This window comes from Petromyzon marinus, unplaced genomic scaffold (genome assembly GCF_048934315.1).
Source record: "Petromyzon marinus isolate PM22_M1 ecotype Great Lakes invasive population unplaced genomic scaffold, UKy_Petmar_22M1.pri1.0 PM_G_Scaffold_109, whole genome shotgun sequence".
NCBI classification, from domain to species: Eukaryota; Metazoa; Chordata; class Hyperoartia; order Petromyzontiformes; family Petromyzontidae; genus Petromyzon; species Petromyzon marinus.
The window spans coordinates 424,756-568,673 of NW_027422661.1; the positions used below are offsets into that span (position 1 = coordinate 424,756).

Consider the following 143,918-nt stretch of genomic DNA (forward strand, 5'->3'; position numbering starts at 1 on the left):
GATCCGTGTTTAAACAAATAAGAGACACTGACCTTCAAAATGTCACGGTTAGATTCGTGTTTAAACAAATAAGAGACACAGATCTTCAAAATGTCACGGTTAGATCCGTGTTTAAACAAATAAGAGACATTGACCTTCAAAATGTCACGGTTAGATCCGTGTTTAAACAAATAAGAGACACTGACCTTCAAAATGTCACGGTTAGATCCGTGTTTAAACAAATAAGAGACACTGACCTTCAAAATGTCACGGTTAGATCCGTGTTTAAACAAATAAGAGACACAGATCTTCAAAATGTCACGGTTAGATCCGTGTTTAAACAAATAAGAGACATTGACCTTCAAAATGTCACGGTTAGATCCGTGTTTAAACAAATAAGAGACACAGATCTTCAAAATGTCACGGTTAGATCCGTGTTTAAACAAATAAGAGACACTGACCTTCAAAATGTCACGGTTAGATCCGTGTTTAAACAAATAAGAGACACTGATCTTCAAAATGTTACGGCTCGATCCGTGTTCGCGACCTGAGCTCAAAACACAAAAGACACAAGGTGATGATGATGGTGGTGATGATGGTGGTGGTGATGATGGTGGTGGTGACGATGGTTGTGATGTTGACGACGGCGGTGTTGGCGCTGACGATAGCGATGGCGGCGGCGGCGGTGGCAAGGAGCCCGCTTGCAGGCCTGCCTCACGGCTCCGTGTGTCTTGGAGGCAGCGGCAGGCCGTCACCACCGCTGCTGCCTCGTCAGTGACGACCGCACATCTCGGCCAGCGACCTGCGGCCGTGCCTGGTGGCCGCGCCCGTGGCCCTGTGCAGCGCCAGCGTGTGGCCACCGCCCTCCTCCTCCTCGCTCACGACGAAGCCGACCGCGATCGCTGCCTCTCCTCCTCCCGATCCCTCCTCTTCCGACTCTCCCGAGCAAACGTGACGAAGGGCCAAAATGATGACGACGAGGAGGGGGACGATCATGAAGATGATGGTGAGGATGATGATGATCCACGGTAGACCACGTCCCGACTCCTCCGCTTCCTCCACTCCTCCTGCGAGTGGAGAGAGACGGCGTGGGCAGAGAGCGCGGAGAGAGAGCAGAGAGAGGGGAGAGAGTGGAGAGAGAGTGTGAGTGGAGAGAGATAGAGAGGAGAGAACGTGGAGAGTTGAGAGAGAGAGAGGACAGAGTGCAGACAGATAGAGAGGAGAGAGATAGAGAGGAGAAAGAGTGGAGAGAGGAGAGAGAGAGGAAAGAGTGGAGACAGATAGAGAGGAGAGCGAGTGGAGAGAGAGAGAGTGGTGAGTGGAGAGAGAGAGAGAGTGGTGAGTGGAGACAGATAGAGAGGAGAGAGAGTGGAGAGAGAGGTGAGTGGAGAGAGATAGGAGAGAGTGGAGAGAGAGTGGTGAGTGGAGAAAGAGTGGTGAGTGGAGAGAGAGTGGAGATAGAGTGGTGAGTGGAGAGAGATACAGAGGAGAGAGAGTGGAGAGAGTGGAGAGAGAGTGGTGAGTGGAGAGAGAGTAGAGAGAGAGTGGAGAGAGATTGGAGAGAGTGGTGAGTGGAGAGAGAGTGGAGAGAGTGGAGAGAGTGGAGAGTAGAGAGAGAGTGGAGAGAGTGGAGAGAGTAGAGAGAGTGGAGAGTGTGGAGAGAGTGGAGAGAGAGTGGAGAGAGAGTGGAGAGTGTGGAGAGAGAGTGGAGAGAGAGTGGAGAGAGAGTGGAGAGTGTGGAGAGAGTGGAGAGAGAGAGAGGCGTCTCTGCTAGTGGTATGTGAGAGAGAGAGACTCAGCGTCATCGCTGAGTCTCTCTCTCTCTCCTGCCACCCCGGTTACCTTCCACTGTGACCTTGACGGATCGCGACCTCACCAGGCCCGGCACGGAGTGCGGCGAGGTGACGCACCGGGAGCGGCCGTCGCCGCCGCTCCCCCCGGACGGCCTCGCGTGCCGCGGGGCCGGCGTGGCACCGCCGGACACCGCCTCCCCGGCCTGAGGCACGCAGAGCGCCGGGAAGGCGACGGCCGTGAGGCTCCACGGAGCGTCGAGCGCTCTCTCCGCTACACCACCCCCCCCCCCCCCCCGGAACGCTCACCGACACGCGAACGCTCACCGACACGCAACGACACGCCCACACGCGTCACCGCCAAGTGGCGGTGACGTCACCGCGGCGCTCGCGCCAGGCCGTGTGCACGTCGAGGCCACCACGTGGAGTGTCGAACGCCCGCGGGCAGGAGGTCACGAGGCAGACCCAGCAGGTGCCACGGTGCCATGGGTCGACTGAGATGCCTGGCACGGTGCACCACCTGTACCCCCTACTGTGCCACTCACCTCATTCTCATCTTCGTAAATGTCACCCACCACCATCACCACCGTCACCACCGTCACCACCACCGTCACCACCACCACCGTCACCACCACCACCGTCACCACCACCGTCACCACCACCGTCACCACCATCACCACCACCACCACCACCGTCACCAACGTCACCACCACCGTCACCACCGCCGTCTTTGTCTCCCCCGTGCTAGCGATGTTTACTACAAGTACTCATTAGAGGTTGAGTAGACCTAGGGGAGGCCCAGGACCGGTTCAGAAAATCGCTATCACTGCTGTTGGCTGTGAGCGGGAATCGAACTCAGGTGGTGGTGGTGGCACGGTGGTGGTGGCATGGTGGTGGTGGCACGGTGGTGGTGGTGGCACGCTGGTGGTGGTGGTGGTGGTGACGGTGGTGGTGGCACGCTGGTGGTGGTGGTGGCACGGTGGTGGTGGTGGTGGCACGGTGGTGGTGGCACGGTGGTGGTGGCGGTGGCACGGTGGTGGTGGCACGGTGGTGGCACGGTGGTTGTGGTGGTGGTGGCACGGTGGTGGTGGTGGTGGCACGGTGGTGGTGGCACGGTGGTGGTGGTGACGGTGGTGACGGTGGTGGTGGTGGCACGCTGGTGGTGGTGGCACGCTGGTGGTGGTGACGGTGGTGGTGGCACGCTGGTGGTGGTGGTGGCACGCTGGTGGTGGTGGTGGTGGCACGCTGGTGGTGGTGGTGGTGGTGGTTGTGGTGGTGGTGACACGGTGGTGGTGGCACGGTGGTGGTGGCATGGTGGTGGTGGTGGTGGCACGGTGATGGTGGCACGGTGGTGGTGGCATGGTGGTGGTGGTGGCACGGTGATGGTGGTGGTGGTGGTGGCACGGTGGTGGTGGTGGCACGGTGGTGGTGGTGGTGGCATGCTGGTGGTGGTGGTGACGGTGGTGACGGTGGTGGTGGTGGCACGCTGGTGGTGGCACGGTGGTGGTGGCACGGTGGTGGTGGTGGCACGCTGGTGGTGGCACGGTGGTGGCACGGTGGTGGCGGTGGCACGCTGGTGGTGGTGGTGGCACGGTGGTGGTGGTGGTGGTGCTGGCACGCTGGTGGTGGTGGCGGCACGGTGGTGGTGGCATGGTGGTGGTGGTGGTGGCACGGTGGTGGTGGTGGTGGCACGGTGGTGTTGGTGGCACGGTGGTGGTGGTGGTGTTGGTGGTGGTGGCACGGTGGTGGTGGTGGCACGGTGGTGGTGGTACGCTGGTGGTGGTGGTGGTGGTGATCGTGACACAGCGACTGGGTACCTCTGCGCACTTGTAGTCGGGTATCCCGGACGACGAGGGCGTGACCTGGGTCGCCCCGGCCGTGACCTGGGTCGCCCCGGCCGTGACCTGGGTCGCCCCGGCCGTGACCTGGGTCGCCCTGGCCGTGACCTGGGTCGCCCCGGCCGTGACCTGGGTCGCCCCGGCCGTGACCTGGGTCGCCTCGGCGGGGCCAAGCCTCACGTCTTCCGGGTCTGGCGAGAAGGACAGACGACAACCCCCCGCTGAAATCTCGATTTGAAGCTTTCGTGACTGCAAGGATTCATCTCCTTTGGTTCTTTCGGTAAAGTCACCACCACGTAGAATGAGAATAAAATAATAAATCGATAAAATAAAATAACGCGATAAAATTCTCACGACGTTTCGGGCACGACACAAGCGGCCTTCATCAGGTGAAGGGACGAGACTGTCTGGACTGATGCTCCTGTTGTTTGTGGAGTGACTCATGCAGCTGGAGCTCCAGCGCTGTCCTCCAGACAGTCTCGTCCCTTCACCTGACGAAGGCCGCTTGCGTCGTGGCCGAAACGTCGTGAGAATTTTCATCGCGTCATTTTATTTCATCGATTTATTATTTTCATTCTCATTCCACGCGGCGGCGGCGACTTTTACCGAAAGGACCGAAGAAGACGACCGCCCACTTACTCGCGGCCAAGCGGCGCCGTCCGCTCGCGACGTCCCCCCCGAGGAGCCGCCGGCGGAGGAATCCGCAGAGTCGCGGGGCTCTCGGCGTGTCCCAGACGTCCAAATCGGGGTCGCCTCCACCTCGTCTCGCGGTGACGACGACGACGACGACGATACAACGAGGTGGAACGGGTGGCACGAGGTGGGACGGGGTGGAACGACGATACAACGAGGTGGAACGAGGTGGAACGACGATACGAGGTGGAACGGGGTGGAACGGGGTGGAACGAGGTGGAACGAGCCGTCGCGCCCACCCCCACCGGGATTCCCCCAACGCGCGACGCGCGAGAGGCGACGGTTTAGCGCGAGGAAAGTCGTCCCCAGGCGACGTGGGTTCGACGCCTGGGCCAGGGCATCTCTCCTGCCTCGTAGCAGCAACAACAACAAAACAACAACAAAACAACAACAAAACAACAACAACAAAATAACAACAACACAACAACAAAACAACAACAACAAAACAATAACAACACAACAACAACAAAACAACAACAACTCAAATAGTACAACACACCATTCCGTCCCGGGATGCCACCTATTGTAGATGCCACTGGTTCTTCACGTTCTGCAGATGTAGAAGCCACTGGTTCTTCACGTTCTGCAGATGTAGAAGCCACTGGTTCTTCACGTTCTGTAGATGTAGAAGCCACTGGTTCTTCATGTTCTGTAGATGTAGATGCCACTGGTTCTTCACGTTCACTAGATGTAGATGCCACTGGTTCTTCACGTTCTACAGATGTAGATGCCACTGGTTCTTCATGTTCTACAGATGTAGATGCCACTGGTTCTTCACGTTCTACAGATGTAGATGCCACTAGTTCTTCGTGTTCTGCAGATGTAGATGCCACTAGTTCTTCGTGTTCTGCAGATGTAGATGCTACTGGTTTTTCATGTTCTACAGATGTAGATGCCACTAGTTCTTCGTGTTCTGCAGATGTAGATGCCACTGGTTCTTCACGTTCTCCAGATGTAGATGCCACTGGTTCTTCACGTTCTGTAGATGTAGAAACCACTGGTTCTGCACGTTCTGTAGATGTAGATGCCATTGGTTATTCATGTTCTGTAGATGTAGATGCCACTGGTTCTTCACGTTCTGTAGATGTAGATGCCACTGGTTCTTCACGTTCTGTAGATGTAGAAGCCACTGGTTCTACACGTTCTGTAGATGTAGAAGCCACTGGTTCTTCACGTTCTGCAGATGTAGATGCCACTGGTTCTTCACGTTCTGTAGATGCCACTGGTCTTCACGTTCTGTAGATGTAGATGCCACTGGTTCTTCACGTTCTGTAGATGTAGATGCCACTGGTTCTTCACGTTCTGTAGATGTAGATGCCACTGGTTCTTCACGTTCTGTAGATGTAGATGCCACTGGTTCTTCACGTTCTGCAGCTATAGATGCCACTGGTTCTTCACGTTCTGTAGATGTAGATGTCACTGGTTATTCACGTTCTGCAGATGTAGATGTCACTGGTTCTTAACGTTCAGTAGATGTAGATGTCACTGGTTCTTCACGTTCTGCAGATGTAGATGCCACTGGTTCTTCACGTTCTGTAGATGTAGATGTCACTGGTTCTTCACGTTCTGTAGATGTAGATGCCACTGGTTCTTCACGTTCTGCAGCTATAGATGCCACTGGTTCTTCACGTTCTGTAGATGTAGATGTCACTGGTTCTTCACGTTCTGCAGATGTAGATGCCACTGGTTCTTCACGTTCTGCAGATGTAGATGCCACTGGTTCTTCACGTTCTGTAGATGTAGATACCACTGGTTCTTCACGTTCTGTAGATGTAGATGCCACTGGTTCTTCACGTTCTACAGATGTAGATGCCACTGGTTCTTCACGTTCTGTAGATGTAGAAGCCACTGGTTCTTCACGTTCTGTAGATGTAGATGCCACTGGTTCTTCACGTTCTGTAGATGTAGATGTCACTGGTTCTTCACGTTCTGCAGATGTAGATGCCACTGGTTCTTCACGTTCAGTAGATGTAGATGACACTGGTTCTTCACGTTCTGCAGATGTAGATGCCACTGGTTCTTCACGTTCTGTAGATGTAGATGCCACTGGTTCTTCACGTTCTGCAGATGTAGATGCCACTGGTTCTTCACCTTCTTCAGATGTAGATGCCACTGGTTCTTCACGTTCTGCAGATGTAGATGCCACTGGTTCTTCGTGTTCTGCAGATGTAGATGCCACTGGTTCTTCACCTTCTGCAGATGTAGATGCCACTGGTTCTTCATGTTCTACAGGTGTAGATGCCACTGGTTCTTCACGTTCTACAGATGTAGATGCCACTGGTTCTTCACGTTCTCCAGATGTAGATGCAAGTGGTTCTTCATGTTCTGTAGATGCCACTGGATCTTCACTATCTATAGATGTAGAAGCCAGTGGTTCTTCACGTTCTGCAGATATAGATGTCACTGGTTTTTCACGTTCTGCATGTGTAGATGCCACTGGTTGTTCACGTTCTGCAGATGTAGATGCCACTGGTTCTTCACATTCTGTAGATGTAGATGCCACTGGTTCTTCACGTTCGGCAGATGTAGATGTCACTGGTTCTACACGTTCTGCAGATGTAGATGCCACTGGTTCTTCACGTTCTGCAAATGTAGATGCCACTGGTTCTTCACGTTCTTCAGATGTAGATGCCACTGGTTCTTCACGTTCTGCAGATGTAGATGCCACTGGTTCTTCGTGTTCTGCAGATGTAGATGCCACTGGTTCTTCACGTTCTGTAGATGTAGATGTCACTGGTTCTTCACGTTCTGTAGATGTAGATGCCACTGGTTCTTCACGTTCTGCAGCTATAGATGCCACTGGTTCTTCACGTTCTGTAGATGTAGATGTCACTGGTTCTTCACGTTCTGCAGATGTAGATGCCACTGGTTCTTCACGTTCTGTAGATGTAGATACCACTGGTTCTTCACGTTCTGTAGATGTAGATGCCACTGGTTCTTCACGTTCTACAGATGTAGATGCCACTGGTTCTTCACGTTCTGTAGATGTAGAAGCCACTGGTTCTTCACGTTCTGTAGATGTAGATGCCACTGGTTCTTCACGTTCTGTAGATGTAGATGTCACTGGTTCTTCACGTTCTGCAGATGTAGATGCCACTGGTTCTTCACGTTCAGTAGATGTAGATGACACTGGTTCTTCACGTTCTGCAGATGTAGATGCCACTGGTTCTTCACGTTCTGTAGATGTAGATGCCACTGGTTCTTCACGTTCTGCAGATGTAGATGCCACTGGTTCTTCACCTTCTTCAGATGTAGATGCCACTGGTTCTTCACGTTCTGCAGATGTAGATGCCACTGGTTCTTCGTGTTCTGCAGATGTAGATGCCACTGGTTCTTCACCTTCTGCAGATGTAGATGCCACTGGTTCTTCATGTTCTACAGGTGTAGATGCCACTGGTTCTTCACGTTCTACAGATGTAGATGCCACTGGTTCTTCACGTTCTCCAGATGTAGATGCAAGTGGTTCTTCATGTTCTGTAGATGCCACTGGATCTTCACTATCTATAGATGTAGAAGCCAGTGGTTCTTCACGTTCTGCAGATATAGATGTCACTGGTTTTTCACGTTCTGCATGTGTAGATGCCACTGGTTGTTCACGTTCTGCAGATGTAGATGCCACTGGTTCTTCACATTCTGTAGATGTAGATGCCACTGGTTCTTCACGTTCGGCAGATGTAGATGTCACTGGTTCTACACGTTCTGCAGATGTAGATGCCACTGGTTCTTCACGTTCTGCAAATGTAGATGCCACTGGTTCTTCACGTTCTTCAGATGTAGATGCCACTGGTTCTTCACGTTCTGCAGATGTAGATGCCACTGGTTCTTCGTGTTCTGCAGATGTAGATGCCACTGGTTCTTCGCGTTCTTCAGATGTAGATGCCTCTGGTTCTTCACGTTCTGTAGATTTAGATGCCACTGGTTCTTCACGTTCTGTAGATGTAGATGCCACTGGTTCTTCACGTTCTGCAGCTATAGATGCCACTGGTTCTTCACGTTCTGTAGATGTAGATGTCACTGGTTATTCACGTTCTGCAGATGTAGATGTCACTGGTTCTTCACGTTCAGTAGATGTAGATGTCACTGGTTCTTCACATTCTGCAGATGTAGATGCCACTGGTTCTTCACGTTCTGTAGATGTAGATGCCACTGGTTCTTCACGTTCTGTAGATGTAGATGCCACTGGTTCTTCACGTTCTGCAGCTACAGATGCCACTGGTTCTTCACGTTCTGTAGATGTAGATGTCACTGGTTCTTCACGTTCTGCAGATGTAGATGCCACTGGTTCTTCACGTTCAGTAGATGTAGATGTCACTGGTTCTTCACGTTCTGCAGATGTAGATGCCACTGGTTCTTCACGTTCTGTAGATGTAGATGCCACTGGTTCTTCACGTTCTGCAGATGTAGATGCCACTGGTTCTTCACCTTCTTCAGATGTAGATGCCACTGGTTCTTCACCTTCTGCAGATGTAGATGCCACTGGTTCTTCATGTTCTACAGGTGTAGATGCCACTGGTTCTTCACGTTCTACAGATGTAGATGCCACTGGTTCTTCACGTTCTGCAGATGTAGATGCCACTGGTTCTTCACGCTCTGCAGGTGTAGATGCCACTGGTTCTTCACGTTCTCCAGATGTAGATGCCAGTGGTTCTTCATGTTCTGTAGATGCCACTGGATCTTCACTATCTGTAGATGTAGATGTCACTGGTTCTTCACGTTCTGCAGATGTAGAAGCCAGTGGTTCTTCACGTTCTGCAGATGTAGAAGCCACTGGTTCTTCACGTTCTGTAGATGTAGAAGCCACTGGTTCTTCATGTTCTGTAGATGTAGATGCCACTGGTTCTTCACGTTCTACAGATGTAGATGCCACTGGTTCTTCATGTTCTACAGATGTAGATGCCACTGGTTCTTCACGTTCTACAGATGTAGATGCCACTAGTTCTTCGTGTTCTGCAGATGTAGAAGCCACTGGTTCTTCACGTTCTGTAGATGTAGAAGCCACTGGTTCTTCATGTTCTGTAGATGTAGATGCCACTGGTTCTTCACGTTCACTAGATGTAGATGCCACTGGTTCTTCACGTTCTACAGATGTAGATGCCACTGGTTCTTCATGTTCTACAGATGTAGATGCCACTGGTTCTTCACGTTCTACAGATGTAGATGCCACTAGTTCTTCGTGTTCTGCAGATGTAGATGCCACTAGTTCTTCGTGTTCTGCAGATGTAGATGCTACTGGTTTTTCATGTTCTACAGATGTAGATGCCACTAGTTCTTCGTGTTCTGCAGATGTAGATGCCACTGGTTCTTCACGTTCTCCAGATGTAGATGCCACTGGTTCTTCACGTTCTGTAGATGTAGAAACCACTGGTTCTGCACGTTCTGTAGATGTAGATGCCATTGGTTATTCATGTTCTGTAGATGTAGATGCCACTGGTTCTTCACGTTCTGTAGATGTAGATGCCACTGGTTCTTCACGTTCTGTAGATGTAGAAGCCACTGGTTCTACACGTTCTGTAGATGTAGAAGCCACTGGTTCTTCACGTTCTGCAGATGTAGATGCCACTGGTTCTTCACGTTCTGTAGATGCCACTGGTCTTCACGTTCTGTAGATGTAGATGCCACTGGTTCTTCACGTTCTGTAGATGTAGATGCCACTGGTTCTTCACGTTCTGTAGATGTAGATGCCACTGGTTCTTCACGTTCTGTAGATGTAGATGCCACTGGTTCTTCACGTTCTGCAGCTATAGATGCCACTGGTTCTTCACGTTCTGTAGATGTAGATGTCACTGGTTATTCACGTTCTGCAGATGTAGATGTCACTGGTTCTTAACGTTCAGTAGATGTAGATGTCACTGGTTCTTCACGTTCTGCAGATGTAGATGCCACTGGTTCTTCACGTTCTGTAGATGTAGATGTCACTGGTTCTTCACGTTCTGTAGATGTAGATGCCACTGGTTCTTCACGTTCTGCAGCTATAGATGCCACTGGTTCTTCACGTTCTGTAGATGTAGATGTCACTGGTTCTTCACGTTCTGCAGATGTAGATGCCACTGGTTCTTCACGTTCTGCAGATGTAGATGCCACTGGTTCTTCACGTTCTGTAGATGTAGATACCACTGGTTCTTCACGTTCTGTAGATGTAGATGCCACTGGTTCTTCACGTTCTACAGATGTAGATGCCACTGGTTCTTCACGTTCTGTAGATGTAGAAGCCACTGGTTCTTCACGTTCTGTAGATGTAGATGCCACTGGTTCTTCACGTTCTGTAGATGTAGATGTCACTGGTTCTTCACGTTCTGCAGATGTAGATGCCACTGGTTCTTCACGTTCAGTAGATGTAGATGACACTGGTTCTTCACGTTCTGCAGATGTAGATGCCACTGGTTCTTCACGTTCTGTAGATGTAGATGCCACTGGTTCTTCACGTTCTGCAGATGTAGATGCCACTGGTTCTTCACCTTCTTCAGATGTAGATGCCACTGGTTCTTCACGTTCTGCAGATGTAGATGCCACTGGTTCTTCGTGTTCTGCAGATGTAGATGCCACTGGTTCTTCACCTTCTGCAGATGTAGATGCCACTGGTTCTTCATGTTCTACAGGTGTAGATGCCACTGGTTCTTCACGTTCTACAGATGTAGATGCCACTGGTTCTTCACGTTCTCCAGATGTAGATGCAAGTGGTTCTTCATGTTCTGTAGATGCCACTGGATCTTCACTATCTATAGATGTAGAAGCCAGTGGTTCTTCACGTTCTGCAGATATAGATGTCACTGGTTTTTCACGTTCTGCATGTGTAGATGCCACTGGTTGTTCACGTTCTGCAGATGTAGATGCCACTGGTTCTTCACATTCTGTAGATGTAGATGCCACTGGTTCTTCACGTTCGGCAGATGTAGATGTCACTGGTTCTACACGTTCTGCAGATGTAGATGCCACTGGTTCTTCACGTTCTGCAAATGTAGATGCCACTGGTTCTTCACGTTCTTCAGATGTAGATGCCACTGGTTCTTCACGTTCTGCAGATGTAGATGCCACTGGTTCTTCGTGTTCTGCAGATGTAGATGCCACTGGTTCTTCACGTTCTGTAGATGTAGATGTCACTGGTTCTTCACGTTCTGTAGATGTAGATGCCACTGGTTCTTCACGTTCTGCAGCTATAGATGCCACTGGTTCTTCACGTTCTGTAGATGTAGATGTCACTGGTTCTTCACGTTCTGCAGATGTAGATGCCACTGGTTCTTCACGTTCTGCAGATGTAGATGCCACTGGTTCTTCACGTTCTGTAGATGTAGATACCACTGGTTCTTCACGTTCTGTAGATGTAGATGCCACTGGTTCTTCACGTTCTACAGATGTAGATGCCACTGGTTCTTCACGTTCTGTAGATGTAGAAGCCACTGGTTCTTCACGTTCTGTAGATGTAGATGCCACTGGTTCTTCACGTTCTGTAGATGTAGATGTCACTGGTTCTTCACGTTCTGCAGATGTAGATGCCATTGGTTCTTCACGTTCAGTAGATGTAGATGACACTGGTTCTTCACGTTCTGCAGATGTAGATGCCACTGGTTCTTCACGTTCTGTAGATGTAGATGCCACTGGTTCTTCACGTTCTGCAGATGTAGATGCCACTGGTTCTTCACCTTCTTCAGATGTAGATGCCACTGGTTCTTCACGTTCTGCAGATGTAGATGCCACTGGTTCTTCGTGTTCTGCAGATGTAGATGCCACTGGTTCTTCACCTTCTGCAGATGTAGATGCCACTGGTTCTTCATGTTCTACAGGTGTAGATGCCACTGGTTCTTCACGTTCTACAGATGTAGATGCCACTGGTTCTTCACGTTCTCCAGATGTAGATGCAAGTGGTTCTTCATGTTCTGTAGATGCCACTGGATCTTCACTATCTATAGATGTAGAAGCCAGTGGTTCTTCACGTTCTGCAGATATAGATGTCACTGGTTTTTCACGTTCTGCATGTGTAGATGCCACTGGTTGTTCACGTTCTGCAGATGTAGATGCCACTGGTTCTTCACATTCTGTAGATGTAGATGCCACTGGTTCTTCACGTTCGGCAGATGTAGATGTCACTGGTTCTACACGTTCTGCAGATGTAGATGCCACTGGTTCTTCACGTTCTGCAAATGTAGATGCCACTGGTTCTTCACGTTCTTCAGATGTAGATGCCACTGGTTCTTCACGTTCTGCAGATGTAGATGCCACTGGTTCTTCGTGTTCTGCAGATGTAGATGCCACTGGTTCTTCGCGTTCTTCAGATGTAGATGCCTCTGGTTCTTCACGTTCTGTAGATGTAGATGCCACTGGTTCTTCACGTTCTGTAGATGTAGATGCCACTGGTTCTTCACGTTCTGCAGCTATAGATGCCACTGGTTCTTCACGTTCTGTAGATGTAGATGTCACTGGTTATTCACGTTCTGCAGATGTAGATGTCACTGGTTCTTCACGTTCAGTAGATGTAGATGTCACTGGTTCTTCACATTCTGCAGATGTAGATGCCACTGGTTCTTCACGTTCTGTAGATGTAGATGCCACTGGTTCTTCACGTTCTGTAGATGTAGATGCCACTGGTTCTTCACGTTCTGCAGCTATAGATGCCACTGGTTCTTCACGTTCTGTAGATGTAGATGTCACTGGTTCTTCACGTTCTGCAGATGTAGATGCCACTGGTTCTTCACGTTCAGTAGATGTAGATGTCACTGGTTCTTCACGTTCTGCAGATGTAGATGCCACTGGTTCTTCACGTTCTGTAGATGTAGATGCCACTGGTTCTTCACGTTCTGCAGATGTAGATGCCACTGGTTCTTCACCTTCTTCAGATGTAGATGCCACTGGTTCTTCACCTTCTGCAGATGTAGATGCCACTGGTTCTTCATGTTCTACAGGTGTAGATGCCACTGGTTCTTCACGTTCTACAGATGTAGATGCCACTGGTTCTTCACGTTCTGCAGATGTAGATGCCACTGGTTCTTCACGCTCTGCAGGTGTAGATGCCACTGGTTCTTCACGTTCTCCAGATGTAGATGCCAGTGGTTCTTCATGTTCTGTAGATGCCACTGGATCTTCACTATCTGTAGATGTAGATGTCACTGGTTCTTCACGTTCTGCAGATGTAGAAGCCAGTGGTTCTTCACGTTCTGCAGATATAGATGTCACTGGTTTTTCACGTTCTGCAGGTGTAGATGCCACTGGTTGTTCACGTTCTGCAGATGTAGATGCCACTCGTTCTTCACATTCTGTAGATGTAGATGCCACTGGTTCTTCACGTTCGGCAGATGTAGATGTCACTGGTTCTACATGTTCTGCAGATGTAGAAGCCACTGGTTCTTCACGTTCTGCAAATGTAGATGCCACTGGTTCTTCACGTTCTTCAGATGTAGATGCCACTGGTTCTTCACGTTCTGCAGATGTAGATGCCACTGGTTCTTCGTGTTCTGCAGATGTAGATGCCACTGGTTCTTCGCGTTCTTCAGATGTAGATTCCTCTGGTTCTTCACGTTCTGTAGATGTAGATGCCACTGGTTCTTCACGTTCTGTAGATGTAGATGCCACTGGTCTTCACATTCTACAGATGTAGATGCCACTGATTCTTCACATTCTGCAGATGTAGATGCCTCTGGTTCTTCACGTTCTGTAGATGTAGATGCCACTGGTTGTTCATGTTCTACAGATGTAAAAGCCACCACCGCCATCTATTGCGTGGCGGTTGAACTTACAACTCTCGTTCCGAACAGGCAACTGGACTTACAAACAGGTTTGAGCGTCTCTCTGAACGTTCAAAAGTCAAATGTTCATAGGTAGTGGTAGTCTCTGTGTTTAATTTGACCTTAACCCAATAAGATGGTCCGTCAGGCATGTATTTTTTGTTGTGCACATCACACACATGTCTGTTGTGCACGTCACACTCATCCCTTGTGCACCGGCGTCTGCCTGGTGTCCCGTGTACTCACAATGCAGCCCCACGTGGATCGTCTCCGAGGCAAAGGCCTCGCTCCTGCCGCCCGGCATCGTGTAGTTCACCACGCAGCGGTACCCGGCTCCCACATCCTGCTCCTCCGGTTTGTAGCTCAGGACGGATGTCACGGCGAAGGTGCCGTTGGCCTCCGTCGCTACCGTCCGCGTCACTTTCACGTCTAGCCACGCGCACGCACGCAAAGACAAAGATCCCCCGTGTGGACTTCAACAGACCGTTGGGACAAGTGCTGTTAGCGAGTGGCAGCCCGGCACGACACGCGAGGGGGTGGGCGGCCAGCACCACGCCCTGCCAGCTTTGTCCCCGCGGCGCTAGCGATGTTTACTCACTGCACCACGTAATAGTATACACTACGCAATACACGGCACTATAGCAGACGTATTCACCAACAGATACATTAACCGACAGATACATTCACCAGCAGATATATTCACCAGCAGATACACTAACCAACAGATATATTCACCAACAGATACATTAACCAACAGATACATTCACCAGCAGATATATTCACCGGCAGACACATTAACCAACAGATATATTCACCAGCAGATATACTTACCAGGTGATGGCAACAGGGGCAGGGAAGCCTTGTACCAGGTGATGTGGGGCTCTGGGTAAGCGTTGTGCACGAAACATTTACCAATCTGCACGAGAGGGAAACAGACCAACACACACAACAAAGAACCCCTGTATAGCCTTAACAGACTGTAGGGGCAAGTGCTGTTAGCGAGCACCTATAAAGGCCGGAACGGTACACGAGGGGGTGGGTGGCCAGCACCACGCCCGACCGCCTTTGTCTCCCTAGTGGCAATGTTTACACACCGCACCAGGTACTCATTTGAGGCTGAGTCGACCTAGGGGAGGTCCGGGACCGGTTCAGATAATCGTCACTGGTGTTGGCCGTGAGCGGGAATCGAACCCGGATCGCCAGGTTCATAGCGCAGTGCGCTAACCGCTACACTACCGCTCCTCACTCACACAGAGACACTCACACAGAGACACTCACACAGAGAGACACACATAGAGACACACAGAGACACTCACACACAGAAACACACACAGACCAACACACACAACAAAGACAAAGAACCCATGTATAGCCTTAACAGACTGTAGGGGCAAGTGCTGTTAGCGAGCACCTATGAAGGCCAGAACGGCACACGAGGGGGTGGGTGGCCAGCACCACGCCCGGTCGCCTTTGTCTCCCCGGTGCTGGCGATGTTTTTACGCACCGCACCAGGTATTTGAGGCCGAGTCGACCTAGGGGAGGCACAGGAACCGGTTCAGATCATCGTCACCGGTATTGGCCGTGAGCGGGAATCGAACCCGGGTTGCCAGGGTAGTAGCGTTATCCACGTCGGGATCGAACCCACGACCTCCTGCGTACCAGGCGAGGTAGTCAACATCCCCCTAACCAAAACTAAACCACGTTTGAATCTACGCACGAATCGGTGGCGTCTACAGCACAGCCGTTGGCGTGCGGCCGTTTTCGCGAAGGGGACGCCGTGAAGGTTAAAAAAAAGAACAACCCTTAAATGACCGTCAGCAGACGGCGCAACAGGAATTTGAAATAAAAAAATGTCAACGTATTCTAGATTTAAAGCTTTCGTGACTGCAAGGATCTCCATACTCTTTGGTTCTATTCGGTAAAGTCACCACGTAGCGGCCGTCACCACGTAGCGGCCTCACGGAGATGGAGATCGCCGCATGGCCACCTGCCACGATCACCGCACGCAGACTCCTAGTGTAGTGTATAGTGTAGTGTATAGTAGTGTATAATGTAGTGTATAGTGTAGTGTATAGTGTAGTGTACAGTGTAGTGTACAGTGTAGTGTATAGTGTAGTGTATAGTGTAGTGTACAGTGTAGTGTATAGTGTAGTGTACAGTGTAGTGTATGGTGTAGTGTATAGTGTAGTGTATAGTGTAGTGTGTAGTAGTGTATAGTGTAGTGTATAGTAGTGTAGTGTATAGTGTAGTGTATAGTAGTGTAGTGTATAGTAGTGTAGTGTATAGTAGTGTAGTGTATAGTGTAGTATACAGTAGCGATGCCCCCCCTGTGTGCTGCGGTGTGACGACGTACACGATGGCGATTATCACCTTGCAAGGAGAAGGAGGCGAGGAGGAGGAGGAGCACCACCAGACACCATGGCAACATTTGGTCGGCACCGTCCTCGCCGCAGATTGTGGAGCCGTCAAACCACCGTGGCCTTCCCGTCGCTAGTCCTAGTGTAAGTATTAAACGCGACGCATTTCACGATACAGGTCGAGCGGTCCTCCACTCATGACGGAGATGCGTTACGACGACCCTCATCGCAGGTCTAAAATATCGTTAAGTCTAAGATGGCCCTAGCCTACCCGGGAGTCTTAAAGAATGGTGAAAATTTAGCAAGACAGAGTAATTTACAGTACCGTACTGTGTAAACTATATACTGTATTGCACAGTAAAATTTAAAGTAAAAAACAAGGTAAATTCTTAGCCTACCTATGTGAACTGCAATTTCATAGAAAGTGTTTTCAGGAAACAATCCTCTGCTATAAAAACTTTCAACATGCATTAAACGTATGTAACCCTAAAATGAAATCGCTAAAGCTATGTTATCATACACGCATTGAACGTATCGTAACGTATCATATTGTACTGGACTCACCAAGATTCTGTCCGTCGTCTGCACACTTGAATGATGTTAGGTTGTTGATGGCCACATTAACTTAGTTGTTGGAAGAGGAGGATGGCGATGATCAAGTTACAGTCTCATACCTCGTAGCACGCTGCTGCGTTTGCCTGCCGCGCAAAATTAAAAATATTTTGCTATTTTGTCATATTGCTATCGCCATCGTAACTGTGGTGCCACCACAGCGGAGCAACTCCGCCGGCTATACCCTCTCCTCGCACCCCCCTCCCCATCCCACGAACGCACGCACGCCCCACTAAACACCCGCATGTACCCCCGTAGGGTCGCGAGGAGGGATCACCTGGTGCGATGGGTTTTCACCCGAGGACCCCACTAGCAGGGACGTTCCACGGTTTCCCCGGACCAGGAAATTGGCCGAGCCCCCCAGACCGGATTACATGGCGCCCCCCCCCCCCCCAAGAAGGGGGCATAGAGCTTTACAGGCCGGCCGCGATGAAGCATACACAGCACGGGGGGGTGGGACCTTCAGCCAGTACCCAGCGGTAGGGTAAACAGTGGGGTGGGAGGGAAAAGCCCCTAGGCAGATAAGAAGTTGACTTAAGTTGGAGGGAACGAGGGGATTATCGATGAGTCAACGGCGAGGAACGCAGGTACAGAGACAATGGGAAGGGGGGGGATGACGCGACCCCCCCCCACCCAACGGCCAGAGCGCTCAAAACGTCCGTAAAGAGGATTCGATTGGATGCGCAGGATGACGTCATGTGACCCGGGGGTTAAGGGGCTTTGGAGACATAAGGGGGCCGGAGGGGCGGATTGAATCAGAGTTCTTCTGGAGCGGCGGGAGAGACCAGCCGTCCTCAGCGTCCGTTCGACGCCTGCAGGGTGGAGCTGGAAACGGTCGGCCAGAAAAAGTCCCCGAGGCGAGCATCTTCCCCAGCCCCCATCGGGCAGCTGAAGAGGTGAGTGGGTACGGGAAAGGGGGGCCTATTCAGTCAGCTCGAGCTTGGGGGATAGACGCACTCTGCGACGGGTAAGTGATAGGAGGAAGGGTGCTGGCTGGAGGGGGCCATAAACGGGGGTTCACTATTCGCTCCGGGAAATAAATCTTAGCACAGACTGACGCTGTGACGCGTGGTGCCATGTGTGCGTCTGTGAAGAGCGGTGGGAGAGCGGTCGGCGCAACGACGGTGTGTGGGTGACTTTAATCGGCATAGGCAAGACGCGCACGAACACAAATAAATAATTAATTAGAGGGACGCTTGAACGCGCCCGCGAGCGTAGCGTAGCGCGCAGAGAGTAATTAATTATTGATTCCGAGCGACGTTGGCTTGTTGACACAATGGCTTAGCAGAAGTAATTAATTAACTCTAAACAGCCGGCCAGTCAAACCATTACGTCATCCACGCGGTTAGGCCACACGGAGTGGGGGAATCACGCGGCGCCTAATCAACCCCTAGGCGGGCTGGGCCAGCCGCTAGCTATGTCGGTCCGAGAGACACAAACGCGGAGGGGACGGGGGTGGGGGAGGCAAACACCCCCCCCCCCCCGCGCGTGGAGGGGGAGGGGGGTACCAGCCCCCACCCATTAGACGTGGCGCCCCCCCCCGCTCGTGGTGAGTGAGATCAGCCCCCACGTAATGGGGAGTGGGGAGGGGGGCACTAGCCCCCACATAACATCTAAATATCGTAAGTCGGACCGTCGTAAGTCGGGGACCACCTGTATAGAGACCACACACACCACACATTATGATAGAGAACACATTATTATTTATATAGAGACCACACACACACACAACACATTATTATTATAGAGAGACCCCCCACACACACACATATTCTACAAACAAAATGAAGGTACCCCCATGGGTTCTCCCTTATCAGTGGTACCAAATGTTTTCAATGAGAAATTTGAAACAGATGCCATCCAGCCATCCACCCTACGTCCTTCCTTGTGGAAGAGATACGTAGATGACACTTTCGTCATTTGGCCGCATGGCCTGCCAGCACTGAACCATTTTTTCAACCACATAATTTCCATACACCCATCCATCAAATTCACCATGGAAGTGGAGAATGACGATAAGCTACCATTCCTGGATGTTTTGATCGAGGAGAGGCCTGATGGCTCATTGGGACATTGCATCTGCAGGAAAGCCATCCACACGGGTTCCTTTCTAAAGCCTGATTCCCAACACCATCCGGCCCAGAAGAATTCTCCCATTAAATCACTACACTATAGGGCAACACTGCATCTCCGACCAACATCACCGAGCCAGTGAACTGGAGCACGTACACAAGGCCCTCAAGGTGAATGGATACTCAGGCCGCACAATGAACGGGACGGATGAACGAGACGAACAGGAACAGGAACGAATGGGACTAATGAACGGGACGGATGAACGGGACGAACAGGAACAGGAACGAATGTGACTAATGAACGGGACGGATGAACGAGACGAACAAACAGGAACAGGAACGAATGGGACTAATGAACGAGACGGATGAACGAGACGAACAGGAACAGGAACGAATGGGACTAATGACCGGGACGGATGAACGAGACGAACAGTAACAGGAACGAATGGGACTAATGAATGGGAGGGATGAACAGGAACAGGAACGAATCAGACTAATGAATGAGACAGATGAACAAGGTGAACAGGAACAGGAACGAATGTGACTAATGAACGGGACGGATGAATGAGACGAACAGGAACAGGAATGAATGGGACTAATGACCGGGAGGGATGAACGAGACGAACAGGAACAGGAATGAATGGGACTAATGACCGGGAGGGATGAACAGGAACAGGAACGCAGCTTTGGCGACAGGCTCCGCGACATCGCGAACGCGGTGGAGGCCGCAAGCGGCGAGCGAGGACGCAGGAGGCGGAACGACGCCGCCATTGACACAAATAAACGCGCGGCGGTGGCGAGATTGGAGATTGTATCGCCGCGGTGAAAACACTACAACTACGACCGCAACAACATCGTCAACAACAACAACGTCGTCAACAACAACATCGTCAACAACATCGTAAACAACAACGTCGTCAACAACGTCAACAACAACGTCGTCAACAACATCGTCAACAACAACATCGTCAACAACATCAACATCGTCAACAACAACATCGTCAACAACGTCAACAACATCGTCGTCAACAACATCGTCAACAACAACATCAACAACATCGTCAACAACATCGTCAACAACGTCAACATCGTCGTCAACAACAACATCGTCGTCAACAACAACAACATCGTCAACAACAACCAACATCGTCAACAACAACATCGTCAACAACATCATCCTCAACAACAACATCATCGTCAACAACATCGTCAACAACATCGTCAACAACGCCAACAACATCGTCAACAACCTCGTCAACAACATCGTCAACAACATCGTCAACAACAACAACATTAACATCGTCAACAACAACATCGTCAACAACGTCAACAACATCGTTGTCAACAACATCGTCAACAACAACATCGTCAACATCAACAACATCGTCAACAACGTCAACAACATCGTCGTCAACAACATCATCGTCAACAACAACAACATCGTCAACAACAACCAACATCGTCAACAACAACATCGTCAACAACAACATCCTCAACAACAACATCAACAACATCGTCAACAACAAAAACGTCAACAACAACATCGTCAACGACAACATCGTCAACAACAACATCGTCAACAACATCAACAACAACATCAACAACATCAACAACATCGTCAACAACAACATCGTCAACAACATCGTCAACAACATCGTCAACAACATCAACAACAACATCGTCGTCAACAACATCGTCAACAACATCAACAACAACATCATCAACAACAACATCAACAACATCGTCAACAACATCAACAACAATGTCGTCAACAACATCGTCAACAACAACGTCGTCAACAACAACATTGTCAACAACAACAACATCGTCAACAACATCGTCAACAACATCGTCAACAACATCAACAACATCAACAACATCGTCAACAACATCGTCAACAACATCAACAACATCGTCAACAACATCAACAACAATGTCGTCAACAACAACATTGTCAACAACGTCAACAACAACATCGTCAACAACATCAACGACGTCGTGAGCGGCCACAGAGAGTGGCGGCGGGACGCTCGGAGCGAGCGGAATCCGAGCAGCGACAGCTGAAGGTGCCCCAAGTAGCTCAAGGAGTTGGGGGGTTGGGGGGGAGCCCGGATTGATGGCAAAGGTAGGAGCTGAATCAGACGTCAAAAATATACAGCAGCAGCAGGCATTGTCAGGGTCTCGATAGAACCCACAACCTCCTGTAGACCATGCGAGGTGGTCAACATCTCATAGCCACCGTGATAATGATGAGAGACAGACTACAAATATACAGCAGCAGTAGCAGGCATCGTCAGGGTCTGAATAGAACCCACGACCTCCTGCCTACCAGGCAAGGTAGTTAACATCTCATAGCCACCATGATGATGATGAGAGACACACAGACTATAAATATACAGCAGCAGCAGGCATCGTCAGGGTCTGGCTAAAACTCACGACCTCCTGTATACCATAGGAGGTAGTCAACATCTCATAGGCACCGTGATGCTGAGAGACACAGACTACAAATATACAGCAGCAGCAGGCATAGTCAGGGTCTGGATAGAACCCACGACTTCCTGTATACCAAGCGAGGTAGTTAACATCTCATAGCCACCGTGATGATGAGAGAGACACAGACTACAAATATACAGCAGCAGCAGGCATAGTCAGGGTCTGGATAGAACCCACGACTTCCTGTACACCAGGCGAGGTAGTTAACATCTCATAGGCACCGTGATGACAACAACAACCACAAGACAACTTTAGATTAAGGCCATCAGTCTAACTAACAACAAACAGTGACGAGGTGGTGGCAAAAAAATCGCAGACGTTAGCTGAATGTGTGTCGGGGGAGGGGGGTTGGGGAGAAAGTTAATGAGTTTATATTTAAACAAACTTTGTTATAACAACTCCGCCACCGCCGCCACCACCACCGCCGTGAACTTCACCGCAATGCTGAACTCCACGCGACCTAAGGGACCGCGGTGATTTGCGGCTCAATGTCAGTTTCTGAACTCCACGCGACCTAAGGGACCGCGGTGATTTGCGGCTCAACGTCAGTTGCTGAGCTCCACGCGACCCCAGGAAGTGCCCCCCCCCCCTCGAGGCTTGCCGCGACCTAAGTGACCGCGGTGATTTGCGGCTCAACGCGACTTGAGCGTGGACAATGAGAACCAAGCCAAAAAACGTAACTTGTATATAAATAAATATTGTTTACAAATATAAATATTTTTTTTATTGTCAACGATAGAATATAGTATTGTCACGAGTGTGACGTACGTATAGCAAGTTTTACAGTAGTCGATACGACATTGAGGAAGTGTGTTAAAATTTTAGTCCTTGCCGGTAGAGGTCAGAGGTCGCTCCGTCTCACGCTGAAGACGTCCTGCGGACGTTCACGATGGGCAGCTGGAGACTGCTTCAAGCCCAGCAGCAGCTGCTGCTGCAGCTGTTTCAAGCCCTGCTGCTTCTGCTTCAAGCCCAGCTGCTGCTGCTGCTGCAGCTGCCGGGCACGAGCGGTTGGCCTCCCGCAACCGGTAATGAGGCTATTCACTATTTTTAATTTATTTAAACCAGTTAAGGCGCAACACTGAGATGTTTTTTGTTTAATATATATTGTAGCTCTCTGTTTGCACCTGGCACGCCGCATCCACACGCGCACGCACGCACATGCACACACAAAGACAAAGATCCCCCGTGTAGCCTTTAACAGACTGTTGGGGCAAGTGCTGTTAGCGAGCAGCACCTATGAAGGCCGGTAACGGTACACGAAGGGGGTGGGTGGCCAGCACCACGCCCGACCGCCTTTGTCTCCCCAGTGCTGGCGATGTTTACACACCTCACCAGGGTACTCGTTTGAGGTTGAGTCGACCTAGGGGAGGCCCGGGACTGGTTCAGATAATCGTCACTGGTGTTGGCCGTGAGCGAGAATTGAACCCGGGTCGCCAGGTTCATAGCGCAGCGTAGCGCTAACTCGCTACACTACTGCTCCCCACTCATACACACGCACACGCGTGTGCACACACGCACGTACACACGCACGCACGTACACACACACACGTACACACACACGTACACACACACGCACGTACACAGACACACGTACACACACACGTACACACACACGCACACAAAGATCACCACCACCACGTGACGCCCTTTGACAGGCTGCCGTGGCGAGCGCCATCCACGAGCAGCAGCAGCACCATGTGACGGCCGCTACTGTGGTACACGTGGTGGGTGAGCGGCCAGCACCACGCCCGGCCGCCTTTGTCTCCCCCAGCGGCCGTGTTCGTACACTGCATCCAGCTACGCACTTAATGCCGAGTACAACCTAGGGGAAGGCACGGGTACCGGTCGAGGTTAATCGTCGCCGATTTTGGCCGCGAGCGAGAGCGATATTCGAGCTCGTCGTCACCGGGGGTTCACGGGGATACCTCGCGATGCCCCCCACAGCCTTCGACAGGCTGTGGGGGGCAAGTGCTCACAGGCTGTGGGGGGCAAGTGCTCGTAGCGAGCGGCACGACGTGAAGGCCGCTACGGCGTACACGAGGGGGCGTGGGTGGAGCGGGCGGGCGGCACCACCACGCCCGGCCGCCTTTATCTCCCCCAGTTGCCAGCGATGTTTTACTGCACACCGCACCGGTCAAACCAAAGGGTGGAGGCCCGTGACGGGTTTAAATAATAATCGCCACTGCTGTTGGGCTCACGTAAGCACGAATTTAGTTTGGGGTTACCGGGTTCAAAGGTCGGCGTGCTAATCGCTTGCAGTCCACCACTGACCCCGTACACTTTTTTATTGTGTGCACCTGGCACTCCGCATCCGTTATTCTATCACGCTGCGGCTATCGGCAACTTAATCCGGGTGCATTTTTTTTTTCTATTTAAAGCTTTCATGACTGCAAGGATTCATCATCTTATTTGGTTCTTTCGGTAAAAGTCACTACGTAGAATGAGAATAAAATATTAAAATAACACAATAAAATTCTCCACAACGCAAGCGGGCCGTCTTCAGGGTGAAAGGTACAGACCTGTCGGGACGACAGAGCTTCAATGAACGGTGTTAAGATTCGTAGCGACTTTTAAAGTGAGGCACCTTGACAAAGGGGTTTACATATCAAATAGCTGAGGGATTAGCTTGTGACTGGTCACAGGAATGGCAATGTTAAAGTCAAAACCTACACATCCACAGAGGCACCTAGTATAAATCAAACAGGAGAATTTAGCATTGAAATAGCTGAGTGATTAGCTTGTGACTGGTCACAGGAATGGCTATGTTAAAGTCAAAACCTACATATCCACAGAGGCAAACTAATCCGGGTGCCTTTTCCATTCCGCCTTGCGGACTGGAAGATGTTCGGCGTGATTACGAAACGCACAAGCGCACAAACGCACGCGCGTACCACGCCGAGCTTGAGGTAATGCTGTCAAAACCAAACAATTCAACTGTGCGTGCGCTCACCAAAAGTTATTATAAAATCGAACCGACGGGTTCCCAACAATTTTCCGGGGTTCATTGACGGCGTGGCGACTATGTGACATCATCGTTGCCACGGTTCGCGTAATTGCCGTCCGCGTTTCTGGCGTGGCCGTCTGCGCCGTGCGTTCATAAGCCTCGGAGACTGCATTGATTGCAACCGGAACTAACGCTGTGCTAAATACGAGCGCCTCAACGAATATTGGGAAATCGTCCCGTTGTGAAATTTGATGGCGTATCGCGAAAAAATGTTTTGCGGCAATCCCAGTAACAACACCTTCAGTCGAAATTCGTTTAGGCTAAGCCTTGGCGCGTCCTGGGAAACCCCACAATCCTCTGCATGCCAGCTGTTTCTGTTGCAACAGCTGAATTGCCTGTGTCCACGACGGGTTTTATTTCACCCGAGTATTTACAGTGAGGGAAAAAAAAGTATTTGATCCTCTGCAGATTTTGTACGTTTGCCCACTGACAAAGAAATGATCAGTCTATAATTTTAATGATAGGTTTATTTGAATAGTGAGAGACAGAATAACAACAATAAAATCCGGAAAAACGCATGTCAAAAATGTTATAAATTGATTTGCATTTTTACGAGGGAAATGAGTATTTGACCCCTCTGCAAAACATGACTTAGTACTTGGTGGCAAAACCCTTGTTGGCAATCACAAAGGTCAGACGTTTCTTGTAGTTGGCCACCAGGTTTGCACACATCTCAGGAGGGATTTTGTCCCACTCCTCTTTGCAGATCTTCTCCAAGTCATTAAGGTTTCGAGGCTGACGTTTGGCAACTCGAACCTTCAGCTCCCTCCACAGATTTTCTATGGAATTAAGGTCTGGAAACTTCTTGAGCCACTCCTTTGTTGCCTTGGCCGTGTGTTTTGGGTCATTGGCATGCTGGAATTCCCATCCACGACCCATTTTCAATGCCCTGGCTGAGGGAAGGAGGTTCTCACCCAAGATTTGACGGTACATGGCCCCGTCCATTGTCCCATTGATGCGGTGAAGTTGTCCTGTCCCCTTAGCAGAAAAACACCCCCAAAGCATAATGTTTCCACATCCATGTTTGACAGTGGGGATGGTGTTCTTGGGGTCATAGGCAGCATTCCTCCTCCTCCAAACACGGCGAGTTGAGTTTATTCCAAAGAGCTCCATTTTGGTCTCATCTGACCACAACACTTTCACACAGTTGTCCTCTGAATCATTCAGATGTTCATTGGCAAACTTCACACGGGCATGTATATCTGCTTTCTTGAGCAGGGGGACCTTGCGGGCGCTGCAAGATTTTAGTCCTTCACGGCATAGTGTGTTACCAATTGTTTTCTTGGTGACTATGGTCCCAGCTGCCTTGAGATCATTGATGCCAGTTAAAAAGGGTAAAACCTATTACTATATCCTCCCGTGTAGTTCTGGGCTGATTCCTCACCGTTCTCATGATCATTGCAACTCCACGAGGTGATATCTTGCACGGAGCCCCAGACCGAGGGAGATTGACAGTTCTTTTGTGTTTCTTCCATTTGCGAATAATCGCACCAACTTTTGTCACCTTCTCACCAAGTTGCTTGGCAATGGTCTTGTAGCCCATTCCAGCCTTGTGTAGGTCTACAATCTTGTCCCTGACATCCTTGGAGAGCTCTTTGGTCTTGGCCATGGTGGAGAGTTTGGAATCTGATTGATTGATTGCTTCTGAGGACAGGTGTCTTTTATACAGGTAACAAGCTGAGATTAGGAGCACTCCCTTTAAGAGTGTGCTCCTAATCTCTGCTCGTTACCTGTATAAAAGACACCTGGGAGCCAGAAATCTTTCTGATTGAGAGGGGGTCAAATACTTATTTCCCTCATTAAAATGCAAATCAATTTATAACATTTTTGACATGCGTTTTTTTCCGGATTTTGTTGTTATTCTGTCTCCCACTGTTCAAATAAACCTACCATTAAAATTATAGACTGATAATTTCTTTGTCAGTGGTCAAACATACAAAATCAACAGGGGATCAAATGCTTTTTTTTCCCTCACTGTAACCGACGTGCGACGATGAATCAGTCGATGTATGCCACACGCTAAGCTCCCGATGCACATGCCACATGTGCATGTTTAAGAAACGCGATCGTTCCCTGTGGACATTCAGCTTCATCAGGCTCTGCTGCGATGCAGACGGCACCCATGTTAACATACGCCCATCAGTACACGCATGCAAACGGTGGCGGGGTGTCAACTTCCTCGCCTGGTATACAGGAGGTCGTGGGTTCGATCCCAACCCTGAGGCTTGTATACTTGGAAGCTTGCACGTTAACCCTGTGGTCATGTGGAGTTCTAGAATCAACGTCACGTTCTAGAATCAACGTCACGCATTGCGAGTATTTGGACACTGCTGTGCATTTCCACATGATAAGAAACTTTCGTTGATCTGTCATTTGTGTGGCCAAGTTGCTTCGGCGAAAGAGTTTCGTGGCTCAGTGGGCCTTACCTGCTCAAATATTAAAAAAAAGTTTAAAAATTTTTATTTAAAGCTTTCGTGACTGCAGGGATTCATATTCTTGGTTCTTTCGGTAAAGTCACCACATAGAAGGGAAACAATAAAATAAAAAAAATATAAAACAATAAACTTCTCACGACGTTTCGACTGCAACACAAGAAGCAATCATCATCAGGTGTGAAAACCACAGCAAGAAAATTTGAAAAAAGTGGCGGTTATTTTTTTTCAAATTTTCTTGCTGTGGTTTTCACACCTGATGATGATTGCTTGTGTTGCAGTCGAAACGTCGTGAGAATTTAATTGTTTTATATTTTTATTATTTTATTGTTTCCTTTCTACGTGGTGGTGACTTTACCGAAAGAACCAAGAATAAAAAAAACGTTTTCAGTTGATAGAATATCAACTTAGGGAGCAGCCGCGAATCCCTGACCCGACCGTTCGTTCATTCGTCTGTCCCTCGTTTTCCCTGGGCAGTCTTCCCGTGCCCGGGCAGCGTCCTCATTGGCGAGGCCTCGCACCTCCTGGAGGCGAAGCAGCAGGCCGGCTCGTGGTGCCGCGACTCGCTGCAGGCCACCGACAAGGTGTACGTCATGCCGTGGACACCGTTCCGCACCGACAGACTCGTGGAGTACGCCTCCCTCCAGGACATCCTGGCCAGGCGACCGCTCACCAACTACAAGCTGTCGCATCGCGTCGACGGCACGGGCTTCGTGGTGTACGACGGAGCTGTGTTCTTCAACAGGGTCGGTGCCCGGCGCCGGGGGGGGGTTTCCGCGTGAGCACCAGTGGGATGATGGACGGCAGATGGCGGTAGGGGCGGTCGGGGCGCCCCGGTGGAGAGATGTTAACTACCTCGTTTAGAATCCACACGCTTTTAGAGTAATTGGCCGCTATTACTTTGCCACGTGAGAAGCCGCTTGGTTGAGCTGTCATTTTGTGTGGCCAGCTCGCTTCTGGAAAAGAGCTGTATGGCTTGGTGGACCTTGCCTGGTACGACAGAGCCGTGATGATGATGATGATGATAGGGGCCGTAGGGGCGGCGCGGTGGAGAGATGTTCACTACCTCGCCTGGTATACAAGAGGCCGTGGGTGAAACCACTTGGCAACGTCGCCCCTTCCCCCTACTGGCAGCGTATATACCCGTCTGTGAAATGGCGCCTTCATTCGTGATGGCCCCTGCGGTTCTCAGATTGGCGCGAATACCAAATGTGTTGAATTATTAATCGTGTTCATTACCCGAAGTATAGGACGGCGGTGGGGAGAGAGCTTTTGCCAGAGGGCCATCATTTAGTGCCCAGGTCGCTTCTGAAAAATAGCTATCCCGGCTCAGTGGTCCTGACCTGTAAAATACAAATAGTTAATAGTTTTATAGTTTATAGACTGAGCTCAGAACTCCAGTAAACATTGCAGTTGCTGAATGAATTAACTGGGGAGCGAGAGCCCTCCAGTTGTGAGCTGTATATACAACAACAACAACCGCCTTTCGCCACTAAGTGGCGGTGACGTCACCACGACGCTTGTGCCAGGCCATGTGCACCTTGAGGCCACGTGAAGTGTCGAATGCCCGCTGGCAGGAGGTCACGGGGGCAGACCCAGGTGCCATGGGTCGACTGACTGAGATGACCGAGATGACCGGCTGATGCACCACCTGTGCCCCCTACTGTGCCAACTTGCTGTGTTTTAGCCACCCGGCGCTCCGCTCGTTGTTGTGAGCGTCGCTCCTCAACCCTCTGCTGTTGTTGGAGGGCGACTGCCTACAACTGCCCAGTAGCGTCCTTCACGAGCCTCCTCCACAGAGGCCGATCTTGACACCGCTGGTACCAGTCATCGGCAAGTCCACCCAGCTCCACGTCCTCCTGTACCACGTCACTCCATCTCTTCTCTAGCCCGTGCCGCACCCGTTTAGCCACCTCGATCCGGCCGAACAAAAGCTATTTGGGCATGCGGTGATTGGGCATGCGGGCTATATGGCCCAGCCAACACAGCCTTGCCTGCCGGAGGAGCTCACCGATGGGACTTTGTCCAGATCTTTCGAGGATTTGTGAGCTCCTCACACAATCCAGCCTGGTTAAACCCAGGATGGATCGTAGGCAGGCTAGCCTAAATGTTTCTAACCGGCGAAGATGTTCCATTAGGGGGTTCCACGTTTCGCAAGCATAGAGAAGGAAGGGCATGACTGTGGCCGAGAAGACCCGAAGCTTCTTGCGGAGTGACAGACCAGGTAGCTTCCACACAGCTTTATGCAACGATGAAAAGATGATGCCGCTCGACTGATTCGGAGTGAGACCTCTGCTGTTAAACCGGAGCCGGTCATGAGCACACTGCCCAGGTATGGGAAACTCTCCACTCTCTCCACAACTGCCCCATCACCGATTGGGAGTTGTGGGGGTGGAGTGTCCGATGGTACAAAATACCCAGGCAGGTGCTTAGTTTTGGTGGGGCTGATGGTAAGGCCCCACCTCTTCGTGGCACACTCAAGTTTCAGCAGCAGCGCCTCCAATTTCTCCTCTGAGTGAGCTGCTATTACCAGGTCGTCGGCATACATAACGTGGTTGACCAATAGGGAGCCATCCCTTGACCGCACCCGGGCATCGATCAGCCTCCCATTCTACCTGTACCAGATGGAAATTCCTCGGGTACAGCTACTGAAGGTTTCACGAACTACGTGGTCGAAATAGATGTTAAATAATGTCGCACCTCAAGGTGTACAGGGAATGGCTCTGACTCCCGGCCACGTAGTTTTACCCGGGCCCGCTCACCATCATGATCATGAGCAGAGGCTCAGGGATTCCGAAAATACGAAGAACAACCCAGAGCCCAGGCCTACTGATGGTATCATAGGCCTTGACCAGGTCAATGGAGCAGAGATGTAGGTCTTGTTGGAATTCCCTACACTTCTGCTGTAGCACACGGGCAGAAAATATGGCATCTGTTCAGGACCGCCCTTTCCTGAAACCGCATTGGAGCTCCGCCACCCTCTCCTCAGTGTGCCTAGCAAGGCGATGTTGAATAATCCTTGAGATTCCCCTGTAGTTGTTACAGTCTGTGCGGTCCCCCTTCTTAAAGAGGGGGACCACCAGGGCATCCTTCCAATCCTGCAGAACCCATCCAGTGGTCCAGACTGTTGTTATGATGTCATGTAGGGCAGTCTGTGCACAAACGCCACCCTCCCTCAGCATTTCGTTTGGGAGATCATTTCTGCCCGGTGCCTTTCGTGGTCTCAGGCTCTGGATCGCCTTCAGTACTTCCTCAACAGATGGCACCTCAGCCAGCCACTCACAGGGGGTGACTTTTTCCTCCAATATTTGAGGCACCACAGCCTCAGCAGGGTCATCTCCACTTTGTCCCATGATGTTTTCCAGGCTGAGGGATTCCCCCTCCCCCAGGACCTCACAGAAATGCTAAGCAAATCTGCAAACCTGTTCCTGGGGGTTGGAGATCGGATCACCGTTTTTTCCCCTAATGATGGTAATAGGTGTGGCGCTGCAGGTTACTTTTTTGATGGAGTTAAATAGAGATTTGTGATCGCGGGCCATTGAGGCAGACTCCATCTCCTCAGCAACCCGCGACCACCACCCATCCTTGCAGCGCCTCACGGCTCTCCGAACCTCCGAGCGAAGGCTGCGGTAAGCCTCCTCATTCTCCGACGTGGGATGCTGTAGCCGATGAGCGTGGGCCTGTCGCTTTTTCTCAACCATCCTGAACACCTCCTCTGTCAGCCAGGGTCTCTGGGGAGGTCTGGACCGCGTACCCAAAGCAGCCATACACACACAAAGATAAAGATCCCCCATATAGCCTTAACAGACTGTAGGGGCAAGTGCTGTTAGCGAGCACCTATGAAGGTCTGAACGGTACACGAGGGGGTGGGTGGCCAGCACCACGCCCGACCGCCTTTGTGTCCCCAGTGGCAATGTTTTTATCCACCGCACCAGGTACTCATTTGAGGCTGAGTCGACCTAGGGGAGGCCCAGGACCGGTTCAGATAATCGTCACTGATGGTGTTGGCCGTGAGCGGGAATCGAACCCGGGTCACCGGGTTCGTAGCGCAGCGTAGCGCTAACCGCTACACTACCGCTCCCACACACACGCACACACATACATACACACACACACTCAGACACTCGCACTCAAACACCTTTGTACCTTCACCTCCGCTCTCCCTCACACACTGTGAGGAGCGCCCCCACGCACTTCACTTGTGCTCATCAAAGACCAAGATCCCCTGTAGAGCCTTCAACAGACTGTTGGGGCAAGCGCTGTTAGCGAGCAGCACCTATGATGGGCAGGCGCAGCGTACGAGGGGCTGGTGTGGCCCACACCACCACCACCACGCCCGGATCTTTCATGCTCACGCCTTCACCCACTCATACACGCACACACACTCACACTCTCCTCTCACGCTCACCTTTCCTCTCCCCACCCCCTCTCCCTCACACACTCACTCACCTCTCCCCACACACCCACCTCTCCCCACACACTCACTCACTCACCTGTCACACCCACACTCACCTCTCCACCACACACACACTCACTAACCCCCCCCCTCTCACTCTCACCTTCCCTCTCCCCACCCCCTCTCCCTCCCTCCCTCTCCCTCACGCACTCACTCACCTCTTCCCACACACTCACCCACCTCTCCCCACACACATCCACACTCACTCACCTCTCCCTACACACATACACGCACTCACTCACCTCTCACACCCACACTCACTCACCTCTCCACCACACACTCACTCACTCACCCCTCACACCCACACTCACCCACCTCTCCACCACACACACCCACACTCACCTCTCACACCCACACTCACTCACCTCTCCCCACACACGCTCACTCACCTCTCACACCCACACTCACTCACCTCTCCCCACACACTCACTCACTCACCTCTCACACCCACACTCACCCACCTCTCACACTCACACTCACCACACACACACACTCACCTCTCACACCAACACTCACCCACCTCTCCACCACACACACTCACTTCTCACACCCACACTCACTCACCTCTCCACCACACACACACACTCACCTCTCACACCCACACACACTCACCCTACTCTCCACCACACACACACTCACACTCACCCACCTCTCCACCACACACACACTCACTCACCTCTTACACTCACCTCACCACACACACACACTCACCTCTCACACCCACACTCACCCACCTCTCCACCACACACACACTCACCTCTCCCCACCCACACACACTCACCCACCTCTCCACCACACACACACTCACACTCACCCACCTCTCCACCACACACACACTCACTCACCCCTCACACCCACACTCACTCACCTCTCCACCACACACACACTCACTCACCTCTCCACCACACACACACTCACCTCTCACACCCACACTCACTCACCTCTCCACCACACACACACTCACCTCTCACACCCACACTCACTTACCTCTCCACCACACACTCACCCACCTCTCCACCACACACACACACTCACCTCTCCACCACCCTCACCCACCTCTCCACCACACACACACTCACTCACCTCTTACACTCACACTCACCTCACCACACACACACACTCACCTCTCACACCCACACTCACCCACCTCTCCACCACACACACACTCACCTCTCCCCACCCACACACACTCACCCACCTCTCCACCACACACACACTCACCCACCTCTCCACCACACACACACTCACTCACCTCTCACACCCACACTCACTCACCTCTCCACCACACACACACTCACTCACCTCTCCACCACACACACACTCACCTCTCACACCCACACTCACTCACCTCTCCACCACACACACACTCACTCACCTCTCACACTCACACTCACTTACCTCTCCACCACACACTCACCCACCTCTCCACCACACACACACACACTCACCTCTCACACCCACACTCACTTACCTCTCCACCACACACTCACCCACCTCTCCACCACACACACACACACTCACCTCTCACACCCACACTCACTTACCTCTCCACCACACACTCACCCACCTCTCCACCACACACACACACACTCACCTCTCCACCACACTCACCCACCTCTCCACCACACACACACTGACTCACCTCTCACACTCACACTCACCCACCTCACCACACACTCACTCACTCACCTCTCACACTCACACTCACTCACTCACCTCTCCACCACACACACACTCACTCACCTCTTACACCCACACTCACCTCTCCACCACACACACACCACACTCACTCACCTCACCACACACTCACTCACTCACTTAACCTCTCCCTGCCACCCACGCTGCGCACCGTCGCAGGAGCGAACGCGCAGCGTCGTCAAGTTCGACCTGCGCACGCGCGTCAAGGGCGGCGAGGCGTTCATCCCCAACGCCAACTACTACGACACTTCGCCCTACCGCTGGGGCGGCAAGTCCGACATCGACCTGGCGGCCGACGAGCGCGGCCTCTGGGTCATCTACGCCACGGAGCAGAACCACGGGCGCATGGTGGTGAGCCGCTTAAATCCGCGCGCGATGCGCGTCGAGGCCTCCTTCGAGACGGCCTACGTCAAGCGCTTGGCCTCCGACGCCTTCATGGCGTGCGGCGTCCTCCACGTCCTGCGCTCGACTTACGAGGACGACGGCGACGGAGGGGCGGACGCCGCTGGAGGAGGAGGAGGAGGAGAAGGAGGGGGGACGAGCGACCGCATCGACTATGTGTACGACACCGACTCGCGGCGGGACGCTCGCGTCTCCGTCCCGTTCCCCAACCCGTTCCGGTTCATCACGTCGGTGCAGTACAACGCGCGCGACCGCGCCCTCTACGTGTGGAACAACCACCACGCGCTGCGCTACGCGCTGCGCTTCGGCACGCGGGACCCCGCTGCGGGTGAGCGGGAGGGTGTCGGTGGGGTTGGTTGTGGGTTGGGGGGAGCGGGGGGGGGGGGGGTGTGGAAGAGTGGGGTGGTGGGGAGCGGTTGGATTGGAGTTTGAAAGTCCGCTTTGTCTTCTTTGGTTCTTTCGGTAAAGTCACGTAGAATGAGAATAAAATAATAAATTGATAAAATAAAATAACACAATAATATTCTCACGACGTTTCGGCCACAACACAAGCGGCCTTCATCAGGTGAAGGGACGAGACTGTCTGGTAGGACAGCGCTGGAGTGAAAAAAAGCCACGTTCAGATCACGACCTTTAAGCTGTGTCAGAAGAAACAAAGCGCCTTGACAAAGGAATTAGCATATAATTTAGCATTGAAATGGCCGAGTGATTAGCTTGTGACTGGTCACAGAAATGGCTATGTTAAAGTTAAAGCATACACATCCGCAGAGGCACCCCTTGACAAAGGATTTAGCATAGAATTTAGCATTGAAATAGCTAAGTTAAAGCATACACATCCGCAGAGGCACCCCTTGACAAAGGAATTAGCATAGAATTTAGCATTGGAATAGCTGAGTGATTAGCTTGTAACTGGTCACAGAAATAGCTATGTTTAAAGTCAGAGCATACACATTCACCGAGGCACCTAGTACAAATCAAACAGGAGAATTTAGCATTGAAATAACTAGGCGAATTTAGCATTGAAATAACTGAGTGATTAGCTAGTGACTGGTCACAGAAATGGCTATGTTGAAGTCAAGGTCTACACATCTGAGCTATTCACAGTAACTGGGTATACAATACAATGTATAATGAATACTACATAGTGAACCAATAAAAAACAAAAATATTAATTACCTTAATGTTATCAATAAACTCTATATTCTACAATCAGCTAAGCTACCAACAATAAGTCGTTATATATCACAATGCTATATGGCAAAAAAATGGGTGGATTCTTACCCTCAACTTTAGCAACACGGATAGCTACGGGCCCCGTTCAGACGGACGAGTTCATCCAAGGTCGGAACAGAGGAGGGGGAGAGAGGCAGCTGCAAGGCGCTATTATACTCCATGTTGTAAACCATACCATTAACCGTGGTGTGAGAGGTATTAAGAGTCAATGCTGGTGAAAGAGCTGCGGTCTGAAGGTCATTGTAAAATACAATTAATTAAGAACGGAAATGGTTTAAAACATCTTTCCAATGGTTACTAAGCCAGAATCCATCTTCTCGGTTGAAATTGTCTCTGTGCTTGTATATGTGAATGGCCTCATGAACGAATCTCTCATGGTAGCCGGTTGGTTTGCAAAGAACCTCCGTCTTGGAGAAGTCAATGTCATGTGAGCCCACTGAATTATAACAGTGATCTGCCACGGCAGGTCTGCTTTATGTTCACGGATGCCGTCCGAGATATGTCGTTTGGTTTCTCCAATGTAGCTACTACCACAGAGGCACTTTAGTTTGTAAACGCCCGGGTACTCTTATGTCTGGAACAGCATCTTTTACAGATGGAACTAGATCACGGATTTTATGTACTGTGTTGAATCGGACCTGGATCTTGTGTTTATTCAGGATTTTGGAGATCTTTTTAGTGACCCCTGCAATGTAGGGTAAGGTGATGGTTTTGAGTGGCTCCACAAGAGAATCCTTCTTCATGACTGGAGTGATGGCTTTGCGGATTGTGTAGTCGGAGTAACCATTAGCCCTGAGAGCCTGGTGTACGTGCTTGAGTTCACTGGTAATGTGTTCCTGGTCGGAAATGCATTGGGCTCTATGGTATAGAGTCTTGATGAGGGAGTTCTTCTGGGATGGATGGTGGTGGGAATCCAGTTTCAAGTGAGCATCTGTATGGGTGGCTTTCCTGTAGACAGAGTGGCTCATTGAACCATCATGTCTCCTTTTAATTACGACATCCAAAAAGGGTAGTTTGCCATCTTTTTCGACCTCCATGGTAAATCTGATGGCTGGGTGTATGGAATTGATGTGGTCGCGGAATTGGTCTAGAGCAGGCTGGCCATGTGGCCAGATGACAAAGGTGTCATCCACGTACCTCTTCCATAAGGTCGGGCGTAGAGTGGCAGTCTGGATGGCGTCAGTTTCAAAATTTTCCATGAATACGTTGGCTACAACTGGAGATAGGGGGGAGCCCATTGGGGTGCCCTCAGTTTGTTTGTAGAAAGTTCCATTCCAGGTGAAGTATGTGTTGGTTACTCAATGTCTCACCAGGGGGGGTACATCAGTGTGCAGTCCTTGATGAACCAGGTCTTCAATGATAGCGATGGTGTCAGGTACCGGGACTTTGGTGAACAAGGACACCACATCAAAACTGACAAGCAGGTCGTCTGGAGACAGGGAAATGCCTTTGATTGTCGATACCAGGTGAGTAGAATTTAGTACCACAGAGGTGTTTTTTTCCAGTGAAATGTCGCAGTATATCAGCAAGAAAACGTGCCAGTTTATAGGTGGGGGAGTTGATAGTAGAGACGATGGGACGAAGGGGTGTATCTTCTCTGTGTATCTTTGGAAGGCCACATAATCTTGGTGGTCTGGCAGCAGAGGGTTTCAACGAGAACTGTTTGGTCTCATCAATTAATGCTGTTGAATCAGAGATGATTTTGTTCGTTTTGGTAACCAGGCTGTTGGTGGGATCTCTTTTTATTTTTGTATAGCTGCCATCGTTGAGTAGTTCTTGAATTTTGTTGTTATATTCTGTTTTGTCCATGATGACAGTGACATTGCCCTTGTCGGCTGAGAGGACGACAATATCATCCCTCTTTTTTAATTGAGATAATTCAAAACGTTCGTCTTTGCTGATGTTGCTGGGTGGCAACTTAGCGCGTTTGAGGGTTGCAGCGATTTCAGATCTTGCTACGTCTGCAGCGATGGGACTCAAGCCCTTGATTGCAATGTCGACATGGGCAATGATATAATTAACCGGTAAGTGTCTCGGTGTGACAGCAAAGTTTAGACCTTTAGCTAAAACGGATTTCAGACCATCAGAAATGGAACTGTTACTGCGATTAATTACGACTTTGTTGACGTCTATCTTTTCGGTGTGTGGGTCCGATTTTTAGCTGGAGAGGTGATTGAATTTGGAAATCAAATTGTCCCTACATTTGGTCGACATAGTGGCAGCCGAAGAGGTAGTCATATTGTCTACATGTTTCCAATCCGATGTAGACATTGTTGCTGTCAATGTTAAGTGTGATTTGTAGAGTGTCTTGTCTAACTGATCGAGTTCGGTGCGTGTAAGTCTGATTTTTTCCGAGATAAGAGCGAAGCTAGTTCCAGCTAGAATTCGTTTTGCATTGAGAGAAGTTGCAACAGCAGAGGTTAGTGTAAATGCGGTTGGTATTACCTTAGAGTCGCGGCATCTCTTCAGAAAGGTGAGAGACTCGATTAGTTGAGCCTTCTTATCCCGGAGTCTGTTGAATGATCTTAAGGATGTGTGAAATCCCTCCCCGTAGAGGCGGTTAAATTTCGATTTAAAGCTTTCGTGACTGCAAGGATTCATCTTCTTTGGTTCTTTCGGTAAAGTCACGTAGAATGAGATCAAAATAATAAATTGATAAAATAAAATAACACAATAATATTCTCACGACGTTTCGGCCACAACACAAGCGGCCTTCATCAGGTGAAGGGACGAGACTGTCTGGTAGGACAGCGCTGGAGTGAAAAAAGCCACGTTCAGATCACGACCTTTAAGCTGTGTCAGAAGAAACAAAGCGCCTTGACAAAGGAATTAGCATATAATTTAGCATTGAAATGGCCGAGTGATTAGCGTGTGACTGGTCACAGAAATGGCTATGTTAAAGTTAAAGCATACACATCCGCAGAGGCACCCCTTGACAAAGGATTTAGCATAGAATTTAGCATTGAAATAGCTAAGTTAAAGCATACACATCCGCAGAGGCACCCCTTGACAAAGGAATTAGCATAGAATTTAGCATTGAAATAGCTGAGTGATTAGCTTGTAACTGGTCACAGAAATAGCTATGTTTAAAGTCAGAGCATACACATTCACCGAGGCACCTAGTACAAATCAAACAGGAGAATTTAGCATTGAAATAACTAGGCGAATTTAGCATTGAAATAACTGAGTGATTAGCTAGTGACTGGTCACAGAAATGGCTATGTTGAAGTCAAGGTCTACACATCTGAGCTATTCACAGTAACTGGGTATACAATACAATGTATAATGAATACTACACAGTGAACCAATAAAAAACTAAAATATAAATTACCTTAATGTTATCAATAAACTCTATATTCTCCAATCAGCTAAGCTACCAACAATAAGTCGTTATATATCACAATGCTATATGGCAAAAAAATGGGTGGATTCTTACCCTCAACTTTAGCAACACGGATAGCTACGGGCCCCGTTCAGACGGACGAGTTCATCCAAGGTCGGAACAGAGGAGGGGGAGAGAGGCAGCTGCAAGGCGCTATTATACTCCATGTTGTAAACCATACCATTAACCGTGGTGTGAGAGGTATTAAGAGTCAATGCTGGTGAAAGAGCTGCGGTCTGAAGGTCATCGTAAAATACAATTAATTTAGAACGGAAATGGTTTAAAACATCTTTCCAATGGTTACTAAGCCAGAATCCATCTTCTCGGTTGAAATTGTCTCTGTGCTTGTATATGTGAATGGCCTCATGAACGAATCTCTCATGGTAGCCGGTTGGTTTGCAAAGAACCTCCGTCTTGGAGAAGTCAATGTCATGTGAGCCCACTGAATTATAACAGTGATCTGCCACGGCAGGTCTGCTTTATGTTCACGGATGCCGTCCGAGATATGTCGTTTGGTTTCTCCAATGTAGCTACTACCACAGAGGCACTTTAGTTTGTAAACGCCCGGGTACTGTATGTCTGGAACAGCATCTTTTACAGATGGAACTAGATCACGGATTTTATGTACTGTGTTGAATCGGACCTGGATCTTGTGTTTATTCAGGATTTTGGAGATCTTTTTAGTGACCCCTGCAATGTAGGGTAAGGTGATGGTTTTGAGTGGCTCCACAAGAGAATCCTTCTTCATGACTGGAGTGATGGCTTTGCGGATTGTGTAGTCGGAGTAACCATTAGCCCTGAGAGCCTGGTGTACGTGCTTGAGTTCAATGGTAATGTGTTCCTGGTCGGAAATGCATTGGGCTCTATGGTATAGAGTCTTGATGAGGGAGTTCTTCTGGGATGGATGGTGGTGGGAATCCGATTTCAAGTGAGCATCTGTATGGGTGGCTTTCCTGTAGACAGAGTGGCTCATTGAACCATCATGTCTCCTTTTAATTACGACATCCAAAAAGGGTAGTTTGCCATCTTTTTCGACCTCCATGGTAAATCTGATGGCTGGGTGTATGGAATTGATGTGGTCGCGGAATTGGTCTAGAGCAGGCTGGCCATGTGGCCAGATGACAAAGGTGTCATCCACGTACCTCTTCCATAAGGTCGGGCGTAGAGTGGCAGTCTGGATGGCGTCAGTTTCAAAATTTTCCATAAATACGTTGGCTATAACTGGAGATAGGGGGGAGCCCATTGGGGTGCCCTCAGTTTGTTTGTAGAAAGTTCCATTCCAGGTGAAGTATGTGTTGGTTACGCAATGTCTCACCAGGGGGGGTACATCAGTGTGCAGTCCTTGATGAACCAGGTCTTCAATGATAGCGATGGTGTCAGGTACCGGGACTTTGGTGAACAAGGACACCACATCAAAACTGACAAGCAGGTCGTCTGGAGACAGGGAAATGCCTTTGATTGTCGATACCAGGTGAGTAGAATTTAGTACCACAGAGGTGTTTTTTCCAGTGAAATGTCACAGTATATCAGCAAGAAAACGTGCCAGTTTATAGGTGGGGGAGTTGATAGTAGAGATGATGGGACGAAGGGGTGTATCTTCTCTGTGTATCTTTGGAAGGCCATATAATCTTGGTGGTCTGGCAGCAGAGGGTTTCAACGAGAACTGTTTGGTCTCATCAATTAATGCTGTTGAATCAGAGATGATTTTGTTCGTTTTGGTAACCAGGCTGTTGGTGGGATCTCTTTTTATTTTTGTATAGCTGCCATCGTTGAGTAGTTCTTGAATTTTGTTGTTATATTCTGTTTTGTCCATGATGACAGTGGCATTGCCCTTGTCGGCTGAGAGGACGACAATATCATCCTTCTTTTTAATTGAGATAATTCAAAGCGTTCGTCTTTGCTGATGTTGCTGGGTGGCAACTTAGCGTTTTTGAGGGTTGCAGCGATTTCAGATCTTGCTACGTCTGCAGCGATGGGACTCAAGCCCTTGAGTGCAACGTCGACATGGGCAATGATATCATTAACCGGTAAGTGTCTCGGTGTGACAGCAAAGTTTAGACCTTTAGCTAAAACGGATATCAGACCATCAGAAATGGAACTGTTACTGCGATTAATTACGACTTTGTTGACGTCTATCTTTTCGTTGTGTGGGTCCGATTTTTAGCTGGAGAGGTGATTGAATTTGGAAATCAAATTGTCCCTACATTTGGTCGACATAGTGGCAGCCGAAGAGGTAGTCATATTGTCTACATGTTCCCAATCCGATGTAGACATTGTTGCTGTCAATGTTAAGTGTGATTTGTAGAGTGTCTTGTCTAACTGATCGAGTTCGGTGCGTGTTAGTCTGATTTTTTCCGAGATAAGAGTGAATATTGTTCTAGCTAGAATTCGTTTTGCATTGAGAGAAGTTGCAACAGCAGAGGTTAGTGTAAATGCGGTTGGTATTACCTTAGAGTCGCGGCATCTCTTCAGAAAGGTGAGAGACTCGATTAGTTGAGCCTTCTTATCCCGGAGTCTGTTGAATGATCTTAAGGATGTGTGAAATCCCTCCCCGTAGAGGCGGTTAAATTTCGATTTAAAGCTTTCGTGACTGCAAGGATTCATCTTCTTTGGTTCTTTCGGTAAAGTCACGTAGAATGAGATCAAAATAATAAATTGATAAAATAAAATAACACAATAATATTCTCACGACGTTTCGGCCACAACACAAGCGGCCTTCATCAGGTGAAGGGACGAGACTGTCTGGTAGGACAGCGCTGGAGTGAAAAAAAGCCACGTTCAGATCACGACCTTTAAGCTGTGTCAGAAGAAACAAAGCGCCTTGACAAAGGAATTAGCATATAATTTAGCATTGAAATGGCCGAGTGATTAGCTTGTGACTGGTCACAGAAATGGCTATGTTAAAGTTAAAGCATACACATCCGCAGAGGCACCCTTGGCAAAGGAATTAGCATAGAATTTAGCATTGAAATAGCTAAGTTAAAGCATACACATCTGCAGAGGCACCCCTTGACAAAGGAATTAGCATAGAATTTAGCATTGAAATAGCTGAGTGATTAGCTTGTAACTGGTCACAGAAATAGCTTTGTTTAAAGTCAGAGCATACACATTCACCGAGGCACCTTGTACAAATCAAACAGGAGAATTTAGCATTGAAATAACTAGGCGAATTTAGCATTGAAATAACTGAGTGATTAGCTAGTGACTGGTCACAGAAATGGCTATGTTGAAGTCAAGGTCTACACATCTGAGCTATTCACAGTAACTGGGTATACAATACAATGTATAATGAATACTATATAGTGAACCAATAAAAAACTAAAATATAAATTACCTTAATGTTATCAATAAACTCTATATTCTCCAATCAGCTAAGCTACCAACAATAAGTCGTTATATATCACAATGCTATATGGCGAAAAAATGGGTGGATTCTTACCCTCAACTTTAGCAACACGGATAGCTACGGGCCCCGTTCAGACGGACGAGTTCATCCAAGGTCGGAACAGAGGAGGGGGAGAGAGACAGCTGCGAGGCGCTATTATACTCCATGTTGTAAACCATACCATTAACCGTGGTGTGAGAGGTATTAAGAGTCAATGCTGGTGAAAGAGCTGCGGTCTGAAGGTCATCGTAAAATACAATTAATTAAGAACGGAAATGGTTTAAAACATCTTTCCAATGGTTACTAAGCCAGAATCCATCTTCTCGGTTGAAATTGTCTCTGTGCTTGTATATGTGAATGGCCTCATGAACGAATCTCTCATGGTAGCCGGTTGGTTTGCAAAGAACCTCCGTTTTGGAGAAGTCAATGTCATGTGAGCCCACTGAATTATAACAGTTATCTGTCACGGCAGAAGAGTTCGTCCTACCGTGTTTCAAGTCTGCTTTATGTTCACGGATGCGGTCCGAGATATGTCGTTTGGTTTCTCCAATGTAGCTACTACCACAGAGGCACTTTAGTTTGTAAACGCCCGGGTACTGTATGTCTGGACCAGCATCTTTTACAGATGGAACTAGATCAGGGATTTTATGTATTGTGTTGAATCGGACCTGGATCTTGTGTTTATTCAGGATTTTGGAGATCTTTTTAGTGACCCCTGCAATGTAGGGTAAGGTGATGGTTTTGAGTGGCTCCACAAGAGAATCCTTCTTCATGACTGGAGTGATGGCTTTGCAGATTGTGTAGTCCTAGTAACCATTAGCCCTGAGAGCCTGGTGTACGTGCTTGAGTTCACTGGTAATGTGTTCCTGGTCGGAAATGCATTGGGCTCTATGGTATAGAGTCTTGATGAGGGAGTTCTTCTGGGATGGATGGTGGTGGAATCCGGTTTCAAGTAAGCATCTGTATGGGTGGCTTTCCTGTAGACAAAGTGGCTCATTGAACCATCATGTCTCCTTTTAATTAAGACCTCCAAAAAGGGTATTTTGCCATCTTTTTCGACCTCCATGGTAAATCTGATGGCTGGGTGTATGGAATTGATGTGGTCCCGGAATTTGTCTAGAGCAGGCTGGCCATGTGGCCAGATGACAAAGGTGTCATCCACGTACCTCTTCCATAAGGTCGGGCGTAGAGTGGCAGTCTGGATGGCGTCAGTTTCAATTTTTTCCATGAATACGTTGGCTACAACCGGAGATAGGGGGGATCCCATTGGGGTGCCCTCAGTTTGTTTGTAGAAAGTTCCATTCCAGGTGAAGTATGTGTTGGTTAAGCAATGTCTCACCAGGGGGGGTACATCAGTGTGCAGTCCTTGATGAACCAGGTCTTCAATGATAGCGATGGTGTCAGGTACTGGGACTTTGGTGAACAAGGACACCACATCAAAACTGACAAGCAGGTCGTCTGGGGACAGGGAAATGCCTTTGATTGTCGATACCAGGTGAGTAGAATTTAGTACCGCAGAGGTGGTTTTTCCAGTGAAAGGTCGCAGTATATCAGCAAGAAAACGTGCCAGTTTATAGGTGGGGGAGTTGATAGTAGAGACGATGGGACGAAGGGGTGTATCTTCTTTGTGTATCTTTGGAAGGCCATATCATCTTGGTGGTCTGGCAGCAGAGGGTTTCAACGAGAACTGTTTGGTCTCATCAATTATTTCTGTTGAATCAGAGATGATTTTGTTCGTTTTGGTAACCAGGCTGTTGGTGGGATCTCTTTTTATTTTTGTATAGCTGCCATCGTTGAGTAGTTCTTGAATTTTGTTGTTATATTCTGTTTTGTCCATGATGACAGTGGCATTGCCCTTGTCGGCTGAGAGGACGACAATATCATCCTTCTTTTTAATTGAGATAATTCAAAACGTTCGTCTTTGCTGATGTTGCTGGGTGGCAACTTAGCGTTTTTGAGGGTTGCAGCGATTTCAGATCTTGCTACGGCTGCAGCGATGGGACTCAAGCCCTTGAGTGCAACGTCGACATGGGCAATGATATCATTAACCGGTAAGTGTCTCGGGGTGACAGCAAAGTTTAGACCTTTAGCTAAAACGGATTTCAGACCATCAGAAATGGAACTGTTACTGCGCTTAATTACGACTTTGTTGACGTCTATCTTTTCGGTGTGTGGGTGTACCCCCCCTTGTGAGACATTGCTTAACCAACACATACTTCACCTGGAATTGAACTTTCTACAAACAAACTGAGGGCACCCCAATGGTTTCCCCCCTATCTCCGGGTGTAGCCAACGTATTCATGGAAAATTTTGAAACTGATGGCATCCAGACTGCCACTCTACGCCCGACCTTATGGAAGAGGTACGTGGATGACACCTTTGTCATCTGGCCACATGGCCAGCCTGCTCTAGACCAATTCCGTGACCACATCAATTCCATACACCCAGCCATCAGATTTACCATGGAGGTCGAAAAAGATGGCAAACTACCCTTTTTGGATGTCTTAATTAAAAGGAGACATGATGGTTCAATGAGCCACTCTGTCTACAGGAAAGCCACCCATGCAGATGCTTACTTGATACCGGATTCCCACCACCATCCATTCCAGAAGAACTCCCTCACCAAGACTCTATACCATAGAGCCCAATGCATTTCCGACCAGGAACACATTACCAGTGAACTCAAGCACGTACACCAGGCTCTCAGGGCTAATGGTTACTCCGACTACACAATCCGCAAAGCCATCACTCCAGTCATGAAGAAGGATTCTCTTGTGGAGCCACTCAAAACCATCACCTTACCCTACATTGCAGGGGTCACTAAAAAGATCTCCAAAATCCTGAATAAACACAAGGTCCAGGTCCGATTCAACACAATACATAAAATCCGTGATCTAGTTCCATCTGTAAAAGATGCTGTTCCAGACATACAGTACCCGGGCGTTTACAAACTAAAGTGCCTCTGTGGTAGTAGCTACATTGGAGAAACCAAACGACATATCTCGGACCGCATCCGTGAACATAAAGCAGACTTGAAACACGGTTGGACGAACTCCTCTGCCGTGGCAGATCACTGTTATAATTCAGTGGGCTCACATGACATTGACTTCTCCAAGACGGAGGTTCTTTGCAAACCAACCGGCTACCATGAGAGATTCGTTCATGAGGCCATTCACATATACAAGCACAGAGACAATTTCAACCGAGAAGATGGATTCTGGCTTAGTAACCATTGGAAAGATGTTTGAAACCATTTCCGTTCTTAATTAATAGTATTTTACGATGACCTTCAGACCGCAGCTCTTTCACCAGCATTGACTCTTAATACCTCTCACACCACGGTTAATGGTATGGTTTACAACATGGAGTATAATAGCGCCTCGCAGCTGTCTCTCTCCCCCTCCTCTGTTCCGAGCTTGGATGAACTCGTCCATCTGAACGGGGCCCGTAGCTATCCGTGTTGCTAAAGTTGAGGGTAAGAATCCACCCATTTTTTCGCCATATAGCATTGTGATATATAACGACTTATTGTTGGTAGCTTAGCTGATTGGAGAATATAGAGTTTATTGATAACATTAAGGTAATTTATATTTTAGTTTTTTATTGGTTCACTATATAGTATTCATTATACATTGTATTGTATACCCAGTTACTGTGAATAGCTCAGATGTGTAGACCTTGACTTCAACATAGCCATTTCTGTGACCAGTCACTAGCTAATCACTCAGTTATTTCAATGCTAAATTCGCCTAGTTATTTCAATGCTAAATTTTCCTGTTTGATTTGTACTAGGTGCCTCGGTGAATGTGTATGCTCTGACTTTAAACATAGCTATTTCTGTGACCAGTTACAAGCTAATCACTCAGCTATTTCAATGCTAAATTCTATGCTAATTCCTTTGTCAAGGGGTGCCTCTGCAGATGTGTATGCTTTAACTTTAACATAGCCATTTCTGTGACCAGTCACAAGCTAATCACTCGGCCATTTCAATGCTAAATTATATGCTAATTCTTTTGTCAAGGCGCTTTGTTCCTTCTGACACAGCTTAAAGGTCGTGATCTGAACGTGGCTTTTTTTCACTCCAGCGCTGTCCTACCAGACAGTCTCGTCCCTTCACCTGATGAAGGCCGCTTGTGTTGTGGCCGAAACGTCGTGAGAATATTATATATATATGCTTTGGCCCACCATAGCGACCTACCCATCGAATACCAGGCGAGGCGGTTAACATCTCACCACTGAGAGAGAGAGAGACACGCAAACTCCAAATATACAGCAGCAGCAGGCGTCAGGGTCGGGATCGAACCCACGACATCCTGTATACCAGGCGAGGTAGTTAACATCTCAAAACGGAGAGAGACACGCAAACTCCAAATATACAGCAGCAGGCATCAGGGTCAGGATCGAACCCACGACTTCCTGTATACCAGGCGAGGTAGTCAACATCTATGCCACTGCGGTGCCCAAGTTGAGGAGTTGGTTGGCAACAGACACTCGCCGTCGCATTCGACGACGACTCAAAACTGATTTTCCTGCTCAAGAAGAGCGTCTCGACGCATTTGGCTCTCATCTCCCGCTTACAACCCTGAGCCAGTGGTGGGAATTCCACCTTCCTATGGCGGGGCCAAGTTTGCTTACAGGACAATGTCATTACATTCAGAGCGAGTGATTAAATCCAGCCGCTCGTACCAAACTTACCTTTTAAAACCAGAGGTAGGACCCCATCCATGGCCCTGCGGCTTTGCTTCACAGAGGCCCACAGCCGTATGAGGACTGCCACGGGTGATTGTTATCCATCGCCGGGAGGCACTCATCGGCTAAACGGTGCAGGGGTCTCAAGTCGCTCTCCCATCACCGCCTCGTCTGTTTGACATTTTTATTGAACTCGCTCTGTCTGTTGTTGACGTGTACTCAACAGACGTCTGCAATAACCGCGCACATACTCACGGTGAACTTGCAAACGGAAACATCACGCTCCGGTAGTATGTGATGCACTGTCTTTGAAACGTATTGGCCTACACCAGAGACAGCCGTCTTTATGGCCCAGTCCCATCAGTGTCTGGCCAGAGAATGCCGAAAGGTGACCAGGACAAGGACAGCGGCACTATCGGAGCGTTGATAGCTCGGAGGTGAACAGCAACACCATCGGGAAATATTGTTTTGCCAGTATCAAAAGTATTGAAAGATAAGAATAGGTTTTAGCCCTTTCTGCCAATAACACAGGAGGCTTTATTTAAAGCTTTCGTGACTGCAGGGATTCATATTCTTGGTTCTTTTGGTAAAGTCACCACGTAGAAGGGAAATAATAAAATTATAAAAATATAAAAAACACAATAAAATTATCACGACGTTTCGACTGCAACACCAAGTAATCGTCATCAGGTGTGAAAACCAGAGCAAGAAAATGTTCTTGCTGTGTTTTTTTCTTGCTGTGGTTTTAACACCTGATGATGATTGCTTGTGTTGCAGTCGAAACGTCGTGAGAATTTAATTGTTTTATATTTTTATTATTTTATTGTTTCCTTTCTACGTGGTGGTGACTTTACCGAAAGAACCAAGAATAAAAAAAACGTTTTCAGTTGATGGAATATCAACTTAGGGAGCAGCCGCGAATCCCTGACCCGACCGTTCGTTCATTCGTCTGTCCCTCGTTTTCCCTGGGCAGTCTTCCCGTGCCCGGGCAGCGTCCTCCTCGTTGGCGAGGCCTCGCACCTCCTGGAGGCGAAGCAGCAGGCCGGCTCGTGGTGCCGCGACCCGCTGCAGGCCACCGACAAGGTGTACGTCATGCCGTGGACGCCGTTCCGCACTGACAGACTGGTGGAGTACGCCTCCCTCCAGGACATCCTGGCCAGGCGACCGCTCACCAACTACAAGCTGCCGCACCGCGTCGACGGCACGGGCTTCGTGGTGTACGACGGAGCTGTGTTCTTCAACAGGGTCGGTGCCCGGCGCCGGGGGAGGGGGGGGGGGTTCCTCGTGAGCACCAGTGGGATGATGGACGGCAGATGGCGGTAGGGGCGGTAGGGGCGGTCGGGGCGCCGCGGTGGAGAGATGTTAACTACCTCGTTTAGAATCCACACGCGTTTAGAGTAATTGGGCGCTATTACTTTGCCATGTGAGAAGCCGCTTGGTTGAGCTGTCATTTTGTGTGGCCAGCTCGCTTCTGGAAAAGAGCTGTATGGCTTGGTGGACCTTGCCTGGTACGACAGAGCCGTGATGATGATGATGACGATAGGGGCCGTAGGGGCGGCGCGGTGGAGAGATGTTCACTACCTCGCCTGGTATGCAAGAGGCCGTGGGTGAAACCACTTGGCAACGTCACCCCTTCTCTCTACTGGCAGCGTATATACCCGTCTGTGAAATGGCCCCTTCATTCGTGATGGCCCCTGCGGTTCTCAGATTGGCGCGAATATCAAATGTGTTGAATTATTAATTGTGTTCATTAGCCGAAGTATGGGATGGTGGTGGGGAGAGAGCTTTTGCCAGAGGGCCGGATAGAACTTTGATTTCTCTTTCCAGGTGGGGGCACCAACACATAAGCTGACACTAAACTTTTATCAGGCTAGGGACTGTTGCAATGACTGGTGGAGAGATATTTTTATTATTTTATTGTTTCCCTTCTACGTGACTTTACCGAAAGAACCAAGAATATGGTGGAGAGATGTTTACGACCTCGCCTGGTATACATAAGCTCGTGGGTTCAATCCCGACCCTGACGCCTGCTGCTGTATATTTGGAGTTTGCGTGTTCTCCTCGTGGATTTTTCCTCTGGGTCTTCCGTTTTTTTCCCTCCACGTTGAGAATCGACGTCACGCGTTCAGAGTATTTGGCTGCTGTACATTTCCACTCCGTTGAGCCATCATTTAGTGGCCAGGTCGCTTCTGAAAAAGAGCTATCCCGGCTCAGTGGTCCTGACCTGTAAAATAAAAATAGTTAATAGTTTTATAGTTTGTAGACTGAGCTCAGAACTCCAGTAAACATTGCAGTTGCTGAATGAATTAACTGGGGAGCGAGAGCCCTCCAGTTGTGAGCTGTATATACAACAACAACAACCGCCTTTCGCCACTAAGTGGCGGTGACGTCACCACGACGCTTGTGCCAGGCCATGTGCACCTTGAGGCCACGTGAAGTGTCGAATGCCCGCTGGCAGGAGGTCACGGGGCAGACCCAGGTGCCATGGGTCGACTGACTGAGATGACCGAGATGACCGGCTGATGCACCACCTGTGCCCCCTACTGTGCCAACTTGCTGTGTTTTAGCCACCCGGCGCTCCGCTCGTTGTTGTGAGCGTCGCTCCTCAACCCTCTGTTGTTGTTGGAGGGCGACTGCCTACAACTGCCCAGTAGCGTCCTTCACAATCCTCCTCCACAGAGGCCGATCTTGACACCGCTGGTACCAGTCATTGGCAAGTCCACTCAGCTCCACATCCTCCTGTACCACGTCACTCCATCTCTTCTCTAGCCCGTGCCGCGCCCGTTTAGCCACCTCGATCCAGCCGAACAAAAGCGATTTGGGCATGCGGTGATTGGGCATGCGGGCTACATGGCCCAGCCAACGCAGCCTTGCCTGCCGGAGGAGCTCACCGATGGGACTTTGTCCAGATCTTTCGAGGAATTGTGAACTCCTCACACAATCCAGTCTGGTTAAACCCAGGATGGATTGTAGGCAGGCCAGCCTAAATGTTTCTAACTGGCGAAGGTGTTCCATTAGGGGTGTCCACGTTTCACAAGCATAGAGAAGAGAGGGAATGACTGTGGCTGAGAAGGCCTGAAGCTTCTTGCGGAGTGACAGACCAGGTAGCTTCCACACAGCTTTATGCAACGATGAAAAGATGATGCCGCTCGACTGATTCGGAGTGAGACCTCTGCTGTTAAACTGGAGCCAGTCATAAGCACACTGCCCAGGTATGGGAAACTCTCCACTCTCTCCACAACTGCCCCATCACCGATTGGGAGTTGTGGGGGTGGAGTGTCCGATGGTATAAAATACCCAGGCAGGTGCTTAGTTTTGGTGGGGCTGATGGTAAGGCCCCACCACTCCGTGGCACACTCAAGTTTCAGCAGCAGCGCCTCCAATTTCTCCTCTGAGTGAGCTGCTATTACCAGGTCGTCGGCATACATAACGTGGTTGACCAATAGGGAGCCATCCCTTGACCGCACCCGGGCATCGATCAGCCTCCCATTCTACCTGTACCAGATGGAAATTCCTCGGGTACAGCTACTGAAGGCTTCACGAACTACGTGGTCGAAATAGATGTTAAATAATGTTGGAGCCAGAGGACATCCCTGTTGCACCCCAAGGTGTACAGGGAATGGCTCTGACTCCCGGCCACGTAGTTTTACCCGGGCCCGCTCACTATCATGAAGGTCCTTAATGATCATGAGCAGAGGCTCAGGGATTCCGAAAATACGAAGAACAACCCAGAGCCCAGGCCTATTGATGGTATCATAGGCCTTGACCAGGTCAATGGAGCAGAGATGTAGGTCTTGTTGGAATTCCCTACACTTCTGCTGTAGCACACGGGCAGAATATATGGCATCTGTTCAGGACCGCCCTTTCCTGAAACCGTATTGGAGCTCCGCCAGCCTCTCCTCAGTGTGCCTAGCAAGGCAATGTTGAATAATCCTTGAGATTCCCCTGTAGTTGTTACAGTCTGTGCGGTCCCCCTTCTTCCAATCCTGCAGAACCCATCCAGTGGTCCAGACTGTTGTTATGATGTCATGTAGGGCAGTCTGTGCACAAACGCCACAATCCCTCAGCATTTCGCTTGAGAGATCATTTCTGCCCGGTGCCTTTCCTGGTTTCAGGCTCTGAATCGCCTTCAGTACTTCCTCAATGGATGGCACCTCAGCCAGCCACTCACAGGGAGTGACTTCTTCCTCCAATATTTGAGGCACTGCAGCCTCAGCAGGGTCATCCCCACTTTGTCCCATGATGTTTTCCAGGCTGAGGGATTCCCCCTCCCCCAGGACCTCACAGAAATGCTAAGCAAATCTGCAAACCTGTTCCTGGGGGTCGGAGATCGGATCACCGTTCTTTCCCCTAATGATGGTAATAGGTGTGGCGCTGCAGGTTACTTTCTTGATGGAGTTAAATAGAGATTTGTGATCGCGGGCCATTGAGGCAGACTCCATCTCCACAGCAACCCGCGACCACCACCCATCCTTGCAGCGCCTCACGGCTCTCCGAACCTCCGAGCGAAGGCTGCGGTAAGCCTCCTCATTCTCCGACGTGGGATGCTGTAGCCGATGAGCGTGGGCCTGTCGCTTTTTCTCAACCATCCTGAACACCTCCTCTGTCAGCCAGGGTCTCTGGGGAGGTCTGGACCGCGTACCCAAAGCAGCCATACACACACACAAAGATAAAGATCCCCCATATAGCCTTAACAGACTGTAGGGGCAAGTGCTGTTAGCGAGCACCTATGAAGGTCGGAACGGTACACGAGGGGGTGGGTGGCCAGCACCACGCCCGACCGCCTTTGTCTCCCCAGTGGCAATGTTTTTATCCACCGCACCAGGTACTCATTTGAGGCTGAGTCGACCTAGGGGAGGCCCAGGACCGGTTCAGATAATCGTTACTGACGGTGTTGGCCGTGAGCGGGAATCAAACCCGGGTCGCCGGGTTCGTAGCGCAGCGTAGCGCTAACCGCTACACTACCGCTCCCACACACACGCACACACACACATACACACACACACTCAGACACTCGCACTCAAACACCTTTGTACCTTCACCTCCACTCTCCCTCACACACTGTGAGGAGCGCCCCCACGCACTTCACTTGTGCTCATCAAAGACCAAGATCCCCTGTAGAGCCTTCAACAGACTGTTGGGGCAAGCGCTGTTAGCGAGCAGCACCTATGAAGGGCAGGCGCAGCGTACGAGGGGCTGGCGTGGCCAACACCACCACCACGCCCGGATCTTTCATGCTCACACCTTAACCCACTCATACACGCACACACACTCACACTCTCCTCTCACGCTCACCTTTCCTCTCCCCACCCCCTCTCCCTCCCTCCCTCTCCCTCATGCACTCACTCACCTCTTCCCACACACTCACCCACCTCTCCCCACACACATCCACACTCACTCACCTCTCCCCACACACGCACACGCACTCACTCACCTCTCACACCCACACTCACTCACCTCTCCACCACACACTCACTCACTCACTCCTCACACCCACACTCACCCACCTCTCCACCACACACACTCACCTCACCACACACACACACTCACCTCTCACACCCACACTCACTCACCTCTCCACCACACACACACCCTCACCTCTCACACCCACACACACTCACCCACCTCTCCACCACACACACACTCACCCACCTCTCCACCACACATACACTCACTCACCTCTCACACCCACACTCACTCACCTCTCCACCACACACTCACTCACTCACCTCTCACACCCACACTCACTCACCTCTCCACCACACACTCACCCACCTCTCCACCACACACTCACTCACCTCTTACACTCACACTCACCTCACCACACACACACACACTCACCTCTCACACCCACACTCACCCACCTCTCCACCACACACACACTCACCTCTCACACCCACACTCACTCACCTCTCCACCACACACACACCCACCTCTCGACCACACACACACTCACCTATCACACCCACACTCACCTCTCCACCACACACTCACCCACCTCTCCACCACACACACGCTCACTCACCTCTCACACTCACTCACCTCTCCCCACCCACACACACTCACCCACCTCTCCACCACACACACACTCACACTCACCCACCTCTCGACCACACACTCACTCACCTCTCACACCCACACTCACTCACCTCTCCACCACACACTCACCCACCTCTCCACCACACACACACTCACTCACCTCTCACACTCACACTCACTCACCTCTCCACCACACACACACACTCACTTAACCTCTCACACCCACACTCACCCACCTCTCCACCACACACACACTCACTCACCTCTCACACCCACACTCACCTCTCCACCACACCCACACTCACTCACCTCACCACACACTCACTCACTCACCACTCACACTCACTCACTCACCTCTCCACCACACACACATACTCACCTCTCACACTCACCCACCACTACACCACACACACTCACTCACCTCTCACACCCACACTCACCTCTCCACCATACACACACTCACCTCTCACACTCACCCACCTCACCACACACTCACTCACTCACCTCTCACACTCACTCACTCACCTCTCCACCACACACCACACTCACTCACTCACTCACCTCTTACACCCACACTCACCTCTCCACCACACACACGCCACACTCAGTCACCTCACCACACACTCACTCACCTCACCACACACTCACTCACTCACCTCTCCACCACACACACACCACACTCACTCACCTCTCCCCACACACTCACTCACTCACCTCTCACACCCACACTCAGCCACCTCTCACACTCACACTCACCTCACCACACACACACTCACCTCTCACACCCACACTCACCCACCTCTCCACCACACACACACACACCTCTCACACCCACACTCACTCACCTCTCCACCACACACACACACTCACCTCTCACACCCACACACACTCACCCACCTCTCCACCACACACACACTCACCCACCTCTCCACCACACACACACTCACTCACCTCTCACACTCACCTTACCACACACACACACTCACCTCTCACACCCACGCTCATCCACCTCTCCACCACACACACACACACTCACCTCTCCCCACCCACACACACTCACCCACCTCTCCACCACACACACACTCACACTCACCCACCTCTCCACCACACACACACACTCACTCACCTCTCACACCCACACTCACTCACCCCTCCACCACACACACACTCACTCACCTCTCCACCACACACACACTCACCTCTCACACCCACACTCACTCACCTCTCCACCACACACACACTCACCTCTCACACCCACACTCACTTACCTCTCCACCACACACTCACCCACCTCTCCACCACACACACACAATCACCTCTCCACCACACTCACCCACCTCTCCACCACACACACACTCACTCACCTCTCACACCCACACTCACCCACCTCTCCACCACACACACACTCACTCACCTCTTACACTCACACTCACCTCACCACATACACACACTCACCTCTCACACCCACACTCACCCACCTCTCCACCACACACACACTCACTAACCTCTCACACCCACACTCACCCACCTCTCCACCACACACACACTCACTCACCTCTCACACCCACACTCACCCACCTCTCCACCACACACACTCACCTCTCCCCACCCACACACACTCACCCACCTCTCCACCACACATACACTCACTCACCTCTCACACCCACACTCACTCACCTCTCCACCACACACACCCTCACTCACCTCTCACACCCACACTCACTTACCTCGCCACCACACACTCACCCACCTCTCCACCACACACACTCACCTCTCACACCCACACTCGCTTACCTCTCCACCACACACTCACCCACCTCTCCACCACACACACACACACTCACCTCTCCACCACACTCACCCACCTCTCCACCACACACACACTCACCTCTCACACCCACACTCGCTTACCTCTCCACCACACACTCACCCACCTCTCCACCACACACACACACACTCACCTCTCCACCACACTCACCCACCTCTCCACCACACACACACTCACTCACCTCTCACACTCACCTCTCCACCACACCCACACTCACTCACCTCACCACACACTCACTCACTCACCTCTCACACTCACACTCACTCACCTCTCCACCACACACACATACTCACCTCTCACACTCACCCACCACTACACCACACACACACACTCACTCACCTCTCACACCCACACTCACCTCTCCACCACACGCACACTCACCTCTCACACTCACACTCACCCACCTCACCACACACTCACTCACTCACCTCTCCACCACACACCACACTCACTCACTCACTCACCTCTTACACCCACACTCACCTCTCCACCACACACACACCACACTCACTCACCTCACCACACACTCACTCACCTCACCACACACTCACTCACTCACTTAACATCTCCCTGCCACCCACGCTGCGCACCGTCGCAGGAGCGAACGCGCAGCGTCGTCAAGTTCGACCTGCGCACGCGCGTCAAGGGCGGCGAGGCGTTCATCCCCAACGCCAACTACTACGACACTTCGCCCTACCGCTGGGGCGGCAAGTCCGACATCGACCTGGCGGCCGACGAGCGCGGCCTCTGGGTCATCTACGCCACGGAGCAGAACCACGGGCGCATGGTGGTGAGCCGCTTAAATCCGCGCGCGATGCGCGTCGAGGCCTCCTTCGAGACGGCCTACGTCAAGCGCTTGGCCTCCGACGCCTTCATGGCGTGCGGCGTCCTCCACGTCCTGCGCTCGACTTACGAGGACGACGGCGACGGAGGGGCGGATGCCGCAGGAGGAGGAGGAGGAGGAGAAGGAGGGGGGACGAGCGACCGCATCGACTACGTGTACGACACCGACTCGCGGCGGGACGCTCGCGTCTCCGTCCCGTTCCCCAACCCGTTCCGGTTCATCACGTCGGTGCAGTACAACGCGCGCGACCGCGCCCTCTACGTGTGGAACAACCACCACGCGCTGCGCTACGCGCTGCGCTTCGGCACGCGGGACCCCGCTGCGGGTGAGCGGGAGGGTGTCGGTGGGGTTGGTTGTGGGTTGGGGGGAGCGGGGGGGGGTGTGGAAGAGTGGGGTGGTGGGGAGCGGTTGGATTGGAGTTTGAAAGTCCGCTTTGTCTTCTTTGGTTCTTTCGGTAAAGTCATGTAGAATGAGAATAAAATAATAAATTGATAAAATAAAATAACACAATAATATTCTCACGACGTTTCGGCCACAACACAAGCGGCCTTCATCAGGTGAAGGGACGAGACTGTCTGGTAGGACAGCGCTGGAGTGAAAAAAAGCCACGTTCAGATCACGACCTTTAAGCTGTGTCAGAAGAAACAAAGCGCCTTGACTACGGAATTAGCATATAAATTAGCGTTGAAATAGCTGAGTGATTAGCTTGTAACTGGTCACAGAAATAGCTATGTTTAAAGTCAGAGCATACACATTCACCGAGGCACCTAGTACAAATCAAACAGGAGAATTTAGCATTGAAATAACTAGGCGAATTTAGCATTGAAATAACTGAGTGATTAGCTAGTGACTGGTCACAGAAATGGCTATGTTGAAGGCAAGGTCTACACATCTGAGCTATTCACAGTAACTGGGTATACAATACAATGTTTAATGAATACTATATAGTGAACCAATAAAAAACTAAAATATAAATTACCTTAATGTTATCAATAAACTCTATATTCTCCAATCAGCTAAGCTACCAACAATAAGTCGTTATATATCACAATGCTATATGGCGAAAAAATGGGTGGATTCTTACCCTCAACTTTAGCAACACGGATAGCTACGGGCCCCGTTCAGACGGACGAGTTCATCCAAGGTCGGAACAGAGGAGGGGGAGAGAGACAGCTGCGAGGCGCTATTATACTCCTTGTTGTAAACCATACCATTAACCGTGGTGTGAGAGGTATTAAGAGTCAATGCTGGTGAAAGAGCTGCGGTCTGAAGATCATCATAAAATACAATTAATTAAGAACGGAATTGGTTTAAAACATCTTTCAAATGGTTACTAAGCCAGAATCCATCTTCTCGGTTGAAATTGTCTCTGTGCTTGTATATGTGAATGGCCTCATGAACGAATCTCTCATGGTAGCCAGTTGGTTTGCAAAGAACCTCCGTCTTGGAGAAGTCAATGTCATGTGAGCCCACTGAATTATAACAGTGATCTGCCATGGCAGAGGAGTTCGTCCTACCGTGTTTCAAGTCTGCTTTATGTTCACGGATGCGGTCCGAGATATGTCGTTTGGTTTCTCCAATGTAGCTACTACCACAGAGGCACTTTAGTTTGTAAATGCCCGGGTACTGTATGTCTGGAACAGCATCTTTTACAGATGGAACTAGATCACGGATTTTATGTATTGTGTTGAATCGGACCTGGATCTTGTGTTTATTCAGGATTTTGGAGATCTTTTTAGTGACCCCTGCAATGTAGGGTAAGGTGAAGGTTTTGAGTGGCTCCACAAGAGGATCCTTCTTCATGACTGGAGTGATGGCTTTGCGGATTGTGTAGTCGGAGTAACCATTAGCCCTGAGAGCCTGGTGTACGTGCTTGAGTTCACTGGTAATGTGTTCCTGGTCGGAAATGCATTGGGCTCTATGGTATAGAGTCTTGATGAGGGAGTTCTTCTGGGATGGATGGTGGTGGGAATCCGATTTCAAGTGAGCATCTGTATGGGTGGCTTTCCTGTAGACAGAGTGGCTCATTGAACCATCATGTCTCCTTTTAATTAAGACATCCAAAAAGGGTAGTTTGCCATCTTTTTCGACCTCCATGGTAATTCTGATGGCTGGGTGTATGGAATTGATGTGGTCGCGGAATTGGTCTAGAGCAGGCTGGCCATGTGGCCAGATGACAAAGGTGTCATCCACGTACCTCTTCCATAAGGTCGGGCGTAGAGTGGCAGTCTGGATGGCGTCAGTTTCAAAATTTTCCATGAATACGTTGGCTACAACCGGAGATAGGGGGGGGGGCCCATTGGGGTGCCCTCAGTTTGTTTGTAGAAAGTTCCATTCCAGGTGAAGTATGTGTTGGTTAAGCAATGTCTCACCAGGGGGGGTACATCAGTGTGCAGTCCTTGATGAACCAGGTCTTCAATGATAGCGATGGTGTCAGGTACCGGGACTTTGGTGAACAAGGACACCACATCAAAACTGACAAGCAGGTCGTCTGGAGACAGGGAAATGCCTTTGATTGTCGATACCAGGTGAGTAGAATTTAGTACCGCAGAGGTGGTTTTTCCAGTGAAAGGTCGCAGCATATCAGCAAGAAAACGTGCCAGTTTATAGGTGGGGGAGTTGATAGTAGAGACGATGGGACGAAGGGATGTATCTTCTCTGTGTATCTTTGGAAGGCCATATAATCTTGGTGGTCTGGCAGCAGAGGGTTTCAACGAGAACTGTTTGGTCTCATCAATTAATGCTGTTGAATCAGAGATGATTTTGTTCGTTTTGGTAACCAGGCTGTTGGTGGGATCTCTTTTTATTTTTGTATAGCTGCCATCGTTGAGTAGTTCTTGAATTTTGTTGTTATATTCTGTTTTGTCCATGATGACAGTGGCATTGCCCTTGTCGGCTGAGAGGACGACAATATCATCCCTCTTTTTTAATTGAGATAATTCAAAACGTTTGTCTTTGCTGATGTTGCTGGGTGGCAACTTAGCGTTTTTGAGGGTTGCAGCAATTTCAGATCTTGCTATGTCTGCAGCGATGGGACTCAAGCCCTTGAGTGCAACGTCGACATGGGCAATATCATTTACCGGTAAGTGTCTCGGTGTGACAGCAAAGTTTAGACCTTTAGCTAAAACGGATTTCAGACCATCAGAAATGGAACTGTTACTGCGATTAATTACGACTTTAAATTTTGATTTAAAGCTTTCGTGACTGCAGTAATTCATATTCTTAGTTTTTTCGGTAAAGTCACGTTGAAGAGAAACAACAAAATAACAAAATATATATAAAACAATAAAAAATTCTCACGACGTTTCGACCATAACTCAAACGGTCATCATCAGGTGTGTCGGTTTGCATAAATTTATTTTGAAAACGGCATATTTATTTATTTATATATACAAAAATAACGTTTGCGTCACGCGCAACGATTGGCTGTTTGCCAGGACTAGTCCATCTATTTTTTGAAAAGAGGAGGGGGGAGACGAAATTTGTTTTTATGTATGCTGTCTGAAAGGCACTGTAAGCGTGAACAATCAATCAAGAACTGAAATGATTTATCAAATCTTTCCAATGATTGCTAAGATAGAATCCATCTTCTCGGTTGAAATTGTCTCTGTGTTTGTATATGTGGATAGCCTCATGAACGAATCTCTCATGGAAGCCAGATGGCTTACAAAGAACCTCCGTCTTGGAAAAGTCAATGGCATGTGAGCCTACTAAATTAGAACAATGATCTGCTACGGCCGAGGTGTTGGTCCTACCGTGTTTAAGGTCTGCTTTATGTTCACGAATGCAGTCCGAGATATGGCGTTTGGTTTCTCCAATGTAACTACTACCACAGAGGCAACTTAGTTTGTAGACACCAGGGTATTGTATGTCCGGAATCACATCTTTTACAGACGGAACCAGATCACGGATTTTATGTAATGTGTTGAAACGGACCTGGATCTTGTGTTTATTCAAGATTTTGGAGATCTTTTTTGTGATCCCAGCAATGTAGGGTAAAGTGATGGTTTTGAAAGGCTCCTCAAGAGGGTTCTTCTTCATGGTTTGAGTGATAGCTTTGCGGATTGTATAGTCGGAGTAACCATTAGCCCTAAGAGCTTGGTGTACGTGCTTGAGTTCACTGCTTATGTGTTCCTGGTCGGATATGCATTGGGCTCTATGATACAGAGTCTTGATGAGAGAATTCTTCTGTGATGGATGGTGGTGGGAATCCGGTTTCAGATAAGCATCCGTATGGGTAGCTTTCCTGTAGACAGAGTGGCTCATTGAACCATCAGGTCTCTTTTTAATTAGGACATCCAAAAAAGGTATCTTGCCATCTATTTCGACTTCCATGGTAAATCTGATGGCTGGGTGTATGGAATTGATGTGGTCGAAGAATTGGTCTAGAGCAGGCCGGCCATGTGGCCAGATGACAAAAGTGTCATCCACGTACCTCTTCCATAAGGTTGGGCGCAGAGTGGCAGTCTGGATGGCGTCAGTCTCAAATTTCTCCATGAAAATGTTAGCTATAACTGGAGAAAGGGGGGAGCCCATTGGGGTGCCCTCAGTTTGTTTGTAGAAAGTTCCATTCCAAGTGAAGTATGTATTGGTTAAACAGTGTCTCACCAGGGGGGGTACCTCAGTGTTTAGTCCTTGATGAACCAAGTCTTCAATGATTGCAATGGTGTCAGGTACAGGAACCTTGGTGAATAAGGAAACTACATCAAAACTGACAAGCAGGTCGTCTGGGGACAGGGAAATACCCTTGATTGTTGATACCAGGTGAGTAGAATTTTGTACCGCAGAGGTGGTCTTTCCAGTGAAAGGACGCAGGATTTCAGACAAAAAACGAGCTAGTTTGTAGGTGGGGGAGCTGATAGTAGAGACTATGGGACGAAGAGGTGTATCAACTTTATGTATTTTTGGTAAGCCGTATAATCTTGGTGGCCTGGCAGCAGAAGGTTTCAACGAAAACTGTTTAGATTGATCAATTAATGCGGTTGAATCAGAAATTATTTTGTTGGTTTGTGTGACGAGGCTGTTGGTGGGATCTCTTTTTATTTTTGTATAACTACCATCGTCGAGTAATTCTTTAATTTTGTTGTTGTATTCTATTTTATCCATGATAACAGTAGCATTGCCTTTGTCAGCTGAGAGAACTACAATATCATTCCTCTTTTTTAATTTATATAATTCAAAACGCTCATCTTTGCTGAGGTTGCTAGCTGGCATCTTAGCGTTTTTGAGGGTTGCAGCGATTTCAGATCTTGCTACGTCTGCAGCGATGTGACCCAGGCCCCTGAGAGCAACGTCTACTTGGGCAATTATATCATTAACTGGTATGTGTTTAGGTGTGACTGCAAAGTTTAGACCTGCAGTCACACCTAAACACATACCAGTTAATGATATAATTGCCCAAGTAGACGTTGCTCTCAGGGGCCTGGGTCACATCGCTGCAGACGTAGCAAGATCTGAAATCGCTGCAACCCTCAAAAACGCTAAGATGCCAGCTAGCAACCTCAGCAAAGATGAGCGTTTTGAATTATATAAATTAAAAAAGAGGAATGATATTGTAGTTCTCTCAGCTGACAAAGGCAATGCTACTGTTATCATGGATAAAATAGAATACAACAACAAAATTAAAGAATTACTCGACGATGGTAGTTATACAAAAATAAAAAGAGATCCCACCAACAGCCTCGTCACACAAACCAACAAAATAATTTCTGATTCAACCGCATTAATTGATCAATCTAAACAGTTTTCGTTGAAACCTTCTGCTGCCAGGCCACCAAGATTATACGGCTTACCAAAAATACATAAAGTTGATACACCTCTTCGTCCCATAGTCTCTACTATCAGCTCCCCCACCTACAAACTAGCTCGTTTTTTGTCTGAAATCCTGCGTCCTTTCACTGGAAAGACCACCTCTGCGGTACAAAATTCTACTCACCTGGTATCAACAATCAAGGGTATTTCCCTGTCCCCAGACGACCTGCTTGTCAGTTTTGATGTAGTTTCCTTATTCACCAAGGTTCCTGTACCTGACACCATTGCAATCATTGAAGACTTGGTTCATCAAGGACTAAACACTGAGGTACCCCCCCTGGTGAGACACTGTTTAACCAATACATACTTCACTTGGAATGGAACTTTCTACAAACAAACTGAGGGCACCCCAATGGGCTCCCCCCTTTCTCCAGTTATAGCTAACATTTTCATGGAGAAATTTGAGACTGACGCCATCCAGACTGCCACTCTGCGCCCAACCTTATGGAAGAGGTACGTGGATGACACTTTTGTCATCTGGCCACATGGCCGGCCTGCTCTAGACCAATTCTTCGACCACATCAATTCCATACACCCAGCCATCAGATTTACCATGGAAGTCGAAATAGATGGCAAGATACCTTTTTTGGATGTCCTAATTAAAAAGAGACCTGATGGTTCAATGAGCCACTCTGTCTACAGGAAAGCTACCCATACGGATGCTTATCTGAAACCGGATTCCCACCACCATCCATCACAGAAGAATTCTCTCATCAAGACTCTGTATCATAGAGCCCAATGCATATCCGACCAGGAACACATAAGCAGTGAACTCAAGCACGTACACCAAGCTCTTAGGGCTAATGGTTACTCCGACTATACAATCCGCAAAGCTATCACTCAAACCATGAAGAAGAACCCTCTTGAGGAGCCTTTCAAAACCATCACTTTACCCTACATTGCTGGGATCACAAAAAAGATCTCCAAAATCTTGAATAAACACAAGATCCAGGTCCGTTTCAACACATTACATAAAATCCGTGATCTGGTTCCGTCTGTAAAAGATGTGATTCCGGACATACAATACCCTGGTGTCTACAAACTAAGTTGCCTCTGTGGTAGTAGTTACATTGGAGAAACCAAACGCCATATCTCGGACCGCATTCGTGAACATAAAGCAGACCTTAAACACGGTAGGACCAACACCTCGGCCGTAGCAGATCATTGTTCTAATTCAGTAGGCTCACATGCCATTGACTTTTCCAAGACGGAGGTTCTTTGTAAGCCATCTGGCTTCCATGAGAGATTCGTTCATGAGGCTATCCACATATACAAACACAGAGACAATTTCAACCGAGAAGATGGATTCTATCTTAGCAATCATTGGAAAGATTTGATAAATCATTTCAGTTCTTGATTGATTGTTCACGCTTACAGTGCCTTTCAGACAGCATACATAAAAACAAATTTCGTCTCCCCCCTCCTCTTTTCAAAAAATAGATGGACTAGTCCTGGCAAACAGCCAATCGTTGCGCGTGACGCAAACGTTATTTTTATATATATAAATAAATAAATATGCCGTTTTCAAAATAAATTTATGCAAACCGACACACCTGATGATGACCGTTTGAGTTATGGTCGAAACGTCGTGAGAATTTTTTATTGTTTTATATATATTTTGTTATTTTGTTGTTTCTCTTCAACGTGACTTTACCGAAAAAACTAAGAATATAATTACGACTTTGTTGACGTCTATCTTTTCGGTGTGTGGGTCCGATTTTTAGCTGGAGAGGTGATTGAATTTGGAAATCAAATTGTCCCTACATTTGGTCGACATAGTGGCAGCCGAAGAGGTAGTCATATTGTCTACATGTTCCCAATCCGATGTAGAAGAACTCCCTCATCAAGACTCTATACCATAGAGCCCAATGAATTTCCGACCAGGAACACATTACCAGTGAACTCAAGCACGTACACCAGGCTCTCCGGGCTAATGGCTACTCCGACTACACAATCCGCAAAGCCATCACTCCAGTCATGAAGAAGGATCCTCTTGTGGAGCCACTCAAAACCATCACCTTACCCTACATTGAAGGGGTCACTAAAAAGATCTCCAAAATCCTGAATAAACACAAGATCCAGGTCCGATTCAACACAGTACATAAAATCCGTGATTTAGTTCCATCTGTAAAAGATGCTGTTCCAGACATACAGTACCCGGGCGTTTACAAACTAAAGTGCCTCTGTGGTAGTAGCTACTTTGAAGAAACCAAAAGACATATCTCGGACCGCATCCGCGAACATAAAGCAGACTTGAAACACGGTAGGACGAACTCCTCTGCCGTGGCAGATCACTGTTATAATTCAGTGGGCTCACATGACATTGACTTCTCCAAGATGGAAGTTCTTTGCAAACCAACCGGCTACCATGAGAGATTCGTTCATGAGGCCATTCACATATACAAGCACAGAGACAATTTCAACCGAGAAGATGGATTCTGGCTTAGTAACCACTGGAAAGATGTTTTAAATCATTTCTGTTCTTAATTAATTGTATTTTTACGATGACTTTCAGACCGCAGCTCTTTCGCCAGCATTGCCTCTTAATACCTCTCACACCACGGTTAATGGTATGGTTTTACAACATGGAGTATACTAGGGCCTCGCAGCTGTCTCTCTCCCCCTCCTCTGTTCCGACCATGGACGAACTCGTCCGTCTGAACGGGGCCCGTAGCTATCCGTGGTGCTGAAGTTGAGGGTAAGAATCCACCCATTTTTTCGCCATATAGCATTGTGATATATAACGACTTATTGTTGGTAGCTTAGCTGATTGGAGAATATAGAGTTTATTGATAATATGAAGGTAATTTATATTTTAGTTTTTATTGGTTCACTATATAGTACTGTGAATAGCTCAGCTGTGTAGGCCTTGACTTCAACATAGTCATTTCTGTGACCAGTCTCTAGCTAATCACTCAGTTATTTCAATGCTAAATTCGCCTAGTTATTTCAATGCTAAATTCTCCTGTTTGATTTGTACTAAGTGCCTCGGTGAATGTGTATGGTCTGACTTTAACGTAGCTATTTCTGTGAGCAGTTACAAGCTAATCACTCAGCTATTTCAATGCTAAATTCTATGCTAATTCCATTGTCAAGGGGTGCCTCTGCGGATGTGTATGATTTAACTTAGCTATTTCAATGCTAAATTCTATGCTAATTCCATTGTCAAGGGGTGCCTCTGCGGATGTGTATGCTTTAACTTTTAACATAACTATTTCTGTGACCAGTCACAAGCTAATCATTCAGCCATTTCAATGCTAAATTATATGCTAATTCCTTTGTCAAGGCGCTTTGTTCCTCTCACACAGCTTAAAGGCCGTGATCTGAACGTGGCTCTTTCACTCCAGCGCTGTCCTACCAGACAGTCTTGTCCCTTCACCTGATGAAGGCCGCTTGTGTTGTGGCCGAAACGTCGTGAGAATATTATTGTGTTATTTTATTTTATCAATTTATTATTTTATTCTCATTCTACGTGACTTTACCGAAAGAACCAAAGAAGATGAAACATTGGGGTAATTTATATTTTAGTTTTTTATTGGTTTACTATGTAGTATTCATTATATAGTGTAGTGTATACCCAGTTACTGTGAATTGCTCAGATGTGTAGGCTTTGACTTTAACATAGCCATTTCTGTGACCAGTCACAAGCTAATCACTCAGTTATTTCAATGCTAAATTCTCCTAGTTATTTCAATGCTAAATTCTCCTGTTTGATTTGTACTAGGTGCCTCTGTGAATGTGTATGCTTTGACTTTAACATTGCCTTTTCTGTGACCAGTCACAAGCGAATCACTCAGCTATTTCAATGCTAAATTCTATGCTAATTCCTTTGTCAATGGGTGCCTCTGTGGATGTGTATGCTTTGACTTTAACATAGCCATTTCTGTGACCAGTCACAAGCTAATCACTCAGCCATTTTAATGCTAAATTCTATGCTAATTCCTTTGTCAAGGCGCTTTGTTTCTTCTCACACAGCTTAAAGGTCGCGATCTCAGCGTGGCTTTGTTCGCTCCAGCGCTGTCCTCCAGACAGTCTCGTCCCTTCACCTGATGAAGACCGCTTTGTGTTGTGGCCGAAACGTCGTGAGAATTTTATTGCGTTATTTTATTTTATAAATGTATTATTTTATTCTCATTCTACGTGACTTTACCGAAAGAACCAAAGAAGACCCATAGACTACTCACACAGAGACCCATAGACTACTCACACAGAGACCCACAGACTCACACAGAGACCCATAGACTACTCACATAGAGACCCATAGACTACTCACACAGAGACCCACAGACTCACACAGAGACCAATAGACTACTCACACAGAGACCCATAGACTACTCACACAGAGACCCATAGACTCAGACAGAGACCCATAGACTCATCACACAGACACCCATAGACTACTCACAGAGAGACCCATCGACTCACACAGAGACCCATAGACTCATCACACAGACACCCATAGACTACTCACACAGAGACCCATAGACTCACACAGAGACCCATAGACTCATCACACCGAGACCCATAGACTACTCACATAGAGACCCATAGACTACTCACACAGAGACCCATAGACTCACCACACAGACACCCATAGACTACTCACACAGAGACCCATAGACTACTCGCACAGAGACCCATAGACTCATCACACAGACACCCATAGACTACTCACACAGAGACCCATAGACTACTCACACAGAGACCCATAGACTCACACAGACACCCATAGACTCACACAGAGACCCATAGACCACTCACACAGAGACCCATAGACTCACACAGACACCCATAGACTCACACAGAGACCCATAGACTACTCACACAGAGACCCATAGACTACTCACACAGAGACCCATAGACTCACACAGAGACCCATAGACTCATCATACAGACACCCATAACCTACTCACACAGACACCCATAGACTCACACAGAGACCCATAGACTACTCACACAGAGACCCATAGACTCATCACACAGACACCCATAGACTACTCACACAGACACCCATAGACTTCTCAGACAGAGACCCATAGACTCACACAGAGACCCAAAGCTGATGTAGATGCTACTGGTTCTTCACGTTCTGCAGATGTAGATGCCACTGGTTCTTCACGTTCTGCAGATATAGATGCCACTGGTTCTTCACGTTCTGCAGATGTAGATGCCACTTGTTCTTCACCTTTTACAGATGTAGATTACACTAATTCTTCACGCTCTGCAGATGTAGATGCCACTGGTTCTTCACGCTCTGCAGATGTAGATGCCACTAATTCTTCACGTTCTGCAGATGTAGATGCCACTGGTTCTTCACGTTCTGCAGATGTAGATGCCACTGGTTCTTCACGTTCTACAGATGTAGATGCCGCTGGTTCTTCACGCTCTGCAGATGTAGATGCCACTGGTTCTTCACGTTCAGCAGATGTAGATGCCACTGATTCTTCACGTTCTGCAGATTAGATGCCGCTGGTTCTTCACGCTCTGCAGATGTAGATGCCACTGGTTCTTCACTGTCTGCAGATGTAGATGCCACTGGTTCTTCACGCTCTGCAGATGTAGATGCCACTGGTTCTTCATGTTCTGCAGATGTAAATGACACTGGATCTCCACGTTCTGCAGATGTAGAGGCCACTGGTTCTTCGCGTTCTGCAGATGTAGATGCCACTGGTTCTTCACGTTCTACAGATGTAGATGCCACTGGTTCTTCACCTTCTACAGATGTAGATGCCACTGGTTCTTCACGTTCTACAGATGTAGATCCCACTGGTTCTTCACGTTCTGCAGATGTAGATGCCACTGGTTCTTCACATTCTGTAGATGTAGATGGCACTGGTTCTTTACATTCTGCAGATGTACATGTCACTGGTTTTTCGTATTCTGTTGATATTAATGTCACTGGTTCTTCTCGTTTTGCAGATGTAGATGCCACTGGTTCTTCACCTTCTGGAGATGTAGATGCCACTGGTTCTTCACCTTCTGGAGATGTAGATACCACTGGTTCTTCACGTTCTGCCACTGGTTCTTCACGTTCTACAGATGTAAATGACACTGGATCTTCACGTTCTACAGATGTAAATGACACTGGATCTTCACGTTCTACCGATGTAGACGCCACCACCGCCGTCTGTTGCACGCCGGTTGAACTCACGACTTTCGGTCTGAACAGGCAACTGGACACACGAACAGGTTTGTTCGCATCTCTGAATGTTGCATGTGTGTGTGTCCGTGTACGTTTGTGCGTGCATGCACGTGTGTTGGTGCGTGTCTGTCCGTGTGCGTGTGCATGGTTGTCTGTCCGTATGCGTGTGCGTGCGTGTGCATGTGTGTGTGTGCGTGCGTGTCCGCGTGCGTGTGTGTGTGTGCGTGCGTGTCCATGTGTGTGTGCGTGTCCGTGTGTGTGTCCGTGTGTGTGTCCCTGTTCTGGCCACCCATCCCCTCGTTTGTCACAATCACGGCCTTCACAGCTGCTGATACTCGCTAACGGCACCCGCCCCGACAGTCCGCCGGGGCCTTTACGGGGGAGACTTTGTCTCCGTCCGTCCCTTCGTCTCGCTCCCTCGACCCGCAACGCCCGGGTGCGAGCGCCACGAGCCTCAAAGCGCACCTAGCCTGGCGCGTGTGGTCATCGCGGCGGTTGTCGTCGTCGTGCTACGGCGGCACGCTCACGCCACGCGGGGGATCGTTGTTGTGCCACGCAGAGAAGGCGGCGGCGGCGGGCCGGGCCAGCTGGGCCGCTCCGGCCGCGATCCTCGCCGTGTCCCTCGCCCTGGTGGCCACGCTGCTGCTGCTGCTGCTCTACCGCCGCCGACGCCGCCGGCAGCAGCAGCATTGGCAGGAGCCCTGGGGCCCCACGTGAGTCGCTCGCTTCTCTCGGACGTGGGGCGGACGTCGGCGGTGCCCGCGGGGTCATCTTTGTGACGACCTGCCGTTGTGCCCCCACCCACCACCCCCCCCACTACCCCCCCACTACCCCCCCACTACCCACATGCGTGCAGGGAGGATCCCCCCACTCTCCCCAAGGCACCGCAGAGAAACGCGGAGGGCGACCGTGGCTACGTGAGTGGCACACCGCCAGGACACAGAGGGGTGTATAGTGTAGTGTATAGTGTAGTGTGTAGTGTAGTGTATAGTGTAGTGTGTAGTGTAGTGTATAGTTTAGTGTGTAGTGTAGTGTATAGTGTAGTGTATAGTGTAGTGTATACTAGTGTAGTGTATAGTGTAGTGTATAGTAGTGTATAGTGTGTAGTGTAGTGTATAGTGTAGTGTGTAGTGTATAGTGTAGTGTATAGTGTAGTGTATAGTGTAGTGTATACTAGTGTAGTGTGTATAGTATAGTGTAGTGTATAGTAGTGTAGTGTATAGTAGTGTGTAGTGTAGTGTATAGTGTAGTGTATAGTGTAGTGTATAGTAGTGTAGTGTATAGTGTAGTGTATAGTGTAGTGTATATATAGAGACACACTTAGACTCGACCTAAAGCTTTCGTGACTGCAGGAATTCATTTTCTTTGGGTCTTTCGGTAAAGTTGTGCCCACTTTGTTTATGACCCTTGGGCTACACCCAACTTTAAAACTTTAAAACAGCCTGCTGCTTCAGCGGCTTTCATCCCCCTCTTTTCTCCTCCTGATGACGATTGCCAAAATAATACCCACAGACTCACCACACAGATACCCATAGACTCACCACACAGAGACCCACAGACTCACCACACAGAGATCCATAGACTCACCACACAGAGACCCACAGACTCAACACACAGAGACCCACAGACTCACCACAAAGACACCCATAGACTCACCACACAGACACCCATAGACTCACCACACAGAGACCCATAGACTCACCCCACAGAGACCCATAGACTCACCACACAGAGACCCACAGACTCACCACACAGAGACCCATAGACTCACCACACAGAGACCCACAGACTCACCACACAGAGACCCACAGACTCACCACACAGAGACCCACAGACACACCACACAGAAACCCATAGACTCACCAGACAGAGACCCACAGACTCACAACACAGAGACCCATAGACTCACCACACAGAAACCCATAGACTCACCACACAGAGACCCATAGACTCACCACACAGAGACCCACAGACTCACAACACAGAGACCCATAGACTCACCACACAGAAACCCATAGACTCACCACACAGAGACCCATAGACTCACCACACAGAAACCCACAGACTCACCACACAGAGACCCATAGACTCACCACACAGAGACCCACAGACTCACCACAGAGACCCACAGACTCACTACACAGAGACCCACAGACTCACCACACAGAAACCCATAGACTCACCAGACAGAGACCCACAGACTCACAACACAGAGACCCATAGACTCACCACACAGAAACCCATAGACTCACCACACAGAGACCCATAGACTCACCACACAGAGACCCACAGACTCACAACACAGAGACCCATAGACTCACCACACAGAAACCCATAGACTGACCACACAGAGACCCATAGACTCACCACACAGAGACCCACAGACTCACCACACAGAGACCCATAGACTCACCACACAGAGACTCACAGACTCACCACACAGAGACCCATAGACTCACCACACAGAGACCCATAGACTCACCACACAGAGACCCATAGACTCACCACACAGAAACCCACAGACTCACCACACAGAGACCCACAGACTCATCACACAGAGACCCATAGACTCACCACACAGAGACCCACAGACTCACCACACAGAGACCCATAGACTCACCACACAGAGACCCATAGACTCACCACACAGAGACCCATAGACTCACCACACAGAGACCCACAGACTCACCACACAGAGACCCACAGACTCACCACACAGAGACCCACAGACTCACCACACAGAGACCCACAGACTCACCACACACTGTGCGTGTTGTGGGGATGCTCCGTGTGTAGTTGCTAATGCTAGAGAGTGGCAACAAGGCGGATATGGAGCTGCACGAGTTGCCACCGCAGCCTCAGCACCAAGACAGCGGAGCTGGCAGCTACGACTACACGGTGAGGAGGGGTGGGTGGCGAGCGAGCGAGCGGTGAGCGAGTGTCCGCCCACTGCTTAGGCTGAGTGAGCGATCCACTTCTGGCCACCCCAGTGGGTGGGGGTGGGTGGGGGTGGGGTCGGTCACCGTCTCTCTAATTTATTCCGACCCCAGCAGGTTTTCACAGACGAAGATGACGACGAGGAGTGGAAGGAAGATTTTTGAGAAGCGGCTCGGGGTGGGGCGGGGGGGGGGAGGAGCGAGAGTGCTCCACCTTGCCGTGCTCCACCTTGCCGCGCTCCACCTTGGAGTGCTCCGCCTTGCCGTGCCTCCGGTTGCCACTGGCAACGCCGGGGATTGTCGCTTCGCGAGCGGGTGAACCCCCCACCCCCCCCGAAAGAACCAAGAAGAATTGTTGTTGTTGTTGTTTGATCCCAACTGAGCGATGTTTTTCAGCATTGGGGGATATTTGCCTCGTGCCAGTTACAATCGGTGCCCCGAGTTTGGCTTTTCACTTTTTTTTTGGGTGGGGTGGGGGTGGGAATTTTGTTTTACGAAAGAGCTCTCCGTTACCGGACGCAGTGTTTTTGTTATTTTATTTTAGTCTTCGCGACGGTCTCTCACCTCCCAGCGCTTTCCCCCGGCGTTGGTGTGCCGCTGGACGGGAGGCGACTGGGCGTGGTGCTAGGGAGCCAGGGAGAGGGGGGTGGGGGGGTGGGGGGAGAATTTAAATTCGCCCTCGCGTGGCCGGGGGTCAATGAGCGGCGACATCGGCACGGTCCGTCACGACGTCCGGCACGGAGAGGGAGTTCCGCGTATTTATATTATTGTTTTACCGGGGCGACAGGCGGCGTCACGATGGCGCGTACAACGCCGTGAGCCTTCGTGCGCCCCGTCAGCGTCTCGGTTTTTTATTTCTCCCCGAACCCGGCCAGTTTCATCGGCCGCTCCCGCGATGCCGCAGCACTTTCGTAGTTTGACGCTGTTGGTTTTCGGCGAGCCGATATCAGCCGGGTTAGATTGTGTAAATGAATAAATGCACAAATGTGGCTGTCGCCTGACGAAGCTGGTTGTTGTGATTGCTGGTGAAATGTCACGGTGTCCAGAGTGCAAATGTTGTTGCTTGGCTCGCTAAACCACCAGTTTTCTTTGGTTCTTTCGGTAAAGTCACGTAGAATGAGAATAAAATAATAAATTGATAAAATAAAATAACACAATAATATTCTCACGACGTTTCGGCCACAACACAAGTGGCCTTCATCAGGTGAAGGGACAGCACACTGGACAGCGCTGTCCTACCAGAGAGTTTCGTCCCTTCACCTGATGAAGGCCGCTTGTGTTGTGGCTGAAACGTCGTGAGAATATTATTGTGTTATTTTATTTTATCAATTTATTATTTTATTCTCATTCTACGTGACTTTACCGAAAGAACCAAAGAAGATGAATCCTTGCAGTCACGAAAGCTTTAAATCGAAATTTAACCCACCACTGTTCTGTATTAGTCTACTACACTACACTATACACTACACTATACACTACACTATATACTACACTATACACTATACTATACACTACACTATACACTACACTATACACTACTATACACTACACTACTATACACTACACTATACTATACACTACACTATACACTATACTATACACTACACTATACACTACACACTACACTATACACTCCACTACACACTATATATACTACACTATATATTACACTACACACTATACTATACACTACACACTATATATACTACACTATTTTGTTGCTTGGCTCGCTAACCCACCAGTGTGCTGTACTAGTGTACTACACTACACTATACATTACACTATACACTACACTATACACTACACTATATACTACACTATACACTATACATTACACTATACACTATACACTACTATACACTACACTATACACTACACACTATATATACTACGCTCTGTTGTTGCTTGGCTCGCTAACCCACCAGTGTGCTGTACTAGTGTACTACACTACACTATACATTACACTATACACTACACCATACACTACACTATACACTACCCTATATATACTACACTATACAATACACTACACTATACACTACACTATACACTACACTATACACTACACACTATATATACTACACTACACACTATACACTACACACTATATATACTACACTATATACTACATTATACACTATATACACTACACTATACTACTATACACTACACTATATACTACATTATACACTACGACACACTGCATTAGTAGGATCCGTCGATTGTTTTGTGATGTTCTTCTGCCCGTTCACCCAGAGCCGTACTGCTTATTCATATTCTCTGGTTCTTTCAGTAAAGTCACGTAGATAGAACAAATAAAGTGAATAAAAAATACCACCACGTTTAGATCGCAACACGGAGAGACATTGACTCACACGGAGCACCACAGAATCACAGAGACATAGACTCACACAGAGAGCCACAGACTCACACGGAGAGCCACAGAATCACAGAGCCATAAACTCACACAGAGAGCCACAGACTCACACAGACAGCCACAGAATCACAGAGCCATAGACTCACACAGAGAGCTACAGACTCACACAGAGCCACAGAATCACAGAGCCAGAGACTCACACAGAGAGCTACAGACTCAGAGAGCCACAGAATCACAGAGCCATAGACTCACACAGAGAGCCATAGACTCACACGGAGAGCCACAGACTCACACAGAGCCACATAATGACAGAGCCATCGACTCACACAGAGCCACACAATGACAGAGCCATAGACTCACACGGAGAGCCACAATCACAGAGACAGACTCACACGGAGAGCCACAGAATGACAGAGCCACACAATGACAGAGCCATAGACTCACACGGAGAGCCATCGACTCACACAGAGAGCCACACAATGACAGCCATAGACTCACGGAGAGCCACAGAATGACACAGAGTCACAACGACAGAGCCATAGACTCACACGGAGAGCCATTGACTCACACAGAGCCACAGAATCACAGAGACATAGACTCACACGGAGAGCCATCGACTCACACAGAGAGCCACAGAATCACAGAGCGATAGACTCACACAGAGACCCATAGAGACCCATAGACTCACACAGAGACCCATAGACTCGCACGCAGCCAAAACAAACTACAAGACAATTCACGGCCAAACACATCCGAAGAGAGGCACCTGACAGACACCCGAGTTCGATTCCCGCTCACGGATGCGCCCTACCCAACACCATCAAAGACGTAACCGGTCAAACTGGGGGGGGGGGGGGGGAGACAAAGGCGGCCGGGCGTGGTTGCTGGCCCACACACCCGTCTCGTGTGACGTCTTTAAATGCAAAAGCGCTGAAGCTGGCGCGTGTCTTGACAATGGCGCCCTCTAGTGGCTGCTCACGCGTGGCGATGGCGCTTTGTTGATAAATTAGAGACAACGATCCCCCGTGCCCCCCCCGGAGGGGAGGCGGTGGGCGGGTCTCGTGATGGGGGGAGGGGCAGTCACGTGCCTCTACGGGTGGGCGGGTCTCGTGATGGGGGGAGGGGCAGTCACGTGCCTCTACGGGTGGGGGTGGGCGGGTCTCGTGATGGGGGGAGGGGCAGTCACGTGCCTCTACGGGTGGGGGTGGGCGGGTCTCGTGATGGGGGGAGGGGCAGTCACGTGCCTCTACGGGTGGGGGTGGGCGGGTCTCGTGATGGGGGGAGGGGCAGTCACGTGCCTACTTGTGTGGGGGTGGGGAGTTTGGTGGTGTGACGAGAAGGGAGTGATTTGAGGTGCGGAGTTGAGGCGAGCGAGAGGAGGTGAGGCGAGAGAGAGGAGGTGAGGCAAGGAGAGAGGGGAGGTGAGGCGAGGAGCGAGGCGTGAGGGAGCTGAAATCCGGCAAGTGGAGGGAGCCACATTGCATTCATGGCTTTTATTTTGGTGATTTCGAAAACGTTTTTTGGGTTTTGGCCATGTTTTTGTTTATTGTAGTACGGAGTTAGACTGATGGCCTTAATGTTAGTTGTCTTGTGGTTGTTGTTGTTTGACTTGCATCCCACTGGGATTTTTGCACACAGCGTTGGTGTACGGTGCTATTTCAGGAATATTTTGATATTTTTTCCTGTATTTTCTGTTTGCACAGTCACATAATCACTTTAAGATGTTTTCTTGTTCATGTTTTTTGTTTGTTGAGGTTGCACCCGATTCAAGAGCTGAATGGCTCACAGGGCTATAACAAATGAATTAAACTATGAACTATGCTTCGCCGTTCTTACCCTCACCGCGATCACGGCGGCAGCAAGCAGCGGCAAGCAGGGGCGGCACCGCTCCCCCATCGCCGATGAGCCTCCTCCACTCAAGCCGCCGGCCGCGTCCGCACCGCCTCGTCCAGGCCCCGGCGTGGCTGGCGCCGCGCGCCACGCTGCGCTGCGATCCCCGCTCGGCCAGGACGCTCCGCGGCTCCGAGCTGATGGAGGCGCCGCGGTTCGCGTGGGGCACCGACGGCTTCTACGCGGCGCGGCGGGGCGAGGGCCGGGGCGGCCGGGGCGCCGGGGCGGGCGGCGTCGTGGACGAGTGCCGCTTCCGTTCCCGCTCGCCGACGCGACCGGAGCGGTACTGCGCTCCGCCTCGCGGCACGGGGGGGGGGGCCTCGAGGCACGGGGGGGGGGCCTCGAGGCACGGGGGGGGGGGGGCCTCGAGGCACGGGGGGGCCTCGAGGCACGGGTGGGGGCCTCGAGGCACGGAGGGGGCCTCGAGGCACGGGAGGGGCCTCGAGGCACAGGGGGGCCTCAAGGCACGGGGGGGCCTCAAGGCACGGGGGGGCCTCGAGGCACGGGGGGGCCTCAAGGCACGGGGGGGGCCTCGAGGCACGGGGGGGCCTCAAGGCACGGGGGGGGCCTTACTGGCGAGCGCGCCGTGAAGAAAAAACAAAAAATTTTAAAAAAAATTCCTTCTAGAAAAGTAGAGAAGGGGGGGTGTGGGGTTACGTAAAACAAAGCATTAAAAAATCCCCCAAAAAATCGAGTGCAACTGGGTTAAATGTTAATTAACCAAGTCACCAGGAATGTGTCCGATCTCACGCGATCTCGGAAGCTCAGCACGGTTGAGTCTGGATCGTGCGTCGATCGGTGACCACCATACAAACCGGCTTAGTGCAGGCTGCTGTTATGCTTCATGGTGGGCAGCTCTATCATCTTAATGCTCCTGCTCTCACCATAATCCTCACAACTCACATGGTGGAAAGCCCTCATCCAGTGGTGAATTAATAAAGTGATGTACAAATATAAGACAACGGTCTGATTTGCTCCCCAAAAAGGTAAGATTAAATCCCCATTAGCCTAATAAACTTAAAAAGCAATGTTTAAACAACCAAACTCGTAATTTGTTTTATTGATGGGGAATATTGCTGGGGAGATGCTTTATCGCTAGCCATGCTATCTTAATGTTTACAGCTGTAATCCTCTTGTTACGTGTGCATTGCATCAATAAATTGAGAAATATTCAGATAATTAGCGCTGTAAATGCCTCGGAGGCCAATTTCATTTTCCAAATATAATTTCAGGTAAGAATAGGAGGAATAAGAAGTGTGTTTAGTATAGAACATGCAGTGCAGTCGCCATCCATGTTAATGTAAGCCACAGGATGGCAGCAGCATGTATACACTTGATTGAAACCTTCCACTTTTATAACGAAAGCTGTTTTATAAGCAGACTTGAAGATAATGTTATAGTAAACGTGCGTATAATATGTTTTTAACATCTCTTTTTTAACATTTTTTTTATTATACAACTAATTCCTAAATGTTACATGTATAATAAAAGGAATTTACTCGCAACACAAGACGATCGCTTGTGTTGCGATGGAAACGTGATATTGTTCTTATTTTCATTATTTTTTCTATCTACGTGGCTTTACCGAAAGACCCAAAGAATATAGAAATTACATTTTGTATGACTTACCCAACCAAGATGGTTCTTGTATCATATGCTAGATGTACTGTAATTGAACATTTGTCTTGGTTTTTGTTTCTGACCGTGCAGATATGCCTGACCGGGTGCCCTCAGGATGCCATGATTAAGATTAATAGAATCTGTCACGAGCATAATTTCAAGTTCTTTGCAGGAGATGTGTTTGGTTATCACAGCTACATGTTTATATTCTTAGCTCTTTCGGTAAAGTCACGTTTAAGGGAAACAATAAAATAATAAAATATATATAAAACAATAAAAATTATCACGATGTCTCATATCCTGCGTCCTTTCACTGGAAAAACCACCTCTGCGGTACAAAATTCTACTCACCTGGTATCGACAATCAAGGGTATTTCCCTGTCCCCAGACGACCTGCTTGTCAGTTTTGATGTAGTTTCCTTATTCACCAAGGTTCCTGTACCTGACACCATCGCAATCATTGAAGACTTGGTTCATCAAGGACTAAACACTGAGGTACCCACCCTGGTGAGACTGTTTAACCAATACATACTTCACTTGGAATGGAACTTTCTACAAACTGAGGGCGCCCCAATGGGCTCCCCCCTATCTCCGGTTATAGCTAACATTTTCATGGAGAAATTTGAGACTGACGCCATCCAGACTGCCACTCTGCACCCAACCTTATGGAAAAGGTACGTGGATGACACCTTTATCATCTGGCCACATGGCCGGCCTGCTCTAGACCAATTCTTCGACCACATCAATTCCATACACCCAGCCATCAGATTTACCATGGAAGTCGAAAAAGATGGCAAGCTACCTTTTTTGGATGTCCTAATTAAAAAGAGACCTGATGGTTCAATGAGCCACTCTGTCTACAGGAAAGCTACCCATACGGATGCTTATCTGAAACCGGATTCCTACCACCATCCATCATAGAAGAATTCTCTCATCAAGAGTATCATAGAGCCCAATGCATATCCGACCAGGAACACATAGGCAGTGAACTCAAGCACGTACACCAAGCTCTTAAGGCTAATGGTTACTCCGACTATACAATCCGCAAAGCTATCACTCAAACCATGAAGAAGGACCCTCTTGAGGAGCCTTTCAAAACCATCACTTTACCCTACATTGCGGGGATCACAAAAAAGATCTCCAAAATCTTGAATAAACACAAGATCCAGGTCCGTTTCAACACATTACATAAAATCCGTGATCTGGTTCCGTCTGTAAAAGATGTGATTCCGGACATACAGTACCCTGGTGTCTACAAACTAAGTTGCTTCTGTGGTAGTAGTTACATTGGAGAAACCAAACGTCATGTCTCGGACCGCATTCGTGAACACAAAGCAGACCTTAAACACGGTAGGACCAACACCTCGGCCGTGGCAGATCATTGTTATAATTCAGTAGGCTCACATGACATTGACTTTTCCAAGACAGGTTCTTTGTAAGCCATCTGGCTACCATGAGATATTCGTTCATGAGGCTATCCACATATACAAGCACAGAGACAATTTCAACCGAGAAGATGGATTCTGGCTTAGCAATCATTGGAAAGATTTGATAAACTATTTCAGGTCTTAATTGATTGTTCACGCTTACAGTGGCTTTCAGACAGCATACATTAATTTTTCGTCTCCCCCCTCCTCTTTTCAGAACATAGATGGACTAGTCCTTCTAAATAAACTGCCAAATCGCTGCGCGTGGCGCTGGCGTTTTTTTAAAATATAAATAAATAAATGCACCGTTAAAATAAATAAATTAATGCAAACCGACACACCTGATGACGACCGTTTGTGTTATGGTCGAAACGTGATCATTTGTATTGTTTTATATATTTTTTATTATTTTATTGTTTCCCTTCAATAATAAAATATATATAATATATATATACTTTATTATTTTTTGTTTCCCTTCAACGTGACTTTACCGAAAGAGCTAAGAATATGAGTTTATCAATCTACATGACGACGACGATGATGATGATGAGGTTGTCAATCTCCATGACGACGATGATGATGACGAGTTTGTCAATCTCCATGATGACGATGATGATGACGAGTTTGTAAATCTCCATGAAGACGATGATGATGATGAGTCTGTCAATCTCCATGACGATGACGATGAGTTTGTCAATCTCCATGATGACGACGATGATGATGAGTTTGTAAATCTCCATGACGACGATGATGATGATGAGTGTTAATCTCCATGACGACGACGACGATGATGATGACGAGTTTGTAAATCTCCATGACGACGACCTCCAAGCCTCGTGGAGCCTCCAGCAGCCCCCGTTGCCATGGCCACGGGCACAACCACTTGAAGACTTCAACCCGGGGGTGGTGGTCGACATCGGGCGGTGGCAGCGTTCAGTGGCGATCATCTGCGTTGTGTCGCATTTGCGTGAGAGAGAGAGAGTTTCAAGTTTTCAAGTTTCATTTATTAGGTGTAGCCCTGTGAGCCATGCGGCTCTTAAGTCGGGTGCAACCGCAACAAACAAAATTTGAACACAGAACATCTTAAAGCGACAATGCGTAACAGAAACATTCTGGAATAAACCAGCAAATATTCCACACAAAAAAACATGTTAAAACGCTGTGTGTTAAAATCAATGTGGTGCAAGCCAACAACAACAACCATAAGACAATTTAGATTAACCATGTTTTCGAATCACCAAAATAAAGCTGTAAAAACAATGTACCAACAGTAATCATAGGAACTGTGAATTTAAATTTAACAATAAACGATATACATAATTCGTACGACAAAAAAACTGCAGCCATAGCTGGCAGCACGACACTCCCAGTGTATGATGTGTGAGTGAGTCAGCAGCAGAGTGAGTGAGTGTATGATGTGCGAGTCAGCGTATGATGAGTGAGTCAGCAGCAGCGTGAGTGAGTGTATGATGTGCGAGTCAGCGTATGAAGAGTGAGTTAGTGAATGATGTGTGAGCGAGTGTATGCTGTGTGAGCGAGTCAGTGGCAGTGTGAGTGTATGATGTGTGAGTCAGCGCACGATGTGTTAGTCAGCGCATGATGAGTGAGTCAGTGTATGATGTGCAAGTGAGCCAGCAAACAATGAGTGAACCTGTGTATGATGAGTGAATGGGTCAGTGGTTGTGCGAGTGTATGATGTGTGAGTGAGTAAGCGCATGATGAGCGAGTCAGTGCATGATGTGTGAGTGAGTCAGTGCATGGTGTGAGTGAGTCAGTGCATGGTGTGAGTGAGTCAGTGTATGATGTGTGAGTGAGTCAGTGCATGGTGTGAGTGAGTCAGTGTATGATGTGTGAGTGAGTCAGTGCATAATGTGTGAGTAAGTCAGTGCATGGAGTGAGTGAGTCAGTGTATGTGTGAGAAAGTCAGTGTATGATGTGTGAGTGAGTCAGTGCATGGTGTGAGTGAGTCAGTGTATGATGTGAGAGTGAGTCAGTGTATGATGTGTGAGTGAGTCAGTGTATGATGTGAGGGTGAGTCAGTGTATGATGTGTGAGTGAGTCAGTGTAGAATGTGTGAGTGAGTCAGTGCATGATGTGTGAGTGAGTCAGTGTATGATGTGTGAGTGAGTCAGTGTAGAATGTGTGAGTGAGTCAGTGCATGATGTGTGAGTGAGTCAGTGTATGATGTGTGAGTGAGTCTGTGTATGATGTGAGAGTGAGTCAGTGTATGATGTGTGAGTGAGTCAGTGTATGATGTGTGAGTGAGTCAGTGCATGGTGTGAGTGAGTCAGTGTATGATGTGTGAGTGAGTCAGTGCATGGTGTGAGTGAGTCAGTGTATGATGTGTGAGTGAGTCTGTGTATGATGTGTGAGTGAGTCAGTGCATGGTGTGAGTGAGTCAGTGTATGATGTGTGAGTCAGTGTATGATGTGTGAGTGAGTCAGTGTATGATGTGTGAGTGAGTCAGTGCATAATGTGCGAGTGAGTCAGTGCATGGTGTGTGAGTGAGTCAGAGCATAATGTGCGAGTGAGTCAGTATATGATGTGTGAGTGAGTCAGTGTATGATGTGTGAGTGAGTCAGTGTATGATGTGTGAGTGAGTCAGTGTATGATGTGTGAGCGAGTCAGTGCATAATGTGCGAGTGAGTCAGTGCATGGTGTGTGAGTGAGTCAGAGCATAATGTGCGAGTGAGTCAGTATATGATGTGTGAGTGAGTCAGTGTATGATGTGTGAGTGAGTCAGTGTATGATGTGTGAGTGAGTCAGTGTATGATGTGTGAGCGAGTCAGTGTATGATGTGTGAGAAAGTCAGTGTATGATGTGTGAGTGAGTCAGTGCATGGTGTGAGTTAGTCAGTGCATGATGTGTGAGCGAGTCAGTGTATGATGTGAGTGAGTCAGTGTATGATGTGTGAGCGAGTCAGTGTATGATGTGTGAGTGAGTCAGTGCATGGTGTGAGTGAGTCAGTGTATGATGTGTGAGTGAGTCAGTGCATGATGTGTGAGTGAGTCAGTGCATGGTGTGAGTTAGTCAGTGCATGATGTGTGAGCGAGTCAGTGTATGATGTGTGAGCAAGTCAGTGTATGATGTGTGAGTGAGTCAGTGTATGATGTGTGAGTGAGTCAGTGTATGATGTGTGAGAAAGTCAGTGTCGGCTCCCTCTGCTTGCGCCGTCGCCCCGCCCCCCCCCCCCTTGACTCCGTCGGCCCCCCCCCAGCTCCGTCACCCCCCCCCGGCTCCATCGCTCCCCCGCTGGCTCCGTCGCCCCCCCCCCGGCTCCATTGCCCCCCCCCCCAGCTCCGTCGGCCCCCCCTGGCTTGGTCGCCCCTCCCCGGCTCTGTCGGCCCCCCCCCCCAGCTCCGTCGGCCCCCCCGGCTCCGTCGCCCCCCCCCGACACCGTCGGCCCCGCCCCCTCCTCCGTCGGCCCCCCCCTGGCTCTGTCGCCCCCCCCCCAGCTCCGTTGGCCCCCCCCTGGCTCCGTCAGCCCCCCCCAGCTCCGTCGCCCCCCCCCGACTCCGTCGCCCCCCCTGGTTCCGTCGGCCCCCCCCGGCTCCGTCGGCCCCCACCCAGCTCCGTCGGCCCCCCCCCGACTCCGTCGGTCCCCCCTGGCTCCGTTGCCCCCCCCCCGGCCCCCCCAGCTCCGTCGGCCCCCTCGGCTCCGTCGGCCCCCTCCGTCGGCTCCCTCGTCCCCCTCACAAACGACAGACACGGTCAGATATCTTCCATGGTAGGTTGGCAGTCACCTTTAAGTGCAATAAAAAATAGTTATAATAATTGTAACAACAATGAAAATAGCAATGACAATCATAATATTACCGACAAGGATGATTGTAAACGGGGTTACACTCCCACTCCCCCACCACCTCAATTTAACATGGGTTGACCCACGGGTGACCGCCCGATGTTTTGTAAACAAGTTTAACGTTGAGGGGGTTGTTGGTTATTGGATTCCTCGGATGTGGTGAAGGAGTTTAAAGTTCTCTGCTCGACTCGGCAGAATCGGCGTCTTGGGAAAGGCGATGTTGAGCTGAGAGCCTTGGGAGGAGCGAGAGAGTCTCTTAGCACGTGGGGGAATATCGTCACCCAAAAAAGTAAGAATCGTTTAAATGTGTCTTTGTGTATGTGCGGTGGTGAAGAGCTTCATAGATAATCGGATTTCTTCCGGTAATAAATGTTCTCATGAAACATCCTTAACCTATAAGTTAAACGTAATTGAGGATTCAGGCTTCGCCTAGTAACAGGTTAGTAGGCCTCAAGCCTTAGGCCTAAAGGTTTAATCTTTAATTTGTTCACCCACCTAAGGTGTTTAATAATTTAATTATACAGAGATCGTGAGATGGCAAATCTTCAGTCACCCCTTAAACTGTAAGTGCATTTTTTTTACTAATTTGAGGATTATTGTATGAAAATGTTGATGTAAATAATAAAATTTAATTTAATTTTATGCGTAATTATCCAAAGTTATGTTAATGTTTCAATTATGTGCATAAATTATGCTAAGTGGAGATATGACGTATTAATTTATGTGAACGCATGCTATTATGCTAATGTATACAGTTATGATAATTAGGCTTAGCTTCGTTGCCCAGGGTCGTATCATCAATCGGCATCATACAATTAATTGTATGAAGTTATGCAGGTGTGCTGTAAGTATGCCAGATTGAGCTCGGCTTTGTTGTCTAGGTTCGTATTATCGATCGCTATGATACAATTATTCTCGCTTTAACATTTACTGATTATGTATTAGTGTGTTATCTCAGGTCTCCAAATTCAAATCTCACTGCAGGATACAGTTCTTGTAATTAAGAATTAACTTAGGAAATAAACACTCAAACACTGCTGTGTTAAGCAATTTTAATTTCTAAACAAAACTTTAACACTCTAATATGCGAATTCTTATGCTTGAAATTGTCAACACAGTATTCCAGGAGATGTTCCCCTCATTGATCCATACATTTAACCCTCAATAATCACGTTTGTTAACTGGGTACCAGAACAATTGATTACTTCCTCAGAGTAACACGATCATATACGGCGATAGGGAACAAAACTCCTTAAAAATTCGTGCAACGATATTCATACGAAGGCAATAAAGAAACATGTCCTGAAGGCAAAGTACACGGTAATTAATTCATGAGCAAGATTACGTAATTGCGAAATGTCTTGGAACAAGGGTGTGTGGCAGTACGCCTGCTTCAGCAAATACTCATCAATTGGCTAAGGCTTCATGGATTCATACATTTAACCCTCAATGATCACGTTTGTTTACTGGGTACCGGAACAAACGATTGCTTCATCAGAGTAACATGAGCATATACGGCAAATAGGAATAAAAGTCCTTCTTAGCTCTTTCGGTAAAGTCACGTTGAAGGGCAACAATAAAACATATATAAAACAATAAAAATTCTCACGACGTTTCCACCATAACACAAACGTCGTGAGAATTTTTATTGTTTTATATATATTTTATTATTTTATTGTTTCCCTTCAACGTGACTTTACCGAAAGAGCTAAGAATATGAATTACTGTAGTCACGAAAGCTTTAAATCAAAAGGAATAAAAGTCCTTAAAAAATTCATGCAACGACATTCGCACGAAGGCAATAAAGAAACTTATCCCGAAGGCAAAACGTATACGGCAATGAATCCATGGGCAAGATTACGTAAGTTAACGAAATGTTGAAACCATGGTGTGCAGCAGTAGGCCTGCTTCAGCAAATACTCATTAATTGGCTGAGGTTTCAATACATTCACGGGCCAGATTCTGTGATCAAAGGAAGATTTCAACGCAGTGTTCTCCCTGTGAGTGTGTGAATTCGTAACTTATGTTTTTAAACGTTTAGTTTTCATCAATGAATTCGTTGATAATATTTATGCAAATCAAAAAGAAACATAACTACTAAAAATACTTCTACACGACCGTTTCCCCGTAACCCAATGGCAACCGTGTTCTTCGTTATCAGTTGATACTTGACGCACTTATCATGAGTCTTCTTAGTAATGATTCGTGTATATGTGTTGAGTGGGCATGGTATGGGTTGAGTGGGGATGTGTTGTTGATCAATTATTTGCGTCAAGCAGATGCCAGGTGATGCGTTGCAATGTGTGGCGGCGTGCATGTCATACGGATAGCTGGGTTCTCCTCTCACACGGGCGGCCGGAGTTCGGTCCGCAGCCAGTCCGAAGAGTCGGGACGACGCGATGATCCCGTCTTCAGGTAGCACCCACAGCTCTTCCGCTGGCAGCTGACACCCTTGCTTGGTGCGCGCCGGCTCCGGCTCTCTGGCGACGAACGATGCTTTCGTTCGTCGATGGATGACGCTGGAATTCTGGTCAGCTTAGCTCGAACTGCAGTGGCTCTTGTGAGTCGACGCCCAGAGCAGAATGATTTTCGAGCGATACTTCTTCGGACGGCGCTGAATTTGCACGGCGTAGCATGTCGCTACTCGGCGAGCCTCACCATCCTGGATGAGTTGCGGAGTCTTCTTCTGCGTCGGCGGTGATCTCCTGCGTCGGTGGCTGGCTGTTATCTTCGGTAGCTGGTCATCTTCGGTAGCTGATGATCGCCGTCTTCTGCCGCTGGTAGCTGTGTTGCAATGTATGGCCCGTGTCTCTCTTTTTATGCCAAAATTTCTTTCTCTACTCGCCTTCTCACAAAGGACCGGAACTTTCTATGATCTCGCTCTGTGTTGTGGGGGGGGGGGGGGAGTTGTATGTGTGTCTGTGTGTGTGTCATTTATTAAGCCATCTGTGTCTCTCCCCAAGCCATCTTTTCATCTGTGGAACACAGATGCCCCCCTGCAATACAAGAGTAATTTCCCTCGCTCTGGGCGTTACATTCTTTGCTATGCCGTGCTGCGGGAAGACAAAGACGGTTGGGAGGGTCTTTTCCTATGGGATACAGTTTATCTTGGTTGTGTGTGACCTATTTCGCCTCATCTTTTCTGGATAACCCTCGGTTTAATAATGCATAATTATTATTTGGTTAATGTTTCCCAAGATTTGTGATTTAACATTGTAATCACCACGTATTTCTTAGGGGTTTTTTTATTTCGTCCCCCTGTCAGTATCCGCGGACCCGTGCTGTTATACTAGAGTAATTTATTGGTGTCCTCAGTTTTAGAGGTATAACTTAGTTTCGGTTAAGCTTCTTGACTGCTGGAATTAATTTCTATGGTTTTTGTAAAGTCACGTAAATGGCAAGATGTAGTGTAATTTAAGGTGAATAACGTTAGTATCAGTATTATGTACGAGAAGTAATACCCACTATGTAGATTGTAGTCTGTTTTTTTATCGTAGCGAGTGTGTAGATTCCTATAATGTCAACTTATTCTTTAAAGCTTTCGTGACTGCAAGGATTCATCTTCTTTGGTTCTTTCGGTAAAGTCACGTAGAATGAGAATAAAATAATAAAATAATAAAATAAAATAACACAATAAAATTCTCACGACGTTTCGGCCACAACACAAGTGGCCTTCATCAGGTGAAGGGACGAGACTGTCTCGAGGACAGCGCTGGAGCGAACACAGCCAAGCTCAGACCGCGACCTTTAAGCTGTGTGAGAAGAAACAAAGCGCCTTGACAAAGGAATTAGCATTTGGTATTACCTTAGAGTCGCGGCTTTAAATCGAAATTTAACCGCCTCTACGGGGAGGGATTCCACATAACCTTAAGATCATTCAACAGACTCCGGGATAAGAAGGCTCAACTAATCGAGTCTCTCACCTTTCTGAAGAGATGCCGCGACTCTAAGGTAATACCAAATGCTAATTCCTTTGTCAAGGCGCTCTGTTTCTTCTCACACAGCTTAAAGGTCGCGGTCTGAGCTTGGCTGTGTTCGCTCCAGCGCTGTCCTCGAGACAGTCTCGTCCCTTCACCTGATGAAGGCCACTTGTGTTGTGGCCGAAACGTCGTGAGAATTTTATTGTGTTATTTTATTTTATTAATTTATTGTTTTATTCTCATTCTACGTGACTTTACCGAAAGAACCAAAGAAGACTTATTCTTGTTGCTGAGTTTTGTCCTATTTTGTCTGATGTATGTGTGTTTGTTCTATTTTATTGTGGTGATGAGATGTCTCATCAAGGCCTGGCTCCTTCCTTCGCGGTCGGGTGTCACCTTTGTCTATCTCGGTGGGAGTCGTGTTCTCTCCCTTTGCCGTTTTATTGCTACCGCATGTGGCTGGGAAAAAAGGCGGCCGATAGGCTTCCTCTATGGAATCCTTTTCTCTCGGTCCCGTGATCAACCCATCTCGCTCCATCTCCTCTGGGTGACCCTTGGCTTAACTCTAATAATCATTATTTGGTTTATGTTTTCCAAGATTCATCTTTAATCTTTAATTTGTTTACCCACCTAAAGTGTTGTTAACAACTTCACTGATTTTGAAATAACAAAAATATTTTTTTAACACAAAACATTTTTTTGTTATTTTCTTTGAACCTATCTAAGTGACTTTACCGAAAGACCCAAGAATATTAAATGACCTCGTTTAATAATGATAATTATCATGACAGATTAAGAACAATAATGGTAACAATGATAACATTAACAATAATGAACAATAAGGATAACAAGGATAATTTTATCAATTTATGATAATCGTAATGATGATAGCAATGATACGGATACTGATAATACGGATGATCGTGATAAATATATTATAACAAAACAGATAATGACAATGATACGGATACTGATAATACGGATAATCGTGATAAAGATATTATAACGATACAGATAATGACAATGATACGGATACTGATAATACGGACAATCGTGATAAAGATATAACGATATAGATAATGACAATGATACGGATACTGATAATACAGACAATCGTGATAAAAATATTATAACGATACAGATAATGACTGATACGGATACTGATAATACGGATAATTGTGATAAAGATATTATAATGATACAGATAATGACAATGATACAGATACTGATAATACGGATAATCGTGATAAAGATATTATAACGATACAGATAATGACAAGGCACCTTAATTACTCTCACGCAGCTTAAAGGTCACGGTCTGAGCGTGGCTGTGTTTCACTCCAGCGCTGTCCTCGAGAAAGTCTGGTCCCTTCACCTGATGAAGGCTGCTTGTGTTGTGGCCGAAACGTCGTGATTTTTGTTGTTTTATTTTTTACCTACATGACTTTACCAAGAGCATGATAATAACTCTTATATTTTATTTTAAACAAACCCCCCGCCCCCCAGGAAAGAGAATGCCGTGAATGTTGAAGCAATGGATCTTCCAGACGACGTGGAGACTCACCACGTCGGCGGCGGCGCTCACACCCAGCTCCACTTAGCCCAGCGGAGCGTTACCTTGGAAGGGCTTTGTGTGGTGGTGGAGGAGAAAGAGGAGGAGGTGGAGGAGGAAGAGGCGGAGGAAAAGGAGGAGGGACAGCAGGTGGAACGTGACCCGTGGGATGAGTTAGACAAGCTGGAGTGTGCCTCGTGGGATGAGTTCGACAAGCTGGACGATGAGGTGCAGCGTGTCCTGTGTGATGAGTTAGACGAGGTGGGGGAGCGTGTCCTGTGGGATGCGTTTGACAAGGTGGGGGAGCGTGTCCCATGTGATGAGTTAGACGAGGTGGGGGAGCGTGTCCCGTGGGATGAGTTAGACGAGGTGGAAGATGAAGTGCAGCGTATCCTGTGGGATGAGTTTGACAAGGTGGGGGAGCGTGTCCCGTGGGATGAGTTTGACAAGGTGGAGGAGCGTGTCCCGCGTGATGAGTTAGACAAGGTGGGGGAGCGTGTCCCGTGTGATGAGTTAGACGAGGTGGGGGAGCGTGTCCCATGTGATGAATTAGACGAGGTGGGGGAGCGTGTCCCGTGGGATGAGTTAGACGAGGTGGAAGATGAAGTGCAGCGTATCCTGTGGGATGAGTTTGACAAGGTGGGGGAGCGTGTCTTGTGGGATGAGTTTGACAAGGTGGGGGAGTGTGTCCCGTGTGATGAGTTAGACGAGGTGGGGGAGCGTGTCCCGTGTGATGAGTTAGACGAGGTGGGGGAGCGTGTCCCGTGTGATGAGTTAGACGAGGTGGAGGACGTAGGCTACAAGTGCTCTCCCATGGAGTCGATTGGAGACGAGGCTTTGCCGTGTTCCGACGGAGGGGACCCCTGGGAACGGATCTTTGACGTCGCCTCCGCCGTGACCTCCTCCACCGCCTCCACTTCGACGTCGTCGACTCTCGGAGGTCTCCCCTCGGAGGCCATCGACGACGCGACCCGAGGGGGCTCCTCCTGGACAGAGTCGGATCTCGTTATTTTCAAGCTGATAGAAAACGCCTGGCGTGGCGGCGGCGGCGGGGACGACGACGATAGCCTCGGGGAGGTCGCGGCCGCGTCTCCCCGTTTGACTCAGGGTGCAAGATGGAGGAGAAGTGAAGCCAATCACCAAGGCAGGGAACTCCTCTACTTACAAACATCACTTCAGATAATCCCCTACTTATGAACGTTACTGCGAGGACTTCCCTACTTACAATCATTACCGCAGATACTCCCTTATGAGCATCGCCAGAGGGATTCTTCTATTTACTATCACTGCTGCAGGGATTCCGTTACATTACCGCAAGACGCCCCTGTTTACAAGCATTACTATAGAGACGCCCCTACTTACGAACATTACTTCAGAGATTCCCATACTTAAGAGCGCTACGACGTGGATTCCCCTACCTATGGACATCACAGCATGTACTCTATGTACGAACATTACTACAGGGACTTCCTTACTTATGAACATTCGACTTACGAACTTTCAGAGATGCGAACAAACCTGGTCCGTATGTCCACTTGCAGCTGCTCGTACCGAGAGTCGTAAGTTCAACCGGCGCGCAACAGATGGTGGTGGTGGCATCTACAGCGAGGGAAAAAAAGTATTTGATCCCCTGCTGATTTTGTACGTTTGCCCACTGACAAAGAAATGATCAGTCTATAATTTTAATGCTAGGTTTATTTGAACAGTGAGAGACAGAATAACAACAACAAAATGCAGAAAAACGCATGTCAAAAATGTTATAAATTGATTTGCATTTTAATGAGGGAAATAAGTATTTGACCCCCTCTCAAGCAGAAAGATTTCTGGCTCCCAGGTGTCTTTTATACAGGTAACGAGCTGAGATTAGGAGCACACCTGTCCACAGAAGCAATCAATCAATCAGATTCCAAACTCTCCACCATGGCCAAGACCAAAGAGCTCTCCAAGGATGTCAGGGACACGATTGCAGACCTACACAAGGCTGGAATGGGCTACAAGACCATTGCCAAGCAGCTTGGTGAGAAGGTGACAACAGTTGGTGTGATTATTCGCAAATGGAAGAAACACAAAAGATCTGTCAATCTCCCTCGGCCTGGGGCTCCATGCAAGATCTCACCTCGTGGAGTTGCAATGATCATGAGAACGGTGAGGAATCATCCCAGAACTACACAGGAGGATATTGTCAATGATCTCAAGGCAGCTGGGACCATAGTCACTAAGAAAACAATTGGTAACACACTATGTCATGAAGGACTGAAATCCTGCAGCACCCGCAAGGTCCCCCTGCTCAAGAAAGTTTGCCAATGAACATTTGAATCATTCAGAGGACAACTGGGTGAAAGTGTTGTGGTCAGATGAGACCAAAATGGAGCTCTTTGGCATCAACTCAACTCGCCATGTTTGGAGGAGGAGGAATGCTGCCTATGACCCCAAGAACACCATCCCCACCGTCAAACATGGAAGTGGAAACATTATGCTTTGGGGGTGTTTTTCTGCTAAGGGGACAGGACAACTTCACCACATCAAAGGAACGATGGACGGGGCCATGTACCGTCAAATCTTGGGTGAGAACCTCGTTCCCTCAGCCAGGGCATTGAAAATGGGTCGTGGATTGGTATTCCAGCATGACAATGACCCAAAACACACGGCCAAGGCAACAAAGGAGTGGCTCAAGAAGAAGCACATTAAGGTCCTGGAGTGGCCTAGCCAGTCTCCAGACCTTAATCCCATAGGAAATCTGTGGAGGGAGCTGAAGGTTCGAGTTTCCAAACGTCAGCCTCGAAACCTTAATGACTTGGAGAAGATCTGCAAAGAGGAGTGGGACAAAATCCCTCCTGAGATGTGTGCAAACGTGGTGGCCAACTACAAGAAACGTCTGACCTCTGTGATTGCCAACAAGGGTTTTGCCACCAAGTACTAAATCATGTTTTGCAGAGGGGTCAAATACTTATTTCCCTCATTAAAATACAAATCAATTTATAACATTTTTGACATGCGTTTTTCGGAGTTTTTTGTTATTCTGTCTCTCACTGTTCAAATAAACCTAGCATTAAAATTATAGACTGATCATTTCTTTGTTAGTGGGCAAAGGTACAAAATCAGCAGGGGATCAAATACTTTTTTCCCTCACTGTACATCTGTTGAACGTGAATAACCAGTGACATCTACATCTGTAGAACATGTAAAACCAGTGGCATCTACATATATAGAAAATGAAGAACCAGTGGCATCTACATTTGCAGAACATGAAGAACCATTGGTATCTACATCTGCAGAACGTGAAGAGCCATTGGAATCTACATCTGCTGAACGTTAAGAACCAGTGGCATCCACATCAGTAGAACGTGAATAACCAGTGGCATCTACAGCTGCAGAACATGAAAAACCAGTGGCATCTACATCTGCAGAACGTGAAGAACCAGTGGCATCTACATATGAGGAACGTGAACCAGTGGCATCTACATCTGCAGAACGTGATGAACCAGTGGCATCTACATCTGCAGAACGTGAAGAACCAGTGGCATCTACAGCTGCAGAACATGTAGGATCAGTGGCATCTACATCTGCAGAACGTGAAGAACCAGTGGCATCTACATCTGTAGACTATGAAGAAGCAGTGGCATCTACATCTGCAGAACGTGAAGAACCAGTGGCATCTACATCTGTAGAATATGAAGAACCAGTGGCATCTACATCTGCAGAACGTGAAGAACCAGTGGCATCTACATCTGCAGAACGTGAAGAACCAGTGGCATCTACATCTGCAGAACGTGAAGAACCAGTGGCATCTACATCTGCAGAACATGAAGAACCAGTGGCATCTACATCTGCAGAACATGTAGAACCAGTGGCATCTACATCTGCAGAACGTGAAGAACCAGTGGCATCTACATCTGCAGAATGTGAAGAACCAGTGGCATCTACATCTGTAGAATATAAAGAACCAGTGGCATCTACATCTGCAAAACGTGAAGAACCAGTGTCATCTACATCTGCAGAACATGAAGAATCAGTGGCATCTACATCTGCAGAACGTGAAGAACCAGTGTCATCTACATTTGCAGAACATGAAGAACCAGTGGCATCTACATCTGCAGAACGTGAAGAACCAGTGGCATCTACATCTATAGAATATGAAGAACCAGTGGCATCTACATCTGCAGAACATGTAGAACCAGTGGCATCTACATCTGCAGAACGTGAAGAACCAGTGGCATCTACATCTGCAGAATGTGAAGAACCAGTGGCATCTACATCTGTAGAATATAAAGAACCAGTGTCATCTACATCTGCAGAACATGAAGAATCAGTGGCATCTACATCTGCAGAACGTGAAGAACCAGTGTCATCTACATTTGCAGAACATGAAGAACCAGTGGCATCTACATCTGCAGAACGTGAAGAACCAGTGGCATCTACATCTATAGAATATGAAGAACCAGTGGCATCTACATCTGCAGAACGTGAAGAACCATTGGCATCTACATCTGCCGAACGTAAAGAACCAGTGGCATCCACATCAGTAGAACGTGAATAAGCAGTGGCATCTACAGCTGCAGAACATGAAAAACCAGTGGCATCTACATCTGCAGAACATGTAGAACCAGTGGCATCTACATCTGCAGAACGTGAAGAACCAGTGGCATCTACATCTGCAGAATGTGAAGAACCAGTGGCATCTACATCTGTAGAATATAAAGAACCAGTGGCATCTACATCTGCAGAACATGAAGAACCAGTGGCATCTACAACTGCAGAACGTGAAGAACCAGTGGCATCTACATCTATAGAATATGAAGAACCAGTGGCATCTACATCTGCAGAACGTGAAGAACCATTGGCATCTACATCTGCCGAACGTAAAGAACCAGTGGCATCCACATCAGTAGAACGTGAATAAGCAGTGGCATCTACAGCTGCAGAACATGAAAAACCAGTGGCATCTACATCTGCAGAACGTGATGAACCAGTGGCATCTACATCTGTAGAACAAGAAGACCAGTGGCATCTACATCTACAAAACGTGAAGATCCAGTGGCATCTATATCTGTAGAACGTGAAGAATCAGTGGCATCTACATCTACAGAACATGTAGAACCAGTGGGATCTACATCTACAGAAAATGTAGAACGAGTGGCATCTAATCTGTAGAACGTGAAGAACCAGTGGCATCTACAGAACATGAAGAACCAGTGGCATGTACATCTGCAGAACGTGAAGAACCAGTGGCATCTACATCTGCAGAACGTGAAGAACCATTGGCATCTACATCTGCAGAACGTGAAGAACCAGTGGCATCTACATCTGCAGAACGTGAAGAAACAGTGGCATCTACATCTCTAGAACGTGAAGAACCAGTAGCATCTACATCTGCAGAACGTGAAGAACCAATGGCATCTACATCTGCAGAACATGAAGAACCAGTGGCATCTACATCTGTAGAACATGAAGAACCAGTGGCATCTACATCTGCAGAACGTGAAGAATCAGTGGCATCTACATCTGCAGAACGTGAAGAACCAGTGGCATCTACATCTGCAGAACGTGAAGAACCAGTGGCATCTACATCTGTAGAATATAAAGAACCAGTGGCATCTACATCTGCAAAACGTGAAGAACCAGTGTCATCTACATCTGCAGAACATGAAGAATCAGTGGCATCTACATCTGCAGAACGTGAAGAACCAGTGTCATCTACATTTGCAGAACATGAAGAACCAGTGGCATCTACATCTGCAGAACGTGAAGAACCAGTGGCATCTACATCTATAGAATATGAAGAACCAGTGGCATCTACATCTGCAGAACGTGAAGAACCATTGGCATCTACATCTGCCGAACGTAAAGAACCAGTGGCATCCACATCAGTAGAACGTGAATAAGCAGTGGCATCTACAGCTGCAGAACATGAAAAACCAGTGGCATCTACATCTGCAGAACATGTAGAACCAGTGGCATCTACATCTGCAGAACGTGAAGAACCAGTGGCATCTACATCTGCAGAATGTGAAAAACCAGTGGCATCTACATCTGTAGAATATAAAGAACCAGTGGCATCTACATCTGCAGAACATGAAGAACCAGTGGCATCTACAACTGCAGAACGTGAAGAATCAGTGGCATCTACATCTATAGAATATGAAGAACCAGTGGCATCTACATCTGCAGAACGTGAAGAACCATTGGCATCTACATCTGCCGAACGTAAAGAACCAGTGGCATCCACATCAGTAGAACGTGAATAAGCAGTGGCATCTACAGCTGCAGAACATGAAAAACCAGTGGCATCTACATCTGCAGAACGTGATGAACCAGTGGCATCTACATCTGTAGAACAAGAAGACCAGTGGCATCTACATCTACAAAACGTGAAGATCCAGTGGCATCTATATCTGTAGAACGTGAAGAATCAGTGGCATCTACATCTACAGAACATGTAGAACCAGTGGGATCTACATCTACAGAAAATGTAGAACGAGTGGCATCTAATCTGTAGAACGTGAAGAACCAGTGGCATCTACAGAACATGAAGAACCAGTGGCATGTACATCTGCAGAACGTGAAGAACCAGTGGCATCTACATCTGCAGAACGTGAAGAACCATTGGCATCTACATCTGCAGAACGTGAAGAACCAGTGGCATCTACATCTGCAGAACGTGAAGAAACAGTGGCATCTACATCTCTAGAACGTGAAGAACCAGTAGCATCTACATCTGCAGAACGTGAAGAACCAATGGCATCTACATCTGCAGAACATGAAGAACCAGTGGCATCTACATCTGTAGAACATGAAGAACCAGTGGCATCTACATCTGCAGAACGTGAAGAATCAGTGGCATCTACATCTGCAGAACGTGAAGAACCAGTGGCATCTACATCTGCAGAACGTGAAGAACCAGTGGCATCTACATCTTTAGAATATGAAGAACCATTGGCATCTACATATGTAGAATATGAAGAACCATTCGCATCTACATCTGCAGAACACGAAGAACCAGTGGCATCTACATCTGCAGAACGTTAAGAACCAGTGGTATCTACATCTGCAGAACGCGAAGAACCAATGGCATCTACATCTGCAGAACGTGAAGAACCAGTGACATCTACATCTTTAGAATATGAAGAACCATTGGCATCTACATATGTAGAATATGAAGAACCATTCGCATCTACATCTGCAGAACACGAAGAACCAGTGGCATCTACATCTGCAGAACGTTAAGAACCAGTGGTATCTACATCTGCAGAACGCGAAGAACCAATGACATCTTCATCTGCAGAATGTGAACAACCAGTGGCATGAGACCTCCTTTGCCAGTAACAAGATATAGAAATAGGTTTTACCCTTTTAACTGGCACAAAAACTGACACCTTTATTCAAGGCATCATGTTTGCAATAACCACAACACAAGCAGTCAACATGCAAACAAAAAAGACAACTCTGATAATAATATGCACTGTCCTTGAATTTGATTGGTCCACACCCGAGACGGCTTTTCTTAGAGCCTAGTCTCCATTGGTGTTGGACCAGAAGACGCCAAAAGGCGTACAACTCAGAAACAGCGCACTATCAGAGTATTGAGGGCTCGGAGTGAGCATTTACATTATGAGACCTCCTTTGCCAGTAGCAAGATATAGGAATAGGTTTTACCCTTTTAACTGGCACAAAAACTGACACCTTTATTCAAGGCATCATGTTTCCTACAACCAGTGGCATCTACATCTGCAGAACGTGAAGAACCAGTGACATCTACAGCTGCATAACGTGAACAACCAGTGGCATCTACATCTACGAACACAGACCCTCTGGAACCTAACTCGTTCGTAAGTAGAGGTAAGTCCCTGTATAGTGTAGTGTGTATAGTCGTGTAGTGTGAATAGTAGTGTTTATAATATTGTAATATGTATAGTAATGTTGTGTATATAGTAGTGTAGTGTAAATAGTAATGTACATAGTAGCGTCGTGTGTATAGTAGTATAGTGTCTATGGTAGTGTAGTGTGTATAGTAGTGTATATAGTATTGTAATATGTATAGTAGTGTTGTATATAGTAGTGTAGTGTGTATCGTAGTGTAGTGTATATAGTAATGTAGTATATAGTAGCGTAGTGTGTATAGTAGTGTCATGTATAGTAGTACTGTGATGAAATTAAATATGTTGGTTCTTCACGTTCTGCAGATGTAGATGCCACTGGTTCTTCACGTTCCGCAGATGTATATGTACATGCCGTACAAATCTAGAGGAGTAAAGTTGGATAAATCGACTTACGAACACAGATCTCTGGAACCTGACTCATTCGTAAGTAGAGGTAGTCCCCGGTATATATATAAATGCAAAAAAAATATTTAATTTCATCACTTAAAAAGCTGGACATCCGTGACGCGCGAAGCACTTTGCGGCCCTTTGGATTCCTCCCGCCGCGGCTTAAAGATTCCGATTCCCCGACCCCGTCGTTGGCGCGATGTTGCTACCGCTGAGCGACGTGGCCACCCGTGCCACACACGCTGCACTCCCGTCCTGTTTGCGTGTCGCTGCCTCGTCGCCGTAGTTGTTGTGGCATGGTAACGGTTCGGCGCTTCGCTGCACTAGCGACCCGGCGAACCGGGGTTTTGATTCCCGCTCACGGCCACCAACGCCACCGGGTGACGATTGTCTGAACCGGTCAACGGGCATCCCCTAGGTCGATTCAGCCTCAAATGAGTACCTGGTGCGGCGGTATGTAGTGAACGTTGCCGCCGGGGAGACTAAGGCGTGGTGGTGTGAGCCATCCACCCTCTGCTGTGTCGTGCCGCCCTTCATGGGTGCTGCTACTCGCCACTACCAGCACTCGCCCCTAAGTCTGCCACAGGCGACACGGCGGGGGATATTTGTCTCTGTTGTAACGTTCTTACCCCATGGCCCCTACTACTGGACATCTGTGATGCACTAAGAGCTTCACAGCTCTTCGGATTCCTCCTCCCGCTGCTGAAGTATGGATATTCTGATGCTGAATTGGCGAGGACAATTCACAATTGATTCAGTTGATTCCACCACCCACCCTCACCACCCTCCCCCACCATCCACCTCGCCTCACCCCTCTCCCTATCACCACCCTCCCCCACCACCCCTTCCCAACCTCCGCACCCCGCGTCCCCCCCCCATCTTGCTCGTCGTCGGCCACTGACAAACTCGACGGGCGACCGAGACTCTCGCCCCTGCGCTCTAAACCAAATCTCCCGTGTGATTTTTTTTTACGATGTCCCGGACGGGACGAGATTTTAACGGTCTAAACCCCCGACGGAGCGCAGCTCAGCTTGCCCGGCTGGAGGAGGCATTCGTGGACGAGCCCTACCCGGACCCACATCGACAGCTCATGCTCGCTCTTGCCACCAACATCTCGGTGAGGAAGGTCAAGGTAAGTCCCCCCCCCCCCACCAACCACGTGGTGGTAATCTCAAAGCTAGGGTGGGAGGAGCAGAAGTAGTCGTTGGCTTTAGTGACCGATCTTACCGGAGACGGTGGTCATGTCTGGTTGCTAGACTATCGCACACACAGACACACGTAGATACACACAGACACACGTAGACACACACAGACACACGTAGACAAACACGTAGAAACACAGACACACGGAGACACGTAGACACACAGACACACAGACACACGTAGACACACACAGACACACAGACACACACAGACACACGTAGACACAGACATATGTAGACACACACAGACACACGTAGACACATGTAGACACACAGACACAGACAGACACACGCAGACACACACAGACACACGTAGACACACACAGACACACGTAGACACACAGACACGGAGATACGTAGACACACAAACACACAGACACGTAGACACACAGACACACACGTAGACACACAGACACACACGTAGACACACAGACACACGGAGACACACGTAGACACACACAGACACACGTAGACAAACACGTAGACACACAGACACACGTAGGCACACACAGACACACGTAGACAAACACGTAGACACACAGACACACGTAGACACACACAGACACACGTAGACAGACACGTAGAAACAGACACACGTAGACACACAGACACACAGACACACACAGACACGTAGACACACAGACACACACAGACACACACAGACACACGTAGACACACAGACACACGTAGACACACACGTAGACACACAGACACACACAGACACATGTAGACACACACAGACACCACGCACACCGCTGGATGATTTTGTTATTGCGGTCCTGGTCAAGGGTTGGTTCCAAAACCGACGAGCCAAGTGGCGATGGCTGGAGCAGGAAGCGGCGTGGACGACGCACGTCACCGAAGCCAGGAACGCCGTCGCCACGGACGCCATCACCCCCGCCACGGCCACCAGCGTCACCGTCGCCACGGCCACCACCACCACCGTCACCACCACCACGGCCGCAATGAACCGGTAATTGGCATCGGCTCGCTCTGCGAGTCTGCGGAGAGCGGTGAGCATCGAGCGGTGAATGGTGAGCGTCCACAGAGCGTCCAAGCGAGGCGTCATCCATCCCACGTCGATGAACGGACAAGTTCAGCCTTGCAGCTCTTGACTCGCCTCACACTCATGGGACCCACGGTGGCTATGAGATGTTGACTACCTCGCTTGGTGTACAGGAGGTCGTGGGTTTGATACCAACCCTGACGATGCCTGCTGCTGTATATTTGGAGTCTGCGTCTGTCATCATCATCACGGTGGCTATGAGATGTTGACTACCTCGCCTGGTGTACAGGCGGTCGTGGGTTTAATACCAACCCTGACGATGTCTGCTGCTGTATATTTAGAGTCTGCGTCTGTCATCATCATCACGGTGGCTATGAGATGTTGACTACCTCGCCTGGTGTACAGGAGGTCGTGGGTTTGATACCAATCCTGACGATGCTTGCTGCTGTATATTTAGAGTCTGCGTCTGTCATCATCATCACGGTGGCTATGAGATGTTGACTACCTCGCCTGGTGTACAGGAGGTCGTGGGTTTGATACCAATCCTGACGATGTCTGCTGCTGCATATGTGGAGTCTGCGTGTCTCATCACGGTGGCTATGAGATGTTGACTACCTCACTTGGTCTACAGGAGGTTGCATAGATAATCGCCGTGATCGCGTGGAGTCTCTGTATCTCCATGAGTCTCTATGTATCTCCTTGAGTCTCTAGGTATCTATGAGTCTCTATGGTACCTAGAGATGCATAGAGACTCATAGAGACACATAGACTCATGGAGATACATAGAGACGCATAGAGACACATAGACTCATAGATATACTTACAGACTCATGGAGATACATAGAGATGCATAGAGATACATACTCATAGAGATACATAGAGACTCGTAGAGATACATAGAGACTTAGAGATACAGAGAGCCTCATAGAGATACATAGAGATACATAGAGACGCATAGAGACTCACGGAGACTCATAGAGGTGCGTGTAGTGCCGTCGTTAGAGCAGCGGCCAAACCTCCGCCTCCACATTTACAGGCAGAGGCAGCAGCAGCAGCAGGTGAAGCGCGAGATCCACACGCGCTCCGCCAACCCCCACGTGGGAGCCAGCACCGCCAAGGTGACCGGCGTACAGACACCAGAACCTCCATCCGCTCCACCTCCATCTACTCCACCTGCATCTACTCCACCTCCATCTACTCCACCTCCATCTACTCCACCTGCATCCACTCCACCTGCATCTACTCCACCTGCATATACTCCACCTGCATCTACTCCACCTGCATCTACTCCACCTCCTGCACCTCCATCTACTCCACCTCCATCCACTCCACCTCCATCCGCTCCACCTCCATCTACTCCACCTCCATCTACTCCACCTCCATCTACTCCACCTGCGTCTACTCCATCTCCATCTACTCCACCTCCATCCACTCCACCTCCATCTACTCCACCTGCATCTACTCCACCTGCATCTACTCCACCTCCATCTACTCCACCTCCATCCGCTCCACCTGCATCTACTCCATCTACTCCACCTCCATCTACTCCACCTGCATCTACTCCATCTCCATCTACTCCACCTCCATCCACTCCACCTCCATCTACTCCACCTGCATCTACTCCACCTGCATCTACTCCACCTCCATCTACTCCACCTCCATCCGCTCCACCTGCATCTACTCCACCTGCATCTACTCCACCTCCATCCACTCCACCTCCATCTACTCCACCTCCATCTACTCCACCTCCATCCGCTCCACCTCCATCCGCTCCACCTCCATCTACTCCACCTGCATCTACTCCACCTGCATCTACTCCACCTCCATCTACTCCACCTCCTGCACCTCCATCTACTCCACCTCCATCTACTCCACCTCCATCCACTCCACCTCCATCCACTCCACCTCCATCCACTCCACCTCCATCTACTCCAGCTCCATCTACTGCACCTCCATCTACTCCATCTACTCCACCTCCATCTACTCCACCTGCATCTACTCCACCTGCATCCACTCCACCTCCATCTACTCCACCTCCATCCACTCCACCTCCATCTACTCTACCTCCATCTACTCCACCTCCTGCACCTCTATCGACTCCACCTCCATCCACTCCACCTCCATCTACTTCACCTCCATCCACTCCACCTTCATCCACTCCACCTCCTGCACCTCCATCCACTCCACCTCCATCTACTCCACCTCCATCCACTCCACCTCCATCCACTCCACCTCCTGCACCTCCATCCACTCCACCTCCATCTACTCCACCTCCATCCACCCCACCTCCTGCACCTCCATCTACTCCACCTCGTCCAACCCCCATCACCTGCACCACCACCCCCACCCTCCTCCTTCCCCATGTTCCTCCCCCCTCCTGCACCGTTCCTGCACCACGGCATCAATTCAAAGGTCGAAGTTCATCCGTCGCTGTAACAGTGACGGGGATTATCTGAACGGCACCCGGGCCTCCCCTAGGTCGACCCGGCCTCAAACGTGCGGAGGGGGGGCTCCTGGTGGTTCCCCGCCGGTTTGCGCCGTCGCCCGGCCACCCCCCGCCGGCATCCCGCCGGTTGCGGTGCTCTCAAGCGCCGCCGCTCGCACCGTCGGTGCCCACGCATCCCTGGTGGCGGTGGCGGCGGCGGCGGCGACGGTGACGACGGTGTTGGTGATTGTGGCGACGGGGATGACCACGGCCGCCGCCGCCGTTGCTGCTTCTACGAGCCGTCCTGAAATACGCCCTCGTCTGTAACGACGTCGCCGCACTCGACCGCTCCTTCAACATCGCCGCACAAGTGAACCGCTCAGCACAGCTCTGTGGTGGTGGTGATGATGGTGGTGATGATGGTGGTGGTGGTGATGATGGTGGTGGTGGTGGTTATGGTGGTGGTGGTTATGGTGATGGTGGTTATGATGGTGGTGGTGGTTATGGTGGTGGTGGTTATGATGGTGGTGGTTATGGTGGTGGTTATGGTGGTGGTGGTTATGATGGTGGTGGTGGTTATGATGGCGGTGGTGGTGATGATGGTGGTGGTGGTTATGATGGTGGTGGTGGTAGTTATGATGGTGGTGGTGGTTATGATGGTAGTGATGATGGTGGTGGTGGTTATGATGGTGGTGGTGGTTATGATGGTGGTGGTGGTTATGATGGTGGTGGTGGTTATGGTGGTGGTGGTGATGATGATGGTGGTGGTGGTCATGATGGTGGTGGTGGTTATGGTGGTGATGGTGGTTATGATGGTGGTGGTGGTGGTGGTTATGATGGTGGTGGTGGTTATGATGGAGGTGGTGGTCATGATGGTGGTGGTGGTTATGATGGTGGTTATGATGGTGGTGGTGGTTATGGTGGTGGTGGTTATGATGGTGGTGGTTATGATGGTGGTGGTTATGATGATGGTGGTGGTGGTTATCATGGTGGTGGTGGTTATGGTGGTGGTTATGATGGTGGTGGTGGTTATGATGATGGTGGTGGTTATGGTGGTGGTGGTTATGATGGTGGTGGTGGTGGTTATGATGGTGGTGGTGGTCATGATGGTGGTGGTGGTGGTTATGGTGGTGGTGGTGGTTATGGTGGTGGTTATGATGGTGGTGGTGGTTATAATGGTGGTGGTGGTTATGATGGTGGTGGTCATGGTGGTGGTGGTGGTTATGATGGTGGTGGTGGTTATCATGTGAGTTGTATTAGCACTCCACTGAGATTGACGTTCCACAGTGATTTATAATAAAGGCTGTTACAAGTTCTACCCGCCTCGTGATTTACAATTCCATTTACGTATGAAGAAGGTGCGCAGATCCGGACAGTAATTACGTTTATTTTTTATTAAACTCATGATATTTAATAAAAAAATTAAGTGAGGTAAACTACCTTAGCCCTCAGGTCTAAATGCGTAAAAAGAGAAGCGTGTGTATTCCCGTAATATGAGCACCGTATTTTCCCGCATATAACCCGCAGACGCATACACACCCCGTGTCAGCATGCGAGCTCGCATGCTGACAAGGGGTGTGGCCGACTCAAGCTACATAGAGCGACATTAACCTGGGGCTGCTGCTGCTACTGCTGATAGCGGGTGGTGGTGGCTGCTGATAGTGGGTGGTGGTGGCTGCTGCTACTGCTGATAGCGGGTGGTGGAGGTGGCTGCTGCTGCTAGCGGGTGGTGGTGGTGGCTGCTGCTGATAATAGGTGGTGGTGGTGGTGAGGGCTGCTACTACTGATAGTGGGTGGTGGTGGTGGTGGCTGCTGCTAGCGGGTGGTGGTGGTGGTGGTGAGGGCTGCTGCTAGCGGGTGGTGGTGGTGAAGGCTGCTGATAGCAGGTGATGGTGGTGGTGAGGGCTGCTGCTAGTGGGTGGTGGTGGTGAAGGCTGCTGATAGCGGGTGATGGTGGTGGTGGTGAGGGCTGCTGATAGCGGGTGGTGGTGAGGGCTGCTGATAGCGGGTGATGGTGGTGGTGGTGAAGGCTGCTGATAGCGGGTGGTGGTGGTGGTGGTGAGGGCTGCTGATAGCGGGTGGTGGTGGTGGCTACTGCTGATAGTGGGTGGTGGTGGTGGTGAGGGCTGCTACTGCTGATAGTGGGTGTTGGTGGCTGCTGCTGCTAGTGGGTGGTGGTGGTGGTGAACGCAACTTTGAAGGGGGCGAGGGTCTAAACCAAACAAACAGGAGAGAGGGGGGCACCATCAGTCGAACGTGGACTCGCCGCCCACACGCCGGCTGTGGCGAGGACGCAGCATCTCCTCCCTGCTGTCGTTGCCGCTCCACTCAACGGATGCCGAAACGGCGAAGGAGGCGGCTTCAACGGCGCAGCACAAACACAGCAGGGAGACGGCTTCTTCAACTGAACAACGAACACTACCAGCCACCATGGTCACCATGATATCGCCGCGTCCTGGCACCCCACGGTAGCCCCGCAGGCGGCTGGGCGTGACGGTGAGCGGCTCGGCAACGGGAAGAGTTCGCGAATTTAAATCCTGCTCGTGCAAAACAAAAGCAACGGTGCATTTTGACGGTCAGCAGGTGAAGACCCCCCCCCCGCTCGCTGAGCTGCTGCTGCTGCTAGCTGCCAGCTGCCGATGACGACCACGAGGGACGATGACCGTTTGGCCAAATGATCCCGTTGAAATGTAAATTTGCCGACGGTCTAGCGACAACGTAACCGCGTCGTTACGGGTCAACGCCACCACCTCCCCGACGACAGCGTCGCCAGGCAGGGCGTCCTCCCCGACGACGGCGCTTCACGAGCCCATTGGGGGAACCGCGGACGCGTCGTCGTCGACGTCGGTGACGTCCACGGTCACCACGGTGACGGCGCTCGGCGAAGTCGCCGCCCCTCCGGCGGCGTCGTCGTTGTCATCGTCGCTGGCGGCGGCCGCCCACACCGTCAGGTAGTGGTGGCGGCGCTTCTCGTAGTCCAGGGCCTTCGCCGCGACGCGTATTACGCCTGGGCACACGCGGCACACGCGACGCACGTCTGTGAGACGGAGAGACGGAGACACACGGACGGGGGAACCCCCCCACGGCCCGAGGGGACCGCCGCCTGCGCCCCGCGCCGCGTCTCTCACCGAGCCTCCGGTCGACGTCGAAGGCCCCGAGCTCGTTGCCGCCGGCGATGCCGTAGCTCACCGCGCCCCCCCCGCCGAGGACGGCCGCCACGGCGACGACCACGTTGCCCGGCGCTGCGTCTTCCGGCACGGCGGCGCGGTAGGCCAGCTGCCGGAACGCCGGGGCGGCGGCGACGCCGCGCTCGTCGTCGTCGTCGTGCAGGGACACGGAAATCACCGCAGTGGAGGACGCCGTCGCCGAGGCTCCGCCGCCGCTGTGGGCGAGCACCGTGAGGTTGTAGACGTCGCGGCTCTCCAGCGGACGCTTGACGGTGATGACACCCGAGCGGCCGTTGATAGCGAAGCGGTCGCCGGCAGAGTTCAGCAGAGAGTGAGTCACCCTGCGGTGGGGGCCTACAATACACGGCGACAACAACAACAACGGCCGTTCGCCACCGAGTGGCGGCGACGTCACCACGGCGCTTGTGCCAGGCCAGGTGCACGTTGGGGACACGTGGAGTGTCGAATGCCCGCCGGCAGGAGGTCACGGGGCAGACCCAGCAGGTGCCACGGGTTCACTGACCGAGACAAGTGGCCGATGCACCACCTGTGCCCCCTACTTTGCTTCAGCCACCCGGCGCTCCGCTCGTTGTTGTGAGTGTCGCTCCTCCGCCCTCCATTGTTGTTGGAGGGCGACTGCCTCCAACTGCCCAGTAGCGTCCTTCACGAGCCTCCTCCACAGAGGCCGATCTTGACACCGCTGGTACCGGTCATCGGCAAGTCCACTCAGCTCCACATCCTCCTGTACCACATCACTTCATCTCTTCGCGCCCGTTCAGCCCCCTATATCCGGCCAAACAGGAGCTGCTTGGGCTTGCGGTGGCTGGGCCATGTGGGCTACACGACCGAGCCAACGCAGTCTTGCCTGCCGGAACTCACCGATAAGAACATGTCTAGATTGCCAAAGATCCCATGTGTAGCCTCAGGCTGTAGGGGCAAGTGCTGTAAGAGAGCAGCACCTATGAAGGCCGGCACCGTGGCACACGAGGGGGTGGGTGGCCAGCACCATGCCCGGCCGCCTTTGTCTCTCGAGTGGCGATGTTCGCCAGGTTCGTAGCGCTGCGCGCTAACCGCTACCCATAATGTACACACACACGCGCACATACACAATCAAAGTCACGCGTGGGCGCGTGTGTACGTCGTCACCGTCGCCACCGTCGTACCCAGGTCGGCGTCGACGGCGCGCGCGCTCGTCACCGCCGTCCCTACACCGGCGTGGCTCAGGCGCAGGGCGACGGCGCGGGGGGGCGACCCCGTGAGGAAGCGCGGGGCCGAATCGTCCACGTCCTCCACCCTCACGAGGACCTCCGCCCGGCAGGAGCGGCCGCCGCCGTCGGTCGCGGCCACGGCGAGCGCGTGGGCCGGGGCGGCCTCGCGGTCCAGCGGCGCCAGCGTGAAGAGCTCCCCTACGCGGGGCCACGCCGACGAGAGAGACGTTAACCACCTCGCCCGCTACACAGGAGGTGGACGTGAAATTTGATCACAACCCCGACGGCTGCGAGAGCGCGATGGAGAGAGCGCGATGAGCGTTACCGCTGACGGAGTCCAAGCGGAAGAGATTCGCTCCGGCACCGTGTAGCGAGTACCCGATGGTTCCGTTAGAGCCGGAATCGGAGTCACGGGCTGAAACCCTCAGCAGGAAGACTTGTGGGGCGACGTCCTCCCGCACGGTAACGTTGTACCACAGCTGGGGCACCGTGGGGCACAGCGGTAGTGCAGTGAGCCCAAAGGTGAGGGAGAGCCGGTAGTCGAGGCGACACTTATTTAACAGTAACTATAGCACAGGGTCTCTAACACGAAGGGGGTGACGGCCCCTTACGCCCGCCATCTGGGGAGGTGTGGCCTCTGGGCTATCGTGTCCTATCGACTGGGACCACGTACACTCTCAGCCCTGCGGCTAGGGGCCCTAGGGGGAGGCTACTTTGACCCAACCCGGCCAAAGTCCTTGGGTCCGACCACTTTCCCTCACAGCCCCGGCCCTTACAAGGACAGTGGGTCTGGGGGTTCCCAGGGTCCTACTCTAAGCCCGGTCTCCAGTCTTCAACTTGAGAACTGCGGAACCCATTCAGGGGTCCGGCTTTTATACTCCGCCCCTGGCCACGCCCTCTCCGCCCCTGGCCACGCCCTCTCCACCCCTGGCCACGCCCTCTCCGCCCCTGGCCACGCCTTCCTTCCAGAGTGTTCCAGGGGATCCTAGAATATTCCCACAGCCCCCTTATTGGGGTCTTGGGAACCCCGGTGGCCCACATACCACCCCCTACTGGCGTCTGTCCGCCAGTGCAGGTAAGTATACCGTGTGTTCATGGCGTTACAGCAGTACGGTGGTGTGGTAGGGTATGACGAATCTGTGAGCCTGTGTGGCGAGTCTACGGTTACGGGTACCTTGTCACACACGGGGCCGTTGTCGTTGACGTCCAGCACGGTGACGGCCACGACGACCGTCCTCACCAAGGTGCCGTCGGTGGCCATCACCAGCACGTGGTGGCGTTCCTGCTCCTCCCGGTCGAGCGGCCGCTCCAGGCGCAGCGTCCACTCGCCCCCCCTCTTGACGGGGCCGAGGGAGAAGTGGCCCAGCGGGTCGCCGCCTGTGGCCAGCGTGGACGGGGGGTGGGACGCGGACGTCGCTCGCCGTCGAGACGGAGAGTGTGACGAAGAGAGTGTGATGAAGAGAGTGTAATGACGAGAGTATGATGACGAGAGTCGGTTTAATGCAGAGGCTTCCGCGAACAACTGTGAATGCGGTAGTGGGTTCACTCCAACACAACAGGTGTAGTGGCGTACTAGTAGACTACACTATACACTACTGTACACTACCTGTCAGGTGGTACGTAAGATCCCGGTTTTCCGGCACGGCGTCCGCGTCGTCCGCCTGGACGACAGCCAACGCCAGGCCGGGCGCGGCGTCCTCCGGCACTCGGACGTCGATCACCGAGGCCGAGAACCGCGGGGGGTGGTCGTTGGCATCGCTCACGATGACGAGCACCTTGGCGACGGTCGGCGGGCGCTCGGGGCGTGCCGGGTCGAAAGCCTCGACGAGGAGGTGGTGCCGGTCACGGGCCTCGCAGTCCAGCCGGCTCAGCGTGCTCACCCAGCCGCTGCGGGCGTCCACCATGAAGAGCGGCTCCGCTTCTCCGGCGTCGCCGCTCTCGCGCAGCTCGACCAGGTTGTGTACCGGCTGAGCACCTCCGTCTCGGTCCGTCGCTGAGGGACGGGTCGGGGGGAGGATGGGGGGGGGGGGGGTGTTGTATGTAGGCCCTTTTTCCAAATTGATATTAAGAATGATTTTGCCAATATTTGTTTTATCAATCATGGTGTCGCTTGGAGGCCAGATGGGGTGAGGTGAACACCCTCCCTCCCCTCACAGCAACAGCCTCTCACACACAACCGAGGGACGGAGATAAGCCATAAAAGAATCAAACCAGGGTGAGACTGAACAGATGGCTTAATAAATCAGAACACACGGACACACGTACAACCAACCCCCCCCCCCCCCCCCCCCCCACAGCACAGAGCGAAATCAAAGGAAGTTCCGATCCTTGGTGAGAAGGCGGCAGAGGAAGAAATTTGGCATAAGAAGAGAGACACGAGCCATACATCGTCATCACAGCTACCGGCGGCAGAAGACGGCGACCAACTAGCGAAGACGACAGCCAGCCACCGAGGTCGATCAGTCACCAAAGAGTTCTGCAATGTCAAGCCATCAACGTCGAGAAAGGGCGGAAAGCGCCAAGCATCGACCGAGCCAGCATCGCAGAGAACCAGCGGCATGCGCAATCGACACCGCCAGGGGAGAGCACGCCGCTGCGTCAACAGCGTCAGGCGGGGTCCCCCACCTGCCCTGCTGTTTCCAGGCCTCGTCCCTGCGGACACTTCCTCCCGCCGTGATATTTTCCCACCACACAGACACCCACACAAAGACGCGTTTGTTGACCGAGTCAGCCCAGCGCCGCACACGGTTGCGTTACCTCTCACTTGCACGAGCAGCACTCCGCCTGGCAGGTTCTCCAACACGGTGGCCTCGTAGACGCTCGACTCGAACACGGGCGCTTCGTCCTCCACGTCCTCCACACGCACCGTCACCGGGACCTGCGCCGTGACGTCGGCTCCGCCCCGCCGCCACGTGGCCCTCACCTCGAAGCGGTGGCTCCCCGCGGCCTCGCGGTCGAGCGCCCTCGCCACCACGATCCGCCCGTCGCCGGCGACCACCGCGAACGCGCCGCCCCCGGCGCCGTCATCCGCCACCCCGCTGCCGCCGCCGGGCACCGCGGCGTACGCGGCCGCCTCGTCGCCCGCGAGCGCGGCCGCCACAGCGCCGACCACGCTCCCCGCCCGCGCGTCCTCCGTGACCGTCAGCTCGTAGGCCGCCTGGGCAAAGGCCGGTGCCGCCGTGCCGGCGGGCAGCACGGCGACGGACGTGGGGACGGCGGCGACACGCCCGCCGCCGTCCTCCGCCACGACGAAGAACGACAGCCGCGAGCCCTCCAGGCCGGCGAGGCCGCCCTTGGTGATGACGCGGCCCGTCAGGGGCTCCACCTCCAGGACGTCCTCGGAGGCGTCCGGCTCCCGCCCCTTCCGGAGCGAGTAGACGACGGCCGCGTTGCTCCCCTCGTCGCGGTCCGTGGCGGCGACCCGCAGGACCGCGGTCCCCTTCGCGGCGCTCGCCGGCACTCCGCCGGAGTACTCAGCGGCGACGAACCGGGGCGCGTTGTCGTTCTCGTCCGTGGCGACGACCCTGACCGTGGCGAAGGCCGCCCTGCCTCCGCCGTCCCGGGCCACGACGCGGACGTCCACGGCCCTCTGCGAGGGGTCCTCCCTGTCGAGGGGCGCCCTCGCGAAGATCCGCCCGCTCCCGTCGACGGTGAAGCGCTCGCGGGCGAACCGGTTTGCGATGGAGTACGACGCTCGCCCGAACGCGCCCGCGTCGGCGTCCGTGGCCCGCACCGAGGCCACCGGGGTCCCCGCCACGGAGTTTTCGGGAATCTCCGCCGCGTACTCGGCCCGCTCGAAGGCGGGGGCGTGCCGGTTGGTGGGCCGCACGTCGACCGCCAGCGTGGCGTCGCCGACGAACGCGCCGTCCGTGGCCGAGACTCGGAGGTGGTAGCAGGCGGCCAGCTTCTTCCGCTCAAGTGGGACGGCGACGGAGACGACGCCCGTCTCGGCGTCGATGGCGAAGCTCGCTGGGTCGTCGTCGCCGGAGACGATGGCGTACCGCAGCCGGTAGGCGTCCGACGCGTCGGCGTCCAACGCCCTCGGCGCGGCCACGAAGTGCCCGGGCCAAGACAGCCGGCTCACGGACGCCTCGTACAGCGGCCGCTCGAACACCGGCGCGTTGTCGTTCGCGTCCTCGACGGCGACGGTCACCGTGACGTCGGAGGCGAGGGGAGGGGAGCCGCCGTCCGTCGCCCGCACCGAGAAACGACGGAGCCGGCTCCGCTCGTGGTCCAGGGGCGCCGTGGTCACGACCAGCCCGCCGTCCGGGTCCACGTAGAATCCCTCGCCGCCCTTCTCCCCGTCGTCCACGATCTCGTAGCGGAGCGCCCCGTTGGGGCCGGCGTCGGTGTCGACGGCGCTCACCCGGACGACGGAGGTCCCCGGGGGCGCGGATTCGGACAGTCTGGTGGCGTAGGCGCCCCGCGCGAAGAGCGGCCGGTTGTCGTTGACGTCCCCGACGACGACGTCCAGGCTCGCGTCGGCGTGCAGGCCTGTCGTCGGGGAGGCGGCCCGCACCGCGAGGCGGTAGTTGGCCCGCGTCTCGCGGTCCAGTGAGCCGACAACGCTCACGACGCCCGTGCCAAAGTCGACGGAGAACTGGTCGAAGGGGTCGCCGTCGACGATGGAGAAAACGAGCGGCAGGCCCTCGGGACCCGCCGCGCGGACGTGAGCGATCGGCGCGGGCGGCCCGACGTCCTCGGGCACCCACGCGACGTGGGAGAGACTCTTGAATGCCGGCGCGTCCTCGTCGAGCACCGTGACCGTGACGCCGACCGCAGACGAGAGCGGAGGAGTCCCGCAGTCTGTCGCCACCACGGTCACGACGAAGTCCTTGCCCGACGCGCCCGGGGCGAAGCTCGTCCTCAGCAAGATCTCGCCGCCGGAAGGGCGGACGCGAAATCGGCCGTCGCGGTCGTCCCTCAACGAGTACCTCACCCTGGCGTTCTCGCCGACATCCCGGTCGAGGGCCGCCACAGTGAGCACGGCGCTCCCCGGCGCCGCCGCCGCCCCGACAACGGCGCGGTACGGCAGGCCAACGAACGCCGGGGCGTTGTCGTTGACGTCTTCGACGGCCACCTCGACCACGGTGCGAGCGACGCTCGGGCGCGCCCGCGAGCCGCCCCTCACCTCCACCAGCAGCTCGTAGCGATCGCGCTCCTCCCTGTCGAATGTGACGCCGGCCGTCTCCAGGACGCCCGCCGTCGGCCTCATCCGGAACGCGCCGCTCGGGTCGAGCAGGTCGAAGACGAGCGGCTCGTTGAGGTCCCCCCCCGTCGCGACGACCGCGGCCACGACGGCGCCCGCCGCGCCGTTCTCGGGGATGCGCGCCGAGATCTTTGGCGGAACCCGCAGCCTGCCGCCGACCGCCCGCACGGAGACCTTCACCCGCGCGGCGCTCCGAAATTTCCCGTCGGACACCTCAACCCCGAGGTCGTAGCCGGCGGCGAGGAGGGAGGCGTTTCGCACCTCGACGTCCCCGGTGCGCGCGTCCATGGCGAACGCGCCGCCGACGTTTCCCGAGGAGATGCGGTAGGTCAGCGCGGCACCGACGTCCGGGTCGGAGGCCGCCAGGGTCAGCAGGCGGACGCCGGCGCGGGTCGGCACGGTCAGCGTCGTCTCGTACGCGGCCGTCGAGAACGCCGGCGGGCAGTCGTTGGCGTCCAGCACGGCGACCGTCACCTCGGCCGGCGCTTCGGCGGACATCCTCGGGCTGCCGCCGTCCGAGGCGGTCACCCGGAAGCGGAACTCGGCCGTCGTCTCGCGGTCGAGGGCCCTGGCGACCCTGATGGCCCCCGTGCGCGGGTCGACGGAGAAGTACTTCCTGGCTCCGAACTCGACGATCCCGTAGGCGACCGTCGCGCGCCCCTCGCCGTCGTCCGCGTCGGCGGCCCTGACGACGAGCGGGATGCCGTCCGGGTCCAGCACCGGGGTCCCCGCCGCCGCCTCCTCGCCGACGGCCCCGTGGTAGCGAGGGCGGTCGAAGACGGGCCCGTTGTCGTTCTCGTCGAGCACGCGGATCGTCACCGACGCGTCCGTCGAGAGGCCCGCCGCGTCTGTGGCCCGCACCGTCAGCCGGTACGACGGCGTCCGCTCGCGGTCCAGCGGCCGTTTGGCGGCGACGACCCCGGACGTCGGGTGGATGTCGAAGGCGCCTTCGGGATCGCCCTCCCGTATTTCGTAGGCGACCGTCGACCGGCCAGAGGCGCTCACCGCGAGCACGAAGCTCCCGGGCGCGGCCCCTTCGGCGACCTCCGCCGAGTAGCCGCCGCCGCCGCCTCCGGAGGCGAATTCGGGGGGGACGTCGGCGTCGGCGGCGACGACGACGACGCGGACGGCGGCATTCGTGACGCGGCGCGGGCGCCCCCGGTCCACCGCCCTCACCGTCAGCTCGTAGGCCTCCACCGCGGAGCCGTTCAGCTTCCTCGCCACGAAGACGACGCCCAGCGCGCGGTGGACGGCGAAGGAATTCCCCACGTTTCCTGCCGGGAGAATTCGGAGGAGCGGGACGGGCGCGAGTTCACGTCACCGAATCCGGAGGGAGACGCCGAGGGCAAACGACGCGGGGGAAACCGCGGCGCCCGTCGGCTCCCGAGCGATCCGAGTTGGACCCGCGGCTCGCGACTCGCTCGGGGAGAGGGACGCGACGGAGAAACCATGACGCTGGAAACGTGCCCCTGTGCAGAAACTCCCCCCCCCCCCCGGGGCGGTTGGGAGGGGCGGCGGGAGTGGCAGCGGAAGCGGCGGTCACCGTATCTGATGCTATATCTGACGTCGGCGTTGGGGCCGTCGTCGCGGTCCGTCGCCGTGACGCGCACCACGGCGGAGCCCACGGCCGCCGACTCGGCCACGCGGGCCTCGTAGGGGCCGCCGGTGAAGCGGGGCGCGTGGTCGTTGGCATCGTCGACGCTCACCGCCAGCGTGGCGTACGCTCGCCTCACGGGGACCCCGCCGTCCTGCACCTGCTCGCGCGGGTGAGAGAAAGAGAGTGAGAGAGTGAGCGAGTGAGAGAGTGAGAGAGTGAGTGAGAGAGTGAGAGAGAGTGAGAGAGAGAGTGAGAGAGAGAGTGAGAGAGAGTGAGAGAGAGTGAGAGAGAGAGAGAGTGAGTGAGAGAGAGAGTGAGAGAGAGTGAGGGAGAGAGTGAGAGTGTGAGAGAGAGAGAAAGTGAGTGAGAGAGAGAGTGAGAGAAAGTGAGAGAGTTAGAGAGAGAGTGAGAGAGAGTGAGTGAGTGAGAGAGTGAGCGAGAGAGTGAGAGAGTGAGAGAGTGAGAGAGTGAGAGAGTGAGAGAGAGTGAGAGAGAGAGAGTGAGAGTGAGAGAGTGAGAGACTTTGACTTTTAAATAAACTTTATTGTCCAGCAGCAAATGCCCTGGACGGTTCCGGTGCTCCATTGCGAGAGTCGCCAATAAAAAAGCCAACAATGTCCGTGCGCGTCATCGCGCGCAAGACCATCGACACCAGCCACAGGCAACAACCTCGTCACCGTCAACACAAGCGCACATATCGAAAAACAACACCGTTCTGCAATGACACAGAAGCGGGAAAAAAAACGGGTCCAAAGTGCGAACCACGCGCCGCCCCCCCACGGTACGGGTGAACCCAACCACCAAAACCAAATCAAAATCGGTCCGCACGTGTCACCGCGTGCACATCCAAATGACGCAGCTGATCGCCGCCAATGCAGGTAGGTATACAGACCGCCTCAGTGGACGTGCTGCACACGAGGCACGCACAGCACACCTCCTGGCGTGGCCACCGCCAGCTTAGGTGGCTCACGGTCCACCGCCAGCCCCTAGTGATCGCGTGCGCAGAGGAAACCGTTTCGAGTCCGCGCGCGTCATCGCGCACCTTGCCCTTTTAAATCCCGAGGCCACAACGCTAGGTGTTGGTGTTGGCGGTGGCCGCAGGGGGGGGGCCCTTTAGCTGGGAGGAATACCTCCTCTCTGCCTTCCGTACTAGAGCCTCCACCTTGTCGGCTTCCTTCCGGCTGCAGACTTACCTTTGCGGATCCTTGCAAAGTGGTCACGCGGCCTGCATGAAGGCCAGCGCGTCGGGGAATTGCTCTCTGAAGGTGCCCGCGCGCCCCTTGAAGGGGTGTCGTACATAGTCAATGATGGCCCCTGGGTTGTACTCTATCCCCCTCCGGACTCGCGGGCGGCTCGTTTCACTTGTGTTCTCAACAACGTTGGACCTTAACCACCCGTCGTCCCTGTAGGTGTTGTTGTTGTTGTTGTTGTCGTTATTTTCGTTGCTGTTGTTTTTACAGTCGCCTTGTATGTTCTCTTGGGGCTTGGCGGCCGCCTCTCGTGTCAGGCCACCCCGAGCCGGGTTTTTCTTGGGCTTGGGGTGGTGTACCTCCGCGGGTCTAGCAGCCATCGCCCCGTCAGACGGGGAGGCGGGCTGCTCGTCTCTCGCGTGCGCCGCGGCACCGTCAGGTGTCACGGCACCCTCGAGCGCCGCGGCACCGTCAGGCGCGGCGGCGCCGATGAAGGTGATGGTGGTAGTGGTCGTGAAGCCTTCAATAGCTGTACCGGGGGAATCTCCATATGGTACAGATATAAAGGGAGGCTGATCGATGCCCGGGCGCGGTCAAGGGATGGCTCCCTATTGCTCAACCACGTTATGTATGCTGATGATTTGGTAATAGCTGCTCATTCAGAGGAGGTGTTGGAGACGCTGCTGCTGAGACTGGAGCGTGCCACTAAGAGGTGGGGCCTTACCATCAGCCCCACCAAAACTAAGCACCTGCCTGGGTATTTTGTACCATCGGACACTACACCCCCACAACTCCCAATCGGTGATGGGGCAGTTGTGGAGAGAGTGGAGAGTTTATCATACCTGGGCAGTGTGCTTATGACCGGCTCCAGTTTAACAGCAGAGGTCTCACTCCACATCAGTCGAGTGGCAATATCTTTTCATCAGTTGCGTAAGGCTGTGTGGAAGCTACCTGGTCTGTCGCTCCGCACTAAGCCTCAGGTCTTCTTGGCCACGGTCATTCCCACCCTTCTCTACGCTTGCGAAACGTGGACCCCCCTAATGGAACATCTTCGCCGGTTGGAAACATTTAGGCTGGCCTGCCTACGATCCATCCTGGGTTTAACCAGACTGGATTGTGTGAGGAGCTCACAAATCCTTGAAAGATCTAGGAAAGGTCCCATCGGTGAGCTCCTCCGGCGGGCAAGGCTGCGATGGCTGGGTCATGTAGCCCGCATGCCCAGCCACCGCATGCCGAAACAGATTTTGTTCGGCCGGATTGAGGGGGCTAAACGGGCGTGGCACGGGCTAGAGAAGAGATGGAGTGATGTGTTACAGGAGGACGTGGAGCTGAGTGGACTTGCCGATGACTGGTACCAGCGGTGTCAAGATCGGCCTCTGTGGAGGAGGCTCATGAAGGACGCTACTGGGCAGTTGGAGGCAGTCGCCCTCCAACAACTACGGAGGGCGGAGGAACGACGCTCACAACAACGAGCGGAGCGCCGGGTGGCTAAAGCACAGCAGGTTGGCACAGTAGGGGGCACAGGTGGTGCATCAGCCAGTCATCTCAGTCAGTCGACCCGTGGCACCTGGGTCTGCCCCGTGACCTTCTGCCAGCGGGCGTTCGACACTTCACGTGGCCTCAGTGTGCACATAGCCTGGCACAAGCATCGTGGTGACATCACCGCCACTTAGTGGTGAATGGCGGTTGTTGTTGTTGTTGTTGGTCTGCAATTCCGGAGCGGCCAAGGCTGGGTCCGGCTCCGACGGTCGCTCTGCTACCGCGACGTCGTCCGGCAGGTGGAGTCCGCCGTCGTTGCTCATCCCGTCCCGCGGCCCAGGTTCGCCGTCGCTCCCCGTCGCCGCTTCCGTGCGGTCCTCCGGCTCGCTGTTGTCGCCGGCGACCACCGTCCGCATCGCGGGGGCCCCGACGCGTCCCGCTGACGCGGGGTCGCTCCTTGCCCTCCGCTTCCTCCGCCAGGGAGGGGCGGACGGGCGGACGAAAACGTCTCCCTCGTCCTCGGTCGTCCGTGCCCCGCAGTCAGCTGCCAGGACGGCGAGATCACCCCGCTGCCCTCCCTGCTACTGCTGTTGTTGATTTTGGTGTTCTTCTTGTTGTAGTTGATGGCGGTGCTGTTGCTGCGGCCGCTGCTGCTGTGTCTGCTGCTGCTCCGCCCGCCCCGTTGCGGGCGGAGCAGCAGGCGCGGCGGACTCGCTCGCCCTGTTCGGGCAGTTCCTCCGGGCGTGGCCGCTGCCTCCGCACCCGGAACAACGCATCCCCGCCGTGGATGCGTGTACTGTGTACACGTGGCCCTGCACCGTGTACTTAAAGTTAATGTCTAAGTCCGTGTTGCCGTCCTTCAGGACCATAAAAACCTGGCGCTGAAGCGACAATACGTGCGCCGACCCGGGGTCCCTCGTTCGTAGAGGCAGCAGCGTGACTTTCGACACCGCCGTCCCGTAGCGTTGGAGGTCCCGCAGCAGGTCGGCGCCGCTCAGAAAGGGCGGCGTGCCCGAGAGCGCCACCCTGACGGCGGGCGTGGCGAGCGGGGCGCACCGCAGGTGAAGCTCACCCACGGTGAGCCCCGTCTCCACCAGGCGCGCCGCCATCGCCTCCTCCGCCACGTACACCGTGACCCCTCCGCTCTGCCGCTGGGCCGCGACGACGCCGGCATAGCCGACGTCGTCGCGGCCACCGCGGCGGCGACGACGGCGATCCCGGACGGCGGAAAGGTGGCGAAACCGTTCCTCCTCGTGAGAGTCTCCAGCGCGGTGTGCTGCACCATGGTGGTGGTCGGCAGCAGCCACACCTGCGCACGTGTTCGCTGTAGTTGTCGTCGTTGTTGTTGTCGTTGTAGTTGTCGTCGTTGTTGCCGTTCTCTGTTCAGCCCACGAGCCGCTCGGAATAAATTTTCCGGGACGACTCAGTGAGCAAAAATAAAGAAGAAATCAAAGGGAATAAACCATTACAAAACGAGGGGAAGAGCGATGTTTAAACTCCCCATTGTAACCTCTCTCAGGCTTGGCCTAATTTATGGAAAATCAGGCCCCCATTGATCCAGGTGAGCAGCGCGGAACTTCACCTGGACGCAGCCTCCTCCGCGCATGCGCAGAGAGAGAGAGAGTGTGAGAGTGAGAGAGTGTGAGAGTGAGTGAGTGATAGTGAGAGTGAGTGAGAGAGTGAGAGAGCGAGAGAGTGAGAGAGAGTGAGAGTGAGAGAGCGAGAGAGCGAGAGAGTGAGAGAGTGAGAGAGAGAGTGAGAGAGTGAGAGAGAGAGTAAGAGAGTGAGAGTGAGAGAGAGAGTGAGAGAGTGAGAATGAGAAAGAGAGAGAGAGTGAGAGAGTGAGAGAGAGAGTGAGAGAGTGAGAGAGAGAGTGAGAGAGTGAGAGAGTGAGGGAAAGAGTGAGAGAGTGAGAGAGTGAGAGTGAGAGAGAGTGAGAGAGTGAAGAGAGAGAGGGCTGAGCGGAGCGCTCGCTCCGAACGCCCCCGGACAGGAGGCTTTCGCGGCAGACGCCATTCTCGGTGGAGGGACGTGCTGGTTGCGTGCAACGTGTCGTCGTCCGACTGTGCCACCGCCGCCTGACATGGCCGGTCGGCAAGGTTTTGTGTCACCCAAACAAAATGTGGCGATTTAGTTACACGGCTTGTTTATGTGACAAACTACACTATACGCATTACTATGCAGTACACCGCACACTGTGGTCACCACGCAAGACGGTGGTCATGGCGTCGTCGTCGTCGTCGTCGTCATCATCGTCGCCTTCGATCAGCAGTCGGCTACGTACAGTTGCGGACGAAGTTCAACGGACACACACACACGTACACACACGTACACACACACACGTACACACACGTACACACGTGCACACACACACATGTACACACACGCACACACACACACGTACACACACACGTACACACACGTACACACACACACACGTACACACACACATGTGCGCACGTACACACACGTACACACACACACGTACACACGTACACACACGTACACACACACGTACACACGCGCACACCCGGCGTGGAGTCACGTACTCACCATGACGGTGAGTACGTGGCTCCACTTGGCCTCTCGGTCCAGCCTCTCGGCGACGGTGACCTCGCCAGTGACGGGGTCTACGCGGAACAGACGCCGGCCCTCCACGGCGTCGCCGCCGCCCACGCCGACGAGGAAGAAGGAGAGCCGGGCGGCGGCGGCGCCGGCGTCGGCGTCGGTCGCCTCCAGCCGCAGGATCCGGGAGGCGCCGGGAGAGGCGTCCTCGGTGACGGTCGCCTCATAGAGGTCACGGGAGAAGCGGGGCCGGTGGTCGTTCACGTCCTGCACCGTCACCACCACCTAGCGGGGGGGGGGGGGGGTGAGTAAAGTGGTGATGCGGGTGGCGGTGGTGGTGGTGGTGGTGAGGAGGAATTGGCAAGAGGTGCCGATGCACCCGGCACGTCTCACGCGGCCACCGCGGCAACCCCCGGCCTCGTGACGTCACCGCGTCGCCCTGACGGCCTCGTCACGCCCACCTTGTGCGACAGACAGACAGACACGCACACAGACACACACACACAGACACACACAGACACACACAGACACACACACAGACACGCACAGACACGCACACAGACACACACAGACACACACAGACACACACAGACACGCACAGACACGCACAGACACACACACAGACACACACACAGACACATAGAGACAGACACAGACACACACAGACACACACAGACACACACACAGACACACACACACAGACACACACAGACACAGACACACACACACAGACACGCACACACAGACACACAGACACACACACACAGACACACACACAGACACACACAGACACACACACAGACACACATACACAGACACACACACACAGACACACACACAGACACGCACACAGACACACACAGACACACACAGACACACACAGACACGCACACAGACACACACACAGACACGCGTGCCCGCCCACCAGGGTGGTTGAAGCGTTGGTCCCGTCGGTGAGCGTCACGGTGAGCCGGTAGGAGGAGCACCGCTCGGCATCCAGCGGCTTGGCCACCTCCACAACGCCGCTGTGCTCCGTCACGTGGAAGCTGCGCTCCACGTCACCGCCTGTCCACAAGCGGCGCCCCCCTAACGTCATCATCATCGTCACCGTTAACACACCATCATCATGTCACCGTTAACACACCATCATCGTCACCATTAACACACCATCATGATGTCTCCGTTAACACACCATCATCGTCACCGTTAACACACCATCATCATGTCACCGTTAACCCATCATCATCACCATTAACACACCATCATGATGTCACCGTTAACACACCATCATGATGTCACCGTTAACCCATCATCATGTCACTGTTAACACACCATCATGATGTCACCATTAACCCATCATCATGTCACTGTTAACCCATCATCGTGAGGTCACCATTAACACATCATCATCGTCATCGTTAACACATCATCATCGTCACCATTAACACACCATCATGATATCACCGTTAACCCATCATCGTGATGTCACCATTAACACACCATCATGATGTCACCGTTAACACATCATCATCATCGTCACCGTTAACACATCATCGTCACCGTTAACCCATCATCATCGTCACCATTAACACACCATCATCGTCACCGTTAACACATCATCATTGTCACCATTAACACACCATCATCGTCACCGTTAACACATCATCATCGTCACCATTAACCCATCATCGTGAGGTCACCATTAACCCATCATCGTGGTGTCACCATTAACACACCATCATGATGTCACCGTTAACACATCATCATCATCGTCACCGTTAACACATCATCGTCACCGTTAACCCATCATCATCGTCACCATTAACACACCATCATCGTGTCACCGTTAACCCATCATCATGTCACCGTTAACCCATCATCGTGAGGTCACCATTAACACACCATCATGATGTCACCGTTAACACACCATCGTGAGGTCACCGTTAACACATCATCGTCACCATTAACCCATCATCATCATCACCATTAACACACCATCATGTCACCGTTAACACATCATCATCGTCACCGTTAACACACCATCATGATGTCACCATTAACCCATCATCATGAGGTCACCATTAACACATCATCATCGTCACCATTAACACACCATCATGAGGTCACCGTTAACACACCATCATGAGGTCACCATTAACCCATCATCATGAGGTCACCATTAACACATCATCATGAGGTCACCGTTAACACACCATCATGAGGTCACCGTTAACCCATCTTCATGAGGTCACCATTAACACATCATCATGATGTCACCGTTAACACTTCGTCATGATGTCACCATTAACGCACCATCATCATGATGTCACCGTTAACCCATCATCATGATGTCACCATTAACACACCATCATGATGTGGGGTGGGATGTGGAATGTGTGTGGTGGCACCACGTGACCTGTGATGCTGAACCAGAGGAGGCTCCCCGCCGTGCTCTGCGTGGGCAGCGCGATCACCACGGAGCCCACGGCGGCCGTCTCCGACACGGTGACCGCGTGCCGGCTCAGGCCGAAGGCCGCGGGCGTCTCCGGTGGCCGGGGAGCGGCGATCCACTCCACGTGGATGACGGCCGTCGACGGCAAGGTCGGCGGTTGCCCCGAGTCCCTGGCTTCGATCTGCGGGGCGGGCAACGGCAAGATCGGCGAGTTCTGCTTCACGGTGGGGGGTCAACATTGTCAAGCGTGTCCATGAGGATGAGGGGGGAGGACCGCGAGGGGAGTGTGCCCAGTACCAGGATGGAGTGGGATGTCCCCGCACGGTGCAAGTCGCTCCGGCTGTAGACGACTCCGTGCTCATCGGAATAGTAATTGTGTTGCCACCCGCGGACGGTGTACAACAGCATGCCGTTGTTGCCCCAGTCGGCGTCGGCGGCGTAGACGCGGGCGATGGCCACCACCGTCGGCTCCTTCGCCGCCACCGCGTAAACGCGCGTGAGGTTCCTGCGGAAGCGCGGGGCGTTGTCGTTCTCGTCGGAGACGCTCAGCGTCACCGCCACCCTCGCTTCACGCGGGGGCACGCCGCCGTCCACGATGGACACCTGGCGCCGGCGGGCGGGACGCACGCAGACACACGCGCAACAACAACAACGACCTCCACTAAGTGGCCGTGACGGCACCACGACGCTTGTGCCAAGCCATGGGCACGTCGAGGCCACGTGTCGAACGTCCGCTGGCAGGAGGTCACGGGGCACACCCAGGTGCCACGGGTCGACTGACTGAGATGAGTGGCCGATGCACCACCTGTGCCCCCTACTGTGCTTTAGCCACCCGGCGCTCCGATGGGTCTTTGTCCAGATGTTTTAATGATTTGTGAGCTCCTCACACAATCCACCCTGGTTAAACCCAGGATGGATCGTAGGCAGGTGAGCCTAAATGTTTCTAACCAGCCAAAGATGTTCAATTAGGGGGGGTCCACGTTTCGCAAGCGTAGAGAAGGGTGGGAATGATTTGCCGAGAAGACCCGAAGCTTAGTGCGGAGCGACAGACCAGGTAGCTTCCACACAGCGTTATGCAACCGATGAAAAGATAATGCCGCTCGACTGATTCGGAGTGAGACCTCCGCTGTCAAACTGAAGCCAGTCATGAGCACACTGCCAGGGTATGGGAAACTCTCCACTCTCTCCACAACTGCCCTATCACCAATTGTGAGTTGTGGGGGTGGATTGTCCGATGGTACAAAATACCCAGGCAGGTGCTTAGCTTTGGTGGGGTTGATGGTAAGTCCCAACCTCTTAGTGGCAAGCTCCACGTTTAGCAGCAGCGCCTCCAACTCCTCCTCTGAGTGAGCAGCAATTACCAGATCATCGGCAAGGTTGAGCAATAGGGAGCCATCACTTGACCGCACCTGGGCATCGATGAGCCTCCCATTATATCTGTACCAGATGGAAATTCCTCCGGTACAGCTATTGAAGGCCACTACCACCACCACCACCATCACGGTGACTCTCACCTCCAGCTCGTGCTCCGCCTGCCTCTCTCTGTCCAGCCGCCTGCTGGTGGTGTGGATGACGCCTGCAACGAGTCCGTTCACCGGAGGTCAACAACAACCATCCCACGCCGGCCGGCACACGCACGCAGTGGGGTGGGGTGGGGGCCAACGTGGATAGTAAATGTTGCTGGATTTGCTCACCAACACACCGGTTAGTGCTGTACTAGTAACGAATTGGCACATTCTGTAGTGTATAGTTGTGTCGTGCATAATGTAGTGTACACTATACACTACATTATAATTGTAAATGTTATAGATTTGCTTTCTACACTACACTATAATTGTAAATGTTCTGGATTTGCTCTCCACCACCACCAACCCCCACCTGTCGCGTTGTTTATGGTGAAGAATCCCTGTGGGTCTCCGCTGACGATGTTGAACGTGAGGCCCCTGCCCCGGGCATCGTTGGAGGACATGGCGGCGGCGTTGTCCAGGTCCCAGGCGTCCACCTGCACTGCCCTGACGCCCCCACGGGAGTTCTCCGCCACCGCGGCCTGGTACCACGGACGCGATGCCCGCGGGGGGTTGTCGTTAACGTCCTGGGGGGGGGGGGGAGAGACACACGGTACTCGCATTGTGTGTCGTTTTAAAATGCAGGGGTGCATACGCATGTGTGTGTATGTGTGTGTGTACTTGTGTGTGTGTACGTGTGTGTGTACGTGTGTATATACGTGTGTGTGTGTACGTGTGTTTGTGTGTGTGTATACGTGTGTGTGTGTATGTGTGTGTGTGTATATGTGTGTGTGTGTGTACGTGTGTGTGTATATACGTGTGTGTGTGTGTATATACGTGTGTGTATACGTGTGTGTATACGTGTGTGTGTGTATACGTGTGTGTGTGTACGTGTGTGTGTGTATACGTGTGTGTGTGTGTGTGTCCTCCAGAAACAACGAAAAGCCACTACGGGTGGCCATGTGGAATGTTTGAATGCTCACAGCGGAGGAGAGGCTGCCACTCCTCTGTCGGGAGCTGGACCGGTACCACCTGGATCTATGTGGCATTCAGGAGGTCCGGTGGACTGGCTCTGGCTCCTGCCACTATGAGGGGCGGACAGTCCTCTACTCGTGGCAGCAGACTGCCAAACAACAGGGTGTGCCTCTTCTTTTGAACAAAAGAATGAAGGGGGTGTGGGAGCGTGGCGGTGAGGTGTGGGAAGCTGTAAGCCTCAGGCTACTTTGGGCTCGCCTTCCCATCAACCGGAGGCAAGGCATGGTGGTCGTGGTTACTTATGCCCCCACCGAAGATGAACATCCGTGGAGGGATGCAGGCAAAGCCGATGAGTCAGATGCCTTCTATGACCTCCTGTCACAGGTGCTGGCTAAAGTGGCCCCTCGGGATAGAGTCATCATGTTGGGTGACTTCAATGCCTGAGTTGGTCATGATACTGGCACCTGGTATGGAGTGATTGGAGGGCATGGGCCAGATCAGCTCAATAACAACGGTAGGAGGCTGCTAGATTTTTGTGCAGCCCATGGGCTTGTAATTACCAACACGCTGTTCCGGCATCGGCGCATCCACACAACATCATGGTTGCATGCCGGGTCCAAGCAAGAACATCTGCTGGACTACATAGTGACGGACCAGCGGATGCGAGCCCTCGTCCTTGACACCAGGACCTACCGTGGAGCTGATCTGCCCTCTGACCATCGACTAGTCATCTGTAAGATGCGCCTGCCATTCTTCCACTCCGGTGGTAGGTGTACACCCAGGACCCCATTCCAACCTAAAGTGGCCTGGTCTCAGTTATCTGATGAAAGTTGCAAGCGAGAATTTCATCATCGCTTGCGGCTGGGATTGGCATCGTCCCTGACTCCTGATGTCGAGGGTAAATGGGCGAGGTTTAGGACTGTGACATGCAGCTGCAATGGCTGCTTTGGGTACACGGTCCAGACCTCCCCAGAGACCCTGGCTGACAGAGGAGGTGTTCAGGATGATTGAGAAAAAGCGACAGGCCCACTGTCATCGGCTACAGAATCCCACGTCAGAGAATGAGGAGACTTACCGCAGCCTTCGCTCGGAGGTTCGGAGAGCCGTGAGGCGCTGCAAGGATGGGTGGTGGTCGCGGGTTGCTGAGGAGATGGAGTCTGCCTCAGTGGCCCGTGATCACAAATCTCTATTTAACTCCATCAAAAAAGTAACCTGCAGCGCCACACCTATTACCATCATTAGGGGAAAAAACGGTGATCCAATCTCCAACCCCCAGGAACAGGTTTTTAGATTTGCTGAGCATTTCTGTGAGGTCCTGGGGGAGGGAAAATCCCTCAGCCAGAAAAACATCGTGGCACAAAGTGAGGATGACCCTGCTGAGGCTGCGGTGCCTCAAATATTGGAAGAAGTCACCCCCTGTGAGTGGCTGGCTGAGGTGCCATCTGTTGAGGAAGTCCTGAAGGCAATCCAGAGTCTGAGACCAGGAAAGGCAGCGGGCCGAGATGATCTCCCAAGCGAAATGCTGAGGGAGGGTGGCGTTTGTGCACAGACTGCCCTATATGACATCATAACAACGGTCTGGACCACTGGACGGGTTCTGCAGGATTGGAAGGATGCCATGGTGGTCCCCCTTTTTAAGAAGGGGGACCGCACAGACTGTAACAACTACAGGGGCATCTCACTCCTCAGTGTGCCGGGAAAGGTCCTGGCAAGGATTATTCAGCATCGCCTTGCCAGGCACGCTGAGGAGAGGCTTGCGGAGCCCCAATGCGGTTTCAGGAAAGGGCGGTCCTGCACAAATGCCATATTTTCTGTCCGTCTGCTACAGCAGAGGTGTAGGGAATTCCAACAAGACCTACATATCTGCTTTATTGAGCTGGTCAAGGCCTATGATACCATCAGTAGGCCTGGGCTCTGGGTTGTTCTTCGTGCTTTTGGAGTACCTGACCCTCTGCTCACGATCATTAAGGACCTTCATGATGGTGAGTGGGCCCGGGTAAAATTACGTGGCCGGGAGTCCGAGCCATTCCCTGTACACCTTGGGGTGCGACAGGGATGTCCTCTGACTCCCACATTATTTAACATCTATTTTGACCAGGTAGTTCGTGAAGCCTTCAATAGCTGTACCGGGGGAATTTCCATATGGTACAGATATAATGAGAGGCTGATCGATGCCCGGGTGCGGTCAAGGGATGGCTCCCTATTGCTCAACCACGTTATGTATGCTGATGATTTGGTAATAGCTGCTCATTCAGAGGAGGAGTTGAAGACGCTGCTGCTGAGACTGGAGCGTGCCACTAAGAGGTGGGGCCTTACCATCAGCCCCACCAAAACTAAACACCTGCCTGGGTATTTTGTACCATCGGACACTCCACCCCCACAACTCCCAATCGGTGATGGGGCAGTTGTGGAGAGAGTGGAGAGTTTCCCATACCTGGGCAGTGTGCTTATGACTGGCTCCAGTTTAACAGCAGAGGACTCATCGGTTGCGTAACGCTGTGTGGAAGCTACCTGGTCTGTCGCTCCGCACTAAGCTTCAGGTCTTCTCGGCCACGGTCATTCCCTCCCTTCTCTACGCTTGCGAAACGTTGACCCCCCTAATGAAACATCTTCGCCGGTTAGAAACATTTAGGCTGGCCTGCCTACGATCCATCCTGGGTTTAACCAGACTGGATTGTGTGAGGAGCTCACAAATACTTGAAAGATCTGGGCAAGGTCCAATCGGTGAGCTCCTCCGGCGGGGAAGGCTGCGATGGCTGGGTCATGTAGCCCACATGCCCAGGCACCGCATGCCGAAACAGCTTTTGTTCGGCCGGATTGAGGGGGCTAAGCGGGCGCGGCACGGGCTAGAGAAGAGATAGAGTGATGTGGTACAGGAGGACGTGGAGCTGAGTGGACTTGCCGATGACTGGTACCAGCGGTGTCAAGATCGGCCTCTGTGGAGGAGGCTCGTGAAGGACGCTACTGGGCAGTTGGAGGTAGTCGCCATCCAACAACAACGGAGGGCGGAGGAGCGACGCTCACAACAACGAGCGGAGCGCCGAGTGGCTCAAGCACAGCAGGTTGGCACAGTAGGGGGTACAGGTGGTGCATCAGCCAGTCATCTCAGTCAGTCGACCCGTGGCACCTGGGTCTGCCCCGTGACCTCCTGCCAGCGGGCGTTCGACACTTCACGTGGCCTCAGGGTGCACATAGCCTGGCACAAGCGTCGTGGTGACGTCACCGCCACTTAGTGGCGAATGGCGGTTGTTGTTGTTGTGTGTATACGTGTGTGTGTGTGTACGTGTGTGTGTGTACGTGTGTGTGTATATACATGTGTATACGTGTGTGAATACGTGTGTGTGTGTATACGTGTGTGTGTATACGTGTGTGTGTATATACGTGTGTGTACGTGTGTGTGAGTTTCCGTACCTGCACGTCCACGTAGACGTGCAGTGTGGAGAAGCGAGGGACGACTCCGCGATCCGTCGCGCGCACCGTGAGCCAGTAGCTGTCAGCAGTCTCCCGATCCAGCGGCTGCACCGTGACGATCATCCCTGCCAGCGCGGAGCGCCGTGCACGACACGCGGCAGAGACGGGCGCCGGCGTGAGCCGTCAGTCGGCGTCGTGAGCCGTGAGGAGGAGGATGGGGGGGGGGGGGAAGGGAGGAAGGAGGGGGGGGAGTAGGTGCGGTTTACCATTCTCTGGATGAATGCTGAAGACGCCCAGGCCGGATTCGTCCACGAGGGAGTACCGCACCTCCCCGTCGATCCCCCGGTCTTCATCCGTGGCCGTGACGGTGACGACGACGGCGCCCACGGGGGCGTCCTCCCGCACGGCGGCGGCCGCCGCGAACTCCGTGAACCGCGGGGCGTGGTCGTTCTCGTCCACGTCCGCCACCTCCACCGTCGCCCGGCAGGCGGCCGGCGGCGGCCCCCCGGGGTCGCCGTCGCGCGCGGCCACCGTCAGGTCGTGGCGGCGCCGCCTCTCGAAGTCGAGCGGCCGCGCCAGACGCAGGGCCCCGCTCGTCTCGTGCACCCCGAACGTGCTGCCGTCCTCGTCCTCGCCCGACAGGGAGTAGCGCACCTCCCCGGCCGGCCCCGCGTCGGGGTCGCGAGCGTCCAGCCAGCCGAGGACGGCCCCCACCGGGAAGTCCTCGGGCACGCGGAGGCGGAGGGGCGCCGGCGCGCACGCGGGCGCGTGGTCGTCCACGTCCTCCACCGTCACGGTCACCATGGCGACGGAGGAGAGGCGGCTCTCCTCCGGCGCCAGGTCCGACGCCTCCACCAGCAGCGCGTGCTCGGCGCGCCGCTCGCGGTCCAGCGGCGCCGCCACCTCCAGGGCGCCCGTCTCGGCGTCCACGCGGAAGAGGTCGGTGTCGGACAGCAGGCGGTAGCGCACGACGCCCGCGGCGCCCGCGTCGCCGTCGGCGGCCTCCAGCCGGAGCACCTCGCGGCCCGGCCGCGCGCTCTCCGGCACCCGGGCCTCGTAGGCGCGCCGCAAGAACTCCGGCCGGTTGTCGTTGACGTCCGAGACGACGACGCGGAGGGCGGCGCTCGCGGAGCGCCGCGGCGTGCCCAGGTCGCGGACGACGATGTTCACGAGGTAGGAGGCGGCGGCCTCGCGGTCCAGCGGCACCAGGACCCTCACGACGCCGGTCTCCGCGTCCACGGCGAGGCCGCTCGCCCCGCCGTCGTCCGTCAGGGCGTACAGCAGCTTCCCCTCGAAGCCGTCGTCCGGATCCGTGGCCTCTATTCGGGTGACCTCGGCCCCGACTGGCAAATCTTCGCGGACTTCCACGGCGACCGCCGGGGCGGCGAACGCCGGCGCGTGCCGATTGACGGCGCCGGCGGCGAGGGGGCGCGGGCGGTCTCGCCATTGGTTTGCCCGGTGGAGCCACGCGACCATCCTCCGGGCGATCCCCGTCTCCACGCACCGCCATGACGGCGCCCGTCCGGGAGCGGCGTCCACGACTGAGACGTTCAGGAACGCCGTCTCCGCCGAGAGCTCCCCGTCGGTGGCCGTGAGGCCGAGGCGGAAGGCCCCCGCCGGCCCGGCGGCGACGTCGGCGAGGGAGCGCGCGAGCGTCACGACACCGAGGGTGCCGTCCAGCGCGAAGAAGCCGCCCTCGTTCCCGGACGCGATGCCGTAGAGCACCGGCCGGAGCTCGTCGGCGTCGATGGCCGACGCGGTGAAGATCGGCTCGCCCGGCCGGAGGTCCCGGGGGATCTCGCCCACGCAGTCTACGGACTCGAAGACGGGCGCGTTGTCGTTCATGTTGGTGACGTTCACCGTCACAGTCGCCTCGGCCTCCCGGCGGAACGGAGTCCCCCAGTCCGAGGCTCGCACGCGCAGCCGGTAGGCCCCCGCCATCTCCTCGTGGTCCAGCGGCCCCGTCGTGACGACGATGCCCGTGCGAGGGTCGACGGCGAAGGGGCCAGGCTCGTCCTCCGCCAGGCCGTACGTCACGCGGCCGTCGTCCCCCTCGTCGTCGTCGGCGGCGTGCAGGATGAGCACGAACGTGCCCGCCGGGACGTCCTCGCTCAACGAGGCGGAGTAGTTGGGCCGCTCGAAGACCGGGGCGTGGGCGTTGTAGTCCGCGACGTCGATCGCGACCCCGGCGACGCCCGGGCCGGCGTCGGTGCCGACGTCGAACTCGAAGCGGCGTCTGTCGACCGCCGCCAGGGACCCGCGGACGGAGACGACCCCGGTGGCGGGGTTCACGGCGAAGAAGTCGCCATCGGCGCCGCCTCGGACGACGTACCGGCAGCCCCGCGCGCCGCAAGAGGCTCGAACCGCGAGCACGACGGCGCGGGGCGGAGACCGCCGCTCGACGGCGCCCGCGTAGATGCTCCGCTCGAACGCGCCGGCGGCGCCGCCCCTCCGGACCGTGACCGTGACGGGCCGCGAGTGCCTGGGCGGCCTCCCCCCGTCGCGAGCCTGCACGGTGAGGTTCACCCCGAAGGGGAAGTCCGCCCAGTCCAGCCGCCCCGAGAGCCTCACCGCGTAGGCCGAGGCGGGGCCGGCGCCGTCCATCGGGGCGACGGAGAACGCCCGGAGGGGGTCGCCGGCGACGATCTCCACGGCGACGATCTCCCCCTCGGGGCCGGCGTCGCGGTCCACCGCAGCGAGCTCCGCGTACGCGGCGGCGGGGTCGGCGAACGGCGCCCCTTGCCCGCGGGTCGCGACGACTGTGACGCGCGGGGCGTGGGCGTTCGCCCGGCTCACGTTCACCGCGACACGCGCCGAGCTGCTCAGCCCGCCGCCGTCGACGGCCATCACCTTGAACTCGTGCAGCCCCGTGTCGCCGGGCTCCGTCAGCCTCCTGGCGAGCGTCACCGCGCCGCTCGTCGGGTGCACGGCGAACGCGTCCGAGCGCCACGCCAGGGCGTAACTGAAGCGCCCGTTGGGGCCCTCGTCGGCGTCCGTGGCGGCGACACGTAGGACCGTGGTGCCCGCCGGCGCGTCGTTGGCGACGCTCGCGGCGTACGACAAAGCCGAAAACAGCGGATTCAGGTCGTTGCGGTCCAGCACCTGGACGAAGACCGTGGCGGACGCCGAACCGCGGCTGTTCTCGGAGAACGCCTTCACCCCCAGCGTGTAGCCGTGGCGCTCCTCGCGGTCCAACGGCACGCCCCTCGTGCGGACGCGCAGGAACCAAAAGTCGCCCACGACGAGCCCCTCCGCCTCGAACGCGGCCCCCTCGTCCCCGGACACGACGGCGTACCGGGCCCCGGGGGCCGAGCGGCCGACGTGGATCCCCATCTTGTCGTGGCTCTCCACGTACGTCCCGGGCGCGGAGTTTTCGTAGACGGTGGCTTTGTAGGACAAGCTGGTGAAGCGCAGGGCGGGCTTCGGCCGGCCCCGTTGCCCGTCGAGGCATTTCCCGCACGGCGGCAGCAGCAGCAGGAGCAGCAGCGGGAGGAGCGCCGAGGCCATCGTGTTGGGCGTCAGGCTCTGCGCCCGAGAGCCGCCGACGACACGGAGCCGCGGTCGGAGAGGTGGGCGACGCCAAAGTCTGGCGCTCCCAATGGGGTGTCGGTCCTCCTCCTCCTCCTCCTCTAACATGTCAGATCAAGACCAAACACAAACCAAACTATTTTTTTTTGCCAGGTAAGGCACCCCGCTGAGCTACCGGGTAGTGCTTTTTGAGAAGCGAATTGGCTGTCGTGAACGATAGCTCAACAAAGTGGCTCATCATCGTCGTCATCACCTCGTGGACATTTATAATTACAGCAGCAGCCAAATACTTGAAAAGGCACGTTTCTACAGGCACAGAGATCCACAGAAACCCACCCACTGCGAGACCAGAGAGACCCACTCACCTTGGTAGGGTGTGGGCTGGGCCGCTCCCCCGGCCACGCTACAATAATACTATCTAAGCGCAGTAATAATAATATCTAGGGGCTCTATAGTAGTAACAGGATGCATTGGTGTGGAGTGGGGAGAAGAGGACATTCAACCTCAGCGTGTTGTGTGCGTTTTTGTTGCAGTTTTAACGCGAATGAAAATGTGTGCCGATCGTGTGTGCATTGCTAGGGGCAACCCTTGCCAGCGGTGCAAAGTGTAATTATATAAATGCTTACGATACCAATGTGTGCGACTTGCCTGTAGAGTGTGCAGGCGAATAAAAAAGGACGCACGCCTCCGTCGATGGTGCGTGAGAGCTTGCAGGGGCCAACCGTGCGAGCGTTGTGCACGTGCGCAGCTGATGACGTTGTCTCCGGGCCGAGGCGCGCGGGGAAATAAATAAATAAATAGATAGCCGCAAACCTAACTAAATATTTAAATGGAAATCGCCAACACAACTCAACTTTAACTCTTTTGAATGCGAGCGACGGGAAGACGGCACAGCGCTTGCCCACGGCGTGCTTCCTGGCAGAAACATTTCTCACGTGAACCCCACGGTTTGGTAGCCAAATCCCTCGCAAGCACGCGTGCGCAGACGGACACAGACAGACGATAAAATTAATTGTATAGGTTAGAGAGACAAAGACCCCCCCCGTGTAGCCTTAACAGACTGTAGGGGCAAGTGCTGTTTGCGAGCGCCTACGAAGGCCGGTAACGGTACACGAGGGGGTGGGTGGCCAGCAACCACACCCGACCGCCTTTGTCTCCCCAGTGGCGATGTTTACTACACACCGCACCAGGTACTCATTTGAGGCTGAGTCGACCTAGGGGAGGCCCAGGATCGGTTTAGATAATCGTCACTGATGGTGTTGGCCGTGAGCATGAATCGAACCCGGGTCGCTGGGTTCATAGCGCAGCGCGACAACTGCTACACTACCGCTCCCCATATAGACCACACACACCACATTATTATATATACAGGTAGTCCCCGACTTACGATGGAGATGCGTTACCACGACCCCATCGTAAGTCGAAAATATCGTAATGCGAAAATGGCCTAAGCCTACCCAGGAGTCTTAAAGAATGGTGATAGTTTAGCAAAACAGAGCAATTTACAGTATCGTACTGTATAAACTATATACTGTATGTATTTATTAATTACAATACTGTATTACACAGTAAAATTCAAAGTAAAAAACAAGGTAAATTCTTAGCCTACCTATGTGAACTGCAATTTCATAGAAAGTGTTTTCAGGAAACAATCCTATCTGCTATAAAAACTTTTAACATGCATTAAACGTATGTATCGTAGTAACCCTAAAATGAAATCGCTAAAGCTATGTTATCATACACGCATTGAACGTATCGTAACGTATCATATTGTACTGGACTCACCAAGATTCTGTCCGTCGTCTGCACACTTGAACGATGTTAGGTTGATGGCCACATTAACTTAGTTGTTGGAAGAGGAGGATGGCGATGATCAAGTTACAGTCTCGTACCTCGTAGCATGCTGCTGCGTTTGCCTGCCGCGCAAAATTAAAAATATTTTGCTATTTTGTCATATTGCTATCGCCATCGTAACTGTGGTGCCACCACAGCGGAGCAACTCCGCCGGCTCTACCCTCTACTCGCACCCCCCTCCCCATCCCACGAACGCACGCACGCCCCACTAAACACCCGCATGCACCCCCGTAGGGTCGCGAGGAGGGATCACCTGGTGCGATGGGTTTTCACCCGAGGACCCCACTAGCAGGGATGTTCCACGGTTTCCCCGGACCAGGAAATTGGCCGAGCCCCCCAGACCGGATTATATGGCGCCCCCCCCAAGAAGGGGGCATAGAGCTTTACAGGCCGGCCGCGATGAAGCATACACAGCACGGGGGGGTGGGACCTTCAGCCAGTACCCAGCGGCAGGGTAAACAGTGGGGTGGGAGGGAAAAGCCCCTAGGCAGATAAGAAGTTGACTTAAGTTGGAGGGAACGAGGGGATTATCGATGAGTCAACGGCGAGGAACGCAGGCACAGACACAATGGGAAGGGGGGGGGATGACGCCACCCCCCCCCCCACCCAACGGCCAGAGCGCTCAAAGCGGCCGCAAAGAGGATTCGATTGGATGCGCAGGATGACATCATGTGACCCGGGGGTTAAGGGGCTTTGGAGACATAAGGGGGCCGGAGGGGTGGATTGAATCAGAGTTCTTCTGGAGCGGCGGGAGAGACCAGCCGTCCTCAGCGTCCGGGCGCGCCTGCAGGGTGGAGCTGGAAACGGTCGGCCAGAAAAAGTCCCCGAGGCGAGCATCTTCCCCAGCCCCCATCGGGCAGCTGAAGAGGTGAGTGGGTACGGGAAAGGGGGGCCAATTTAGTCAGCTCGAGCTTGGGGGATAGACGCAATCTGCGACGGGTAAGTGATAGGAGGAAGGGTGCTGGCTGGAGGGGGCCATAAACGGGGGTTCACTATTCGCTCCGGGAAATAAATCTCAGCACAGACTGACGCTGTGACGCGTGGTGCCATGTGTGCATCTGTGAAGAGCGGTGGGACAGCAGTCGGCGCAACGACGGTGTGTGGGTGACTTTAATCGGCATAGGCAAGACGCGCACACGCACAAATAAATAATTAATTAGAGGGACGCTTGAACGCGCCCGCGAGCGTAGCGCGCAGAGAGTAATTAATTATTGATTCCGAGCACCGTTGGCTTGTTGACACAATGGCTTAGCAGAAGTAATTAATTAACTCTAAACAGCCGGCCAGTCAAACCATTACGTCATCCACGCGGTTAGGCCACACGGAGTGGGGGAATCACGCGGCGCCTAATCAACCCCTAGGCGGGCTGGGCCAGCCGCTAGCTATGTCGGTCCGAGAGACACAAACGCGGAGGGGACGGGGGTGGGGGAGGCAAACACCCCCCCCCCCGCGCGTGGAGGGGGAGGGGGGTACCAGCCCCCACCCATTAGCCGTGGCGCCCCCCCCCCGCTCGTGGTGAGTGAGATCAGCCCCCACGTAATGGGGAGTGGGGAGGGGGGCACTAGCCCCCACATAACATCTAAATATCGTAAGTCGGACCGTCGTAAGTCGGGGACCACCTGTATAGAGACCACACACACCACACATTATGATAGAGACCACACATTATTATTTATATAGAGACCACACACACACACCACACATTATTATTATAGAGCAGGGGTCGGGAACCTATGGCTCGCGAGCCAGATGTGGCTCTTTTGATGATTGCATATGGCTCGCAGATAAAACAAAATATTCTCACTTGTTTTAATCCATCCATCTATTTTTCACTGCGCATGTCCTGTTCAGGGCTGCAGGAGCAATTGTCCATTATTTTAATTGGATGATACTGGCCTACGTTTGCTGTTGCTGGGTAAAACAGGTAAACGCCCCCTTTTGAATCAGTCTGAGACTGCGTCTGCTCGGTCATTAGCTCAAAGCTAACCCTTCGACGAAGATGGCGAAAAGAAAAAAAAGACGACGAGTATCGTACATTTCAGGACGAACGGACCGAAGAATTCGCCTTTGTGGAGAGAGCGGGTTCTGCGGTGTGTCTAATTTTCAATGACAAAATTACATCGTTGAAACGGTCGAATGTAAAGCGGCACTTCGACACGCGCCACGCTACCTTTGCATCAAAATACCCTGCGGGAGACAGCAGAAAGAAAGCGTGCCAAGAGCTTCTGAGCAGGGTGCAAGCTAGCCAGCAGCAACTCCGCGTATGGACCCGGCAAGGTGACTATAATTCGGCTAGCTTTGCTGGTTCTTTAGCAATAGTGAGGAACGGAAAACCATTCACAGATGGCGAGTATGCTAAAACGTTCATGCTGGATGTAGCCAATGAACTTTTTGATGATCTTCCGAACAAAGACAAGATAATCAAACGGATACAAGACATGCCTCTGTCGGCAAGAACTGTTCATGATCATACCATCGTGATGGCAAACAAAGTGGAGGAAACGCAAGTGAAGGACATAAATGCAGCGCCGTTCTTTTCTCTGGCTTTGGATGAGTCAACAGACGTGAGCCATTTGTCGCAGTTCAGCGTGATTGCAAGATATGCTGTTGGTGACACACTGCGCGAAGAAAGTCTTGCTGTTCTGCCATTAAAAGGGTCCACAAGAGGTGAGGATTTATTCAAGTCTTTCATGGAGTTTGCTCAAGAAAAAAGTCTACCTATGGATAAACTTCTCTCAGTGTGTACTGATGGTGCTCCGTGTATGGTGGGGAAAAACAAAGGATTTGTGGCGCTTCTCCGTGAACATGAAAATAGACCCATCCTAAGTTTCCATTGCATTATACACCAGGAGGCACTTTGTGCTCAGATGTGTGACAGGCAGTTTGGCGAAGTGATGTCGCTGGTCATTCGTGTGATCAACTTTATTGTTGCCCGAGCCTTAAATGATCGCCAGTTTAAAACACTGCTGGATGAAGTTGTAAATAACTATCCTGGTCTGCTTTTGCACAGCAATGTGCGTTGGTTGTCAAGAGGGAAGGTGCTTAGCCGTTTTGCGGCTTGCCTGAACGAAATCCGGACTTTCCTTGAAATGAAAGGCGTCGGGCATCCTGAGCTAGCCGACACCGAGTGGCTCCTCAAGTTTTACTATCTCGTAGATCTGACTGAACATCTGAACCAGCTCAACGTGAAAATGCAAGGCATTGGAAATACAGTGTTATCCCTTCAACAAGCTGTATTTGCTTTTGAAAACAAGCTGGAGCTTTTCATCACGGATCTTGAAACAGGTCGTTTACTACATTTTGAAAAACTGAGCCAATTTAAAGATGCATGCACAGCAAGTGAGCCCATTCAAAACCTTGATCTCCACCAGCTAGCTGGCTGCACATCCAGTCTCCTACAGTCCTTCAAAGCACGCTTTGGAGAATTTCGTGAGCACACTCGTCTTTTTAAGTTCATCACCCATCCAAACGAGTGTTCACTGAACACAGCCGACCTGAATTACATCCCTGGTGTCTCCGTCAGAGATTTTGAAGCAGAAGTGGCTGACCTGAAGGCCTCAGACATGTGGGTGAATAAGTTCAAGTCACTGAATGAAGATTTGGAAAGAATCACACGACAGAAAGCGGAGTTGGCGAGCAAGCACATGTGGACAGAAATGAAAAAACTCCAACCCGAAGACCAGCTGATTCTCAAAACTTGGAACGCGCTTCCTGTCACATACCACACACTGCAGCGTGTGAGTATTGCTGTATTGACCATGTTTGGATCTACGTATGCATGTGAGCAGTCATTCTCACATCTTAAAAACATCAAGTCCAACCTACAATCACGTTTAACGGATGAAAGCCTCAACGCTTGCATGAAGCTTAACCTCACCAAGTACCAACCCGACTACAAAGACATCAGCAAATCCATGCAGCACCAGAAGTCGCATTAATGGTGAGTGTTATAACAACATTATTTAAAAGAATAAATTCAGAGGGGAGCGAGACTGTCTGGTAGGACAGCGCTGGAGTGAGAGAGCCACGTTCAGATCACGGCTTTTAAGCTTAGAGTCGCGGCATCTCTTCAGAAAGGTGAGAGACTCGATTAGTTGAGCCTTCTTATCCCGAAGTCTGTTGAATGATCTTAAGGATGTGTGGAATCCCTCCCCGTAGAGGCGGTTAAATTTCGATTTAAAGCTTTCGTGACTGCAATGATTCATCTTCTTTGGTTCTTTCGGTAAAGTCACGTAGAATGAGAATAAAATAATAAATTGATAAAATAAAATAACAATAATATTCTCACGACGTTTCGGCCACAACACAAGCGGCCTTCATCAGGTGAAGGGAGCGAGACTGTCTGGTAGGACAGCGCTGGAGTGAGAGAGCCACGTTCAGATCACGGCTTTTAAGCTTAGAGTCGCGGCATCTCTTCAGAAAGGTGAGAGACTCGATTAGTTGAGCCTTCTTATCCCGAAGTCTGTTGAATGATCTTAAGGATGTGTGGAATCCCTCCCCGTAGAGGCGGTTAAATTTCGATTTAAAGCTTTCGTGACTGCAATGATTCATCTTCTTTGGTTCTTTCGGTAAAGTCACGTAGAATGAGAATAAAATAATAAATTGATAAAATAAAATAACAATAATATTCTCACGACGTTTCGGCCACAACACAAGCGGCCTTCATCAGGTGAAGGGAGCGAGACTGTCTGGTAGGACAGCGCTGGAGTGAGAGAGCCACGTTCAGATCACGGCTTTTAAGCTTAGAGTCGCGGCATCTCTTCAGAAAGGTGAGAGACTCGATTAGTTGAGCCTTCTTATCCCGAAGTCTGTTGAATGATCTTAAGGATGTGTGGAATCCCTCCCCGTAGAGGCGGTTAAATTTCGATTTAAAGCTTTCGTGACTGCAATGATTCATCTTCTTTGGTTCTTTCGGTAAAGTCACGTAGAATGAGAATAAAATAATAAATTGATAAAATAAAATAACAATAATATTCTCACGACGTTTCGGCCACAACACAAGCGGCCTTCATCAGGTGAAGGGAGCGAGACTGTCTGGTAGGACAGCGCTGGAGTGAGAGAGCCACGTTCAGATCACGGCTTTTAAGCTTAGAGTCGCGGCATCTCTTCAGAAAGGTGAGAGACTCGATTAGTTGAGCCTTCTTATCCCGAAGTCTGTTGAATGATCTTAAGGATGTGTGGAATCCCTCCCCGTAGAGGCGGTTAAATTTCGATTTAAAGCTTTCGTGACTGCAATGATTCATCTTCTTTGGTTCTTTCGGTAAAGTCACGTAGAATGAGAATAAAATAATAAATTGATAAAATAAAATAACAATAATATTCTCACGACGTTTTGGCCACAACACAAGCGGCCTTCATCAGGTGAAGGGAGCGAGACTGTCTGGTAGGACAGCGCTGGAGTGAGAGAGCCACGTTCAGATCACGGCTTTTAAGCTTAGAGTCGCGGCATCTCTTCAGAAAGGTGAGAGACTCGATTAGTTGAGCCTTCTTATCCCGAAGTCTGTTGAATGATCTTAAGGATGTGTGGAATCCCTCCCCGTAGAGGCGGTTAAATTTCGATTTAAAGCTTTCGTGACTGCAATGATTCATCTTCTTTGGTTCTTTCGGTAAAGTCACGTAGAATGAGAATAAAATAATAAATTGATAAAATAAAATAACAATAATATTCTCACGACGTTTCGGCCACAACACAAGCGGCCTTCATCAGGTGAAGGGAGCGAGACTGTCTGGTAGGACAGCGCTGGAGTGAGAGAGCCACGTTCAGATCACGGCTTTTAAGCTTAGAGTCGCGGCATCTCTTCAGAAAGGTGAGAGACTCGATTAGTTGAGCCTTCTTATCCCGATGTCTGTTGAATGATCTTAAGGATGTGTGGAATCCCTCCCCGTAGAGGCGGTTAAATTTCGATTTAAAGCTTTCGTGACTGCAATGATTCATCTTCTTTGGTTCTTTCGGTAAAGTCACGTAGAATGAGAATAAAATAATAAATTGATAAAATAAAATAACAATAATATTCTCACGACGTTTCGGCCACAACACAAGCGGCCTTCATCAGGTGAAGGGAGCGAGACTGTCTGGTAGGACAGCGCTGGAGTGAGAGAGCCACGTTCAGATCACGGCTTTTAAGCTTAGAGTCGCGGCATCTCTTCAGAAAGGTGAGAGACTCGATTAGTTGAGCCTTCTTATCCCGAAGTCTGTTGAATGATCTTAAGGATGTGTGGAATCCCTCCCCGTAGAGGCGGTTAAATTTCGATTTAAAGCTTTCGTGACTGCAATGATTCATCTTCTTTGGTTCTTTCGGTAAAGTCACGTAGAATGAGAATAAAATAATAAATTGATAAAATAAAATAACAATAATATTCTCACGACGTTTCGGCCACAACACAAGCGGCCTTCATCAGGTGAAGGGAGCGAGACTGTCTGGTAGGACAGCGCTGGAGTGAGAGAGCCACGTTCAGATCACGGCTTTTAAGCTTAGAGTCGCGGCATCTCTTCAGAAAGGTGAGAGACTCGATTAGTTGAGCCTTCTTATCCCGAAGTCTGTTGAATGATCTTAAGGATGTGTGGAATCCCTCCCCGTAGAGGCGGTTAAATTTCGATTTAAAGCTTTCGTGACTGCAATGATTCATCTTCTTTGGTTCTTTCGGTAAAGTCACGTAGAATGAGAATAAAATAATAAATTGATAAAATAAAATAACAATAATATTCTCACGACGTTTCGGCCACAACACAAGCGGCCTTCATCAGGTGAAGGGAGCGAGACTGTCTGGTAGGACAGCGCTGGAGTGAGAGAGCCACGTTCAGATCACGGCTTTTAAGCTTAGAGTCGCGGCATCTCTTCAGAAAGGTGAGAGACTCGATTAGTTGAGCCTTCTTATCCCGAAGTCTGTTGAATGATCTTAAGGATGTGTGGAATCCCTCCCCGTAGAGGCGGTTAAATTTCGATTTAAAGCTTTCGTGACTGCAATGATTCATCTTCTTTGGTTCTTTCGGTAAAGTCACGTAGAATGAGAATAAAATAATAAATTGATAAAATAAAATAACAATAATATTCTCACGACGTTTCGGCCACAACACAAGCGGCCTTCATCAGGTGAAGGGAGCGAGACTGTCTGGTAGGACAGCGCTGGAGTGAGAGAGCCACGTTCAGATCACGGCTTTTAAGCTTAGAGTCGCGGCATCTCTTCAGAAAGGTGAGAGACTCGATTAGTTGAGCCTTCTTATCCCGAAGTCTGTTGAATGATCTTAAGGATGTGTGGAATCCCTCCCCGTAGAGGCGGTTAAATTTCGATTTAAAGCTTTCGTGACTGCAATGATTCATCTTCTTTGGTTCTTTCGGTAAAGTCACGTAGAATGAGAATAAAATAATAAATTGATAAAATAAAATAACAATAATATTCTCACGACGTTTCGGCCACAACACAAGCGGCCTTCATCAGGTGAAGGGAGCGAGACTGTCTGGTAGGACAGCGCTGGAGTGAGAGAGCCACGTTCAGATCACGGCTTTTAAGCTTAGAGTCGCGGCATCTCTTCAGAAAGGTGAGAGACTCGATTAGTTGAGCCTTCTTATCCCGAAGTCTGTTGAATGAACGTGGCTCTCTCACTCCAGCGCTGTCCTACCAGACAGTCTCGCTCCCTTCACCTGATGAAGGCCGCTTGTGTTGTGGCCGAAACGTCGTGAGAATATTATTGTTATTTTATTTTATCAATTTATTATTTTATTCTCATTCTACGTGACTTTACCGAAAGAACCAAAGAAGATGAATCATTGCAGTCACGAAAGCTTTAAATCGAAATTTAACCGCCTCTACGGGGAGGGATTCCACACATCCTTAAGATCATTCAACAGACTTCGGGATAAGAAGGCTCAACTAATCGAGTCTCTCACCTTTCTGAAGAGATGCCGCGACTCTAAGCTTAAAAGCCGTGATCTGAACGTGGCTCTCTCACTCCAGCGCTGTCCTACCAGACAGTCTCGCTCCCTTCACCTGATGAAGGCCGCTTGTGTTGTGGCCGAAACGTCGTGAGAATATTATTGTTATTTTATTTTATCAATTTATTATTTTATTCTCATTCTACGTGACTTTACCGAAAGAACCAAAGAAGATGAATCATTGCAGTCACGAAAGCTTTAAATCGAAATTTAACCGCCTCTACGGGGAGGGATTCCACACATCCTTAAGATCATTCAACAGACTTCGGGATAAGAAGGCTCAACTAATCGAGTCTCTCACCTTTCTGAAGAGATGCCGCGACTCTAAGCTTAAAAGCCGTGATCTGAACGTGGCTCTCTCACTCCAGCGCTGTCCTACCAGACAGTCTCGCTCCCTTCACCTGATGAAGGCCGCTTGTGTTGTGGCCGAAACGTCGTGAGAATATTATTGTTATTTTATTTTATCAATTTATTATTTTATTCTCATTCTACGTGACTTTACCGAAAGAACCAAAGAAGATGAATCATTGCAGTCACGAAAGCTTTAAATCGAAATTTAACCGCCTCTACGGGGAGGGATTCCACACATCCTTAAGATCATTCAACAGACTTCGGGATAAGAAGGCTCAACTAATCGAGTCTCTCACCTTTCTGAAGAGATGCCGCGACTCTAAGCTTAAAAGCCGTGATCTGAACGTGGCTCTCTCACTCCAGCGCTGTCCTACCAGACAGTCTCGCTCCCTTCACCTGATGAAGGCCGCTTGTGTTGTGGCCGAAACGTCGTGAGAATATTATTGTTATTTTATTTTATCAATTTATTATTTTATTCTCATTCTACGTGACTTTACCGAAAGAACCAAAGAAGATGAATCATTGCAGTCACGAAAGCTTTAAATCGAAATTTAACCGCCTCTACGGGGAGGGATTCCACACATCCTTAAGATCATTCAACAGACTTCGAGATAAGAAGGCTCAACTAATCGAGTCTCTCACCTTTCTGAAGAGATGCCGCGACTCTAAGCTTAAAAGCCGTGATCTGAACGTGGCTCTCTCACTCCAGCGCTGTCCTACCAGACAGTCTCGCTCCCTTCACCTGATGAAGGCCGCTTGTGTTGTGGCCGAAACGTCGTGAGAATATTATTGTTATTTTATTTTATCAATTTATTATTTTATTCTCATTCTACGTGACTTTACCGAAAGAACCAAAGAAGATGAATCATTGCAGTCACGAAAGCTTTAAATCGAAATTTAACCGCCTCTACGGGGAGGGATTCCACACATCCTTAAGATCATTCAACAGACTTCGGGATAAGAAGGCTCAACTAATCGAGTCTCTCACCTTTCTGAAGAGATGCCGCGACTCTAAGCTTAAAAGCCGTGATCTGAACGTGGCTCTCTCACTCCAGCGCTGTCCTACCAGACAGTCTCGCTCCCTTCACCTGATGAAGGCCGCTTGTGTTGTGGCCGAAACGTCGTGAGAATATTATTGTTATTTTATTTTATCAATTTATTATTTTATTCTCATTCTACGTGACTTTACCGAAAGAACCAAAGAAGATGAATCATTGCAGTCACGAAAGCTTTAAATCGAAATTTAACCGCCTCTACGGGGAGGGATTCCACACATCCTTAAGATCATTCAACAGACTTCGGGATAAGAAGGCTCAACTAATCGAGTCTCTCACCTTTCTGAAGAGATGCCGCGACTCTAAGCTTAAAAGCCGTGATCTGAACGTGGCTCTCTCACTCCAGCGCTGTCCTACCAGACAGTCTCGCTCCCTTCACCTGATGAAGGCCGCTTGTGTTGTGGCCGAAACGTCGTGAGAATATTATTGTTATTTTATTTTATCAATTTATTATTTTATTCTCATTCTACGTGACTTTACCGAAAGAACCAAAGAAGATGAATCATTGCAGTCACGAAAGCTTTAAATCGAAATTTAACCGCCTCTACGGGGAGGGATTCCACACATCCTTAAGATCATTCAACAGACTTCGGGATAAGAAGGCTCAACTAATCGAGTCTCTCACCTTTCTGAAGAGATGCCGCGACTCTAAGCTTAAAAGCCGTGATCTGAACGTGGCTCTCTCACTCCAGCGCTGTCCTACCAGACAGTCTCGCTCCCTTCACCTGATGAAGGCCGCTTGTGTTGTGGCCGAAACGTCGTGAGAATATTATTGTTATTTTATTTTATCAATTTATTATTTTATTCTCATTCTACGTGACTTTACCGAAAGAACCAAAGAAGATGAATCATTGCAGTCACGAAAGCTTTAAATCGAAATTTAACCGCCTCTACGGGGAGGGATTCCACACATCCTTAAGATCATTCAACAGACTTCGGGATAAGAAGGCTCAACTAATCGAGTCTCTCACCTTTCTGAAGAGATGCCGCGACTCTAAGCTTAAAAGCCGTGATCTGAACGTGGCTCTCTCACTCCAGCGCTGTCCTACCAGACAGTCTCGCTCCCTTCACCTGATGAAGGCCGCTTGTGTTGTGGCCGAAACGTCGTGAGAATATTATTGTTATTTTATTTTATCAATTTATTATTTTATTCTCATTCTACGTGACTTTACCGAAAGAACCAAAGAAGATGAATCATTGCAGTCACGAAAGCTTTAAATCGAAATTTAACCGCCTCTACGGGGAGGGATTCCACACATCCTTAAGATCATTCAACAGACTTCGGGATAAGAAGGCTCAACTAATCGAGTCTCTCACCTTTCTGAAGAGATGCTGCGACTCTAAGCTTAAAAGCCGTGATCTGAACGTGGCTCTCTCACTCCAGCGCTGTCCTACCAGACAGTCTCGCTCCCTTCACCTGATGAAGGCCGCTTGTGTTGTGGCCGAAACGTCGTGAGAATATTATTGTTATTTTATTTTATCAATTTATTATTTTATTCTCATTCTACGTGACTTTACCGAAAGAACCAAAGAAGATGAATCATTGCAGTCACGAAAGCTTTAAATCGAAATTTAACCGCCTCTACGGGGAGGGATTCCACACATCCTTAAGATCATTCAACAGACTTCGGGATAAGAAGGCTCAACTAATCGAGTCTCTCACCTTTCTGAAGAGATGCCGCGACTCTAAGCTTAAAAGCCGTGATCTGAACGTGGCTCTCTCACTCCAGCGCTGTCCTACCAGACAGTCTCGCTCCCTTCACCTGATGAAGGCCGCTTGTGTTGTGGCCGAAACGTCGTGAGAATATTATTGTTATTTTATTTTATCAATTTATTATTTTATTCTCATTCTACGTGACTTTACCGAAAGAACCAAAGAAGATGAATCATTGCAGTCACGAAAGCTTTAAATCGAAATTTAACCGCCTCTACGGGGAGGGATTCCACACATCCTTAAGATCATTCAACAGACTTCGGGATAAGAAGGCTCAACTAATCGAGTCTCTCACCTTTCTGAAGAGATGCCGCGACTCTAAGCTTAAAAGCCGTGATCTGAACGTGGCTCTCTCACTCCAGCGCTGTCCTACCAGACAGTCTCGCTCCCTTCACCTGATGAAGGCCGCTTGTGTTGTGGCCGAAACGTCGTGAGAATATTATTGTTATTTTATTTTATCAATTTATTATTTTATTCTCATTCTACGTGACTTTACCGAAAGAACCAAAGAAGATGAATCATTGCAGTCACGAAAGCTTTAAATCGAAAAATAAATTCAGAGGCTTATTATACTGACATTTAGTTGAATTCACTTTTAAAATATATTATATGGCTCTCACTGAAATAAATTTCCAAATTTTTTGCTTTCATGGCTCTCTTAGTCAAAAAGGTTCCCGACCCCTGTTATAGAGAGACCCCCCACACACACACATATTCTACAAACAAAATGAAGGTACCCCCATGGGTTCTCCCTGATCAGTGGTACCAAATGTTTTCAATGAGAAATTTGAAACAGATGCCATCCAGCCATCCACCCTACGTCCTTCCTTGTGGAAGAGATACGTAGATGACACTTTCGTCATTTGGCCGCATGGCCTGCCAGCACTGAACCATTTTTTCAACCACATAATTTCCATACACCCATCCATCAGATTCACCATGGAAGTGGAGAATGACGATAAGCTAAGATTCCTGGATGTTTTGATCGAGGAGAGGCCTGATGGCTCATTGGGACATTGCGTCTGGAGGAAAGCCACCCACACGGGTTCCTTTCTAAAGCCTGATTCCCAACACCATCCGGCCCAGAAGAATTCCCCCATCAAATCACTACACTGTAGGGCAACACTGCATCTCCGACCAACATCACCGAGCCAGTGAGCCGGAGCACGTACACAAGGCCCTCAAGATGAATGGATATTCAGGCCGCACAATCCACAAAGCTGTATCCCAAACCATGGGGAGACAACCATCTGAGCACCCAGTCAAAACCATCACCTTGCCATACATAGCAGGTGTTACCAAAAAGATTTCCAAAATCTTAAACATACACAAGATCCAGGTACGAATCAATACAATACACAAAATCCGTGATTGATCACATCTGTTAAGGATGTCATTCCTGACATGCAATACCCGGGTGTCTACAAACCAAGTTGTGTCTGCAGCAGCAGTGACATTGGGGAAACGAAACGACGTGTCTCAGACCGTGTTCGCGAACACAAGGCAGATTTGAAACACTGCAGAACCAATACCTCTGCCGTGGCTGATCATTGTTATAACGCTGTGGGCTTGCACGATATTGTGTTTTCCGAGACCAAGATACTCCGCAAACCTTTGGGCCACCATCGAGATTTGTCCATCAAGCCGTCCAGATATATAAACACAGAAACAATTTCAACCGAGGAGATGGGCATAAGCCGAGCAATCATTGGAAGGACGTTATGAACCGGGTAAAGTAATAACTCGCTGTGATGCTTCCAACCTTCCTGCCGTTTGGCCGTTACCTCCGACTGAGTTGCATTGCCCTGTGGGATGCACTTTGCATTAACGGGCTGGGGTTCTCACTAACATCGCCACCTCTGCTCCCTTTGCCTCGATGCATCAATGGTTCTTACCGTTCGATGGGCGCGTGTCTCACCTGGCACGGCCACTACTGCGGTGGTTGACGCGCTTGCCTCTCACAGCGCAGGCCTGGCCAGTTTGTGCTCCACAGACTTGACGTTCGCTTGGTAATCTCCCCCAATCGCTCTCCCTCTCTCCCATCGACAGTGCCAATCCCCCGTTAACGCTACCGCTGTGCAGGCGACGGTGTGCTCTCATGCGGCGACGGAAGCTCATTGACTTTGACACGCTCATCTCTCACTAATCTCTCTCCCCATAATCTCGCCCATTGACACAGCTGACATATACAACCCGTTGTGGTAGCAGCGTTCTCGCTGTGTTCTTCCTAGTTCAGCTGTTCTATACTGCTGGGTTCTGTTTCGCCTGATGACAATCGCTTGTGTTGCGATCGAAACGTCGTGAAATATATTTTATTTTGCGTCTACGCGACTTTAACGAAAGAACCAAGAATATGAACACACATTGTTACCATGATATAGAGACCACATACACATTACATATATAGAGACCGCACACCCCCTGTAGTAGACACATCGTCGAATGCAGTAGCAGTGGTAGTAGTGCTGGCAGTAGTGGTGGTACTAATGATAGTCGTGGTGGTAGTAATAGTAGTGGTGGCTGTCGTGGTGATAGTAGCTAGTGGTGATAGTAGTTAGTGATAGTTAGTGGTGAAAGTTACATTGCCACTTGCCTGCAGAGTGGTGAGAGCGGACAGCACCAAATGGGGCCGTTAGCAGCAGCACGGGATGGAGACGGCGGCACGCTGAGGGGTTGGTGACAGCGCTGCCCCTAATAACGTGTTGTAGTGTGTGTGTGGGTCTCTAAACGTGTTGTAGTGTGTGTGTGTGGGTCTCTAAACGTGTTGTAGTGTGTGTGTGGGTCTCTAAACGTGTTGTAGTGTGTGTGTGTGGGTCTCTAAACGTGTTGTAGTGTGTGTGTGGGTCTCTAAACGTGTTGTAGTGTATGTGGGTCTCTAAACTTGTTGTAGTGTGTGTGTGGGTCTCTAAACGTGGTGTAGTGTGTGTGTGGGTCTCTAAACGTGGTGTAGTGTGTGTGTGGGTCTCTAAACGTGGTGTAGTGTGTGTGGGTCTCTAAACGTGTTGTAGTGTGTTGTGTGGGTCTCTAAACGTGTTGTAGTGTGTGTGTGGGTCTCTAAACTTGTTGTAGTGTGTGTGTGGGTCTCTAAACGTGTTGTAGTGTGTGTGTCTCTAAACGTGGTGTAGTGTGTGTGTGGGTCTCTAAACTTGTTGTAGTGTGTGTGTGGGTCTCTAAACGTGTTGTAGTGTGTGTGGGTCGCTAAACTTGTTGGAGTGTGTGTGTGGGTCTCTAAACTTGTTGTAGTGTGTGTGTGTGGGTCTCTAAACGTGCTGTAGTGTGTGTGTGTGGGTCTCTAAACGTGTTGTAGTGTGTGTTGGTCTCTAAATGTGTTGTAGTGTGTGTGTGGGTCTCTAAACGTGTTGTAGTGTGTGTGTGTGGGTCTCTAAACGTATTGTAGTGTGTGTGTGTGGGTCT

The 143,918-nt window shown here is 51.2% G+C and overlaps 4 protein-coding genes across 6 annotated transcripts; 2 read left to right on the plus strand and 2 right to left on the minus strand.

Moving 5' to 3' along the window:
* Positions 1-246: 246 nt before the first annotated feature.
* LOC142908888 (uncharacterized) lies at positions 247-22,018 on the minus strand. The gene is made up of 8 exons (XM_076059537.1): positions 21,933-22,018; positions 16,935-17,068; positions 16,384-16,509; positions 14,845-14,929; positions 14,260-14,442; positions 3,587-3,798; positions 1,822-1,975; positions 247-1,046 (listed from the first exon to the last, which is right to left on the minus strand). Exons 5-8 carry the CDS (start codon positions 14,315-14,317, stop codon positions 751-753), a joined length of 720 nt encoding a protein of 239 aa, XP_075915652.1. The 5' UTR covers positions 14,318-14,442; positions 14,845-14,929; positions 16,384-16,509; positions 16,935-17,068; positions 21,933-22,018; the 3' UTR covers positions 247-750.
* A 197-nt stretch (positions 22,019-22,215) lies between these two features.
* On the plus strand, positions 22,216-70,829 carry LOC142908889 (uncharacterized). Of its 3 annotated transcripts, none has more exons than XM_076059538.1 (10): positions 22,216-22,572; positions 27,461-27,729; positions 33,297-33,867; positions 47,202-47,473; positions 54,694-55,264; positions 66,670-66,939; positions 67,452-67,605; positions 67,749-67,809; positions 69,689-69,790; positions 69,946-70,829. In XM_076059538.1, the coding sequence occupies exons 1-10, from the start codon at positions 22,437-22,439 to the stop codon at positions 69,991-69,993; spliced, it is 2,454 nt and encodes an 817-aa protein (XP_075915653.1). In that variant the 5' UTR covers positions 22,216-22,436; the 3' UTR covers positions 69,994-70,829. The 3 variants fall into 3 exon arrangements, with proteins under 3 accessions (XP_075915653.1, XP_075915654.1, XP_075915655.1); XM_076059539.1 differs by having other exon boundaries at positions 66,790-66,939; XM_076059540.1 differs by having other exon boundaries at positions 66,823-66,939.
* A 10,265-nt stretch (positions 70,830-81,094) lies between these two features.
* Positions 81,095-87,613, plus strand: LOC142908882 (uncharacterized). The gene is made up of 2 exons (XM_076059524.1): positions 81,095-81,233; positions 86,371-87,613. Exon 2 carries the CDS (start codon positions 86,399-86,401, stop codon positions 87,611-87,613), a length of 1,215 nt encoding a protein of 404 aa, XP_075915639.1. The 5' UTR covers positions 81,095-81,233; positions 86,371-86,398.
* Positions 87,614-100,684: 13,071 nt separating this feature from the next.
* LOC142908890 (protocadherin Fat 1-like) lies at positions 100,685-127,694 on the minus strand. Its single transcript, XM_076059541.1, has 16 exons — positions 124,338-127,694; positions 124,072-124,196; positions 120,059-120,272; positions 119,695-119,756; positions 118,478-118,783; positions 118,145-118,361; positions 116,654-116,793; positions 115,717-116,013; positions 110,441-110,651; positions 106,446-110,171; positions 105,295-105,681; positions 104,863-105,065; positions 104,014-104,167; positions 103,644-103,886; positions 102,442-102,834; positions 100,685-102,320 (listed from the first exon to the last, which is right to left on the minus strand). Exons 1-16 carry the CDS (start codon positions 127,576-127,578, stop codon positions 102,115-102,117), a joined length of 10,125 nt encoding a protein of 3,374 aa, XP_075915656.1. The 5' UTR covers positions 127,579-127,694; the 3' UTR covers positions 100,685-102,114.
* Positions 127,695-143,918: the final 16,224 nt, after the last annotated feature.

Excerpts from the sequence above, each read along its gene's own strand:
- LOC142908888 (XM_076059537.1), bottom strand. The coding sequence starts at position 14,317 with ATGCCGGGCGGCAGGAGCGAGGCCTTTGCCTCGGAGACGATCCACGTG. Across the intron at positions 3,799-14,259 it reads GATCCACGTGGGGCTGCATT|ACCCGGAAGACGTGAGGCTT; the intron begins GTGAGTACACGG and ends CCTTCTCGCCAG. Across the intron at positions 1,976-3,586 it reads CCGACTACAAGTGCGCAGAG|GCCGGGGAGGCGGTGTCCGG; the intron begins GTACCCAGTCGC and ends TGCGTGCCTCAG.
- LOC142908889 (XM_076059538.1), top strand. The coding sequence starts at position 22,437 with ATGGGCAGCTGGAGACTGCTTCAAGCCCAGCAGCAGCTGCTGCTGCAG. Across the intron at positions 33,868-47,201 it reads CACGCGGGACCCCGCTGCGG|TCTTCCCGTGCCCGGGCAGC; the intron begins GTGAGCGGGAGG and ends TTCCCTGGGCAG. Across the intron at positions 67,810-69,688 it reads CGGAGGGCGACCGTGGCTAC|TTGCTAATGCTAGAGAGTGG; the intron begins GTGAGTGGCACA and ends CTCCGTGTGTAG.
- LOC142908882 (XM_076059524.1), top strand. The coding sequence starts at position 86,399 with ATGGATCTTCCAGACGACGTGGAGACTCACCACGTCGGCGGCGGCGCT.
- LOC142908890 (XM_076059541.1), bottom strand. The coding sequence starts at position 127,578 with ATGGCCTCGGCGCTCCTCCCGCTGCTGCTCCTGCTGCTGCTGCCGCCG. Across the intron at positions 116,794-118,144 it reads CCTCTGGTTCAGCATCACAG|GCGGTGACGTGGAGCGCAGC; the intron begins GTCACGTGGTGC and ends GCTTGTGGACAG. Across the intron at positions 116,014-116,653 it reads CCAACGCTTCAACCACCCTG|GTGGTGGTGACGGTGCAGGA; the intron begins GTGGGCGGGCAC and ends CCCCCCCGCTAG.